At 49.1% G+C, this 140,252-nt stretch overlaps 5 protein-coding genes across 8 annotated transcripts; 4 read left to right on the forward strand and 1 right to left on the reverse strand.

Annotated features, from left to right (window-relative positions):
- Positions 1–27,751: 27,751 nt before the first annotated feature.
- COX5A (cytochrome c oxidase subunit 5A) lies at positions 27,752–37,374 on the forward strand. 2 transcript variants are annotated; one of them, XM_028744010.2, is made up of 5 exons: positions 27,752–28,106; positions 32,396–32,512; positions 33,662–33,783; positions 34,764–34,886; positions 37,210–37,374. In XM_028744010.2, the coding sequence occupies exons 1-4, from the start codon at positions 28,022–28,024 to the stop codon at positions 34,875–34,877; spliced, it is 438 nt and encodes a 145-aa protein (XP_028599843.2). In that variant the 5' UTR covers positions 27,752–28,021; the 3' UTR covers positions 34,878–34,886; positions 37,210–37,374. The 2 variants fall into 2 exon arrangements, with proteins under 2 accessions (XP_028599843.2, XP_028599841.2); XM_028744008.2 differs by lacking the exon at positions 27,752–28,106 and adding an exon at positions 28,693–28,713.
- A 2,624-nt stretch (positions 37,375–39,998) lies between these two features.
- FAM219B (family with sequence similarity 219 member B) lies at positions 39,999–48,754 on the forward strand. Of its 2 annotated transcripts, none has more exons than XM_028743661.2 (6): positions 39,999–40,151; positions 41,965–42,061; positions 43,544–43,637; positions 44,442–44,519; positions 44,949–44,997; positions 45,837–48,754. In XM_028743661.2, exons 1-6 carry the CDS (start codon positions 40,068–40,070, stop codon positions 45,990–45,992), a joined length of 558 nt encoding a protein of 185 aa, XP_028599494.2. In that variant the 5' UTR covers positions 39,999–40,067; the 3' UTR covers positions 45,993–48,754. The 2 variants fall into 2 exon arrangements, with proteins under 2 accessions (XP_028599494.2, XP_028599496.2); XM_028743663.2 differs by having other exon boundaries at positions 44,949–45,088; positions 45,837–45,971.
- Positions 48,755–49,042: 288 nt separating this feature from the next.
- On the reverse strand, positions 49,043–62,355 carry MPI (mannose phosphate isomerase). The gene is made up of 8 exons (XM_028743657.2): positions 62,234–62,355; positions 60,791–60,918; positions 59,258–59,458; positions 58,656–58,797; positions 56,572–56,754; positions 56,186–56,359; positions 53,351–53,559; positions 49,043–52,199 (listed from the first exon to the last, which is right to left on the reverse strand). The coding sequence occupies exons 1-8, from the start codon at positions 62,247–62,249 to the stop codon at positions 51,981–51,983; spliced, it is 1,272 nt and encodes a 423-aa protein (XP_028599490.2). The 5' UTR covers positions 62,250–62,355; the 3' UTR covers positions 49,043–51,980.
- A 3,220-nt stretch (positions 62,356–65,575) lies between these two features.
- On the forward strand, positions 65,576–91,110 carry SCAMP2 (secretory carrier membrane protein 2). Of its 2 annotated transcripts, XM_028743659.2 has the most exons (10): positions 65,576–65,786; positions 75,965–76,045; positions 78,109–78,198; positions 78,746–78,862; positions 81,305–81,422; positions 82,408–82,536; positions 83,115–83,274; positions 84,164–84,265; positions 87,349–87,466; positions 88,822–91,110. In XM_028743659.2, the coding sequence occupies exons 1-10, from the start codon at positions 65,730–65,732 to the stop codon at positions 88,966–88,968; spliced, it is 1,119 nt and encodes a 372-aa protein (XP_028599492.2). In that variant the 5' UTR covers positions 65,576–65,729; the 3' UTR covers positions 88,969–91,110. The 2 variants fall into 2 exon arrangements, with proteins under 2 accessions (XP_028599492.2, XP_028599493.2); XM_028743660.2 differs by lacking the exon at positions 78,746–78,862 and having other exon boundaries at positions 65,580–65,786.
- A 1,324-nt stretch (positions 91,111–92,434) lies between these two features.
- ULK3 (unc-51 like kinase 3) lies at positions 92,435–115,500 on the forward strand. Its single transcript, XM_077934464.1, has 16 exons — positions 92,435–92,656; positions 94,303–94,443; positions 95,846–95,966; positions 96,469–96,573; positions 97,359–97,502; positions 98,699–98,781; positions 99,928–100,083; positions 100,817–100,922; positions 102,962–103,002; positions 104,242–104,344; positions 107,156–107,220; positions 107,669–107,747; positions 108,740–108,780; positions 109,370–109,417; positions 110,790–110,856; positions 115,004–115,500. Exons 1-16 carry the CDS (start codon positions 92,561–92,563, stop codon positions 115,018–115,020), a joined length of 1,413 nt encoding a protein of 470 aa, XP_077790590.1. The 5' UTR covers positions 92,435–92,560; the 3' UTR covers positions 115,021–115,500.
- Positions 115,501–140,252: the final 24,752 nt, after the last annotated feature.

Genomic DNA, 140,252 nt, shown 5'->3' on the forward strand with positions numbered 1-140,252 from the left:
ATGTGGAAAACTAGATCGATGTGTGGCTTTGGTCAGTATGGTCAGGCATCTGCTGAGGACCCACACCCCAGCATGTGCCTCGCTGCCAAGAGCCCCCTGGACTTGCTAAAGTGGGGAGATGGACTCAGTGAGTGAGGGGGGCCCACAGGAGCAGTCTTGTCCAAGGGTTCTTCCAAGCCTGGAGCTGACACATTGGATCAGGCCCATCCAGCAGAGCTCTTCTTAAGTCGGTAGTCCTGTTTCTAAGCTGTCCCTCCATCTGCTGCTAGGAGGTTCTCCTTATATCAATCGGGAGAAGTACATGATTGCAGGTGCGGGGGGGGGAGATATGATGTTGGGTCTCTCTGCCCCTCCTGCCCTTGTGAAATCTTTCCTTCTGACTCTCTCTGGAACAGTTGCAGCCCTCCTACAGCTTCTGTATGGAGCATTATCTTCCTGGCTGGATAAAAAGAAATCTTGCTTCTCCGCCAGGAAGGGGTGGGGGTAGAAGAGGCTGTGCAAAGCGGGCAGTTCTGTATCTCTTCAACACTTTGCAATGAGGTTGCTCTTATCAGACACTTTGTAGAACACAAAACTCATTGCAAAGGATTTATTCCTTTCCGGAGCTCAGAAGGTGCAGGTTAAGTTGTATTGATTCAGAGTGGGATCATTGTAACTAAAGAATGTTTTTGTCTCATTCCACCGCCTCCCCTTCAAATTGCAGAGGGTCCTTCTTTCTTTCTTTTTCTGCTACATAATGTATTTCTTGAGAACAAGGATCTATATGGGCATTTCCCCCCCTCAAGGAATGACTTGATTATTGTATCTTTTTGCCAGGAACACATCACTGTTGAAGACCTATGCAACATAGTTCTAGAAAGCAAGAGAGAGCTCTGTTAAAACTAAACATCCATTCTAGTCAATGCAGGCTTTTCATTAGCTTTGTACAGTCATACCTCGGGTTACAGACACTTCAGTTTACGCAATTTTGGGTTGTGCACCGCTCCAAACCCAGAAGTACCAGAACGGGTTACTTCCAGGTTTCGGTGCTTGCACATGTGCAGAAGCGCTAAATCATGCTTTGCACATGCGCAGAAGCGCTGAATCGTGTCTCACACGTGCGCAGATGCGGCGCTGCAGGTTGCGGACACTGTGGGTTGTGAATGTGTTTCCCACACGGATCACGTTTGCAACCCAAGCCTTCACTGTATAGATAACCACATTTTAAAAAATCAATACCTGCTTTTCAGGTAAGGTTTTAAAATAAGTTTACAAGGTATGATATGGATGCATGCCATCCCAATCTCTGAGCAGAGTGAGTTTCCAGGCACTCACTCAGGGTTTGTGTTTCCTTTGGAATGAGGCCTAGAGGAGACTGTGGTGTCTTTAGGATATACAGTTTATTTACACATATTTACAAGCTGAGTCTAGATGGAGGGGTTCACAGCATTAACACCCCAATATGGTCTTGCTTCTCCCATAGCCACAGCCTTGGATTCAAGCAGAAATCAGTCATTGCTCTGACCTTCTGGCTTCCCAGCCTCTTTCGCACTTCCAGCTTCTAGCTCACATAACTCAACTCTCTCCTCTGGCCTTTGTCAAGTTGAGGGAAGGAGACCCTCCAATTTTTCATCTGGCACAGAGCCACTTCCTTTGTTACCATAATGGTCCATACTTAATAGGGACCCACTAACAAGAAACTTGTCTGGCTATTTCAACAATTTGAATCCTTGCTTAGCTGTTAACACTTGCAGAATCCAGGAATTAGAAGGGGGTCCAGGCATACAGCCTACCTCCCCCAAACTCATAACAATGTAAAACCTAACTAGTCAAATGGGAAACTGTCATGTACTGAGTCTATCTAGTTCAGGATTTTCTGAGTGGCAGCAGCTTTCTAGGGGTTCCCAGCCCTACCTGAATATGCTGAGGGCTGAACCTGAGTCTTCTGTGTACAAAGCAGGGTCCTCTGACACTGACACGGGTGGCGCTGTGAGCTAAACCACTGAGCCTCTTGGGCTTGCTGATCAGAAGGTTGGCAGTTCGAATCTGCGCAATGAAGCGAGCTCCTGTTGCTCTGTCCCAGCTCCTGCCAACCTAGCAGTTTGAAAGCACACAGTGCAAGTAGATAAATAGGTACCACTCTGGCGGGAATGTAAACAGCGTTTCCATGCACTCTGGTTTCCATCATGGTGTTCTGTTGTGCCAGAAGCGGTTTAGTCATGCTGGCTACATGGCCCAGAAAGCTGTCTGTGGATAAACTCCGGCTCCTTCGGTCTGAAAGCAAGATGAGCGCTGCAACCCCATAGTTGCCTTTGACTGGACTTAACCATCCAGGGGTCCTTTACCCTTCCCTTTTTTTTTTTACTCTGCCCCTGAGCTGTAGCCCCCCCCCCCCCGCACTCGCTAGAAACTTAGAAAGCTGCCTTATGCCTTATCAGTTATGCCTTATTCCTAGTCAGTTTAACTGTCTATCTCACTCCGTATGCTCTCCACTAACCATTGGTGCCAGTTCCCTGGGGCCCTGGGTGCCTAAGTACCCCAAAGGGGCCAGACACCCACAAATTTCAGCACCAGGGCCATGAATGCTGCTTGGCACCCATGGCCCTGTGCAATCTCGGTTGCAGGATCAAGCTGGCACTCCTGCCACTAACTGGCAGCAGCTCCCAAGGAAGCCTTATTCAGCCTGAGGACCACATTCCCTTCTGGGGATGGTCCCAAGGAGCCATATTCCAGTGGCGGGTGGAGCCAGAGGCAGAAGAGGGGAGAGTAAGAAAGGTAAATTCAACCTTTGCACAATTGGCTATTTTGTTGTGTACGCGTACACACACACACACACACACACAGGCATGGGCATAGCCAGGATTTTTGTTAGGGGGGCAGAGAGGTGCTCCCCTGCCCCCCTGGCTATGCCCATGCACAGAGGCACACCTCTCTACTCTCCATTCAGACAAACAAGAGGCATTTTCAGAATTCCATTCCATCCAGGCAAAAGTACAGTGGTACCCCAGGTTAAGAACTTAATTTGTTCTGGAGGTCCGTTCTTAACCTGAAACTGTTCTTAACCTGAAGCACCACTTTAGCTAATGGGGCCTCCTGCTGCCACCGCACAACTTCTGTTCTCATCCTGAAGCAAAGTTCTTAACCCGAGGTACTATTTCTGGGTTAGTGGAGTCTGTAACCTGAAGTGTATGTAACCCGAGGTACCACTGTATTTGAATTGTGAAGGAGGGATATTGAGGTGTGTGGCTTGGGAAGAGTTCTGAGGGCCTGGTAGAGGTTCCTCATGCCTGCTCTAGGATTTCAGAGAGGGCTCTTTCTCAGTCCTGCCTCGCCAAGCCAGGGACTGAACCTAGGACTTTATGCAAGCAAAGCATGTGCTCACTCACAGTGTGCCACACAGCCAGAATGTATGCTGAGAAATGGCACATTCCCACCCCCTGCAGAAAGCTCTTGCATCTTCACCACAGGGAAGCACCTACAGAAGCTGCACCAATCCCACACTCATCTCACTAGTCAGGGATGTTCATGCATGTTGCATTTTTTTAGTGAAACTAGGCATAAAATTTGGCGTCACCTTAAGACTGTGAAGCGAGCCTTGAAAGTGTTTGGGGTGTGTGTGTGTGTCTTGAGTTCCTTGGAAGAACAATGTGACATAAATGTACTGTAGTGAAGAAATATGTTTCCAGTTCAACAAGCAACCACTGTGGACAAGGTGAGAGAGGGTTGACAACAACTGCAAATGGCTTTATATTTCCTTCTGTGTGGGGTTTCAAACTGGTTGGTTTTTCATCCCAACTATTTTCCAAGTAGACTCTCAAAGATGCCAAAATTGGTGAGAACAGTATTAGTAAGAAGGATTAGCCCCATTCGCTGTACTTGGAAAAGTGCTAGCAGGCTGCGCACATCATAATGGAGGAAATTTGCTGATAAAGATCCTGGATCCTATGAGTTGAAATGTGAACAATAAGACGTTTGGATGTGGGACAACGTGCTTCTCTCCGTCAAAGCTGAGATCACTTAACAAGTACAGGAGATATTATCTAGAGGCTCTACTTACAAAAGGAGTTCATTCCCTTCAGGAAAAAAAAAAGAAAGACTCTCATTTTCTTAACTGTTTGTCAGACTTCCCCAACAGGTGCTCTCCAGATCACGTCATCCCTCACCATTGGCCTTGCTTGCTGGGGTTGGCAGGAGCTGAGAGTCCAATCCATGGTAGCTCCGTGGTGGAGCACCTGCTTTGCATACAAGTGGTCCTGAGTTCAGTTCCCAGTTCTCCAGCTAGGAATGCTTCTTGCTTGAAATCCCAGGGGCTGCTGCCAGATAGTGTGGACAATACTATGAGGATTTGATTCAGCAGAAAACAGCTTCCTGTGTTCCTACCATCTGGAAGGCACAAATAATAATAATATTATAATAATAATAATTTATTATTTATACCCCGCCCATCTGGCTGGGTTTTCCCAGCCACTCTGGGCAGCTTCCAACAAAACACTAAAATACAATAACCTATCAAACATTAAAAGCTTCCCTAAACAGGGCTGCCTTCAGATGTCTTCTAAAAGTTTGGTAGTTGTTTTTCTCTTTGACATCTGTTGGGAGGTTGTACCACAGGGCAGGCGCCACCACCAAGAAGGCCCTCTGCCTGGTTCCCTGTAACTTGGCTTCTTGCAGCGAGGGAACCGCCAGAAGGCCTTCGGCACTGGACCTCAGTGTCTGGGCAGAACGATGGGGGTGGAGACGCTCCTTCAGGTATACTGGAACGAGGCCATTTAGGGCTTTAAAGGTCAGCACCAACACTTTGAATTGTGCTCAGAAACATACTGGGAGCCATTGTAGGTCTTTCAAGACTGGTGTTATATGGTCTCGGTGCCCGCTCCCAGTCACCAGTCTAGCTGCTGCATTCTTGATTAGTTGTAGTTTCCGGGTCACCTTCAAAGGTAGACCCACATAGAGCGCATTGCAGTAGTCCAAGTGAGAGATAACTAGAGCATGCACCACTCTGGCGAGACTGTGTGCAGGTAGGGTCTCAGCCTGTGTACCAGATGGAGCTGATGAACAGCTGCCCTGGACACAGAATCAGGAAAGTCTGGTCCCATAAGATCCATAGCAGGGGTGAGCAATTTGCGGTTCTATGGTTGTGTGTGGCCCTTGCCTGAATTTCATGAGGCCTATTTAAAAATAAAACACTGAAAGCAATCAGTTCAGACCTCCGGCAAGAATGATCTGCCAGACTGTTTTTAGGCAGTCTGGCAGGTGGGTGGCAAAAGAGTGACAGGTGAGGCAGGAAGAGGGCTCTAGCCTTGTGCACCACAGCCTTCAGGACCCCCCCCCCACCTCCTCACTCCCAACAGATTACATCTGAGGGACAGGAAGCCCCTCGCCCTGACGGTTGTTCACCCCTGGCTTGGAGCAAGGTTTTGTTGAGTGTGCAATTGGATGCAAAACATTGAGTTGGGGTGAGAAAGTGCAGTTAGAAAGCTGGCAATGATGCCATTTGGGGAAAAAGGAGCAGAGAAATTAGCTACGTTAGTTTATAAGTGTTTATAATTAAGCAGTCAGTGGGACGCAGGTGGCGCTGTGGGTTAAATCCTCAGCACCTAGGACTTGCCGATCGAAAGGTCGGCGGTTCGAATCCCTGCGGCGGGGTGCGCTCCTGTCGTTCGGTCCCAGCGCCTGCCAACCTAGCAGTTCGAAAGCACCTTCAGGTGCAAGTAGATAAATAGGGACCGCTTTCTAGCGGGAAGGTAAACGGTGTTCCGTGTGCTGCGCTGACTTGCCAGAGCAGCGATGTCACGCTGGCCACGTGACCCGGAAGTGTCTGCGGACAGCACTGGCTCCCGGCCTATAGAGTGAGATGAGCGCACAACCCTAGAGTCTGGCAAGACTGGCCCGTACGGGCAGGGGTACCTTTACCTTTTAAGCAGTCAAGGAACAGGCAATGCCAGGGCCAGCATGTGCCCAGGTCATAGAATGTGCTGCATTCTTCCAATCAAATTCCCAAGCCAGGCCAAAACCCCTGCTTCTTCAGGGATGGAAGCTTCCGTACTGCGCTGTCTTCTGGCAGAAAATGCTTTATTTCACCCTTGCAAATACCTTAGTTACTGAACTAAGGCAGATTCATAAATGAATTGTCACTGTAGAGTAGATAAGAACTGCTGACTCCTATAGAGAAACTGTCACGGATAGAGGGTGTAAGCAAGGAGCAAAGCACGTTTTGTGCTTTATCTTGTTTTGGTGTGGGGTGTCTGATGGAGAATTTGTGCAGTTGGAAACACTGCTTTTTAAAAAATACTGTAAAAAAATAAAGCCTGGCTGGCTTGGAGAAGCCAGTCCAGAGTGCTTACTGCTGAATGGCTTTGTTCTGCAATAGGGTGGTGAACGTTTTGTGTTTTGAGTCTTCGCTCCTGGGATGGTCTTCAGGAAGCAAGAATTCTCCCATCTCTACCTGCTGAATTTCTGCCTGTTGGGCACAGTTTAAGGGGGCTGGGAGGGAGCTGGCAACCAATTCCATGTCCCTGCCCATGCGCCTGGCTCTGCTTCTCAAAAACTAGCCTGTAGAAAACAGGCTCGGATTTTGGCTCCCACTGTCTCTACATACAAAGGACAGCTCCAATCTTCTAGTACTTGTCCCTAATTACGGTAATTTTTTTAAATAACTTTTTTGGGAACTTCTTGCTACAATAAGTTGCTAGAGTTGTTATTCTCAGGGTCCAGCTGCATATACACAACAATTTATTCTAGAGTGAATGGGGACAGGGCACTCATTTTTTCCTAAATGGTCTGTGCAGCTGATCCATTGCGTATTTTTTGACTCTGAAAAGTGCTTCTCAATAAACTGGTTTCATTCTGAAAATAAAGAATGGTGGGCACCTTTTTCTTTTCCTTCCTCCTCCCGTACCTGCAGTTGGAGCCAAGAAGGATCTGCAACAAAATGTTACATATGGATTTGTGGCTGTGTGTGCTTTTCTCTGCCCCTCCAGACAAGTGGAGTTTTTTAATCCAGGGCGGCAGTTCAGCTGGGCATGCATTTATTTCTCTTGATTTCCCTCTCCTGTTTTCTGCATGCTACTACACACATGCACAGTCCATCTTTGTTTTCCTCCCACCCCATCTTATAAAGATTATTATCCGCGTCTGCAAAGCTTGAGATTCCTTCAAGCAAGCCTTTAGATAGCTCCCTCTTAGTCATTGCTGCAGCTGTTTTGTCAGCACTTCACCCCTGAACACTGCAAATATAAGGAACAGTGTTTTTCTAGTGTATCTTGGATCAAAGGAACAAATATAAACCTGGCTTTTAAATTGGGGGGAAATGGAAGATCGCAGAGCAAATAAGCACAGCATGGAGAAGGGAGTGTAAATGTTCCAGCAACATTCTCCTTAGTGTGAGAAGCAGAGTTTTGCAGATTTGCCCCTATTTCTGCCTGTAAAATGTTGGGGAGTAGGCTAAACTTAGGGAAACTTTCGTAATCAGGAAACACCAGATCGAAACCTTAAGAAAGCTCTGGCATAGCACAGAGGATGAGCCAGCAAAGAATGAAGGATTCAAATCTTGCTCCAACCATACATTCACTAGGTCTGAAGCCAGCCTTTCCCAGCCCTGTGCTTTCTGCATGCTTTGGACTACAGTTCCCATCCTCCTTGACCATTGGCCGCACTGGCTGAGACTGATGGGAGTTGTAGTCTGAAAATCTGGAGGGAAGGTTGTCTTGAGCGAACCTCTCGGCTTCAGCTGTATGAGCACAGACACCGAACGGAAAAGCTGGATCTGGCTCTCGTAGATGGCACAGGAGGAGGGCCATTTTTCGAAAGGTGGCAAGCCATTTTAAAAAGAGCTTTGCCTTGCACTCTCTCTTCCCTGGGGTGCTGGGTGCTCTGGGGCAGCCTGAGGCCTACCAAACATACCCCTGTGACTGGCATCCTGGGGAGGGTGCAGGGAATGCAGAAAAGCTGCTAGCCGCAGCCGGCTCTTTGCGTGGAGTGGCAGGGAGCTGACAGGCGCACATTGAGACATCTGGGCTGCCAGGAAGTGTGGCTCTCTTGAAGCCTGCCGAACTGCGCCTTCATTATCGGCAGGCGGAGAAGGAGCTGTCAGGGTTATTAATGGGCGGCTCAGGGCTCAGGGCCAAATGGTTTGTTTTGAATAAAACACACAAACAGGCAGATGGGCTTGCTTTCCTCCTCCCTTCCTCCCTCCCTCCCTCCCTCCCTCCTTTATTGCAGAGCATCAGGCCAGGCGCTGCCATGACTTATGAGCTGCCGGCCACGCCAGTGCTGGGGGCTGCCGCTGTTCCTTTTACTCTGCTTGCTAATAGGGGGGTGGGGTGAGGAAGGGCCAGTGCAGCTTAGTAGCAGGGTATTTGTGTTGCATGCAGAGAGGCCCAGATTCAATCCCCGGTGGCAGCACCTCCAACTATTGCCTTGCCTGAAGCCCTGCAGAGCTGCTACCAGGGGTGCAGGCAATACTGGGTTAATGGTCTGACAGCAGCTTTCTATGGGTGCAACCAGCAAACATTTAAAGCACATGACTCTGCCCTCACTTCAGCAAACCTGGGAACTGTAGTTTCCCACACAGTGCTACAATTCCCAGCACCCTTAAAAGCTACAGTTCCCAGGATTATTTGGGGAAAACCACAACAGCTAAAGGAAGCAGTGTGTGGAGAATACCTACCCTTCCTTGTGGCAGATCTGTTTGGTGCCATGGTATCCCCCTACCCTCCACCTGCCTTGTCCCAGGTTAGGCTACTTATCTATCAAGCCTGGTATCGCCTACCTGGGCAGTGGCTTCCCAAGATCTCAGGCAGAGGTCAGCTGCTCCCGTAAACTGGAGCAGGCCTTGTGAAACAGAGAGCAAAGCGCAGCCCCTCGTGCCCTGCCAGAAGCAAGGCCAGCCAAGCAGATGCGACTGTATCACATTCAGCCCCATTCTGTGAAAGGCGCCCCAGGTGTGGAACTCAGCTCATCAGGTGTCCAGGCCAGGTTACCAGGTGGACTGATGCCAGGCTGCCTTGGCCTTCAGCTACAACAGGGCATGAACTTCTGCTTTCTGATTATCCGGGGTTGTCCTCCGAGGCAGGAGGAAGGATAAAGGATTGCAGTCATACCTCAGGTTGAAGTTGCTTCAGGTTGAGCGTTTTTGGGTTGCGCTCCGCAGTGACCCAGAAGTAACGGAATGGGTTACTTCCAGGTTTCGCCACTCACACATGCGCAGACGCTCAAAATGACGCCACGCGCATGCGCGGAAGCGACGAATCGCAACCCACGCAGACATGGGTTGCGTTTGCTTCTGGGTGCAAACGGGGCTCCGGAACAGATCCCGTTCGTATCCAGAGGTACCACTGTATCTCCTTTGTTACAGGATTCGCACCCAGAAGAGGCAGAGGAAGTGAGCACACCGAGGGCTCTCTCTAGGAAAGGGGTGAGCAACCTTTTTCAGCCATGGGCCAGTCCACCGTCCCTTAGACCATGTGGTGGGCCGGACTATATTGGGGGGGGGGAATGAACGAATTCCTATGCCCCACAAATAACCCAGAGATGCATTTTAAATAAAAGGGCACATTCTACTCATGCAAAAACATTCTGATTCTTGGACTATCTGCAGGTCATATTGAGAAGGCGATTGTGCTGCATAATAATAATAATAATAATAATAATAATAATAATAATAATAATAATAATTTATTTTTACCCCACCCATCTGGCCAGGCCTCCCTAGCCACTCTGGGAGGCCTCCATTTGTTGTTGTTGTTTAGTCGTTTAGTCGTGTCCGACTCTTCGTGACCCCATGGACCAGAGCACGCCAGGCACCTCTGTCCTCCACTACCTCCCGCAGTTTGGTCAAACTCATGCTGGTAACCTCGAAAACATTATCCAACCATCTCGTCCTCTGTCGCCCCCTTCTCCTTGTGCCCTCCATCTTTCCCAGCATCAGTGTCTTCTCCAGGGAGTCTTCTCTTCTCATGAGGTGGCCAAAGTACTGGAGCCTCAGCTTCACGATCTGTCCTTCCAGTGAGCACTCAGGGCTGATTTCCTTAAGAATGGATGCGTTTGATCTTCTTGCAGTCCATGGGACTCTCAAGAGTCTCCTCCAGCACCATAATTCAAAAGCATCAATTCTTCGGCAATCAGCCTTCTTTATGGTCCAGCTCTCACTTCCATACATCGCTACTGGGTGTCTTTGTCCATGGAGTTTTCTTGGCAAGGATACTGGAGTGGCTTGCCGGTTCCTCCTCCAGGTGGATCACGTTTGGTCAAAACTCTCCACTATGACCTGTTCATCTTGTGTGCCCTGCTCGGCGTAGTTCATAGCTTCTCTGAGTTCTTCAAGCCTCTTCGCCACGGCAAGGCAGTGATCCATGAAGGGGTGGGAGGCCTCCAACCAAATATTAAAATACTGTACTACATCAAACATTAAAAGCTTCCCTAAACAGGGCTGGGGATGCGGGTGGCGCTGTGGGTAAAAGCCTCAGCGCCCAGGACTTGCCGATCAGAAGGTCAGCGGTTCGAATCCCCACGGCGGGGTGCGCTCCCGTTGCTCGGTCCCAGCGCCTGCCAACCTAGCAGTTCGAAAGCACCCCCGGGTGCAAGTGGATAAATAGGGACCGCTTTCTAGTGGGAAGGTAAACGGCGTTTCCGTGTGCTGCGCTGGCTTGCCAGATGCAGCTTCGTCACGCTGGCCACGTGACCCAGAAGTGTTTCCGGACAGCGCTGGCCCCCGGCCTCTTGAGTGAGATGGGCGCACAACCCTAGAGTCTGTCAAGACTGGCCCGTACGGGCAGGGGTACCTTTACCTTTTAAACAGCCTTCAGATGTCTTCTAAAAGTTTGTTGTTGTTCTCTTTGACATCTGGTGGGAGGACATTCCACAGGGCGGGTGCCACTACCGAGAAGGCCCTCTGCCTGGTTCCCTGTAACTTGGCTTCTCGTAGCGAGGGAACCGCCAGAAGGCCCTTGGCACTGAACCTCAGTGTCTGGGTAGAACGATGGGGGTGGAAACGCTCCTTCACGGGCCTTAGGTTGCCTACCTCAGTTCTAGGAAGTCTCTCTGTACTAGTCCTGTGCTTGTTTAGCAAGATGGAGCAGCCCCACTTTGTGGAAAGGCTCTTTCCATGCATATTGACAGGCATGCTCATAGGACCTTTGAACATGTTGCTTCTGCTGCAGTGCTGTCCAGCTGGCAGAGGGCACAGAAATGGGACACACCATGCCTGCCTCGGGCATGCTTTAAATCAGGGGTGGAGAACCTGTGTCAGCCCAAGGGCCACATTCCCTTCTGGGGGCCACATGCCATTGCTGGGCAGGGCCAGAGGGGAAAGTGGGCAGAGCAATGGATGCAATTTGGTCAGTCGGGTAAATTCTACACTCTCTCTTACATACCCCTGTATCTTTTTTTCTAAGGCATTATCAGAGTTTAAGGGAACATTTCTGCCAGGGAGGGGTGTGGCGACCCAGTAATTTTAAGAGACAAACAAATAGCTTTACATTAAGATTCTGGAGACGCATTAACAAAGAAAGCTTGATTATATGAAATGAAAATGACAGAATCCATACATGCTGTTCCAGACAGTAAAATTACAAATTAAGCAGGCAGCAAATCCTACCATGCCTTGATCTAAAGAGTGGAAGAACCCTTAAAAGGTAAAGGGACCCCTGACCATTAGGTCCAGTCACGGACGACTCTGGGGTTGCGGTGCTCATTTTGCTTTAGTGGCCGAAGGAGCCGGTGTACAGCTTCCAGGTCATGTGGCCAGCATGACTAAACCGCTTCTGGCGAACCAGAGTGGCGCATGGAAATGCCATTTACCTTCCCACCGGAGCGGTACCTATTTATCTACTTGCACTTTGACGTGCTTTCGAACTGCTAGGTGGGCAGGATTCGAACCGCCGACCTTCTGATCGGCAAGTCCTTGGCTCTGTGATTTAACCCACAGCGCCACCAGCGTCCCCTGGAAGAACCCTTACCTATTCTCAAAAGCCTCCAGAGGGGAGCCTGACAATTTTGCCAGCAGGACTCACATTAATAGCAAGTTAAGAGATGGACGGGGTAGGCTGGGAGAAGAGTCAACTTGTCCTTAAGCGAAGCGGACATGTGCTGATTCCAGGGGAGCGCTGAGTGAGTTCTTTTTGTTGCAGCTAGCAGAGTCCGTTTTGTGCTTGTTTGCTATGTACTGCTATGTAACATGAAGTAAATGAAAATGAAAATAAATGGAGAAAAGCAAACGGAGCGTGTGAGGGGGTGGGGGGCCTTGGCGTCACTTATTCAGGAGGAGGAAGAGGAGGAGGAAGAGGAGGCTTCTTCACGGCCTGCTCCTGGAATTTGAAGAGGCAGGTGAAGCTCATTACGATGGGGAGGTGAGACAAGAATTGTAACAATCTGCACCAGTGTGGAAGGGATTAATATTTCCTGGCTGTAAAAAAAGGGGGGCTGCTGAAGATGGAAGAGAGTGGAGGAACGTTGCCTCTGTTTATCCACTGCCCCCCCCCAAGTTCAGAATTTATCTGGGAGACACAGATGGCGGGGGTGGGGAGCTGTCTGCCCCCTCTTTCTTTGCTCCTTTGGTGAGTCCAGAGCAGCAAACTCTGCCCAGGGCACTTCACTGCATGGCTAATTTCTCATCAGAGTTATAAAAAGCCGTCTCTCTGCCAGCGCCTCTGGTCCCGCTTGTCAGCTGGGGTTGCAGCTCAAGTGCTTTCGCCTCTCCTGCTCTCGCCTCGCATTGGTGGTGGTGGCCTCCCTCAGGGCAGGGAAAAGCAGTGGCAGGAATGTCATCAAATGTCGGGCAGGCGAAAGGGCGAGGGAAGGAGCTGTGGCCTCAGCAGCTCTCCAGCCAGATTATAATGCGCACAGATCACCGTCTCCACTGTAATGAGGCCTAGAGCATCATATATATATTTGGAAATGCACAAAATGTAGTTCCTCAGCATGTGCTTCTCAGCCAATTTTGGCTTCTGCAGAGCTTCCAGAAAAACACTGCTCTGCTCCAGGAGGGTCTAGCAGCCTTCTTTTAACCTAGGGGCACATTCCCTTGGGGCTGTCCATCAGGGGCCGCATCCTGGTGACAGGCTGGAGTTCAAAGTGGGTATTTAATTTTGATGTTTTTTATCCCCCCCACCTACATTTACACTGTTGTCTTTGTCCATGGAGTTTTCTTGGCAGGGATACTGGAGTGGCTTGCCGGTTCCTGCTCCGGGTGGATCACGTTTGCTCAAAACTCTCCACTATGACCTGTCCATCTTGGGTGGCCCTGCATGGCATAGCTCATAGCTTTTCTGAATTATTCAAGCCCCTTCACCACGGCAAGGCAGTGATCCATGAAGGGGATCCATATAGTTAAAGCTATGGTTTTCCCAGTAGTGATGTATGGAAGTGAGAGCTGGACCATAAAGAAGGCTGATCGCTGAAGAATTGATGCTTTTGAATTATGGTGCTGGAGGAGACTCTTGAGAGTCCCATGGACTGCAAGAAGATCAAACCTATCCATTCTGAAGGAAATCAGCCCTGAGTGCTCACTGGAAGGACAGATCCTGAAGCTGAGGCTCCAATACTTTGGCCACCTCATGAGAAGAGAAGACTCCCTGGAAAAGACCCTGATGTTGGGAAAGATGAAGGGCACAAGGAGAAGGGGACGAGAGAGGACGAGATGGTTGGACAGTGTTCTCGAAGCTACCAGCATGAGTTTGACCAAACTGCGGGAGGCAGTGTAAGACAGGAGTGCCTGGAGTGCTCTGGTCCATGGGGTCATGAAGAGCTGGACACGACTAAACAACAACAACAACATTTACGCACCCTCTTCTTTCCTCCAAGGAGCTCAGTGTCTCCCCATTTAATCCCCACAACACCCCGTGAGGTAAGTTAAGCTGAGAGAGGCAGTGAGTGGCGCTAGTTCACCTAGTGAGCTTCCTAGCCGAGTGGAGAATTGAATCCTGGTCTCCCATTTCCTAGTCTTACACTCTAACCATCACACCACACTGTCAGATATGGACTACAGCAGGGGTGGGGAACCTTTTTTCAGTCCGAAGGCCACATCCCCTTCTGCACAACCTTCAGGGAGCCAAAAGTGGGCAGAGCAATTGACGTAAATTTTATCTCTGTACCAGAGGCTAGTTTCTGCATGGATCTCCCTCTCTCCTGCAACCAGGCAAGTAAGAGGCATTATTAGAGTTCAAGAGCACACAGCTGCAGCTGCTGAGGAAGGTGGTTTGGGGAGAGTCCCAAGGGTGTGGGCGGCATTTGGCCTGCCAGGCCTCATGTTCCTTATTCCTGGGCTAGAGCCAAAGGTGGATGAGGTTACCATTTTCTCTCTTTCTATCAGTCCCTTCTCTGTTCTCCCTTCCTTTTTCTGCCATCACCCCTCTCTTCTCTCTCTCTCCTCTTTTTCTTTCTCCTCCCTGCTTCCTTGCTCCCTCTTTTCCTCGTACCCACTTTTCCTCCTTGAGACTCAGCCCTGTAAGACCTGGTAGCTCTTCCAAAGGGAGGCAGAATGAGGTTGCTGACTTAGGAGCTCTCCTTGGTGCTGTCATGACTGACCAGCTTTGCAGACTCTTCTCCAGGACCAGAGCAGGACAGCTTTGTACAGGGCGAGTTGAGTCCTTGGAGTTGCCCAAGGTTGTGAGATTCTGGCTGCCTCGTCCCATTGATTCCCACTTTGGACAGGACAGAACAACTGCCCAGATTGGGCCACGGATCCACCTAGTCTGGCATCCTGTTTCCCTCACTGCCCACCTAGAAGAAGGACCGCTGCTCATTGGTAGAGCATCTTCCTTGCATGCAGAAAGGCCCTAGCCACAATCCCTGGTGGTGTCTCCAGGCAGGGCTGGGGAAAATCCTGGAGAGTCCTTGCTGCCAGTCAGCTTGGGCAATACTGAGCCAGGTGGAACAGTGGGCCTGACTCAGCTTTCCTGTATTCCTCATACCCCTGGGGAGCCCTTAAGCAGGGCTTATAGGCAGTGGCCCTTCCCTGTGATTAACCCCTGCAATGGGTATTCAGAGATGAGCTGAATGGAGGTTCCATCTAGCCACCGCTAGCAGCCATAGAGTTCCTTGAAACTGAGGCATGGACAGAAAGGATGATCTATTGCAAAGGGGGGAAGCTCCTCTATCTTTGTAGTTGCACAGGAGATGGAGGTTAATTCTCACGGAGAATTCTCATGGAGGCACAGGTCAATTCTGTGTCCAGGGCAGCTGTTTACCAACTCCATCTGGTACGCAGGCTGAGACCCTACCTGCCCGCAGACTGTCTCACCAGAGTGGCACATGCTCTAGTTATTCTCCCTCTTAGTCTACTGCAATGCGCTCAACGTGGGGCTACCTTTGAAGGTGACCCGGAAACTGCAATTAATCCAGAATGCGGCAGCTAGACTGGTGACTGGGGGCGGCCGCCGAGACCATATAACACCGGTCCTGAAAGATCTTCATTGGCTTCCAGTACGTTTCCGAGCACAATTCAAAGTGTTGGTGCTGACCTTTAAAGCCCTAAACGGCCTCGGTCCAGTATACCTGAAGGAGCACCTCCACCCCCATCATTCAGCCTGGACACTGAGGTCCAGCACCGAGGGCCTTCTGGCAGTTCCCTCCCTGCGAGAAGTGAGGTTACAGGAAACCAGGCAGAGGGGCTTCTTGGTAGTGGTGCCTGCCCTGTGGAATGCCCTCCCAGCAGATGTCAAAGCAATAAACAACTATTTTACTTTTTAAAGACAACTGAAGGCGGCCCTGTTTAGGGAAGTTTTTAATGTCTGACACTGTATTGTTTTAAATATTTGGCTGGAAGCTGCCCAGAGTGGCTGGGGAAACCTAGCCAGATGGGTGGGATATAAATAAATTATTATTATTATTATTATTATTATTATTATTATTATTATTATTATGCCATGAATGGTGCAATTTGTTCAGTGCTGCCTGGCAGGCCACAGCTGGTTCCATGACCCCAGAATGCCAGCAGAGGAAGAGGCTGTTCTGCCAACACCCCTCCAGGCTGCAGCCCTCCAGGTTTGACGACGCCGGGTTAGATGTGCTGCTGAAATGTGCAGCTAGAGAAACAAAAATGCAGAGACAAAATTTGTTACTGTACCCACTTTGGCTTCTGCACCCACCACTGGCATGTGGCCCTCAGAAGAGAATGTGGCCCTTGAAAAAGATTCCCACTCCAGGTGGCTCCACCTGCAGCTGTGCTGAAGGCTCCTCAAAGCGTTCCGGTCGCCTCGCCTCCTGGAGCAGAGCCCCTGCCAACCCTCTGTTCTGTATAGTTCTGAAGACGGCAGGAAGCCCTCCTTGGTCTCCCAGCGTGGGATGGGGAGAGGGAAAGGCCAAATATTTGAAGTGGATCCTTGTGAGGATCCTGGATCTGAGAGGGATAAAGGTGGTTGTGTAGGTCCTTGCTGCAAAGGGGTTCTCCCCTTCATACACAGTAAATGTGCAGGGGATCAGCATTTATTTTGTGGAATCCAAACACTTTCCTGTTGTGTTCCAAAAGCAAGAAAGGATTGGACTCTGTTTAATAAAATACACATGAGGTTTGACCAGCAAGACTCTGGGAGGCAGTGCGAATAATAATCTGTCACACCCTGGCCCAGGCCCCTTTTATGAACAAACGAACTTATGGTATAACACAGTGCTTGTAAGAACCAATCAGATGACCTTTGAGCATTTCAAAAACGCTCCCCATGTGGGACAAAGTTAGATCAGAGAAATCCTTGTAACTACAAAGAAACTATTTCCTACTTGAGCATGCATACATAGGTAAAGGTAAAGGGACCCCTGAGCATTAGGTCCAGTTGTGGCCGACTCTGGGGTTGCAGCGCTCATCTCGCTTTATTGGCCGAGGGAGCCGGCGTACAGCTTCCGGGTCATGTGGCCAGCATGACTAAGCCGCTTCTGGCAAACCAGAGCAGCGCACGGAAATGCCATTTACCTTCCCGCCGAAGCCGTACCTATTTATCTACTTGCACTTTAACGTGCTTTCAAACAGTTAGGTTGGCAGGAGCAGGGACCGAGCAATGGGAGCTCACCCCATGGCGGGGATTCAAACCGCCGACCTTCTGATCGGCAAGTCCTAGGTCCTGTGGTTTAACCCACAGCGCCACCCGCGTCCCGTGATGCATGCATACATAGTTCAGAGTAAATAAAATAGGAATCAAGGAGGAATGATTTTAGCAAACCCCAGAGGTCATAAACAGCAATAAACAGGAGAGGAAGGACAGGTCGTATTTACCATCTCCTTGTGAACTCTCTTCCTGGCCCTAAGATTAACAAAACGAACAATAGCTACATCAAAGCTACCTTCTATATCTTTATGACCCAGGATGCCTGTGTTTTAGAACGCTTATACGTGCCTGTCAGGCGTAGAAAATGAACAGTGGTGAAGATGGGCAGAGATGCAGAGGCTTATGGGATTTAATCAGAAATTATTGTCAATGAATTAAGCCCAGTCAACGTAATTCTTTCATTGCGGACACAATGGCTTGCTCCATATTTTCATAATTCCTCATAGCAACCCCACCTGACCCCCACATCTTCCCTCAGAGCAGTGTGCACAGTAAGGATTTGCCTTGCTGAGTCAGGTCAAAGGCCCACCTCATTAACCAGTCTCTTTTTGACAGGAACTTGCCAGGTTGCAATCCGGTCCTGCTGAGCCCCAGGAACCATCAGTGAACATCAGAGCAACCACAAGGGACCAAAATGGAAAATGGCAACTCAGCTCTATATAAAGGTTGCTAAGGCAAAGTCGTAGACAGCATGAGACCTTGGCACCTGGGAGGAGGAGGAAGGAGAGGTCTGTGTTTGCTTGGAGGCTGTGGAGAGGATTGCCAGGCAGCAGAGCACAGAGAGAAAGGACAACACCCCTGCTTTGAGGAGATGCTGACACAAAATGTGCTTCTGTGGCTGTCCCATGGGCACCTTGGAAGGATCTTGCAGCCATTGGCCCACGGCAATTAAGCAGTCCTGTCCTGTCCCCTAGGAATTCACTATCTAAGGTACTGACTGTCCCCATTGTTTGACCTCAGTGTCACTGCTTTGAACATGGAGGCTCCATTTAGTAACCCTGGGTGAGAGCTTCTCTTGAGGGCAGATCACATTCCTTATGTGTTGGAGCATGATATCTTGTTCCGTGGAAAATGTGATTCTTCCCCAAGATAGCAGAGCTATCACCAATGCAGGTGGCCATTGGAAAATGCCATTGCCTGAGTGTTGTGCCCCAGCTGGATGCAGTGCTTGCCTCTTGAATGGCAGAGAGGCAGTGTACCTCTCTCCAGCAAGGTCTGGCCCCCACCCATTGTGGGATTTGTTAACAAAACACGGCACAGGGTGGGAGTCACCTGGGAGCCACCTCCCTCACCTCAGAGCTAAAGAGCATAGCAGCATTGGGGGCTTTTACGTTTAGGAAAAAGGAGAGCAAGGGGGCACAGGATGGAGGCAATAACACTATGCATAGGGTCGAGAACATGGCTAGGAAGTTGCCGCTTGGTGCTGTCTGCTGGCTTGCTGCTTGACCTTCCGGGGTCAGCTGGAAAGTGTAAAGTGAAAGGTAAAGTGAACCTGCTCACTCAGGTAGCAGGTGGTTGGGTAATGGGAGATGTTGCAGCAGGGATGGAGAGCCTCAGGACGAGGGCCAAGTACTTCTCTGCAGCCCTTTTCATTAATAATAATAATAATAATAATAATAACAACAACAACAACAACAACAATAATAATAATAAACAACTTATTTATACCCTGCCCATCTGGCTGGGTTTCCCCAGCCACTCTGGGTGGCTTCCAACAGAACACTAAAATATGATAACCTATTAAACATTAAAAGCTTCCCTAAACAGGGTTGCCTTCAGATGTCTTTGAAAAGTCTGGTAGTTGTTGTTCTCTTTGACATCTCGTGGGAGGGTGTTCCACAGGGCGGGTGCCACTACCGAGAAGGCTCTCTGCCTCGTTCCCTGTAACTTGGCTTCTCGCAGTGAGGGAACTGCCAGAAGGCCCTCGGAGCTGGACCTCAGTGTCCAGGCAGAACGATGGGGGTGATGCTCCTTCAGGTATACTGGAGTCTTTGGGACTCTCCTCAGGCCACACCCTTTAATAAGCCTTGCCCCTCACCTTGCTGTCTCCTGGAGTGTTTTGGTCCCGTTGGAATGTGTGTCCGTGAACTCTGATTGTGGTTCTCACTTGCGAGAAGGGAGGATAGAAAGGGAGAAGGGAGGATAGAAAAAGATATGTGGGTGCTAAGGAACCAGCTTATTGACTACTGGCTTTGCCCTACACTTCGTAGGTCCCACCTCATGGCTCACCTCCAACGGCTACCCACAGCCCACCTTAGACAACCTGAGTAGTTCTTTTCTTCCCACAATAGGTGAACACAGCCTACAGGACCAAACAATTCTGATTTGCTCATTGGCACTGATATATTCCCAGAGCAGTCTCTTGTTCAAGTCTGTAACATTTTTATGGGGAGGGTTTGAATTATAGACTAAAACTGTAAATCCAGCCCACTGAAATAAACAAAAGCACCCTCCCTTTCTGGGAGCATATAATGTTTTCCCCTTTACTTTACGTATCACTTTTACAGTAACAAGACATTCACAGCAATCTATTCAAAGGTATAAGTACTCGCCATAGTGCAATTCCGGGTCACTCAATGAAATTGATTGACAGTAGATCCAGGGAGGAGGAAATAAGATATTCCTCTACATAGCAGGCACTTTATTTATGGCTCTGGCTGGGATTGAACCTGGGACCTTCTGCATTCAAAGCAGATTCTCTACTGTTGAGCTACACCCCTTCCCTGCCGTTGAGAAAGGCTCCTGAATGAATGAAGAGGCAGCCAGGCCAGGCCACATATTCCACGCATTGTCGCACGTGCACATGTGCGTCTGCAACGCATTCTGGGGCTGCATTCCAGTTAAGCCTGGAGTGGCCGCCAGTGGGGGTGGGGACAGCAACCCCCCACTCCCAAAGCAGCCGAGCTGGGGACAAAGGTGTCATTTGTCCGATGGGCAGCCCGGTGCTTTTTCTGTGGCCTAGCAGGATCACCAACCAGCTGAGGTGCTTTCGACACACCTGGCCTGGCCTCTTACTCTAAGCTGCCATTTGTAGCCCTTCCCTGCACCTTCTCAGCAGCTCTGTTGTCCTTATCCCTACATCTCTGCTTTTCAGGGTTTTACAGCCCTGCTCACAAGCTGACTGCAAAAGTCGGAAAGGATGCTGTGTGCGCAGATGGCGTCCCCTCCAGCCCCTGAACCGCAAAATCTGCACACCTCCTCCCAACTCCCTATCAGCATCCGCAGGCCGTCAGATGCATTAATTGTTTCCCTAAGCTCTGAGCCAGTGGAGAGATACCAATCCTCCCAGCTCAGCCATTCTGCCCCTATCTCCCCATTCATCACCCGGCTCCCTCTTCTAATCCAGCTGCAGGCCATGGAGCCATGCAAGGAAGAACGACAGATTCTGCCATGGAAAATGTGCAGCCTTTTGGGGAAGGGAGGGCCCTGGATGCCCATGGTCTCCCGTCTCCAGCCTTGAAGGACACCTCCCTTTGAAAACAAAAGCCCTGCTGTACGGGATACTGGAGGGGAAGCGAGAGGGGAGGCTGGATGGGCCATTGGGTGTCCTGGGGATGGGATGCAGAGAGGCGGCTTTGTTTTTGTTCTCCTTGCTATCTGCCAGCAAGCAGCAGCTCCTCGCGGCTGGAGGCAGCGGCTTATCTCCTTGCAACACAGATTGATTCATTTCACTTCTCTTGCATCTGCATAATTGAATATTAATTGTCAGGTGTTGTTGTTATTGTCTTTCCCCCACGCTCTCCCTCCCTCCAGAACCACGCCAGGGCAGGAGGGCAAGGCCTGCGGCAAGGATAGGACAGGTGCCCCCTTACTCTGAGTGCCTCAGGCCTTGGGACAAGAAGACAGGCAGAGAGAAGGTGGCAGGCGAGGTTGAGGGATGGGGAGTTAATTCGCCCTCCAGGTCTGGAGACTCCAGCAGCCCATCAGTCACTGGGCGTTCTCTTGCTCTAGAGGAAAGGAGGGAGGCTTATTGCCAGCCCCAGCTCCGACACTGTTTGTGCAGAGTGCAAATGCTGCAAGGCATGGCAGAGACCAGGGACTTGCAGAGCCAGGCAGAGGCCCAGGCCAGGTAGATAATGCCCCCCCCCCTTTTACCCTGGGGATAACTGAAGTCTTATAAATAAGTATATAAATAATTTTCACAAAAGTTATGCTGACAAATAATTTTATTTCAAGGTTTGAACCGTCTATAAAGACAAAATGGAAAATATAGATAAATATGCTGACCGAGGCCCCCTTTGGAATTGGAGGCCCGGGCCAAGTGGCCCATATGGCCCCCCCTCTGTCTGGGCCTGGCGGAGACTGCCTCTTCCTGACACCGGCCTTGACCTGACAACAGGGGCGAAACTAGGCTTTATTCACCCTGATCAAAGACCCAGTTTGGCAGTGTCCGCCCCCCAATACGCATTTGCATACACACACATGCTGGGAGCCTCAATGGCTCCTCTGGAGGCTTGGCCCAGGGCAAAAAACATGGCTAGCCCCCCCTGCCCCGTAGCTATGGCACTGCCTGACAAGTGGGTTCTTGGCTGGTTGTACAACCCACCTCTGTACCCTAAAGTAACCTTTAAAAAGGTAAAGGGTAAAGGGACCCCTGACCATTAGGTCTAGTCGTGGCCGACTCTGGGGTCGCGGCGCTCATCTCGCTTTATTGGCCGAGGGAGCCAGCGTCCAGCTTCCGGGTCATGTGGCCAGCATGACTAAGCCGCTTCTGGCAAAACCAGAGCAGCGCACGGAAACACCGTTTACCTTCCCGCCTATTTATCTACTTGCACTTTGACGTGCTTTTGAACTGCTAGGTTGGCAGGAGCAGGGACTGAGCAACGGGAGCTCACCCCGTTGCAGGGATTCGAACCGCCGACCTTCTGATCAGCAAGCCCTAGGCTCTGTGGTTTAACCCACAGCACCACCCGCGTCCCTCATAAAGTAACCTTTAGGGCACCCCAAATCATGGCCCCCATATATTGGAGAATGCCTATTACAGGTGTTGAGAACCTTCTCTCCCTCTCACACTGCATTCCTTTCAGGATAATCTGTTGCAGGCCATATGCCCCCGTATCCCTGCTGGCCCCAAAATTTGCTTTTTTGCAATATGCCCTCACACCAATCATTGCAGCTACAACCAAGCATAAGGGATTGGGAGTGGGTTCTTTGTGCCTTACACCAGAGGATGAGGAAAGAGGGGGACTCCCTGCCTGTCATTGTCTCTGGCTCCGCCAATGCTAGCCTCCCTGCTTTCAGCCACACCCTGCCCGGTGGGCACCAGGCAGTCCTCATAGTGCTATGGCCACCCACTGCTGCTTGCTGCTACCACTAGGGACCACTGCCTGTCAGTCCCCCACCTCTGCCCATCCCAATTCTCAGTTCTCCAGCCTCTGCAATCTGGGGTGCAAATAACCTGGATTCCTCTTCAACGTACAGCAGAGAAGCCTCCGCACCCCACTCCTCGCTCTGGCTTTCCAACAAACTCACACAGAGGCAGAGCTGAGCTGATTGATGGGTTTAATTTGTGGTGGTTCGTGCCACTTTGGCACAGTGGAGAGAGATGATGGATGTCTTTCTCTCCTGCATCATGGGAGGTTGTCAGAAGGCCTGTAGCCTTGGCAGAGGATGCGTCGCCTTGGCCTGGTGGAGTTTGCATTGAAAGGCTTAGCGGAAGTGACAGAGGGCAGAAAGATGGGAAGAGTGAGCTCCTGGTGTTGTGAGTCAAAGAAGGCTTGCTCAAAAGTAAACTAATGTGTTTAAATGGGACTCGCTCCTAAGTGTGCCTGAGATCACAGCAGGAGACTTTACGAGGCAGGTGTTCTTCCTGCCTTAAACATCTCAAAGGAAAGCTCTGGAAGTTTGGAACTGGCTCCAGAGGCAAGGTTGGGCATTGGCTGCCCCCCCCCCCCCAGATCAGCAGAGGGCCCACATGGTGTGAAGATGAAGGCAAATCTCAGGATCCATGCCCTGTCCATCTGGGAGGGAAGCAGGGAAAGCACCCTGCCCCCACCCCCAAATTCCTGGGAATAAGACAGAGGCTGTATACTGAGTCAGCCCATTGGTCCATCTAGCTCAGTAGTGCCTACACGGAATGGCAGCAGCTCTCAGGGATCTCTCCTGACAATGCCATTGGGGGCTGAAACGGGAACCTTCTGCTTGCAAGGCAGATTCTCTGCTGCTGAGCTACTGCCTTTCCGCCAGGTGCTGGGGTGGGAACTCAGGGCCTAGTCCATGTGAGCCTGAACTTAACTGCCACTAGCATTGTTCCAAAATCCCAGCAGATGCTTTGTGTGTGCCCACGCTGCCAGGCACATAAAATAATGTGCAACAATTATGCCAACACCTCCACGTCTGTCTGCATGTGAGTCATCAACGTAATTTCTAAGCAGTTGGAAAAATGCTTTCTGGGTTTGACAGCGCTCAAATCGCTATTATTTTTGATCAGGGAGGCGCTAATGGAATCTTCTAGCTCCACACAAACTCTTCCACATTTTGGACAAATCACCCTCTACCTTCTAGGCATCTAAAAATGGTAGCCAAGTGGGACATCAGCAAAGATCAAGAGAACAGCTGTGCAGCTCTGCTCCACTTTAGTACTGACTATGGGTGGATCTGGCTAGGTAGACTGACAGCACAATCCTCTGCGTACTCCGAAGCAAGTGCTTCTAAATTCAGTGCAGCTTACTCTCAGGTAGGGACGTTAGAGAATTCCAGTGGAAACAGGGAGTGGAAATTGCAATGGTTTTCTTATTCGTTCCATGTCCTGCATGGAAATCAATCCAGTTGATATGGTCAGTATTTGCTGCTGCTTTCACTCTGCAAACCCTATGTAACTGATTACATTCCCCCTCCTTTTGCACTGTTTCTCCTTTCCATTGAAATAAATGGGGTGGGAATGGCCCAATGGCAATGTAATGTATGCAAACAACTGGTCAAATTATGTAAATAACGTAATTTAACTGCAGTGAGACAAATGGTGTTGTTTGAGGCAGAAGACAAACTGCAGTGGCACAGAAACAGTGCTGGACGTGACAAATACAGGGTGGCGTGGAAGGCAGTGGCTTCTTACACCCCTCCTCCCCGGAAATTGTACAGCCTGGATAACTGAACAGTGCAGAGCAGAAGACGCGGATGCCCTCCTTGGCCAACTTGTCCGTTTGTTGGTCGAATTACAGTAAAGACGTGCATAGAATCATAAAATTATTGAGCTGGAAAGGACCCAAAGGGTCATCTATGCATTATAGTCAGTTCTATCCTGTTTTTAAAACAACCCCCCTCCCAGTCTTATAGCCACATTGGGGGCCCCCAGTGCACCCACCTATAGATGGTGTGCCTGGATAACAAGTTAGAAAAACTGCAATTAAAGCCAGCCATATTGCCACAGAGAGACATGGTAGAGAAATGCAGGCAGAAAGGGCCTAACAGGGTGGTGTTAATCGCCCCCCCCGGGGGGGGGGCTTCCAGAAATAGTGGCCAAAAGGGCCATCAGGAAAGGTGCTCCTCCTCCAATGAGCAGAACATGGGGTTCTGAGGTAGGACTTGTGTAAAAAAACAACACATTGTGCAATGATTGTGACCAGTAGGATAATTTCATTTGTGATTCATCTGGTTTGCCAAAGGGAGCTGTCAATATCCACCAACAATGAATTAGCCATGGGAGTCTTCAGAGCTGCAAGGCACAACATTCCCATCTCCTTTGTGTTCCCATCTAGCCATATCTCATGCCTTCCACTGAAGGGTGTTTGTGTGTGTATAAAAAGAAACCAGTGCCATCCTCTTTCAATTTAATATTTTGCAAAATGTTTTGAATTATTATTAATTGATTTTAGATTCAGGCAATTTCAAGCTATGAAAGCAGCAGGGCTCTGGAGAAGTCAAGCCCATCACTATGTTGGCTGCAGATCAATAATTTCCTGCCTTAGAGGGTGGGGAAAGGCAGGGAGAGTTTGTTAAAACTGTGACCAAAAATAAATGGTAACTTAAAATAGCCTCTAGGTTCTTGCTGCACAAGGTCCTTAGGGTTTTTTATTCATTAAATTGTTGCAATGTCTGAGCTGTAGAGATTAAGCAAACTATATAAGGATTGCCAAAAAGAACATTTTCTTGCAAAGTTTTTTTTGCCTCTAACAAGCAAATTTCATCAGTTGAAGCTTTTTGTGGCATACAAAGGCAGTGATTGGGAAAGCTCAGTCTGATGAACTTATGCCTGTCATGTCACTATTTAGTTTTAAAGCCATGTGACCTCTTGGACACAATGAAAACGCTCAGGCATAATGTTTGCATGAATCTGAATTTTGGGGACAATTCCATGTGATCTTGAAGAAGACTGAACTTTCTTATATGCATAATTCAAGATAGCATTATCTGTAGGGAAGCGGCAGCAGTGGAATCATTTGTACAAGTCTCGCTGAAGAGGGAGCACAATTTGTAGTCTAAAAAAGGGGTGGAAAGTTGAAATACACCAAATTCCAGATACCATAATCAAGAAAAATTCTGATTGTGGGGAATGTTTACATCTTTCCCAAAAGGGAGGGCATTGTGCACATCCGAATATAGTTAAGGTGCTTAAAAATCACCCAGAAAGCTGATTTTTAAAATACAGGTAGCCCATAAAATCCTAATTATTAGAAATGTAGTAAGCAGCAAGGTTGGCACCGTCAAGCACCTTCCAAGGCCCAATCCCAAATATGCCATAAAAAGTGACATTCCACATAGCAAGGCCACAGATACAGTACAACTGGCACTTGTGACACTAGCACAACCACAAGTCACACAGCACACACTAATCTGAAAGCTTGCACCATGTTGTGTGTGAGAGTGGCGGAGAGGACATATTTCTCAAACAGCCCACTCTTGTGGTTTGAGTCACAGGGAGACGTCATTTGCCTGCAACAGAGGTGCTGGATGGAAAGAAGATCCTTAGACCCTGCACAACGCAGCAGTGTGAGTGTGGGAGGGAGTTGGTTGGCATTCTTCTCTCTCAAAAGACAATAGTGTGCCTCTACAGGTGAAGAGAAGGGAGTTATCTTTCACAAAACCTCCTGAAAAGTCCTGCAGGTGGCACCTGAGGAACAGTTTGTGGGCCATAATAGCTCAGCAGCAAAGCCCCAAATACTTTGAGGGGTGCAGATCCCAAGTTTGGTCCCCAACATGTCCAGCTGAAAGGACTGCAGGTAGAAGGTGGTGGGAAAGTCTCTGGAGATGCTGTCAGCCGGAGTGTGCAAAATGAGGACAGCCAAACTATTGGCCTGGTACAAAACAGCTCCCTGTATGTGTGGCAAGACTGTTCCCCTGCATGGTGGGTTGTAGGCTGACTGTGAAACTCTCCTTCACTGGAGGTTTCTGAGCAGAGTTTGGATGTGCCAGAGATGCTTCAGCTGTAATTATAGGTGCCAGCTTCCTGGGGCCCTGAGCACCCACAAAATTCCCCATGAAGGGGCCAGGCACCCACAAATTACGGCACCAGGGCCATTCACGCTGCATGGCACCCACTGGCCACGGCCACGGGGCCAAGCTAGCCCTCCTAGATGTAATTTCTGCCTTGAGGGGGGTAGCCCTAGATGACCCTCAGGATCCCTTCCAACTCTACAGTTCTATGATTCTGTGCTGCCCTTCTGCCCATGGCGAAGCGGCTGCCCATCGGAACCCACGTTCCCGGCAAACCCGTGTTCGGCTATTGGCCCGATCCTTCGGAGGGCAGCTCTGCTCACGGCGGGCGTCGCGCTTCCACAACGAAGAGCAAAGCGCTCCTGCTTGAAATAAGCGCAGGGGCGAAGCTCTGCCAGAGCAAAGCCCCGGGAGCTGTGGGACTCCGGTTCCCTTCAGCACCAGCCAGCGTGGCCAGCGGCTGAGGATGGTCCAGCAGCAGCACCTTAGGGGGGGGCACTGGTGCCCCATCGCCGCCTTGGGGCTTCCGCCTGACGCGCCTGTACCCGAGTAAATGCGCGAAGGGACGGGCTGCAAGGCGCCTCCCTGCAGATCCGCAGAAAACAGCCCCCCGCCCCCCATTGCTAAGCAGCAAGAAGAACAGCGGCGGCGCAAGGAAAGATTGCACGCGCCTCCGGGCAGGGGATCCCGCGTCTCGCGCTCTGCACGGGAATCACCCCCCACTACACCCCCCATGCTCCCGGGAACTGTAGCTGATCGAGGGCGCTGAAGAACCTTGAGGTGGAAACTACGGTTCCCAGGGATCTTGGGGTGCGTGCGAAGGTGCCTTAAATATACAGGCAGATGCTTAATTGGCTTAGGATTTTATTTAAGTGATGAATTAATATGTTTAATTTCATAATGTGAAGAGCTAAGGATGTTAATGTTTAAATTAAATTTTTTAAAGAACTGTGATTTAGAAAACCGTTAAAAGGACATGCAATGAAATTCAACCAAGAGGAAGCGAGGAAGTCACTTAACAATGTTAATAAGTGTAATTTTTAATAAGGCTATGATTTATGTTTGTTTGTTTGTTTGTTTATAATTTTGTGAAAACCAATAAAAAAATTTTGAATGGAATATACACACACACACACACAGGCAGATGCGCCTTGCAAGTCCATGCGCTGCGCCATCCAAATGGCATCCTTTGGTGCGGAGGTCCCGCCCGGGTCTCTCCTCCAGAGTAGCTCCCAGTCCGCCGTCCGAGCGGCTGCCCGACTCCGCCCCTCGGAGAAGGAGGAGCCCGCCGCGCCCTCTCCCCGACTGCGCGTGCGCAGCCCCGGCTCTCCTCTTTTCCTCCCGCGCCGGCGCCGTCCTTCGCGAGGGCGCGAGGAGGTTAGTCCGCCCTGCGCCGCCGTAGCCTCGGCCCCGCCCGCCTTTGCCCTCGGAGCGTCTCGCCAGCGGAGCAGCAGCGGCGCGTGGCCGTCGGAGGAAGGAAGCCAGGAGGCCGGCCAGGAGCAGAAGCCGCCGCAGAAGCCGCCGCCGCGCCGGCCGCCACCCCCCGCCCGCCCAGCCGCCCCACCGCCGCCCCCCAGCCGCCCCTTCCCTCCCGCGCGTCGCCTCACGGCCGCCGCTTCTCTGTCCCCTCAGCCATGTTGGCAGCCGCTCAGCTCCTCCTCAGCCGCCGCTGCGCCGCGCCCGTCCTCCGCGGCCTCGTCCCCCGCGCGGCCCCCGCAGGTGAGGCGCCCCTCCTCCCACGCTCCCGGCCGCGCCGGCGCTCGAGGCCTGGCCGTGTCCTTGCCGTGACCCCGCTCGACCGCGGGGAGCCCGTCGGCCTCCTCGGGGCGCCGCCGCTCGCGCTCGGCCCGGTTCTGGCGGGTCCCCTGCCGCCCTCCCCCCCTCCCTCCCTCCCCCCCCGGGGGACGCTCAGGGCGCCCGCTGCGCCCGCTGCTCGGCCTCGTCGCGACCCTGCGAGGGGGGGCAGGGAGGAGGGAGCCGGGTGACCTTGGCGCGGGAAGCGGCGGCGGCGACGAGGAAGGTCGCGGGCCCGCCTGCTCTTCCTCAGCCGCCCCCTTGCCTCGGCTCCTGAGCTCCCCTCGGTAGGAAGGCGACGGAGGGGCCCGGGTTCAAATCCCGCGCTCGGCCGTGGATGAAGCCCTCTGGGCGTGACCTTGGGGTCAGCCTAGCCCGCCTCGCAGGGTTGTCGGGAGGAAAGGGTGTAAATACGACGAGAAAATGATTTCGAAGGGAGGAAGAGGATCAGAGACGGAAGAAGATCTCAGGCGGAATAATATGCTTTGGAGTATTCCTGAGAAAGGAGAGTTTCCCCGTCTCTTCAGGATGGGTATAGCTGCTTTGTGCTGCTTTTGGGTCTGATCTGCAGGGCATTTCCTCATTTTCTGCTCTTCCTGGTTTCACTTTTTGCCAGTGACTCTGCTTCCATTTCATGGAATAGGTTGCTTCTCTTAAGGACCAACTCTTCATTTCTGGGTGCACATCCTTTAAGGCTCCCCTCCTACCTGAAAATGGGCTCATATGCTATCAGTCCAGGCTTGAAAACAGTCAGAGCCGTACGTGTTCTTAGCTTGTCCAAAGAAATGAACAGTTTACTGGGTGACCTTGAGCCCACCAATCTCTCTCCAGCTTCCCTGCCTCACAGGTTCACTGTGAGGATGCGAAGGAGTAGATCATGGGTAGGCAAACTAAGGCCCGGGGGCTGGTTCTGGCCCAATTGCCTTCTAAATCCGGCCTGCGGATGGTCCAGGAATCAGTGTGTTTTTGCATGAGTAGAATGTGTTCTTTTATTTAAAATGCATCTCTGGGTTAATTGTGGGGCATAGGAATTAGTTCATTTTCCATCCCCCAAAATATAGTCCGGCCCCCCACAAGGTCTGAGGGACAGTGGACTGGCCCCCTGCTAAAAAAGTTTTCTGACCCTTGGAGTAGATGATCCCGTTTGATTGCTACCCTGAGTTCCTTGAGGGAAGGGTAGGGGGAGCTATGTGATAACCTGTCTGTATCCCATTCCCATTTAAGAAGGGCAGTTAGGGCCATGATCTGCTTAAGGGTACTTCCAGACAGTCAGTATTTTGAAGGAGGAATTCAGGCACATACTGGAATTTTAGGTTAGCACAATTAAAGTGGAGTTATTGCCCTGATGCAACAAATCCATGTTAAAAAGAAGGGTGGGGTTTGTTTGTTTTTTGCAGTTTGGAATGTGACAGGGCAATGCATTGAAAACAGTGGGATGAATGGGAAGGCGTATGAACACAGCGCAAGCATATCAGGATGAATATTTATTGTTGTATATCAACCCCAGAAACAAGTCAGAATGACTGCTCAGTATAGACTGACATAGGCTAATCGCTGAATAATCTTTGTGCAAGCCAATCAAGATGGGTATTTAGTAAGTGGGTCAAATGGAGGAGCCCTAAGATAGGGACATCTGGAAAAAAATACTCTGCCTTATGAACTCACTTATGAACTCACTTTGTTGACTTGTTCCAAACCAGGATCTTTTCAAGTCAGTGTGGTCCCAATTTACATGTGAGTTGGCTCTATACAATAGCTTGATTGTGAAAGTAGTATCTAAATTAATTCCCAGCAGGGAAATTGGCTCAATAAAACTTCACTGACATTGAGGCAGTGCATTGGAGAACAGTGTTGATGCAGTCATCAAATTGGTGTCTATTCTAGGTGAAGGCTCCTAGATACTTAACAAGTGTTGTAAGGCCTTTGTGTCTTGTACTTATCCCCCAAGATGGCAGGTGAAGGTACTGGAAACTAAGAATACCATTGATGCTAAAGACTCCAGCAAATTTTGCATTCATTTAAAGATACGATTTACCACAAAATCTGAGGACGTTGAAATACTGACGGTACTGAAAAGTGTTTTTGACCACCAACATTGCAACAAAGCATGTTTTACTTTAGAACAGCTGTTCTGAGATGGAGGCTTATTAACTGAAGAATAGAAAAATCAAGAGTGAAATGGATAATTTTCAGCTGAAATGCCAGCATCTCATTTCTTTGGGTAGTTTTAACACCTGGCATTTTAAAATTCCAAGCCCGTCTAGTTTCTTCTGTGGATTGTGCAACAGCAAGACAATGTCCAGAATGAAAGCAGGTTTTTTTGCTCTTGTTTGAGTTCATTGTACTACTGAATTGGACTAAACGAAGTGAATTTTTGAATTAGATATTATTTATGCAGCAGCAGTAAATGGCACCTTAAATCTAGGTTATGGTAGCTACAACAGAATGTCTATTTCCTGGGGGAAGGGGGGCGGGAGGTTGGACTAGATGACTCTATGGGTCTTTTCCAATACTGCAATTCTAATATTCTATGATTGCAGCTACATTGCTTTACTTGCTCTTACAACAGTGCACTTGTCCCAGTATGCAAGAAGGAGAAACATACGCTATGGAAATGGTTTTAACTATGGACTAAGGGAGAGGTTTTTAGACTGTGGTCGCCAACCAGGTGCCCAGATATCTCCACATAGTCGCAATTAGACCCACACCAGTAGCAAAATGCCACTGGCTAATTTCTAACACTGACAGTGATCCTGCAGGATGTGTTAAGTAGAATATGAGCTGCTACTCTGGTGACAGACTTTAGAACCCTTAGATATATCTGTTTCAAATCTTTGCCAGAGATAATTGAACTTTGGAACTTGCTGCCTCCAGGTACTTATATCACTCACTCACTCACACACACACACACACACACACACACACACACTCCTTATGAAGTGACTCCAGACATGTCTATTTTTTCAAGCCTGTTCTATTTAAGTGAGCTTTTAATCTTCTCCATTATCTTCACTTTCTCTTGTGTGTCTGCCCCCCCCCCCCCAGTTTATAAACTTGAAGGCAAGGTTTTGTTCTTAGTTCTGTATACTGTACAGTTCAGAACACGGACTTATTTTAGATAGTATTGAAGTGTGATTTTAATTATTATCACTATTATTAACTATCCTTCTGGCATACATTCTTAAGCATTCAGGGACTTCGTGTTTTCCCCCTGAAAGCACCAGACTAGCTATCTCAACTATGTAAATAAGACCAAAGGTGACTTGCTAGCAAAAAAATATTAATCTAAAGCTGGGAGGGATACCTGTAATGTGTGCGTTAAAAAGTTATGACAATTTACAAAATAGCAATTGGATTGCTGGAAAGCTTATTCTGATGGGATGGTAATTAGATTTTTTAGGTGACTTAACTTGCCATGAATGCTGAAGATATGTTGCTCCAGCAATGCAAATCAATACTCTGCTGTAGTTTTTCTACCCTTCGCCTGCTGCCTCCCGCCCCACTCTCTCTCTTCTGGCAGGAAATGGGGAAATTCATACAGCAACCCTTGTGCGCAGCTGGGCGAACCTTTTAAAGTGGTGTAGTTTAGGGCTGTTTCAGTGCATGTTTCTCTTTACTGGGGAGGGAGGGGGTGATCGCATAGTGCTTCAGTAGAAACTCTGGCAGCTACAGTCTGGAAGTGATGTGAGGATGGTTGCTGCTGACCAAAGCAGAGAGCTGCATTCCTGGGATTTCACATGTACACTATAATAATAATAATAATAATTTATTATTTATACCCCGCCCATCTGGCTGGGCCTCCCCAGCCACTCTGGGCGGCTTCCATAAAAACCACAAATACAGTAAAATATCACATGTTAAAAACTTCCCTGAACAGGGCTGCCTTAAGATGTCTTCTGAATGTCAGGTAGTTGTTTATCGCTTTGACATCTGCTGGAAGGGCATTCCACAGGGCGGGCGCCACTACCGAGAAGGCCCTCTGCCTGGTTCCCTGTAGCTTTGCTTCTCGCAATGAGGGAACCGCCAGAAGGCCCTCGGCGCTGGACCTCAGCGTCCGGGCAGAATGATGGGGGTGGAGACGCTCCTTCAAGTATACTGGACCGAGGCCGTTTAGGCCGTTTACACTGACTTCCTATGTGTACCTGCTGTGTTGCGGCTTTACCTTGAGCTCTTTAATATCTTCCTCTTCTTCCTGCTTCCTGTTTTTGTCACAGCTGTATTGCCTCTGCGCTGCTATTCTCATGGGTCACATGAGTCAGATGAAGAGTTTGATGCTCGCTGGGTGACGTACTTTAATAAACCGGATATCGATGCCTGGGAGCTAAGGAAAGGTAAGGCTGAGGGAGAGTAGTATTGAAGAACTTGAGAAACCCTCCTTTGTTGTGTGCCGCTGCAGCTGCAGCTGAATGGAGGCATTTCTGGTTGTGGTAGCTTGCATGGAGCAGTCAGTCCATTATTCTTCAGTCCCTGCCCAACATTCCACCAGCCTTAATGGAACTGTTCCAGAGCATAGAATCATAGAATTGTAGAGTTGGAAGAGACCCTGAGGGTCATCTAGTCCAACCCTCTGCAGTGCAGGGATCTCAGCTAAAACATATGTGACAGATGGCCACCCAACCTCTGCTTTTAAGATTGTACCTCTGGTATTTTAATAGCTGTATGAGTAGTAAAAAATGGTCATTTATAATAACTTGCTAAAATCGAAACGGATTCAATGTTTCTGTCAGTCCCTTGATGTTTCAGCCATGCCTCAGCTTTTTCAAGGCATATCTTTTGTTAGGGAAAGAGAGATAAGACTGACTTCGGCTGTATGTAAGGACAATGATATTAGGGCTCTGAACGAGCACTAAACTGATAAAATCCCTTTCACTGTTGAATGCCTTGCAATATTCTATTTAAGGTAAGAGGAAGTGTACAGTTTTTATTGTGCTGCTGGCTTTCAAGACAAAATGGCACTTTTTATTGGGTGACTCTTTTTCGCTACAGAGGCTGAACAGCCATTGATAGTTTATTAAAGTATTTATTAAAGTAACCTTTTAGAAAACTCCCCAAAGTATAAGCAGGGAGCATAAAAAGCCACAAACATTCAGAATCTTGAAGTTGTGTTTAACTTTTCAAGTTTAAAGTCCACAATAAATTGAGCTTTGTTGTGGGAATTGGGATCTGTTGTTGGGTGGGATGCAAAAAAAGAAAAAAGGGGGGGGGAGAAATGAAGTTTTGGCACTGAAATGGCAAATTACAGATTTGATCTCAGATTTTGTATGTGGAATGTAAGCAGCGTTTCAAGTTAGCTCTACAAATTTTGTGTACTGTGGCAATATCAAATATCAGAAGTCACTTGCAGGAAATTTGGTATTAATAATATGTTCTGGCATATTTAGATATAATCAGAAGTGTTAGGAAGAGAAATGGAGCCTGTGTGACACACTCCTGAACTTGTAAGAACAACGGAATATTCTCATTCTTCTTCATTCCCACAGGCATGAACACACTGGTTGGTTATGACCTGGTTCCAGAACCAAAAATCATTGATGCTGCTTTGAGGGCATGCCGACGACTAAATGACTTTGCTAGCGCAGTCCGTATCTTAGAAGTTGTAAAGGTCAGTGAAAGACACTTGAGTATGAGCAGCCAACACCCTGCTTCTCCATTTACCTCTGTGTTTATAGTGTGTATATTGCGGAGTTCCGGCTTGCTGGTGATCCATAAAGAGCCTTTGCACTCTGTGTAGAGATTTGTTTGACTAGCCTTGAGAGCCTAACAGATCTTTCTAGCCAGCATTGTCTACTTTAATGGTCATTGGCTCTCCACAGCCTGTGACATAGGTCCTTCTAACCCTGTTAACCTTGATCTTTTTGACAGGATATGTGCAGCTGAGAGCGGAACTTTCTGTACAAAATACATGTGCCCCTGCCCCGCTTTTGCCCATTTCCCCACAAAAGTTTACCAGGCTACTTATAATGGAAGCCTATGCTGTAAACTCAAAAGAAAGCTCCACTGTGTTCAGTGGGATTTGCTTTCAGGAGAGTATAGATTTGTAGCTTCATATAGCGTCTAAACCACAGAGCCGAGGGCTTGCCAATCAGAAAGTTGGTGGTTCGAATCCCCGCAACAGGGTGAGCTCCTGTTGCTCGGTCCCTGCTCCTGTCAACCTAGCAGTTCAAAAGCACGTCAAAGTGCAAGTAGATAAATAGGTACTGCTCCAGTGGGAAGGTAAACAGCGTTTCCATGTGCTGCTCTGGTTTTGCCGGAAGGGGCTTAGTCATTCTGAGCACATGATCCGGAAGCTGTCTGCGGACAAATGCCGGCTCCCTCACTCGGCCAGTAAAGCGAGATGAGTGCTGCAACCCCAGTTGTCCGCGAATGTCCTTAACGGTCAGGGGTCCCTTTACCTTATGGCCACTTTCACCTCTAAAAGCTGGATTTTGAAGCATTAAATTGATGAAATGCTTTTCTCTTGTGTGTATTTTTTTTATTAAAAAACCAACCTTAAGACTATTGAAGAAGTAACCCTATTGATCTTGGATATGAATCTGTCTTGGTTTTGTTAAGTTTAAATTAATTTTGTGTTCTTTCAATTAGGACAAAGCAGGGCCTCACAAGGAAATATACCCATATGTTATCCAGGAACTTAGACCAACATTGAATGAGTTGGGAATCTCAACTCCAGAGGAACTTGGCCTGGACAAAGTGTAAACATTATTGGTAAGAGAACAAATCTTCAGTTCTTTGCGGAAACAGCTTTTTAATCATCCATCTTCTTTACCAGGCTCCTGGACAGTTGCATGAGGGTTCCCAGGAGATCTCATGGGGCCATCTGAGATCTTGCAAGCTCTCAAGAGGTGGGAGCAGTTCCAGGGGTTGTTATGACTTTGTGTGATTTTGCTTTTATGGGCACCCCCCGGTGCAATTGCCCTGCACGCCAGATAGAGTTTGAGCTATCTTGAGTAGAACACCAAGGATTTGTTTTCTAGGTTTGCCTGAGGAAAGGCAGAAAAAAGACTTGCAAATTCCCTGCATTCACCTAGCCCCACCCCCTTTTCTGGTGGGCCATTCTTGATGTACTTGAAATGTAGTTCTTATACTTAAGTGATTAAAAAAGACTGGAGAAAAGTACAGTGAACACTTCTCATTCATCAATGTCAGGCTCCTTATTTCTGAATCTGACTCAAATACAGCCATATAATATTGGTGCTTGCTTAGTTGTCTGCATCAAATAACTTCACTCCTGGCAACCAGGAGTGTGTCTCCTGCTGTCATATGTGCTGAACTTACAGTGGGGGGTCAAGCACTCAGCCTAAGCTTAGCAACTGCTGTTCTGTTAATGGAGCAGCATTCAAGACTATGCAAACACGTCACCCTTAAATAGGACAGTGCTATGGAAGTTGGATGTTTAGTGGCAATACATGCAATGCTCTGCTAGCTTTAAGCTGTCACTCATTTAATGTACTGAAAAAAGCAGCAGAGCCGCTGCTAGGTGTAGTGGCACCAGGGAGGAGAGAATGGACAGCATTTAATAGCAAGCCTGCACAAACCTGAATTGACTTTAGGAATAAAATGCTGTGTTCTCATAAGTATTCATCTGGGGCAAGTGGCCTTTGCAGGGAGAAAGGCTTTTTTCCAGTGAGAAGAATCTGAGCTGTTACTCTAATGCTGCATTGGTTATAGTGAATTGGGGTCCTCATTTGCAGCCACATAACCACAATCTACTGCTTGGGCACCGTATGCTGTGTGTTCTGTGTAAACACTAGAATCCTACAGACTTTGAATGAAGAGCTGCAGCTCTGTATGCAGTTAGAAATGTTTTACTGGTTCCCGTGCTTCCCTGCCCAAGCAACAGAAGGTGGCCTTCAATCAATCAATGACATAGGGCAGGAAGCACATCCATGCCCCCATCCTGGCACCAGTTCTGCTGGGTGGCCTTCTTGCTCCTGGCTCTCTGTGGCCAGTGGCCGCTGCCACACATACTAACTCCTTGCAGGCAGGCAAGCAGGCTTGGGACAGCAGCCCCAAGAGATTTCCAGGCTGAGTTTCTTCTCCCCACACACCGTCCTTATTAAAGTGTGGTGCTCCCCACTTTATGCAACTTCACTTATATGTCTGGGGACCCAGAATGTAATCCTTGTGTACGTGTGTGTTTGGGTGTGTGTGTAAAGCCTGTATTCTGGAGATGACTTATCAATTTTATTTATTTATTTCATACCCCACAAAATGTACTTCCTCCCCTTTTTTATAAAAATGACCAGTGACTAAGAACAGTACAGTCCTGAATAAAAGAAATAGGAACAAGATAGCCATTGTACAATAAGATAACATAAGAGCAGATTAAGAACGGCAGTAAATCAAAACACAATTATTTTATAAATACAGATTAAGACACAAAGGCTTGTGTCCAGTACTGTGTGCACGGGGGTCCCACTTGTGAAACAGGTTGTTGCTCTCCTCTCCCTGTGTGCCATCCACACCTGCTCTGTAGGGGTTCTCCAACCTTTTGGAGCAGATTCTGAGGTTGCAGGGAGAGGGGTGTGTGTGGTGTGTTGCACAGGCAGAAGTCTGCAGGGCTAATGGAACAGTAGCGTTGGATGCAACCCAAAGCAGTAGAGAGAACTAAGCAAAATCAGCCCAGTTTGCCAGATACCTGCTAAAATAGAAAGAATATGGGGCAAAAATGTTAAGCAAATGTTGTTGAAAGAAATTTTTTGAAGGGCTGCTGGGATATATGGTGTGCGTGCGTGCCATATATATGTGTGTGTGTGTGTGTGTAATTCTTTAGACTGCATATATATATATATTTGGAGATATGAGGAAAACACAAAGGTCACAAGGCTGTGGTAGAAAAATGCTCTTTTTACACCACTGGGCAGCAAGCTGTTAATCTGCAGCTGCTTGGTACACAGATCAGATTATGTTCCCCCAACTATCCATTTTTTCTCTTTCAGAAGCTTTCTTGGGGGGGGGGGGAGGCAGAAAGAGCTTGAAAAGGGTGTAGAAATGCATGAACTAATCCATGATATCTGTTCTCTTCCAGATGAGCTTCCTGTGGGGTTATTGTTAATGCTATTTGATTGTACAACAATTGCCTGGAATCAGACGTTAAAATATTACTTATTTGAAAATACTACTTCCTTTTATTGAGTCCTGGAGTATGTGTTGTGAAGCTGGACCTATTAAAGGGGAACTGGTTTGAACTGAGTGTTCTTTGTAGCCTGTGTTATTATATACTAGAAAAGAAAATCTTACTTCCCATAATAAATGTGAATAAACACGGGGTACAGAACTAAATCCTCAATTTCACAACCTGACAATGGGATTCTCAAACTTCATTTATTGGTGTCAATGACATTCAAATTTTTATTGCTTGTGTGTGGATCCCTATAAAGTGCATTGAAGGAACATTACATGTTTTTGTTTCAAAACACCATGCGAGTTCATGAAACTGATGGGGCCAGGAGCTTGACTTCCTTTTCCTTGTGCAGATCCTATGTGTGCACTGCTACACAAAAACTTGCTTGCTAAGGACAGCTTCTGTTTTATTTATATATCTGGCCCTTCCTCCAATCACACACACAGGGTGACTAATGGCGAGAACCAGATAAAACAACATCCAGTGAGAAAACCATTAAAAATTTCATAATTCATGATAAATATAGTACTACTACAGCAATGCAAGTTTTTAGCTCTTGAGATGGCATAAATGCTTGAAGGTATTTGATCAGTATTTACTGGAGTCCTGTAAGTTGGAGGTACTAAATAAGGATCCAGACTAAGATCATTGAGCTTAGATCAGATTGAAATCAATGGGGCATGTTTGAAATTGGAGAGAACTGAGTGCAACTGGTAATAACCCTTAAGATTTTTTTAATATAGAAAATCTTTATTAATTTTCACATAAACAAATACACGAGTTACATAACATACAAAAAACACACCTACAAATGAATATAAAATAAAATAAAATAAAAAAGTAAAGAAACAGACAGAAACAAATACAATATATTACACTTTCATGACAAATTAAAATATATAACTTCCAGTAATTCTCATTATACTACTTATATTATCTGAGTGATACTGGTAAGCAAGAAATACATAAAATATATGGTAATGTTGGATTATATATATGTGTACACACACACACACACACACACACACAAACCCAAACAAAATAATATGAAACTGCAAGGAAGACAGATAACCCTTAAGATTTCTATTGGTCTGACAGCTTCCTTGCCTCTTCACGTGAATAGTAAATTGCAGAATCGCATAGTAAGACTTCTTATATGATCATTGTAAGGTAAAAAGTAAAGGTAAAGGACCCTGGACAGTTAAATCCAGTCAAACGCGACTATGGGGTTGCGGCGCTCATCTCGCTTTCAGGCCGAGGGAGCCTGCGTTTGTCCACAGACAGTTTTCCGGGTCATGTGGCCAGCAGGACTAAACCGCTACTGACACACGGAGGACCGTGACAAGTGCCAGAGCGTACGGAAACGCCATTTACCTTCCCGCCACAGCGGTACCTATTTATCTACTTGCACTGGCATGCTTTCGAACTGCTAGGTTGTATGAATGCACAAGCCAACTACACCATTACTTTGTATGCCGGAGATGTTTAACCTACGACCCTCCTGGTGCTGGATTTCAACTCCCACCATCATCTGTTGGCCATGATGTTTGGGGCTGATGAGAGCTGCAGGGCCACACACAGCCAGTTCTGTTTAAGTCTATTGCATCAAAACACTCATATTCCTGGAATGTGCAAGAGGGCCCCTGAGAAGCAGCGCTTAGACAATGTCCCTGCCATTCATTCCAGGCGTGTCAGTGGCATGTCGGACCAGCTATTCATCTGCCTGGAGGCTATGGGGGCTCCTGATCTGCTCCTTTACAACTGAGCCAGACATGAGCATTCACACGCTGAATTTGACTTGGGTAGCAAGATAGTGTGCTTTTGCATGGGAGAGGGAACAAAGGGAGAGCCTTTTGTTCCCATCACAACAGTTCCATGTTCAGTGGGGCACAGAGACTCATTCATTGTCCAGAGAGGCTTGTCCGCTTGCCGTATGTCAGGAAAATTCCTGACATGTCCTGGTTTTGGGGTGTAAAAAATTGTGTCGGGGGAGTGTTGCCAAATTAGCAAAATGTCAGGGAAAACCTGGATATATGGCAGTGCCATGAAAAATGCGGAAACCGTTCAAGAAGCTCAAAATCATTGTTTTGGGGGTAGGATTCCCCAAAAAAGCTCATCAGTTGTGGTGGTTTCCTTAAAAAAAGGTGAACAGGAATCTTACTTCAACAAATGAAACCGATTTGGTTTTTTTGTTGTTGTTGTTTTCAAAGTGTTAAGTTGAAAAAAAACACGAGAGAGAAACATTGCACATACTTTTGTAAATCAAGAAAATCTTTAATAAAAATACATTAAAAAAAGGAACAGGAATCTTTAATTTTTTGAGATACGGCAACCCTAGTTAGAGCCACTCCCTTGATGCACTATTTTTCTATCTTCAGGGATTTGTGGTGGCAGGAAAGTGCGTTTAATCAGAAAGCGAACTCCTGAGACTACGGTCTCAGCCCCGTCCCCCCGTGATAACCAGGCCTTGAGCTCCCTGTGCAGCCCTCACTCTCCCTCTGCGACTCCGAGAGCAGCGCAGCACACCACAGACTACGACACCTCCGGAAGCCTAGACCGTCGCCTCCGCCCCGTCACTGCCTTTCAGCGGCTCTTCCGGCTCCTCCTCTCGCTGGTTGGTTGGTCTCCCCTCAACGGCAAACGAGCTAACGCGAGAGGACGAGGGGCGGGCCGCTTGAAAACAAACCAATGGGGGAGAGCCGGCAGGGTGACGTGAGCGGGAGGCGTGGCTTCGTGGCGGTGCCGCCGTGAGGGCAGCGACGATGGAGGCGGCGGCGGCGGGAGGCGGAGCGGAGCCTCCGGGCCGGAGGGAGGCCGCGACGCTGCCCGGGCCCAGCAGAGACACGGTGCGTGGCCTTTCCGGGGCCTCTCCTGCCGGGGCTCCTCAGGGCGGGTGGGCTGCTCCTGGCCAGGGAGGCTCTACTGCCGGCTGCCCTGCTTGGAAGCGGGGCGAGGGGGGGGGGCCGCCTTTCGGGGGTCGCGTAGATGACCTGCGGGGTCCCCTTCCAACTGCCTCAGACGCGCGAGCTGGACGTCGGAGGAGTCCGGAGGGGCGGAAGGAGCGAGTTCCTTTCGCGGCGCAGCTAAACTGCGGAACTCCCTCCCGCAGGAGGAGGAGAGGGCTTCGTGGAGAAGAAGCAAGCCTGTCCCACAGCTGGGCGTGATGGAGGCTGTGCTCTGCCTCCTTGGGCCATGGAAGGGACGCTCAGGGAGCCGCAGGGAGGGAGTGTTGCTCTTGGGCTCCGGCCTCTCTCCTCGCCTGCTTTCCGCTCGGGGCATCTGGTTGGCCACTGTGATAATAATAATAATTTATTATTTATACCCCGCCCATCTGCCTGGGTTTCCCCAGCCACTCTGGGCAGCTTCCAACAAAATATTAAAATACAATAGTCCGTCAAACATTAAAAGCTTCCCTATACAGGGCTGCCTTAAGATGTCTTCTAAAAGCACGGAATTTTTCTCTTTGACATCTGATGGGAGGGCGTTCCAGAGGGTGGGTGCCACTACCGAGAAGGCCCTCTGCCTGGTTCCCTGTAACTTGGCTTCTCGCAGTGAGGGAACCACCAGAAGGCCCTCAGAGCTGGACCTCAGCGTTTGGACAGAACGATAGGGGTGGAGACACTCCTTCAGGTATACTGGGAACAGGAGGCTGAACTGGATGGGCCCCCTTTGGCCTGATCCAGCAGCCAGGCTCTTCTTAAGCCCTCTTCTTCCCTGCTGGATCAGAGCAAAGGCACCTGCTCTGAGGACGGAAGCTGTGGCCAGCAGAAATGCCAGTTTTGCCCGTCATGGCTAGAAGATCTTAAGATGGGAGATGTTCTATGTGATGGGGCTCAGGTCTTTGTAAAGGGGGATTCTGAAAGTTGAGGACCTGAAACACCCCCCCCCCCCGCCTATCTCATATATACCTCCATATAGGTCCTGTTATGAGAGAGAGTTGAATTATTATCTTTTTGTGGGCAGGGGGTGCATGGGTGGATTGTTAGCTAGTCAGGTGTTCATCAGTAGAGTGCTCCCCATTCAGAATACCAGCCACTCTGTTCCTTCCTACCCCGGGTTCCCTCCCCCCCCCCCCGCTAATAGTCCCATCAGCATTCTGCATCCACGGCAGTCCTGCTGATACCTGTTCCTTGTAAATGGATGGTGCTGTTTTGGCTACAGAATGGCTCTCACAGCCTGAACCTTGGAAATCGAGGGGATTCATATAGTATAGTGGTACCTTGGGTTACATACGCTTCCGGCTACATACGCTTCAGGTTACAGACTCCCAGAAATAGTACCTCAGGTTAAGAACTTTGCTTCAGGATGAGAACAGAAATCGTGCTCTGGCGGCGTGACAGCAGCAGGAGGCCCTGTTAGCTAAAGTGGTGCTTCAGGTTAAGAACAGTTTCAGGTTAAGAACGGACCTCCAGAATGAATTAAGTTCTTAACCCGATGTAGCACTCTATATTTGTTGTTGTTTTGTACTTTCTATCTCCCTTTTTGGGCAACACCTGAAAGTGAATCTTGCAGTAAATAAAACAGGCATGTGTTTGATATGGGGCCAACAATGAAATAAGTAAAAAGCTGAGCATCAATAGAAGGCAGGAAAGCTCCCCTGCTTTGGACTTCTGTGTTCTCTTTGGAGTATAATGGCTATCAAATGTCTCCTTCTGACAGGGGCAGAGGGACAAGAAGAGGACAAGCAGGGAAACACCAGTGGAGAAAAGGGGGCCGTATCTCATGAGCAAAACTCCTTCCATTCAGGACAAGCTACGTAAGTCAGGACTGGAATCTACGTTACATGAGGGCAGAGCCTTCACAAGTACGGTGGGCTCACCGCTTGAGGAGCAAGGGAAGGACCCTGCTTTGCTGGACCACAGGCTCACCTGGCTCAGTGTCCTCTTCCCACAGTGGCCAGTAAGATGTCCACAGGAAGCCCATAAGTGGCTCATTTGCACAGTAGCACCATTCCCACTCGTGTTCCTCCACAACTGGGATATTCAGAGCACTGAGACGGGGATGCGTCACCCCTTGCATGGTCAATTTAGAGACATTAGTTTTGCTTTTAGCAGACAATAGTTTGTAGTTAGTGTGTGTGTCCCCCCAAGATGCTGAGGCACCTCGAGGACATCCCTGCTTTGACTCCGGTTACCTTGTGCAGATCCCACTTTGCCTCAGAGAATCCGTCTGAAATATCCCACTTTTTCATGATTTGACCAAAGCCTCCACACGTCTCTAGTTGGAACTAAATTGCTGTTAGCAACAACAATAATACAATACCTGCTTACTGTCAGCCATGTACAGCCATGAAAGAAGTGACAATGTAGGCAGGAGAAGAAGTGACAGCAATTGTTCCTGCTTGAGCTTCATTGTGGAGGAGCAGGGGTGGAGCGTTCCTGTGGCCTCAACAATGGGAGATGTAGCCCAACAACATCTGAAGGGGCACAGGCTCCCTAGCCATCCAGCAGGGTACAGACATGGGGGTGGGATGTCAAAAGATTCCATGGATTAATTATTTTCTATGGAAATTACTGACTTAACTAGGAAGGCAGAAATAGTTGTGGTTTCTTCACTGCGGAGCAGAAAGTGCTCCCTCCTTGCTGCAGGAGGAAGGCAAGGCATGGAGGATAAGACTCGTACATGCTTACCAGCCACAATAACTAGGTGCTCCCCCCACAGTCTGAGATAGGAGGCCTCTTTATTCCAGTTGCTGGGATGCGCAAGTGGAGAGAGTATTGTTACGCTCAGGTTATTCATGTGGGTTTCCCATTGAGGCATCTGGTTGGCCAATGCGAGGACAGGATGCTGGACTGGATGGGCCCTTTTTGGCCTGATCCAGCTGCAGGTCTTTTATGTTCTACACCCCATCCTACACCTGGAAGCGTTTTTGCAGCACCAGCAGGTGGTGTGGATTCACCTGAATGTTTGCTGCAGGGGTGGGAACCCCTGGGACTTCCCCAAGAGGCTTGCACAGCATAGTTGCCACGCCAACCCACTTTAATAGATAGCAAGCCTCTGAGAGTGTGTTGGCATCTTGCTGGGCAACCAGAGGATTCAGATGATTCATGTCCTATGCAGGCAGCCTTTCCCCAGTGTGGGTTTTTCTGCTGTCCTTTTGCAGTAAATGTTTGTCTGAACTTGACCCACAGGCAGCAGTTGGCTGGTGGGGTGGGGATTATGGGAGGCGATCCTCCCCAGGAACGTGGAATACAGCAAATATTCACTGAGTTTGCCTTGGTCATTTTGGGGGCTGCAGAGAAACATCGCGAGATGGCAAAGGCGATGCTGCGGAGGAAGGGAGGCGCATTCTCAGGAGCCGTCCGGCACCAGCCCAAGCTACCAGCCAAGAGGTCCAGTCCATTTTCTTACTGTTTGGGGGGGGGTTGGGCTTTTTTGTGAGTTCAGTGACCCTTAACAAGTCCACATGCGTTAGGCTGCTAACGTTGGTGTCCTGCTAACCTAATCTAGCTCGCTCTCTCCTGCTCCCCATGATGGGGTGAATTCAGAAAAGCAGCCAAAGGCCTCCAGAAATGGCTCAATTTAAGAGAAGGGCCGGTGCATCTCAGAGGTAGAAACTCTTGCGTTGCAGGAAGGTGGTGCCAGGTTCAGTCCACGAGATCTCCAGGTGGGGCCGGGAGACACTCCTGTCTGAAAGTGGAGAGCTTGGGCAGGGGACTCCAGGCTTGGGCCAACAGTCCTCTCTCTTTGGCCTGCCAAGCCTTTTGGGACAAGCTGCACTCACCTGGCATCATAACTGCTGGGTGTCAGGAGCTTCTGAAGCTTGAACCAAGCAGGATTGTACTTCTGCAAATCAGCTGATATGCCGAGTTCAATCCTGCTTGGTGCAGAGCACAAATGGTCTCACTTGGTTGAGGTAGCTTCCTCTGTCCCCGTTGTTGATAAGTCAGCCTTGACTGCAGGATTCAGCTTTGACTGATTTGAAATGTGCTTCCAGAATACGCAGATACAGAACCTGAATTTTTTGCACCTTGAATCGGTGCCAAAAGCCACATCAGGTTTGTCTCCAGTTGAGACAGTGACTTGCCCAAGGCCATCTTCTGCCTGAGTGACACCCTGTCCTTTGCACCAACACCCTTCCCTTCACCTTCCCCCACTCTCAGGTGCTTCATATTGGTTTTTGCCTCTTTCTCTAGGTCAGTGAAGTTCAACAAGGGCTATGCTGCCCTCAGCCAGATCTCAGATGAAACCCTGGTGTCCCTGGACTCTGACAGGTGAGGGGTGAGTGGGACCTGCTTGCTGATTGTGGGTAGGGAAGGCCAAAAAGGTTTGAGCATTGCCACCAATTTTAAATGGCTCTAAAAAGGAGTGTTAGCAAAGAGGATCAGTCTGTGAACGGGGTACCAGTCACAGTAGCCTTGTAGAGCTTCCAATTTCAGAAGCAGTCTTCCCCAGAAGATACGGGGGAGCAATGGCAGGAGTCAGCATTGCTTGTGGGCTTCCCAGAAGCATCTGGTTGGCTGCTCTGGGAATAGGATGCTGGACTAGTCTGATCTAGCAGGGTCATTTTATGTTCTTATGGGAGACAAACTTCCTCTCATGTCACAAAACCCTATTCATTCTTAGCAGAGAACTGGGAGCTGGAAGTGTGCTAGAAATACCCTTTCAGTTTGTTCTGACCCTTGGTGTTTTTTCTCTCCTAGTGATGAGGAGCTGGAATCAAGATGTTCCTCCGGTTACTCCTCTGCAGAGGCAAGTCTGGTGCATGGCTTGCTCCTTACAGGCATTGAAATTGACCTGCAGGTGGTGGGGTTTGTCTGCCTGTCTGTTTGACCTTCTGATGGTTAGTGAGCAAAGGCTTTTATGGCAGGTGGGGGTGGGGTGCAAGATGAACCTCAGATGCTCATGTTGCCTGCTCATTAATCTTGGGGTGCAAAGACCCTCCAGATGCTGTCAGCCTCCATCTGTAGCCAGCCAGTTGCCAGGGATGGGAGAGCGTGTAGTTTGGGAGCCCTTTCTTACATGCAATGTCTATGTGTGCATGTGTCCCAGTAAGCATGTTGTGACTGTCCATGAGTGAGGAAATGTAGGCACATGGAAGTGTGTGCACACACCTGCATTTTCTCACTCGCATGCTTGCTAGGAAGGAGAGCTCTCCAGGCCTTTCTTCCTTCTTAGGACTGCAGTCCAATCCTATAATAAGGGGACATAGTTCTGAATAGATAAGCATAGGAATATGGTCTTAAGTGTTCTTAGGATTTGAAAAAAGAACCATAATTAAAATGCATAATAAAAGAAAACAGTGAAGAAGCATAGCAAGTAAAACAGTGGGGTAAAAGCCGTTAAGGTAATTAGATCAGGAAGTTCAAGTTCAGGAGAATGCTTGCCTCAACCGGCGTGTCTTCAAGAGCCAGCAGAATGCCACTACTGATGGGACTCTCATATTTCTGCATGAAGCGCAATGCAAGTCACTGATTCCATCAGTGGAAAACCCTGCCTCCGTGTTACCACAAACCGATAACCAGAGGCCATGTCTAATTCCATAGTCCCCCAGCAGGTGTTTTCAGCTTGTCCCTCCTCTTGCTTCTCAGGTCAACCAGGATCTCAGCCGCCAGCTGCTGCAAGATGGGTATCGCCTCGATGAAATCCCAGACGACGAGGACCTTGACCTCATCCCTCCCAAGCCTGTGTCATCCTCACCATGTCCCTGCTGCTTTGGGGAGTCTGCCTCCTGCTCCATCCAGTAAGGATCCAAAGAGCAGGACTGCACTGCACAGGTCAAGAACCCAGCACTTTCCCCCCTTCCTTTCAGACGCCTGGAGGTCCAGCAGAGGCAATGGAGTCTGGCACCAAGCCTTGACCAAGCCGATAGGGAGCAGGAAGAGGGTGCTTTGGTGGCTGGGAAAGCGGGGTGCACCGTTGCCCTGCTTGCACTTGTCCGGGCACCAACCAGCCTCTTGAAGCTCTTTTCTGTGGTGCACATACAAGACTGTTCAGTGGAAGACCTTGGAAGGCTCTGAGCCAGCTGGCTCCCTTGCCTGGGAATGCCTTTGGAGAAAGATGCAGATGGGAGAAGAGGACAGGGCAAGTGTTTTCCTCCTTAAAGGCAAACAGCCAAGATTTTTTTTGTGAAAGGGAATGAAGAATGGACTAGGACAAGTTAAAACTTTAGTTTACAAAAATTACGATTGGGGAAAAAAAGCACAGCAATCACTACATCGCGTCAAACAGATTTTCCTCACTTGCTCAGGATCCTTTCCTGGACTCCAGTGCTTGAGCCACAGTCTCCTGCGGCCCTTGTAGAGCTGGACTATGATGTTGTCATGTGGATTTTTGGGATGGAGAAGCTCCTCTAACAAGCTGCATGGATGGAGCGCTGCCTGCTAGCATCCTTGCAGTCTCTTGAACTCCCACCCAGCCCTCTGCTGGCTTTGCTGCCTGGAAGCTGCTGCTCTCACTCCTTTCCCTTGAGGAGCTTTCAAAACAGTTTCACCAGCTGCTGCATCGTCTCAAATTGACTCTCAGCATTAAGTCTTGGCCTGGTGAAAAATGGACCTACTGAACCTTTTTTCTTGGCATGGGAGGACGGTGTATTCCCCCCTCTCCCACAGATAGAGGGGAAGGGTTCACTTGCCTTGCCTTGGAGGCTGGTCCTCCCTGGCAAAAGGGCCAACAAATCTGACATCCCTGGCTCCGGGTGAGAATCCTGGTTGGTTTAGGTCATAGCTGCCTCACTTTGACTGGGGAGCTGGTGCTGATTCAGACATGCTTGCGCCTCTCCCCTACCCTCTTCTGAAGTGAATAGAGACCAAGCAGAGGAGGAAGGCTAAGGTGCTAGCGCCCATAGCCTCATTTCTGTGTTGCCTGCCTTTGTGTGATAAGGGGTCTAGACCAGGTGTGGCTCCAAGCGCCATCCAAGTGCTGCTGTTGGACTTCAGCTCCCTTCATCCCTGACTGTTGGCCTTGCTGTCTGGGGTTGATGGGATATGGAGTCTCCCCAGTCCCTGGCGGGTACCAGGTTGAGGAAGCCTGATCTAGTGGGCCACAGGTCTCCCATCCCTGCATCAGTTCCTGTTATTCTGACTTAATTTCCCCATAATTAGAATTGGCTTATGCAGCCTCCTTTTCATTTCAAGCAGTGCATAGTGTGTTTTCCATGCACACTAAGTGATGCTTGTGAGCAAGTGCTGCAATCTAGCTTTTCTGATTCACCAACACCAGCTGTGGTTCACTTATGTGGCAGTTGTGGAGAACAGGGAGGGGAGGAATTGCCAGCATTTGAGTGTTGCTTTGTGAGGTACCCTGCTAGCATGCAAGTTGGGGCCATGATCTCCCTCCATCTGGTGCTTTCCAGTTGGGCTGAAAGCATGGCCAGTGATTAAGGATGATGGGAGTTACGGTCCAGCAACACCTGGAAGGCACTAGGTTGGGGGAGGAAGATGTGCCCTGTATATTTGGGCAGCCTCATTGAGTAATAAATCCGTATGAATGGGACCCCCCTTTGCTGCCTTGGTCTGGGGACCATAGCAGGCTATTACCTCTGCCGTCTAAACTGAAGCTTTAGTAGCAAGAGATCCAGAGGTCTCTGAAGGCACTAACACAACTTGAGCAAGATGCCACTGCACTGTTGTCCTCTGTTACTGTAAGTAGCTAAAAGTGGCGGCTGCTTCCCCACCCCCCACCCCTTTCCTGGAAAACTTGCCAGTAGGGATGAGATAGTTTTGCCCTACTTGGCAGACTTGATCCTAAACTGGAGTTCTCTCTGCTCTGCTTAGCTGTTCCCAGGTGAGTGGCACCCAGGAGGCCATTTCCAGTTGAGTATATGTGCTTTGCTAGAATTATTTGTCGAGAGATAGGCCACGTGGCAGGCCATAACACAGGCCAGTGTTTACTCATTGGGGAACATGCTTAGCAAGAGTGAACTCTGCACTTTCCAGCCCTTCAGTAGAGAGAGTTGGTTGCTGGTGCAGCCACTGGATTACATAGGTAACTTTCCCCACCCCCAGCTGCCTTTCATTTTCTATATTTATTTGTGCTGCCTGCAGCATCCTCTGGAGACAACTTCTCCATGGTAAAAGGTTGATGTTCCTGGACAGGTTCAAGCTGTTCAGTCCTAGTTGCAGTAAGCTTTTAATAGTGTGTAACGTTAGATGAGGTGGACAGTGGAGAGCCAGGACACTAGTAGACCTGTAGAGAGAAAACTGCCCGCTTTCTGCTGCAAAGTAAGCTTGGCAGGCTGACAGTGTTGTGTACGCTGGGGTTTCGGGGTGGAAAAAGGAGTTCAGTGACTGTGTCCTATAGTGTGTTTAAAAAGCTGCCTTAAAATATTGAAATGCATTAAATGAAGTGAAATTGAAACACAAACCAACCTTGAAAGGCACAGAGGACAATCTTATTGGATATTAATGTTATTGTATATGCAGAGAACTATCTAGCAAATAGTTTTATATTTACTGAGCAAGGGAAGTGTGCATTAATAAAACTCTACCTTGTATTCACAAGGCTTGGATCCTTTTGTATGTGAAATGTTTGTTCCTTACCTGCGTGTTAGTGAAGTAGGATTCCTCCTGGGGCCTACGGCGGTGGTGGTGGTGGAGGGCAAGAGGCCGTGAGGAGCCTGTGGTCCTCCTGGCATTTGTAGGACTCTCTCCAGCCTGCTGTTCTTTCTGCCTCCATTGCTCCTTCGAGGTTTTTAATGTCCTAACCTCATCTTACTTGGACAAAGCTCTTTATTCGGCCTTTTGAAAATGCAATTTTAAAAGCAACTTTAGCCCAAGAAAAACATACACCAGACAGGTTGTTCTCAGGGCCTGTCCTCTACAGCACCTTCTTTATTTAGTCAACTTTAACTCGTTGCATTTGACTCTTAAAACAACTGATGCTTTACACTGGTGGGAAGATTTTTTTGTTTCTGAACCCATCTGAATTTCATCTCCCTGTTTCATTCTTTGGGGACTATTAGCCATAACTATAGCTGTGAAATACGGAATACAGTACAATGGTAGCAGCAATACTGGCTCTTCCAGGGGTCTTTACTTGCACACTCTCTGTACATACATCTCAAACCTCCTGTCAATTTAGGAACAAAATAGTTTGTATAAAGTGTAGAACTGGGTCCACACATCTCTTAACACAAATGGTAAGAAGTGGTTGACTGCAGCTATCAAAATGTCAAATGCTGAAACCACAGCTCTACAATTTGCAGCGCGAGAGTCTGGAGTCAAAATCCATCTGATGGATGACCTCAAGATTCAAATTCTGATACACAATCCCTTAAGACAACGCATGTATTCTGCCAGTCCCCCAACATCCTATTTCTTTTCACTTATAGCTGTTATTTCAGTCTCTGAAGGTTCTGTATTTCCCCCCCTGCACTTTTCTCTCTCGAATCATTCTGCAGGAGACAACAGTCGCTCCTGCTTGGCACTCCGCTAGGGTAAGGACACACTCCTATTTGGCGGGAAGCTAAAGAGAAACTGGGGCAGTTCTCTTTGCTGAAATATACTGAGCCCCAAATGAGTGAGCATGCAAATCAAACCAGAGTTGTCGAATGGAAGCGCAAGTGGACTTTCCCACCCTCTGTAAGCAACAACTTACAACACTGCAATTTCAAAGTGAGTTGAAGGTGGAGTGGCTGGGCTTCCTGCTCCCCAAGCCACAGAACTGAACTTTGGGTGAGGAACCTTTGACTCCCTCGATCTTGCAGGACCCCAACGCCCATCAGCCAGAATGGCCAATGGTTCTGGATGATGGGAGCTGTAAGCCAGTGACAACTGAAAGGCCACCGCCCTGCCCTGCCCCAAGGCAGCGCCTGTCCCTTAGCAACGCTTGAATTTATAGCACTGACTTACCCAAGAGTTCAGGGTACCATCATTCAATGATTCTAGTTACAGGTAGGTAGCTGTGTTGGTCTGCCGTAGTCGGAACAAAACAAAAAAATTCCTTCCAGTAGCACCTTAGAGACCAGCCAAGTTTGTTGTGGGTATGAGCTTTCGTGTGCATGCAAGGTATCTGAAGAAGTGTGCATGCACACGAAAGCTCATACCCACAACAAACTTGGCTGGTCTCTAAGGTGCTACTGGAAGGAATTTTTTTATATCGTTCAATGAATTATTCTGCAAGAGGTGGAAGCAAGGGGTAGTGCAGAGTGATTATAACACTCGCTTTAGCTATTGGTACATGTACTTTACTTTGAAATGCCAGGTAAGTAGCTTCACCATACAGTGAAGATGTGGTAATCTGATGTTTTTAAGGGAAGAGCCACTCTTCCTGTTGGTGCAAAAGCCAAACATGAGCTGCCAATTTGATCATCTTGTAACCACAGCCCCTGCAGGCCACAAAAAGATGAGCCTGCCTCCAAACTTAACACACCAGTTGGGCCGGGGGACCCTTTTCTCCTGGTTGCTTGGGAACAGGTTCCAAACTACTGCAGGGAAAGCAGGTACTGGCTACGTTTGGATAGAAAGGAGCCTCTACCCCACACAGCCTCTCTCACCCCAACCAATTTGAGGGAGAGGAATAATAGGAAAATTGGGGTGCCAGTTTTAATTAATCATCTCAGCCCTAGACTGTTTTGTCTTCACTGTGCTTTGTTTGGAACAAACCAGCTCCATCAATCCCATGGTGTGCTTGTTTCAAACAAGGAAAAGTGAAGACACATACTGCACTTGGAGCTGGACCAGGGTCAGGTTTGCTCTTATCACAACAAGCTATGGTTTATTGTGACACCCACATGGAGCCAGGGGATAGAACCACTCAGAGCTTCCTACATGGTGCTGGGAAAATGCTACTGGGGGGGAAAGGAGATGGTGAAAAGCACCCAAAGCGAAGGCCCTGCCCCCCAGGCCTGTAGCATTAGAGGACTTCTTGTTTCTGCCACCTGGCCCAGGATGGAAGTCCAGTGACAATGCACCTGAAAAGCCACCAGTACCAAAAATTGGCTTGTCCTCCCATCCCAAAATCAGGATTGTTGGCTGGGGGTGGGGAGCCCATGGTTCCCCAGGAGTTGCTGGACTCCCAACTCACATGGCCCTGCTGTGGGCAGACAGAACTACTCCTAGATTAAGCAACCACCCGCAGCTGGCCCTCAAGGAGGAAGCACTTTCACACCAGAACATGCTGTCCACTACAGCCAGAGCAAACTTTGTCAGCCAGGGATTAGAAGCAATGGTAGCCAACCACTCTCCATTGGCAGGAACTGGGGCGAGGTGGAGAAAAGCTTTTGCCTGCCCCCCAGGGAAAGGGCAGGAGGCAGTATGTCCTGGCTAAGAGGGAATTCCAGTGGCTGGGAAGCTCAAATCATCACCAAGCCCTTCTTCCAAATTTCCACCCTCTTCCCAGGGTGGTGGTGGGGGGGGAGAGAGGCACACCATTGACTGCTGGTTTCATAAGTTTTACAGCATTTTTACAGTTCAGGGTGTGCAGACCGCTACCCCTCAAAAGCAGAGCGGTCTAGCACAAGGTGGAGATGGCAGTTTTTTTTAAAAAACGACGAGGTCTACTGGAGAATTCCCAGCCCCATGTTTTACAGCAACCGTTACAGGAGCAGGAGGATTCTCCCTGGATAGAGTCAAGCTGTGTGGGAAACGAGGGCCCACCATACAGGGGTGAACGCCAATGCTTTGGGCTTTTGACACAGTGGTTTGATGGGTCAGGGGAGTAACTGGCTGTGCAGAGGACACACAGCCGTTTCTACTGGAGTCTCAGCAAGAGAAGAAAGAGCCAAGCACCCCACATTATACGAGACAGCAGGCTCGGAAGAGCAGCATCCCATCAGGTGCAGACAGGTGCAAGGAGACGCTCTCGTTGGCGGAGATGAAGAGCACAGAGCCGCGGCGGACAGCCATTTCTGAAGCGGCCGCAGTGGAGGTCCCGACTGCAGTTCCTTGTACCACCAACAGGATGCTGGCTGAGTCGATGGCCGAAATGAGGTACAGCTTGATGGAGGAAGGAATCTGCAAGAGAAAGCGGAACCCTTGCTCAGTAGAGAGGTGGGGCCTGGGTATTTTAACTTCCTGCCTCACTAAGTGGGAAGCGAATGAGCCGGGCGTGGGACAAATCCAGAGGCCATGGCAGATCCTGACTTCCCTCCAGCCTCCAGAGTGCTCAGCAGTGCAAGCTGGTCTCCATCTCAAGCCAAACTGAGATTTCAGCAACTGTAAAAGCAGGCAACGACAGGCACGTCTGTTTCTCGCCCATGCTAATCTCACGGGTGTCCTGTCCCACTTGTGTCTTAAAGGTAAAGGGACCCCTGACCATTAGGTCCAGTCGTGGCCGACTCTGGGGTTGCGGCACTCATCTCGCTTTACTGGGTGAGGGAGCCAGTGTACAGCTTCTGGGTCATGTGGCCAGCAGGACTAAGCCGCTTCTGGCAAACCAGAGCAGTGCTTTTGAACTGCTGGGTTGGCAGGAGCAGGGACCGAGGAACTCACCCCGTCGCGGGGATTTGAACCGCCAACCTTCTGATCAGCAAGTCCTAGGCTCTGTGGTTTAACCCAGGGCCACCTGCGTCTTAATGTGCATTAAAAAAAAATATAGTGTTTCACACAAAAATCCCCATTTAAATATAAGGAGAGAGAACCACACATGCCACTCCAAGCTCCTTGGAGGAAGAATGTCATTATAAATAAAGTTGGGCCCCATGTAGGGACAGGGAGGCAACTTTGTAAAGTTGGCATTAACATGCAAAGCTACCTAATTCACACTTTTCTGAACCAACATGCAATCTGAAAGCAGGTATCCTTGGAGATAATGCTGTTCTCCAAATGTGTAATGCAGTTCTCCAACCCATCATTTGGGGAAAGTGTGTATCGGTGAAAATAATGCGCCAACATGCATTATATTAGAGGAAACAGTGTGCCTAAATGTGTTTTACACATTTTCCATGCGCACTGTTTAAAAATAAACTGCAAAGACATCCAGAAAGAGAGCAAACTGAACCTAAGATTCGGGGTGAGGGCAGAAGGAGAAACCAAAGTGGACGGATCCATCTGAGCCAAGCTGCACAGGGAGCAGATGCCTAATGCCACCTCGGCACTTGAAAGGATCTTGCAGCAGGAAACCGCCTGCCGTCATCAGGGGGGGGGAAAGCCCCCGAGAAGCTCACCTCTATCCTCATGACAGAGAAGTCTGGGACAGGCGGGTCGTAGAGGTAGACACAAGGGTCCAGGCGGCTCTGGACGGGGCTCAAGAGCTTGGAGCTGCCCGGGGCCGGCGTGTAGTTGAGCATTTCGCACAGCGTGAGGACGTCAATGAACTTGGGCGTCAGGCCAGCACGCACCGTGTTGTCAGAGCAGGCCATGCACTCGATGCAATCTGTGGCAAGGCGGGAAGGAAAGAGAAGCTGCCTGTCAGGAAGTGCAGAGGCTGCTGCTGGTGGCAAGAGAGGCCCTCCAGAAACACCCTCCTGCCCCAAGTCAAGAAACCCTCTTTTATCACCCCCTCCCTGTCATCTCAAACTAAGAGTTTCAGAGTTGGCAAGTCCCTCTGAGGCCACCTAGCCCAGCGCAGGATTCTTGCAGCTGCAGCAGGGATGGTGAACCTAGTGACCTCCAGGCATCTCTGGAATACAATTCCCATCATCCCTGACCATCAGCTGTGCCAGCTGGGGCATGATGGGAACTGGAGTCCAGCACACCTGGAGGAAGTGGCTGCCAAGGCATTCCATTGCCGGAACAGCCCTTGCCATTGGGCGGTGTGGCGTTTGCCCTCCTAGGTGTGTGACATCATACTGGGTTCATAAGGAAAGGGTTAGGTAAAGGATAAAGGGACCCCTGACCATTAGGTCCAGTCGTGGCCGACTCTGGGGTTGCGGCGCTCATCTCGCTTTATTGGCTGAGGGAGCCGGCGTACAGCTTCCGGGTTGTGTGGCCAGCATGACTAAGCCGCTTCTGGCGAACCAGAGCAGCGCACGGAAACGCCGTTTACCTTCCTGCCGGAGCGATACCTATTTATCTACTTGCACTTTGACGTGCTTTCGAACTGCTAGGTTGGCAGGAACTGGGACTGAGCAACGGGAGCTCACCCCATTGTGGGGATTTGAACCGCCAACCTTCTGATCAGCAAGGCCTAGGCTCTGTGGTTAAACCCACAGCTCCACCTGTTAACTAATTGTAAAATGACTAACCAATGGGAACCCAAGGGGAGGAATTAGAGTTAGAGTTAGTTAGAGTTAGAGTTAGAGTTAGAGTTAGAGTTAGAGTTAGAGTTAGAGTGGTTGAGAAGACAGTCTGGAGTTAGAAGAGACAGAGAGGATAAGTCTGTGGGTTGCGCTAGTCTGATGTGAGAGAGTGAGAGAATCTGTTAAGAGGAGTCAGTCAAACAGTTGAGATAATCAGTCAGAAGGTATCAGGAAGGTATAGGCCGGTTAAGATACTGACAGGAATATTACCTGAGAAACCATAAACTTGTTAATGTTTATAAAATAAACTTGTTTATTTGGTTCACTTTTAACAACTGTCTGGACTCAGTGTTTTACCTGAGAGTAACAGGTTGGTGGCAGCGGGGAAGCAAGCACACTGGTGGCACAGGGATCAATAGACCGTTAAACGTCCGGGGACCCTGTGTGTTCGCCACAGGCGGCTTCCTCTCCGCTTCCACCTGTTGCTGTACTCCTGCCCTCCTGAACAACAGAGAGCAAGTCTGCCCCATCTTCTGAAGGCAGCCCATCAGGTCTTAAGTTGCGGCTGCGCTCTACCCCACTTGATCTTCACACACTCAGTGCACCCAACTGTCCTTTGCGGGACTTACCCACCAGACCTGCTTGCCATGCTGGACACCTCTCCTCTGAGGGTTGCTCTAGTTTTTCAAAGTGCTAATTAAAATGGAGTGCCCAGATGCAAACCCCAAAGTGGGGAGCATTAGGCTTGGGTGCCATACGTGACCCCTTCTAGGTTTCTCCCACGGCCACAGGCCTGCGCCCCACAAGTGCTCAATCCAAGCGGTTAAATCCCATAAACCTGGGAAGCTGCCTTGAGAGGAGATCTGGTGGCCATACAAATAAATAATAATAATAATAATAATAATAATAATAATAATAATAATAATAATAATAATAATAAAATAATAATAATAATAATAATTTTTTATATGTACCCCGCCCATCTGGCTGGGTTTCCCCAGGCACTCTGGGCGGCTTCCACAAAGACCAAAAATACACTAAGATGTCACACATTAAAAACTTCCCTGAACAGGGCTGCCTTAAGATGTCTTCTGAATGTCAGGTAGTTGTTTATCTCTTTGACATCTGATGGGAGGGTGTTCCACAGGGCAGGCGCCACTACCGAGAAGGCCCTCCTTTGCCTGGTTCCCTGTAGCTTTGCTTCTCGCAATGAGGGAACCGCCAGAAGGCTCTCGGTGCTGGACCTCAGCGTCCGGGCAGAACGATGGGGGTGGAGACGCTCCTTCAGGTATACTGGGCCGAGGCCATTTAGGGCTTTAAAGGTCAGCACCAACACATTGAATTGTGCTCGGAAACGTACTGGGAGCCAATGTAGGTCTTTCAAGACTGGTGTAAAGTGGTCTCGGCGGCCACCCCCAGTCACCAGTCTAGCTGCCGCATTCTGGATTAGTTGCAGTTTCCGGGTCACCTTCAAAGGTAGCCCCACATAGAGCACATTGCAGGAGTCCAAGCAGGAGATAACTAGAGCATGCACCACTCTGGCGAGGCAGTCTGCGGGCAGATAGGGTCTCAGCCTGCGTATCAGATGGAGCTGATAGACAGCTGCCCTGGATACAGAATTGACCTGCGCCCTCCATGGACAGCTGTGAGTCCAAAATGACACCCAGGCTGCGCACCTGGTCCTTCAGGGGCACAGTTACCCCATTCAGGACCAGGGAGTCCTCCACACCAGCCCGCCCCCTGTCCCCCCAAAACAGTACTTCTGTCTTGTCAGGATTCAACCTCCAAGCCTCTCTTTTGCTTCTATGCCCGGAAACTCACCTCCGTAGATGTAGGCATGGGGTTCATTGGCACCCAGGAACATGCACTCCCCGGGCTGCAGCTTCATCAGGTTCAAGAAGTAGATGGCAAAGCAGCCGATGTCTCCGGGGTACTGGGAGTGGAGGCGGAGGAGGAGCTCCCCACAGCTGGCCGAAGTATCTTTCCCTGCATCTGCTGTGGGATGGAGACACATGGAGGGAGTCTGGTGAGCAGCAGCTGCTGGTTGCCAAGTTTTACCCTATAGTGGAGGCCCTAACCCCCCACAGAGGTTGCTCCCATCAGCCTCCCACAACATGGCCAACCATCAAGGGTGCCTGGAGTTGCAATCACAGGAACACCTGGAGGACCACAACCTCCCCAGCACCCAAGTCTCACACTAGACCCACCTTCCTGAGAAATCCGCTTCACCAGCATGTTAAGCTGGTCCACAAAGACCTTCTTCTCACTCTTCATCATCCGGGTGAAGCAGATACGCAGTGCGGCAGAGACACCCCGGGGGTCTTCACCCATGCAGCGTTCCAGCTGCTCCGCTGCCACATTCCCGATCAGGGCCCGGAATTCAGGAACGTCTGCAAGGAACCCAAAGGACATTGAGAATGGCTGCATGGAGTCTAGCTGGATTTAAGACTATATTATGAAGCATCCTGTCTATGCTGGCTAAAGGAACGGATATCACTAAAAATTCAGAAGTTTTAGATCTTGAAGGTCATGATAACAGATATGGTTGGCATGAATATTTATGGTACGAGGTTAAAGTACATAGAGCTTTCCTAAATCGTGTAGTAAGGAAAATGGTTTATGAAGTATGGGGAAAATATAAAAAATTATTAGAACGAAAAACACCATGATGACTTTCCCACTGAAAGCGACATCTCAAAAAAAATTAAATATGAGAAATGACTGGGCAACTTATAAAGAATTATTAATGGAAGTAGAACATCAATTAAAATTAAAGAGGTTTGAGGATATAAGAGAACTATTAACTGATTGGTTACAATAATAAACAAACAAACAAACAAACAAACAAACAAACATTATTCATTCATTCATTCCCCAGCCACTAGGCTACCATCCACTTAATGATATATTTAAGATGGACAAAAAGAAAGGCTTTTTTAAATGAAACATCTAAATTTGAAAAAGAACTGTTAGAAAACAAGACCAAATTGCTTTCTAAAATGTATAAAGTAATATTAGAATAGCATACAAAAGATGAATAGGTTAAATCAGTTATGATACACTGGGCGAGGGACTTTGAATATAATATACAACTTACAGCATGGGAGAAGTTATAGAACTGGGACTTGAAGTTTACAGCATGTTATACTTTGAAAGAAAATTGTATGAAAATGATGTATCGTTGGTACTTAACTCCTAGTAAATTAGCTAAATTGTATAAAACAAGGTCAAATACATGCTGCAAATGTAAGGAAAAAGAAGGCACCTTTTATCATATGTGGTGGATTTGAAAAGTAGTAAAAAAAAAATATTGGGAGACAATATATAATGAAGTGGGGAAAAATGTTTAGAATAACTTTTTCTTTAAAAAACCCGAAGCTTTCCTTTAAGGAATTCTAGGTGCCAAAATTACAACAGAACAGAAAAGACTATGTATGCGACCACTGCTGCCTGGTTGTTACTAACCCAGAGATGGAAAGAAGAAGAATCCTTACCAGAGAAGAATGGCAAATTAAGTCGATGGACTATGCCGAAATGGCAAAAATGACCAGAAGAATCAGAAATCAGGAAGACCAGGAATGGGGAAAATAAATAATTTACCTTAAAAATCATTTTAAACAATTAAAATTATTAGTTGGATTGGAATAATAATACTTGTAGTTTAATGTTGAATTATGGTTGTAATTGAGATTTAATAGATTTGGATTAATAGAGAAGATGCAGGAGGAAAAAGTTAATTAAAGACCCACAAAGGGGAGGAGGGAATTCCAGAGGAATCTATGGAATTCTCATTTTATTTTGGATGTTTGACAATTGTATGTAAATTTCAAAATTTGAAAAACTAAATTGATTTAAAATCCTCCACCTCTGGCAGGTCCCTGAGGGGGCAGTTAGCTGCTTCTGCTTCCAGTTAATCACAGCCTGTCATGTCGACCAAGCCCAACTAATTGTGTGGTCAATCTTAACTACAGCTTGCTTGAAACAAGCCAAATTCAAACTATAGTTCAAGAAGCTAACTTGATTTCAACATACTACTATTAAGCAAACCACGGTTGAGGGCTGGGCTGTAACACTAAACTGTGGTTAACTGAAACTGAAAGCAAATGCTGCCAACTGCCTCCTTGTGGCTGTGTGAGGGGAGGGAGAGGATGGGTGAGCCTGCAGGGAGGCGATGCTTGTTTCCATCACAACACGGTTCCAAGGACACAATTCCATCCCCAGTTGGGACACCCGAGTCCCTGTATCTTGCTGGTACTTATGTCCTTCCCTCCCCCTCCCCTCCCATGCTTACTCTGGAGAAAAGACACAATCTCCTCAACAGGCCGGAAGCCACACATGCCCTCGAAGGGCGTCAGGGCGATGGCCATCTCCGGCTTGTGGTTGGCATCTGGGTAGTGCTCTGGATACTGGGCATGAAGCTTCTCTGCCAGCTCCTGGGAGGGGGGAAGAGGGAGGGAAGAGGGGGGACAGGTGTTGAGCCCCAGGCTCCAGTGTCACAGTCAGTCTGCTCAGGGGGGGTGCTCTGCCGTGGCTTCAGTGAGCCACAGAGCACCTGGGGAACCAGGCAACGCACCCAGGGGTGGGCTAATACATCAAGGATGGGAAGCAAAGAAGGCGGAATCTGTGCTGCGACCCCAGATCTGACATTAACCCATTAACGTGAAACTTTGGGCTGGATCCAAAAGGTTCCGTTTGACTGTTGGTGGAAGGCTCCTTGTGTCAGAGGAAGGGAACCTCTGGACCCAACAGATGAGCACCTGCTTCCCTTGCACGCCATTCTGAACTCCGGCTTCAACCGCTGATGCTCCTTCAAGCTCCTTGTCCTTGACCTGCAAAGTCCAGAAAGCTCAGCAGGATTCCATGCTGTTTGGCACCCTGGGAAGAGGGCCTTACCTTGGTGGGGTGAGCCTGGATGGACAAGGCTGAGTTAACAGACAGCACTTTGAACAAGAAAGGCAGCTGGCCTTGGAAGGCCTCCTTGACCTTGGTGCCCAGGCTGTCGGGGTTGTCCGCGATCCATTGCCGCAAGGTCTTCTGGGGGATGCGGTTATCTAGAATCACGGCGTCTCCTTTGGGGTGAGTGCCCATCCAGAGCTAGGAGGAAAAGAGAGCACACAGATGATGCACAAAACCTCTTGGCGCACGTCTGGGCCACCTGTGGCACCCCAGGTGCTGAGCTCCAATTCCCATCAATGCCAGGCAGCACCGCCAGAAATCAGGGCTGATAGGATTTGGAGTACAACATGTGTCTTGGCTGGGGCTGATGGGAGTTGGGCATCTGTCAACAAAGAAAAGGTGGCACCTTGTCTGTCCCCATTTCGGAGCCCTGAAAAATCAGTTTCTGAGCAGCAGTCTTGTGACGGTTCCCCCATGGCCTCTTTAGACAGGGCTGAGAGCTCAGACTCATGAGGTTTTTTTGCTTTTTAAAATTGAATTTACATTCCACCCTATACCCAGAGGTCTCAAGGTGGTTCATAGAACAAAATCAAAATATGAAACCACAATATATATAATCAAAATAAAAACAACCCAAAAGCACCCCCCCCCAAAAAAAACCCCACATTTTAAAAGGGCATAGGATGCCAATCAAATCAACCAAAGGCCTGGTTAAAAAGGAACGTTTTTGCCTGGCACCTAAAGCTGTATAATGAAGGCCCCAGGCAAACTTCCCTGGGGAGAGCATTCCACAGACAAGGAGCCATTGCAGAGAAGGCCCGTTCTTGTGTTGTCACCCTCTGGACCTCGTGAGGAGGTGGCACACGAAGCAGGGCCTCAGAAGACGATCTCAGGGTCCGGGTAGGTTCATATGGAGAGATGGTCCTTGAGGTATTGCAGTCCTGAGCCATTTAAGGCTTTATAGGTCAAAAGCAGCACTTTGAATTGGGCCCAGAAACTAATTGGTAGCCAATGCAGTTGGACCAGGATCGGCGTATTATGCTCAAACCATCCTGCTCTGGTGAGCAACCCGCCCGCTGAATTCTGCACTAGCGACCAAAGCAGTTTCTGTGCCAAAACTGGGCCTAAACCCCAACTGAAATTGATGCAGAAAATCAGTTTCTTCCAAAGCAACTACTTGTTCCAGAACCTTGCTCAGGAAAGGGAGATTAGCAACTGGCCAGTAGTTAGTTCGGTTTTCTGAATCCAGGGAAGGTTTCATAAGGAGTGGTTTTACCACTGCCTCCTTCAAACAGGCAGGGCCCACCCCCTCTTGTAAGAGGCATTGATCACCTCCCTGGCCCAGCCTGCTGTTCCCTCCCTGCTGGTTTTTATCAGCCAAGAGCGGCAGGGGTCTAGAGCGCAAGTGGTCGCCCTGACTGATCTGAGCACCTTGATCTAAGTTCCCAGCCATATAGCGGAATTTGGGAATGGGCAAGGAGGAAGGGGAGGGAGCCTGGCTCTAAGGGCCCCCAGGCAGGTGTCACTCACCTCCGCATAGGGCTTGCCCGCTTCGATGTGGATCATTGGATCACTGCTTGCCAGGAGGCTGGCCACTTCACTGTCCTGGCCCAGTTTGCCCCAGGAGTAGTTCTGCACGGCGCAGGCCAAGGGAAACACTGAGCGAGCAAAAGACACAGGCACAGGTGGGAGGTCATGAACAAGGACACAATGCGGGAAGCTCCCCACAGCTCCATCGCTGTTGTCAGGATGCTCCCTCTCAGGGTAAATGAGCCCACCTCACCTGCATCTTGACACAGGCCCCCACCTGCACATTTAAAGCAGGATCACTCCACTTTAAATAGTCATGAGTTCCCGCAAAGGAACCTGGGAACTATAGTTTGTTAAGGGTGCTGAACTATAGTTTGTTAAGGGTGCTGAGAGAGCCCTAGTTATCTCTCAGAGTTACAGTTCCCTCTGGTTTTCACCACCGAAGAATTGATGCTTTTGAATTATGGTGCTGGAGGAGACTCTTGAGAGTCCCATGGACTGCAAGAAGATCAAACGCATCCATTCTTAAGGAAATCAGCCCTGAGTGCTCACTGGAAGGACAGATCGTGAAACTGAGGCTCCAATACTTGGGCCACCTCGTGAGAAGAGAAGACTCCCTGGAAAAGACCCTGATGCTGGGAAAGATGGAGGGCACTAGGAGAAGGGGGTGACAGAGGACGAGATGGTTGGATAGTGTTTTCGAGGTTACCAGCATGAGATTGACCAAATTGCGGGAAGTAGTGGAGGACAGAGGTGCCTGGCATGCTCTGGTCCATGGGGTCACGAAGAGTCGGACACGACTAAATGACTAAACAACAACAACAACTGGTTTTCACAGCCCACCCCTCTTCATGGGGAACTGCAGTTCTGTGGACAGAACAGGGTCTCCTAAAAACCCTCAGTGCCCAAAACAAGCTACAATTCCCAAGATGGTTTGGTGGGATGCGGTGGCCGATATTGGAGACACTAATAGGAAAGAATGAGATGGTTTTAAGAGATTTTCTTTTCTTTTAAAGGCCTGAAGGAGTAAAATAGATTTGCCTGGCCTTCAAAATTTACTGTTGGCCAACGGAGCCGCTGTGAAAAAGGCCCTATCTTCCTTGCAGGTTTTTAAGCAGAGGTTCGGCGATCATCGGTCGGGGGCGCCAAGATTGCGCATCCTGAATGGCGGGGGTTAGAAACCCCTTCCCACCCCCGGAAGGCGCAGGAGGGACCGGGCTTCCCCCGAGAGCGGGCACCGCTCCTGCCTGCTCGCTCCGCGGGAACGCCTTTCTCCTCCCCACCCGGAGCGGCGGCTCGCTCCTGCTCCTGCTCGCCGCCGCTTTGTCCCGGAGCCCCTCCGCCCATCGCGGGCGGGGAGCACGAGGAGCCGCCCGCCGCCGCCGCCCCCCGGACCCCCAAGGCGGGCAGGTAGGCGCCCTCCTTTGCCCCGGCCTCGCTCACCTCGCAGCTCCGCCATCCCCGCGACGCTGCTCTGCCTCGCTCTGCCCCGCCTCTTCCAGGCGCCGGCCGGCCGGCTGGCCGGGCACGCCGGGAAAAGTAGTCCGCCGCTCCGGATCAGGTGTCTGGGGAGGGAGAGCGAGAGCGCCCGTCAGTCTCAGCCCGGGCCAGGCTGATGCGTCCTGGAGCTGCAAGCAGCAATTGCACCGGTGCAGCGCAGCAGCCACACAGGTGCAGCTGCCCCGAGGCCGCCCCTGAAACGCTCAAAAGGGGCAGCTGGACTTTATTAAAGGTTTATGGTCAGACTCGGGAGTGAGTGGTTGGATTCGAACCCGGATCCGAGTCTTCTCCCGCACTCTCAACTGATCCGCGCCGAGTGGCGTGTTATAGATGAGGGGTTGGTGGTTTCCCCCCTGGAACGAGTGAAAAATAAATCTCTCTTGTGCTCCAGGAAACGTGGTTCTTTTGCCGGGGGAGCTGGATGGTGCAGCCAGGCTAGGCGCTATATTACGCACGAGTTGCCGGAAATGTATTAATGCAATTAATTAATCAAGCTCTTGCAACATTTAGGTCTGGCAAGTATTAAGCCGTTCCGCAAGCGTAAACTCTGCTGCAGCTGGAATAGTCCGTACAGCAGAAGACTCTCACGCTTAATCTCAGGCTCATTTCACAAAAGATTCCTGCATTGCTGGCGTTGGACTAGATCAGGGGTCTGCAACCTTTAAGACAAAAAGAGCCACTTGGACCCGTTTCCGGAAAAAAAACAACTGGGAGCCGCAAAACCATTGCGACATTTAAAACAAATATATCTCCGGAGCCGCGATCTGACAGCGGGTGGGAAGGTGACGTCGGGACGGTGCGTGACTAACGCACGCACCACCCCCATGCGGCGTCACAGCCAGTACAGCGCCCGCCACAGTGGGGAGTGTTGGGGCGCACAATGCGCCTCCTCCCCTTGCTAGTATCCGCCCCGGAGCCGTGGCAAAGGTGTAAAAGAGCCACATGCGGCTCCGGAGCCGCGGGTTGCAGACCCCTGGACTAGATGATCCTCGTGGTTCCTTCCAGTTCTACAATTATATCATTTTATGCCTTGAGTATGGGACGCGGGTGGCGCTGTGGGTAAAAGCCTCAGCGCCTAGGGCTTGCCGATCAAAAGGTCGGCGGTTCGAATCCCCGCGGCGGGTGCGCTCCCGCTGCTCGGTCCCAGCGCCTGCCAACCTAGCAGTTCGAAAGCACCCCTGGGTGCAAGTAGATAAATAGGGACCGCTTACTAGCGGGAAGGTAAACGGCATTCCGTGTGCTGTGCTGGCTCACCAGATGCAGCTTTGTCACGCTGGGCACGTGACCCGGAAGTGTCTTCGGACAGCGCTGGCTCCCGGCCTCTAGAGTGAGATGAGCGCACAACCCTAGAGTCTGTCAAGACTGGCCTGTACGGGCAGGGGTACCTTTACCTTTACCTTTATGCCTTGAGTGGGACTTGCTTCCAAGTGAGTGTACATCACACCCAAAAATGCACCACAGGTGGGGCTGCCTTTGCACACAGGGTATGGGGGGCGGGCAGAGGCCAACAGTTCCTGCAGGGCAGTTGCAGGCTATGCTTGTTGCCCCCCCCCCCCCCGTTCCTCCTGAATCACTTCCTATGAAGCATTTCAAAGCAACACCACAATGCAAAGCATAGAGAACAATCACATATATAATGAGTGTTCGAACGACATGTACAGAAACAGTTTCAAATTGCACAATACAAATATTGACCAGGACAAAAATCTCAACTTGGAACCAGGCTTGTTGGAAGAAGGTGCTGATCAGTGGTTTCATTTCAAAGTACTGGTTTTGGCCAGTAAAATCCCAAATTGGGTGCACAGAGCTCCAGCATCTGGGACTTCGTTTTGCTTTAATGAGGATGCTGGAGTCCATCACTAGCATTCAGCTGCTGCAAAGTCAGGTACAAAATGGTGAATCTAGGAGGGGAGCCGATTACCCGCTGCAGGTATCCCACATGCAGTACAATAGGATGGCCCCCACATATTCAAATGCAAATCTGTTATTCTTATTTATTATATTTCCTATTTTTATATCCCACTTTTCCAGCAGGGAGCTTGAGACAATGTAAATGGATCCTTTTTTCCTCTACAACAGGCACCCCCCCAACTCGGCCCTCCAGATGTTTTTGGGACTACAACTCCCATCATCCCTAGCTAACAGGACCAGTGGTCAGGGATGATGGGAATTGTAGTCCCAAAACATCTGGAGGGCCAAGTTTGGGGTGCCTGATCTATAACTAAGACTAAACCTGCCATCCTAACCCTGGGAGCACATCCCATGGAATTGCATAGGACTTCCTTCTGAATAGATGTGGCTAAGACTGCCCTGCAGGTTACTACAAATCAGAGATTGTAGCAGTCTATATTCTCAAATTAGGTGGTTAGAATATTGCAGCATATATTTGTAGATTTCTGTGAGTTGCCTTGTGTGGTTTTTAAGAAAGGCTGCTAAAGCACTTGATAACGAGTATGACGATGCACAACACCCTTGTTGTTGCTGCTATTGACAGGGAGGGTGAAGTCAAAAACACTTTTGGGCTACTGCAAACTGTTCAGCAACCTGCAAGCTGACCTTGGTTCCCCTTTCCTTGCTCACCCTTCCCCCAAAAGGCCTTGGGGATCTGAAGGAGCGTCTCCTTGTGGGTGAGCCTGCCTGTGTATGCTAAGGTTGCCTGGAAGGGCCCAGGCCCACCTTTGGGGGTTCTGCAGGCGACCACAGGAGACAGGGCCTTTTCTGTGGTGGTGCCCTGATTTTCATGTTCATCACTGTTATTACAAAAAAAATTCCTTCCAGTAGCACCTTAAAGACCAACTAAGATCACTGTTATTAGTTAAAGTCCAAGGAATAGCCTCAAGCAAGCTTGCCTGGCCCCTTCTTTAATACCTTTCAGGCATGAAGTAAAGGAACTACTCAGAGGAAATGGGGGAGATATAAATGTAATTCAATTCATATACAGTAGTATGTTGCTGTTACTATTTTGGCTGCCATTCTACATTCACGCTTACCGAGTTAAACAGACTGCTGCGCACTACGCGGCACACTACGGTACCTGGAGCGCTCTCTCCGCTCAGTGCGCATGCCCGGAAGTCAACTTCCCCTTCATCTTGAGATCTATTTCTCCTCCATCTCCGGAGCGACAGAGCGGAGAGCGCGAACAAGCGCGCCTTCTGCATTTGCGCATGCGCCCTGCTACCTCCACGCGCCCTTTCCTCTGCGGCTCGATGAGGTCACAAAGGCGAGAGAGAGAAAGGCGTCTTTGTCACGTGGCGAAGGAGTGCGCCTGCGTCTTGCGGGTCGTTCTGCGCAGGCGCGCGAGGGAAGAGGCGGAGGAGGAGCGGGGAGGAGACCCCTGGTCCCGGAAGTGTGCCGTTTCCAGGGAGCGGACCGGGTTGAGAACCGGTGCGGCGGAGCTGAGTCTCGGAGAGCAGCGGCGGCGGCGGCGGCGGCAGCAGCCATGTCGGCCTTCGACACCAACCCCTTCGCCGACCCCGTCGACGTCAACCCCTTCCAGGTGAGCGGGGTGTGAAGGGAACACCTGTGGCGGCGGGAGGCCTCAGGCCACGCCCCGAAGGGAGGGAGACCCACGGGCGCCCCTCGGCTCTGGCCCCCTCGAATGCAAAAGAGCCCCGGGGTGGGGGCGGGGTGGAGGGGTCTCCGTGGGAGCAGGAGGGCGGCAAACCCCCTTCCCGCTCCTTGTGGCCCCAGAGGTGGCAGGGCCTGAAGCGAGCCGGGCTTAAGTAAGCTCGCTCCGTGTTGGCCCTCGAACCAAGAAGCCCTGTTTCTCAGTCACCCCTTATGGCAGGCAGCCCCAACCTGCGGCCCTCCAGATGTTTTGGCCTACAACGCCCATGATCCCTAGCTAGCAGGACCAGTGGTCAAGGATGAGGGGAACTGTAGTCTCAAAACATCTGGAGGGCCGAGGTTGAGGAAGCCTGCCTTATGGTTTAGGGGTTAGGCTGGGTCAGATGGACAACAACTGGGAAGAGCTAGGAGTTTGGGGATCTGAGCTCCTTGGAATGAAAATGCAATGAATGAGGGAATTGATAAATAAAATAAGAGGTCACATGTCTCTTCATTGCCCAGTGAACATAACAAACCCTCCAGAAGCAGGTGTTATATCACAATGAACTGCAGGAATGGGAAAGGGAAGTTACGGATTTAAGCCCAAGGTAATTTCCAGTCTGGCCTGAGACAAGATTTGGGGCTTCTTCAGTTATGAATGGATGTGGCCTGTTACCTTAATTCTAACAGAAAACCAAAGCTTGTGCTTTTAAGCTTACCCATCTCATAGACTGTTGTTTCTTAACACACGGGATCATCTGAGGATGGGATGGGGGCATGTCCATCCTTCAACACAAATTTTGTCTTGGCAAACAGGTTTTTCCTTTGAGAACCAAGTGGCAGGGAGGCAGAACTGTATCTTCATTGTTGAGGAAAAGGAGTGTTTGCTTATTGACACTTTTGGGGAGCTGTAATTTTTGTACACTCTGGAGTTTGTAGCAATTTTCTTAATTCGTTGACTTGTACCAGGCAGAGGTTGCTGCTCTTTCTCATGACAGAATCACGAGCAATGCTCCGTAGTGGTGTTGCAGTTTCCTTTCCTGAGCTGCTCTGTCAAGAACACACACCAGGTTACTACACTGCATTATCTCTTGAAAGGGGCAGAGTTGCATGTGTGCATACTGTTAACAGTTCTACTTGATAAGTACACTTTTTAAATTTTAGATTATAAGCCTGTAGGTAGGAATTTCTAGGTTTGAATTCATGCCCAGTGCCCGGTATCCTTTAGGCACTTTTACAATTATTATATGACAGCTTAACCATTCATCATGTACAGTGCATAGTGTGCTTTAGGCACTTAAGCAAATAATAAATGACAACTTACCAACACGTCTATTGCAAATGCCAGCTGCTTCTGTCAAGCAGGGGTGAAGAACCTGTTGCCCTCACTAAACTGTTGGACTCCCACCTGCCTCAGCCAGTATGGCCAGTGATCAGTATCAATGGAAGTTGTTCGGCAACATCTGGAGACTGCCAGATTGGCTACCTGTTGCAGAGCTGTCTGGCTGCCAGGCACCCAGCTTCATTGATCTGAACACCTCTTTGTGTAATGGGGTGAAATTGAGTGCTAATTCTACTGTTGCTGTGGGAAATCGTAATCCTTTTGGCTTGTTTATAACAGCTTTGACTCTTCTTCAGTTTCTCCAGTATTGCTTTTCCTGTTAGCACATCACTGTCATATTGCTACTTTGCTTTGACTCTGCCCTCCTACATCTGATGCTTCTCAGGTGTACATGAGATGGGTGGGAACATTACTGCCCACTACGGAAGCTCATAATGTAGTTTTGATTCTTTTAGGACACTGAATTTGCAGTCCTAAACATATTTGCTAGGTAGTCAGCCCTACTGAATGCAGTGGGACTGACTTCTGATTGAACACACATAGGACTGCACAGAGAAGCTGGACTGCCCTCCACTCTGTATCTGGTCAATTCAGTCTGATGTGCCTGGGTTTAAAGGAGCATAATTAATGGCTTAAGTTGGTTCTTCAGAGTTAAGCCGCAGAACTTTCCTTTGATTACAGAGTTCCTTTTTTGAATCCATCTTTATCAACATTTATGACTTTAAGCATGTCTTAAGAATCATTACAGTGGTACCTCGCAAGACAAATGCCTCGCAAGACAAAAAACTCGCAAGACGAAAGGGTTTTTTGTTTTTTGAGCTGCTTCGCAAGACGATTTTCCCTATGGGCTTGCTTCGCAAGACGGAAACGTCTTGCAAGTCTGTTTCCTTTTTCTTAACACCGTTAATACAGTTGCGACTTGACTTCGAGGAGCAACTCATAGAACGCGGTGTGGTAGCCTTTTTTGAGGTTTTTAAAGACTTTGGTGATTTTTGAAGCTTTTCCAAAACTTTCCTGACACCGTGCTTTGCAAGATGAAAAAAATCGCAAGACGACAAAACTCGCGGAACGAATTAATTTCGTCTTGCGAGGCACCACTGTATTAGGCCAGATTAACACATGCCTTCAGCAGGGCAGAAACTTCTTGAAGACACAACCACATGGGCTACTCCACACAGCAAGCTCTTTGTCAGAAGCACACCCACACACCCTTAGTTCCAGGGGTTCTCACTACAACTGATACAAACAACTTGTGTGAAAGTGCTGTATACAAGCCATATCACAAGGCTAATTTCACACGTAAGATCAGGCCTTCAAAGAAGAAAAGTCATGCCACCTGCATTTACTATGTGCTGTCTCACCACACTGCGGGGTTGAGCTTAAAGTGTGTCAGGTATAGTGCCTTTTCCTCACCACAGGCTCTCGCAAGATCTCCCTGTTACACAATCTGGCTATATTGAAGTAGGAGCAGGGAACCTACTGCACTCTATTGCTGGACTACAACTCCCATTGGCTAGGCAGGCTGAGAATCTAAGCTCCTTAGGTTTACAGGTTCACCACCCTTGTGCTAGAGAAAGTGTGCAATCCTATGCACATTTCCTTGAAATTACCACTGAATTTAGTTGGCCTTATTTCCGAGTAAAACCCAAAAGGTTGTAAAATATATAATCTGTTCTGCATGTGTATGCATTTTAATTACAGTGTTAATCTGGCCTAATACAGTGGTGCCTCGCAAGACGAAATTAAGTTTTTTGTCTTGCGAGGCATTCGTCTTGCGAGGTACCACTGTAAATGCCTCCAAGTTAGCAAGTCAGACACACTTACTAGGGAAGGGCTTCTTCTTTGCCAGCAAGGATCCTCAGTTGTTGAAGCCCCCAGGTAGGAAGGGCTGGGCCGCTGGGATGAAGCAGTTGTTACAATTGTGTCAGGTGGCACTGCTGCAAAACAACCTTGTCTTGAATAAGCTGGTTTTATAGCCAGTGTGGCAAACCTGTGGTTCTCCAGGTGTTCTGGACTCCCAACTCCCACCAGTCACAGCCAGCATGGCCAAACAGTCAGGGATGATGGGAGTTGCAATCTAGCATGCTTGGACATCTGCAGGTTCCCCATTCCTGCTCAAGTGATGCATTCTCCCCCAGCACTACAGTGTTTTTTCTTTTTCCTTGTCGAAACTTTGGGTTCATATATGAAACTGATGGGCACTGCTCTCTTTTCAGCTTTCAGGGGAATGAATCTCCCTAGGAGCTTTTCTGTTCCCAGAGTGTCACTCATATTTTACTAAACAACATTGGCAGTGCTGGCCATCTCTGAAACATGCCTTTGTTTATCAAAGGAGTTGGCAGATGGCTCCCGATCCAGCGTTTTAATCTTGGAGACCTGGGTGTGGGTGTGCAAAGCAGTGTGCAGATCAAGCTATTCGGGTAGCTGCAGTTCTGAACTCCCATGTGGGAACCAAGGTTGCTTTGTGGCAATCAGCTGTTGAAGCCTTCCAGTTTAAAGGGTCGGCAAACTGCAACAAAGCTAACAATAGCATAGAGACCTTTCCTGTTGTTCTAGTTACTAAAAGGTGTTTTTCAACATTCTTTTCCTTGGACTGTGTATGGTATTGAGCCTTTTATACTTAAGTTGTGTATGTGCTTTCTAAGGCTGTAATTTTTAATTGATTAAAAATTTAGTAAAAAGGCAATTGATCAACATATTTTCAATTTCAAACAGTATTTACTACTGTACTTTTGTTTAAAGTAAAAACCACAGATAGGAGGCAGTGTTTTGGAAGAGGCACTTCCCACTTCAGTGCCTCTTCTAGGATGGTACCTGCATTCACCACAGAAAACAAAGACTGTATGTGTTTTAACTCTTCAAAATGTTTTAGTAATAGGGACACTTGCACAGATTTTATCCAATTAAATTGCATAGATACTGAGCTAGCACTGATCTAATAAAACATGTTTATTTGCCTTTCTCTCCTTCGATCAATACTCCCCCCCCCATCAAGTCCCCCCTTTTTTCTTCTGTAGTTGTATCTATTTTCATTATAAATACTTGCCATTTTAAAAAAAGAGGGGGGGAAATGAATGTTGATCATCACCATGTGACAACCCTGGGGTCTTTTCTTTTTCTTTATTTACACATAAATCTGAAAACAAATGAAAATTATGCAAAAAAAATAAGATGGTGGGGCGAGGGAATAAAATGATAAAAATAAAAGAGCAGGGATGGTTTTTCCATAGTACCACCTATGATCTGAGCAGTCTGGAGGTGGTGAGTGATGCCCCGGTTGAACTGTGTTTCTCTGTGAAGGTGGACCAGGTGTCGTGGTCTGGGTGCTGGTGTTTTACATAGCACTACTTTGTGTGTGAAAACAGCTGATAGGCTTTTCTACCCAGGAGTCGTCCATGGTACTGCGCTTCCTTTTGATTCTACTTCTTGAGAACATGTCATTCTGCCATGGGGGCAACTCACAGGAAGCATTCAAGGGACAGCATCTGCCTTCCCATAGAGGTGCTTAGGAGATTTTCCCAACCCTAAATTGCCAGAAACGGGTCACCGCTAGAAAGCTTCCTTTCGCTCTGTTTCTTGGTACAGTGGTACCTTGGGATGCGAACAGGATGAAGAATAAATCTGAACTCAAATGAAACCCATGTTTTCATGTTATCTTGGAATTAGATCCTTTTTAAAGTCTAGCAGTGAGTCTTGCACAGGCTTCCTCAACCTCGGCCCTCCAGATGTTTTTGGCCTACAACTCCCATGATCCCTAGCTAGCAGGACCAGTGGTCAGGGATGCTGGGAGTTGTAGTCTCAAAACATCTGGAGGGCTGAGGTTGAGGAAGCCTGGTCTTGCATAATGAAATTGGAAGCTTCTGTAGTAACCCACTTATTGCTTTTAACAGAAGCACTGTTACCTCACTTTCCTGAAGGTGGTTATGTTAGCCTCTTGCAGGGAAGACAGCAGAAGGTCTTGTGATGCCATAAAGACTAACAAAAGTCTACAATGTTCCAGGGACATTGATTACCCTTTGCTTCTGCTTTGATGGCCATTGTTTTTCTCCCCCTCCAAAAAGCAAATCGTTTGTCATTTACTTTAGAGAAACATAATTAAAATAATTTTTAAAACAAAAACCTGTTTTTGAATACTCTGTAGTAGCTACTTGACAGAATTGGCCTTAAATTGAGCTGTTTACTACGCAGCTTTTTTTTTTTACTCCCGTAGACTAGCCATCTGGAGTCAACTTTTTGAGCCCTGAGGATTCATCTCCACTTTCTAGCCAGCCTGCCTGTATCTCCTATTCTTGCATGTTGGCATCTAAGAGACTCCCATCACATTAAGCTAAAACCTTCTATGGCTTATGAGCTGTGATTGTGGGCTTCCCTACCTTGATTGTGATAGACCATGTGCAAATCATTTTACTGAGCAGAAGGCACTGTAGTCTTTTCCTGATTTTGTTTCTGCAATGGGGGGGAATACAGGTTTGCTTAAGGGTGAGCTAGATCAGTGTCTGTGCATGTCTACCTTCTTAAATTAAACCTGCCTTCTCACATCTCTTGTACTTCCTGCAAATTCTAAAGAATAATTTATATCTAGCGTGAAAACCACTTCTATGAGCCCTGCTCCTGATTTCCAGATATGGCTCTGCTCTGTGTCTATAATCTTTAGACTGGCATAACTTCGCAGGGAGATCTTGTGACTTTTAAATGGATACTTACTTGTATTTTGCTTCACTTTTAAGAGCTAAAAGTCTAGATTAAGACAAGCAGTGTGCTCACAACAGCTTCACAAGAACACAGTTATCTAGGGAAGATATCACTAGACGTAGGAAGAATTGGGGTGGGGAGATTTCTAAATGCAAGCAAGAGGTCGTATTTTAGTGGTTATGTGCATTATATATGGAATATCCAGGTTAAATTCACTTGGTGTGGGTGGGCAAGTCCTCAGTCTGAGGCCTTCAGGGGCCCCTGCAAGTCAGGTTGGAGAAGACAGGAGCCAGTGGCCTGAGTCTGAAAAAAGCAGCTTCTTATGTTCCACGCTAGGCAAGATTTGGAAAGCTAAACTGCTGGTGACACCAGTGACACTGCAACTTGCTTCCAGAAGTTTTGCAATAGGAAATACAACCATCCATTTTGCATCACAGCCAGAGCTTTGAACGTCTGTCTTCGTCTTCTTTCCATCAAGCCAAAGTCTCCCCTCTGCCTGGTGCTGTGCTCTGGCATTGGTGCAGCTTGATCACTCAGAAATATTTGTAATGTCTGCAGTCTGCCTTACTGCTCTCTCAGCTCCCATCAGTTTAATGTGCTGGTCAGCAGTTGAAATTAACCAGTTATCAGTCTTTTTTGGTGGGGGGGGGGCGGGACTCAGGAGTGCCACCTAGCAAGCAAGTTGAGCTTTCCAATCAAGTGGTTTGCAAATGATATCTCAGCAGGAGAGCCGAGGGCAACTTCTGTTCCCTTTCAGGAAGGCTTTTGATGTGCTGAGAAGAGGAAACCTTTCCATTGTTGTACAGTTGTCATAAGTAAGCAAAATGGGAAGAAGCTCTTTCACACAGTTGCAGGAGGGGAGATCTGGTTGATTCCCCCCCCCCCCTTTCAGTCTTTTACTAAGACATGCTGTGGTTTGCAAACAAGCAAGCAAGCTGCAAATACTTAATGGATTGTTTCTATCTTTTGGAGGTGGGGGAAGCAGGAGGGCTGGCTGATTAAGGGATCTCTCTTGGTGATCTTGCTTCTCAAAAGTGAAATGGTTCTAGCAGTAAAACAGTGCTTCCTTTCTTGTTTGCCTTTCATTTCTTCTCCTAATAATATTTTTGCTGGCTGGCTTGGAAGAATAAAGGTTTACCCCCTTTACTTGGATTCTACTGCATTTTTTTTTTTTTAGGAATGCAGGTTGAGCATGGGGTGGAGAGAGCATGCTGCAAATTATGACAAAAAGCAGTATTTTTTTTTGGGGGGGGTGTCTGTTCCTGTGTACCTAGCCACTCTGAAGTTTGCTTTTGTGCATCTGATGGCGTGTTTGGTATGGAGGGAGGAGTGTAAGTAGAATAGATATTCTTATATCTTGAAATATATAAGAAAACCATTCTGATCTAGTTCTTGGTTCCAGTCCTGCATATTTCTGACTGCCAGTGAGATTTACTGGATGTGTGTTGTCTGTTTTTTGAACCTGTCTGCAGCAGGAGACAGAGCATCTTTCTAGCTCCTCCTGGAGTTGAGTTAGCAAAGATGACTGATGACACCAAGTTGTTCAGCGTAGTTTTCAACTACAAGAGGATGTGAGGCACTCCAAAAGGATCTCTCTGAACTGGGTGAATGAGCATTAAAATGATAAATCTGATTCAGTGTGAGCAAGTTTTAAGTGATGCATGCTGGGGCAAAATATCCTAGCATTGCATATATGCTATTGAGGTCTGAGGTGGTAGGACTGAACAAGAACCGAGATCTTAGGGTCATAGTGGATAACTCAATTAAGATGTTGACCCAGGTTGTGGCAGTGGTAAAAAGAGGTTAACTATATTTTAGAGATCGTTAGGAAAAGGCTGGAAAGTAGAGCTGGAAATATAATGGCCTTATACAAGTCTATGGTGCAGCTGCACTTGGATGCTGTGTACAATTCTGCTCACCACATCTCTTAAAGGATATTATCATGCTGGAAATATTGTTTTTAGAAGTGGTGGAGTATCACCTAACTGTAAAGGAAGTGCTTTCCTTTACATAAATTAGAACTTTGAAAATAATCGTGTTATGTGGGCCGGATGGACAACTCCACCCATCACAGAAGCTGTGACTTTGCAAACTGAAAGAAAAAGACTCCACCCGGTGAGAGCCAGTGCGTTCTAGTGGTTAGAGTGTCAGGAGGACTAGGACCTGGGAGACCAGGGTTCAAATCCCCACTCAGCCATGAAGTTCACTAGGTGTTACTGTCCTATACATGCCTAAATTTAAGTCCTTCTGTGCTCTCTGTATGACCTGTTTTGCTATAGCTGGTTACAATCCTCCAAATACAGTACCACAAATTGCAAAAAGAACCAAATAAATTCTCTATGAAAAAGTAAATGGAAAGTGCTGCTGCATTTGTGCAACTAGCCACTTGGTTTTTGTGCCCTTAACCCAGGTTCCAGGAGCCATGTGGCAAATAGCTTTTCTATTCCAGTTTCTAACACTGGCTCTGGTTCATCATTTTTCTGATGTGATGGCTACCTCCTTAAGTAAGTGCAAAAACCTTACTGGGTCCCTTAGTTTTTCCCTCTTGAGTCTGCACCTGTTAGCGTGCAAGGCAAAGGAATGTGCAACCCAGCCCTGTGGATGTTTACTTAGGAGTAGAGGGAGCCTCCTTATACCATTGGTCCATCTAGCTCTGCACTGACTGGCAGCATCTTGTCAGTGTTTCAGGCAAGGGACATTCCCAGTCCTACCTGGAGATGTGGGGGATTGAACCTGGTATATTCTGCTTGCAAAACAGATCCTCTGCTATGTGTAGGTCCCTCTGGCCAACAGGAGCATCCTCCCTGGTACACTTGTATCAGACCACAGCCTTTGTCACTGGTTGGCTTGCACCTGTTTCTTCTTCCTGGAGTGATTCATGAGGTTGTGCAACAACATGCTTATGCAAGGAGTGTCAGGGCTCAGGCTGTTTGCCTGCAGTTATTCATTAAACGAGAGCTTGCAGCGTGCAGATGAAAGCTGGGATGAGACTAGATTTTTGCCCAGCACCACAGGCCTCCTCTCTCTGGACTGATTTGCAGCACACGCTCTCCTCTCCCGTTGTTGCTTACAGTCTGATTCTCACTGCTTGGTCATGTGTGAGCAGTTTAATCTGATTCATTATTTGTTTGGAGGCAAGGCCAGCCACTTCCATTTTTGCATGTTTGGATTTATATGACTATTTCTAAAATATGCTGTACAGCTGTAAACAAAGCAGTTAGGAGTGAACTTTCCCCTGGGCACTCAAGGGATGCTTCATCTAGGCATTTGTGTGGAACTTTGTCACTCAGTCTGCCCAGCCCACAAGGTGGAAAAAGTTGTTGTGATCCCATGGCAAAAGGGGTCCTGCACCACTAAATGGAAAGGGACACCACTTTCTTTATCTTAGTTCTCTTTAGGCAAAAACTTTGCTCCAGGAATCCTGCATTTCCTCTCTCTCCAGATCCCTTCATTGGCTTTCCATTCTCTCCTGTATCCAGCATAAACCACTTTCAGAGTGAGTCAGAGGGTTTCTGCAACTTATCATTTGACCCTTGTTTCTTGTTCTGTTCCCATTTGTGACCTCTGCCCCTCCAATACAGTCATCCTCAGTTGATCATCTCCTTCTTCCTGAAACAATGCTTTACAGCTACAACCCCATGTCAATTTCCTCCTCGAAACCTTGGTTTACTTTAAACTTCATTCTCTGCCCAGTTAAGCTTTAAATTAGTGTAACGACAGTCAGCCACATTCTCCCCTCTCTATTCCTTACTACTGTATCTCTATTCTGGACAGTAAGCTCTTTGGGAGCAGTGGCCTGTCTGTTGCTTTTATAACTCTTGTAAAATCCTATGCATTTAAAATAAATAATTAGGAAGTATGGTCAAGAGGGTGTGTGGATTTGGTGTTTTAGCAATTCTAGCTGGCTGGGGAGGAGGGCAAATCCCACTGTGTTTGGGTTGGGAGTGAGCAAGGACAAAGGAAGTTCACAGGCAATTTTTACACATAAAGAGCAGCATGCATGCATGCCCTGTCTACCGGTGTAAACACCCAACTGCACATACTTATCAGGAGTTGCCATGTGTTAAATAGCATTTCCCCCTCTTCTCTTCCAGGATCCTTCAGTCACGCAACTGGCACATGCTAACCAGGGTGGCCTGGATGAATTCAACCCCTTCTCTGAGAGCTCCCGGCTGGTAAGTGCAGCATGGGGTCAGGCCCTGAGCCAGCTAGCAAGGCTGCCTTCATGGAGGGATCTATTTGAAACTGCCAAGGATCAGCATGCTTCACTTTCTGGGCCTACAAAGCACCTCTCCCTTTTAGTGCACAGGGAGAGGCTCAGTTCAGCATTTGTTTTATTATTTCACATTGACCACGTGCTGTCACAGAAATGCAGAAAATACAACGCAATGTATATTAATAATGTATATTTGGAATTTTGTATGAATTGGTTTCTAATAGTAAGTTAACCAATGTTTGTTGTCATCACAGCGGTCTTGGGGACAGTTCACAAAGATTTCGTACAAGTAGCACAAAACGGAGATAATGTTAAGGTGTAAGTTGCAGGCTTGAGTCATAATCCTTGGCTTCAGTTTGCCAGTAAGTCAGTCTTGCTAATAAAAGTTCCCCTAAATTGACAGTAGCTTGGAAAAAGATTTGTTTCTAACTGATTCTCTTTGAAAAGGTAATACATAACGCCCCTGGATTCTCCTGGGCCACGGAAACATAGATGGGCGTCATATGGAAGTCAGAGAAATCTCCTTTCCAAAACAGCCATTGGCTTCAGATTAAACCCAGCTTTCATTCAACAGCGGTGCACCTGGTAGCCCCTTCAGGCTACCACATGCAGGTGACTGAATGGGCTGGCAGAGGGGAGGTGGATTGCCCCGTTCCTCCTCCATTGCCTGCATGGAAACTAAGCAGGTTGGCAGAAGAGAGACAGGACACACTTCCCCTGCTCCAGCAGTACATTTGACAGAAGACACTTCTTTAGCTTGTGTTTCATGGCTGGCAGCAGAGCCAAGAGCTTCCCAGGCAGCATGACTAGCAGGCTAGTAAAACAACAACAACAATATGTTCATGGTAGTATCTTTTGTGGTCTTAGTAATAAGGTTGGACTGGACTTTGGAGTAAGTGCCTTTCTGGGGCACATTTGAACTATACAAGCAGTCCAAGTTGGATGGCGGCTAACAGATTGAGGTTGAATCCTGACAAGACAGAAGTACTGTTTTTGGGGGACAGGAGGCGGGCAGGTGTGGAGGATTCCCTGGTCCTGAATGGGGTAACTGTGCCCCTGAAGGACCAGGTGCGCAGCCTGGGAGTCATTTTGGACTCACAGCTGTCCATGGAGGCACAGGTCAAATCTGTGTCCAGGGCAGCTGTTTACCAGCTCCATCTGGTAGGCAGGCTGAGACCCTATCTGCCTGTGGACTGCCTCGCCAGAGTGGTGCATGCTCTGGTTATCTCCCGCTTGGATTACTGCAATGCGCTCTACGTGGGGCTACCTTTGAAGGTGACCCGGAAACTACAACTAATCCAGAATGCGGCAGCTAGACTGGTGACTGGGAGCAGCCGCAGAGACCACATAACACCGGTCTTGAAAGACCTACACTGGCTCCCAGTACGTTTCCGAGCACAATTCAAAGTGTTGGTGCTGACCTTGAAAGCCCTAAACGGCCTTGGTCCAGTATATCTGAAGGAGCGTCTCCACCCCCATCGTTCTACCCGGACACTGAGGTCCAGCACCGAGGGCCTTCTGGCGGTTCCCTCACTGCGAGAAGCCAAGTTACAGGGAACCAGGCAGAGGGCCTTCTCGGTAGTGGCACCCGCCCTGTGGAACACCCTCCCAACAGATGTCAAAGAGAACAACAACTACCAGGCTTTTAGAAGACATCTGAAGGCAGCCCTGTTTCGGGAAGCTTTTAATGTTTGATGTATTATAGTCTTTTAATATTTTTTTGGAAGCCGTCCAGAGTGGCTGGGGAAGCCCAGCCAGATGGGCGGGGTATAAATAAATTATTATTATTATTATTATTATTATTATTATTATTATTATTATTATTATTTATTATATCATACTACTTTAAACGATCATGGCATCCCTCAAGTCCTCCTGGGGTGCTGAGATTTGTTAGGGGACCCCCACATTCCCTGGGAAGAGGGGTGGGCTGTCTGCCTGGTGCTTCCACAACAGTAAAGCCAGAAGCCCTTCCAGCTCGTCCCTCACAGCCTTCTGATGTTTTCCTTTCTCTTGACTCAGACGAATGTGGCTCAGACAGTTCCAGCTGCTCAGCCCACTGGGCCTTCGCAACCTGCTGTGCTGCAGCCTTCGGTGGAACCCACCCCACAGGTAAAGACCTCCCACCACACCTGGGTGGTGCCCTGAGGGCTGATTGATCACTAGGAAATGTATTGCTTAAGCTCTCCTCTTATTGGGATGCACCCATCTCCCTCTTGGCAAGGACTGGGGTGGAGTGTGCTTTACAAAAATGTTCCCTGTGACCCAAGATCCAAATTCAAGACTTCTAAATTCCTATCATCCTGTGACACCCCCTTGACTAGAATGGCCCAGACTTTAAAGCTGCCCTGCTGCCCCATGCTTTTCTGCTAGTGGCACACTGATCAGGGTTTATGTAGTCCAGATGAGCACTAGGAGAGCCACAGGGTCACTAGCCCTGGCCCTTGTGACTCTTTGTGTGTGTCTTTGTGTCTTTGTTTGTGCATGTGTGAGAGAGCTTACCCACGGCGCCTCTCCTTCTGCCCCCATCCCACCTGTGCTTCCATTTTTGTGTGTCTCATAATCTAACTTGTTAAAGAGCCTTAGTGCCTTAGTTCCAGTGAGTGATCAGGCCAGACCCACCCAGTGAGTTTAGACCCAGCCTAGTTGTGTGTTGCAGCTGCTGCTTAGACAGGCCAGCAAGTACCTGACTCCTAAGTTCATCTCGGCAAGCTCAGAAGGCTCAGAGAGGCAGAGGTTGCTTGGAGAAGACGGCAGCTCTCAGGGTAAACATCAGGTAAAAAGGGAGGGCAGGGAAACCCACAGGAAGGTGAGATGTCTCCCCAATATATCGATCCTTTTCTGATCACAGAGCCCACATCCACACATTTAAAGCACTTTAAAAGCCATGGGTTTTCCCTAAAGAATCCTAGGAACTAGTATTCTTTGGGTGAAGCCGTGTGCTTTACATGTGCACAGTGAGTGTGGCTAAAATCATACAGAGTTGGAAGATACCTCAGGTGTCATCTAGTCCATCCCTCTGTGGAAGAAGGGAATGGTGTTTAATGTTGCTTGGAATGGTCTTTAAAATGTAGGAGGTCCCTTGCATGGAGAAGACAGAGAAATGCTTTTGGGTGACAGAGAGAAGCTGGAACTGCTCCGCACCTACTTGCCTCTGACTTCACCCACAAGGAAAGCAGTGCTCAACCTGGTGATAACAGAATAAATGATGCAAGGAGGGAGCTGCAGCCCAGTATAGAAAAAGAGGTAGTAAGGGAACACCCAGCTACTTTAAATGAACTCACATCTCTAGGGCCTGGTGAGCTGCATCAAAGGGTACTAAAGGAGATTGCAGATGTAATCTCAGAGCCTTTGTGTAGAATCTTTGAGAATTATTGGAGAACAGGTGAGGTCCCTTGAGTCTGGAGTCGGGCAGATGTCCCCATCTTCAAAGGAGTGGGGGGAGAAAACCCAGGTAACGACTGACTGGTGAGCTTGATGTTACCAGGAAAGGTCCTAAAACAGATAATTAAACAGTCAGTCTGTGAGCACTTAGAAAGGGTTACTGTTATTACTAAGACATGGGTTTCTCAAAAACAAGTTGTGCCAGACAAATCTCATTTCTTTTTTTGATAGAGTTACAAGCTTACTGGATCAGGGGAATGCTATGAATGTACTTTATCTTGATTTCAGAAAGGCTTTTGACAAATTGCCCTAGATTTCCTTGTGGAGTAACTGGCAAAACGTGGCCTGAACAAGCTAACAGTTAGGTGGCTTTGTAGCTGGTTCACTAATATTTCATCATCATCCTTGAAACAAGGGACAAGTGGAGTGCTGCAGGGTTCTGTCCTGGGCCGGTTGTTACTCAACATCTTTATAAATGACTTGGGTGAAGGAATTGAGGGGATGCTCATCCATTTTGCAAATGACACCAAACTTGAGGGAGTAGCTAATGCTGTAGAAGACAGAATTGTGATTCAAGATGACACCTGGAACACCTGGTTTGCCAGTAGTATGTGTGAAAAGGCTCTAGGGGTCTTAGTAGACCACAAGCTGAAGATGAGTCAACAGGGTGATGCAGCAGGGAAAAACGCTAATGCTGTTCTAGGCTGCATCAACAGCAGTCTAGTGTCCAGATCAAGAGAAGTAATAGTCGTGCTCTATTCTGCCTTAGTTAGCCCATGCCTAGAATACTGTGTCCAGTTCTGGACAGCACAATTTAGGAAGGATATTCACAAGCTAGAGCATGTGCAGAGGACGGCAACAAAGATGATCAAGGGTTTGGAAACCAAGCCTTATGAGGAATGGTTGAAGGAGTTAGGTGTGTTTAGCCTAGGAAAGAGGAAACTGAGAGGAGATATGATAACCATCTTCAGATATCTAAAGGGCTTTCACATGGAGGGTAGAGCATTTTTGGTTTCCTTCTCTGGAGGGTGGGATTCAAACCAATGGCTTCAAGTTACAAGGAAGGAGATTTGGACTAAATATCAGGAATAATTTTCTGACAGCAAGAGCTGTTCAACACCGGAACAGACTCCCACGAGAGGGTGTGAACTCTCATTCCTTGGAGGTTGTAAAGCAGAAGTTGAAGGGCCATCTGTCACGTATGTTTTAGTTATGATTCCTTCATCACGGGGTTAGCCTAGATGACCCTTGGGGTCCCTTCCAACTCTACAATTCTGTGAGTAAGCAGAAAAACATAATTAAGGGAGATATTTTGCAGGGCATGGGGAATGGCATGTTTTCCAACAGAGGGTAAAATGTTGATGAAAGCTCCCATTTATGCAGTTCTAATATGTTTTGTTGCATCCATAAGCTGATGTTTCTTAGAAGGAACCTGGGTGCAGTGTCATCAAAAATCATTCATCCATCCTTGAATAAACTCACTGCACTCAGAGATAGTGAACTTTATTGGTTTCTAGGAAAATTCAGAAAACCTATGATCAGAAAATTAAAAACCAGGAAGGGTTTAACTCTGCTACTTCAGACCACTCTGCAGAGCGAAAGTGCAGGATCTGCATAACCAGCCACTGTGCATGGCTTTGGGGGGCTGGGTTTTTTTTTGGTCATGTAGTGAGACCTCCCAAGGATTGCTTACATTTCGTACGACACCCCCTCTCGATGTCATTATGTTTGGAGCCTCCGTTTTCTTTTTAGAGACTCTCACTGTCTTTGCTTTGAACCCTGTGCTCTCCATTTCCCCTGATGATTGTTACTGTTCTTGCTTCCTTCCACTCAGGCTGTGGCCTCAGCAGCTCAGGCTGGGCTCCTTCAGCAGCAGGAGGAGCTGGAGAGGAAAGCAGCAGAGTTGGACAGGAAGGAGCGTGAGCTGCAGAACAGTGCAGCAGGATTCAATCGTGAGTCTTCATTTAACATTTTCTTAAAACTCTTCTGTGCCTCCCTTCTGCTGTTGTTGTTTCACCTGGAGTCAGGATTCTTCCAAGCAGTATAGATGTGCAAGTCCAGCAGGCTGCCAAGCAGCAGAGGCAGCTGCCTTATTCCAGGTCATAAGAACATAAGCAGAGCTGGTTGGATCAGGTCTTTTCATGTCCATGTCTTGTCGTGTTTTGTAACCCACAGAGCTCCTTGAAACAAGTCAAACATGTTGGAGTAACTGGACACCAGAAGGGGTTGATTTCCTTCATGAATGTAAATTACTCTGTGGCTGAGCTAATCGTAGGTGCGATGCCAGCCAAGCCAGTTGCTATGGCAACGGTCCAATGCCCTGATATCAGTGATTAATGCATGTAGGCTCCGTCGTTCGTGTCTGTTAGTCTGCAGTTTGTCTGTCTGTCTGGTAGCCAGTTAACCAGTTGGTGTTAATTGTCCGGTCTTGAATTGCCGAACTTATTTAGAGCAACGGAGATACTTGGTATTTGTAGGTATCTGTATATATAAGTATTTGTAAAAGCCTCAAAGCTAACATATAGTACCTACGTCCAGAACTATTTTACCGAGCCTTATCTTCTGCAATAGTAAAATATCAGAACCTTTCTCTGCTTCCATGTGGTGACTGGTAGGTACTAGGAGCAATTTCTACAGTGTGGGTATCTCACCTGAGATACTCACCTAGAGTCTGTCAAGACTGGCCCGTACGGGCAGGGGTACCTTTACCTTTACCTTTTAGAATCATATAACTGCGTTATTACAGGCAGCGACCATTTTGTGTGGGGGTCCATTCCTTGGCAGAGGGCACATAAGCCCGTTCCGCTCCCTCTTCCATGTCCGAAAGGACCTGCGCGCCAGCAGTTGCGCATCATTTGCTGTAAAATGGTTGCCTACATCATTTGAACCCTCCACTTTCCCCATATCACTGTGCAAAACCTCCCTCTGCCCTTGCAGCGAAACAGAACAACTGGCCTCCACTTCCCAAAAGCTGCCCTGTCAAGCCATGTTTCTACCAAGACTTCTCTGCAGATATCCCAGCCGACTACCAGCGGACTTGCAAGATGCTATATTACCTGTGGATGTGTGAGTAAAACTGGCGATGGCGGCTGGGAGGCTCTGCTCAGGAGAGTGGGTGATTGTCACAGCATAGCCTTTTGACTCTGGAAGTGCTACAGGAATTAGAATGGGTCCCAGTGCCCAGAATGGCACGTCCTTCTAAGCTAGACATGATGTTGTTCATGTCTTTAGTCGTCTGTGGCTGTTGTGCTTTGTTTTCAAACCTGAAACAGTAACACAGTTTCCCAGTGCGGACATAATGAAGAAACCTTGGTTATCTAAAGGTTTCCTGGCTTATCACAGCATGCAGAAGAGTGGAAGGGGTTTCTGAAGGACAGAGATGGTGGGGATGGGAAACTGCATGTACGCAAAGCCAAGATTGGGTTGTCTGAACCAGACTCCAGGCTGTTGGAATGAACAGTGCCAAGGAAGTGAATCAGTCTTGTTTGGCACAATGAGTGCCGAACTGGGAGGTTGGTTTTGGTACAGGGTGAGCGCGCGCACACATACACGAAGTCCTGGATCTTCGTTCATAGACACCTCACTCTTTACAAAGGTCGCTTACTCACTGATCAACTTTGCTGTTGTTTTTTTATCCCGGACAGTCCACTCAGTTACACTGCTGCTGAACCTGCTGGCCTGCCTGGCGTGGTTCACAGACAGAAGCGAAAGAGGGGTAGACTTCGGCCTTTCCATCCTGTGGTTTGTCATATTCACCCCCTGCGCTTTCCTCTGTTGGTATCGGCCAGCCTACAAGGCTTTCAGGCAAGTACCACATCCCAGAATGGGAAATTGATCTTCAGTGTACATGGTTGATTGTAATTTTCCTTGGGAGAACTTTGCATGTTTGTAATTTTATTGATGAAAGTATTTCTGTACTGCAGTATCAGGGCGATGCATTCTGGAAGTTTAGGATCCGCTTCTGAATGTGTGTGTCAGACATGTTTCAAAGCAAGTTGTCTTGAAAACTTTGGAATTATAAAACTTGTTGAACATTATATACACTAAAGGTTGAGGAGAGATTTTAGCGGTCACATGCTTATCTGAGTTGTCTCTCACTCTTTGGCCAAGGATTTCAGAGTATGGTAGTCCCTCAGCAGCAGCAACCTTGTGAGGTTGGTTAGGGTAAGACATCTTTCCACAACCTGATTCCCTCCGTATGTTTTGGACTAGAACCAGAACTAGAACAGAGCCAATCTGGCAAAACCCTGGATGCAGGTGTCTACCCCTTGCCTTAGTGGCACAGCTGGCCAGAGGCTTCTTCACTGGCACAGATAATGGGCAAGTTGCTCCCTTCCATCGATAAGCTTTGCGACACCATAAATCTATAGGGTCAGCCATAGTCTTGGTGAGTAAACTTGTAGGTTGGGTGGGGCATGTAGAAAGGGAGGTGATGTTTGGCGTGCATAAAGAAGGGTTGGCCTCTTGTGCCAGTGCCAGGCTCTAGGTTGGCTGTCCTGGGACACTCACTCTCACAGCTAGCAGAAACAGTTTCCTTCAGTGACCGAATCCCTGTGTCTCTTCCAGTCACTATACAGGATCTGGAGGTTTGCAGCAGCTTGGCTCAGCACCCTAGCTAAGAAACATCCCATAGTTCCCCTTGTGCACCTCTGATGATATTTGGCTTGACATCGCCTGTTCTTTCTCTTTGCAGGTCTGACAGTTCCTTCAGTTTCTTTGTCTTCTTCTTCGTATTTTTTTGCCAGATTGCCATCTACATCATCCAGACCGTTGGCATTCCTAACTGGGGCGTCAGGTAGGTCTGAATTGCTGCCACCCTGAATGAGAGGCAGTCCTGGGCAGCAAAGGGCCTCTTTGGATCCAGGCACACAGTTGCCTGTGAGGCCTCTGTAGCTGTGCTCTTCTAAAGCTTCTCTCTTCTATTCTGCGGCTTCCACAGATCCCAGCTGAAGCGCCTCTAACTCCAATGCTTCCTGCTATTAAGTCCTTCGCCTGAAAGGCACGTATCTCCTCTAACCTTTCCTAATGCATCCTCGTCTTGCCATCATTTCCCTTGCATGCTCTCCCATGCCTGCCTGCCTTCAGCAGTCCCTCTTCCCTGTTTTCTTGCCTGGCAGAGACCTCTCTCCCCGCCCTTCACCGCCTTGCCTGCTCTCACTTGTTCAGCCCAGCACCACATTGGTGAGATGCAACAGCAGTATCCACCTCCTCAAGAGATGCACAATCAAAGTGAACTCTGCTGGTGGGGAAGGAGAGAGAAAAGATGGGCATGTAGGCTCTGAAGGAGAGGAGGGGAACACACGTGCCGTCCCAGATGTTGCCAAAGAGCAGCTCCCATCAGCCCCAGACACATGGCCTGGGAGGAGGGGGAACTAAATCAGGAGGGCCACAGGTTCCCTACTTGCCAGTCTATGGGGTGTCTTTCTGGGCTCAAAGAAGGGACCCCATGCAAAGGGAGGAAACTTGGTCCATATATCGGCATGGCTCCACTATTGCCCTCTGCTATTCCCAGATGTTGCTGGACTACAACACTCCCCTCACCCCTGACTACTGGCTATGCTGGCTGGGGCTTATGGGAGTTGTAGTTTAGCAAGATCTGAAGGGCCACCGATGGAAAATATGCCAGTGGGAAGTGACGAGGGACTTGCAGAGGTGGCAAGTGAAATAGAGGCGGCAGCTATTTTGCGCGGGGGTTCCCTGCCTGGCCTCCACACACGTTGGTGGAGCATGCATAAGCCTGCCCCACTCTGCCCCTGTTCTGCCCTCTTCTGGGTCCAAAAGGACCTGTGCGTCGGCAGGTGCACGTCAACTGGATGCGTGCAAAATGGTCCCCGCCTCTTCTTAAGAGAGGTGTTCTGACTTCAGCTCTTGTTGCTTAGAGCCCACTTCATCAAATGCTCAGGTATGTACAACTCTGAAGATAAGTGAGGTGGGATCTCTTTCATTTCATGGTCTTCTGTTTCCTTTATGTACTACTTTCTCTCCCACATGTGTGGGTGTATTTGAATGGGAGAGAGTGATCTCAGCTGAATGCAACATTTCATGCATCTGATGACATGGGCTCTTTTCTACATGAGCTTCTACCACAATAAATTGCACTTCATTAAGAGGCCACAGGACTCCATGTTGTTTCTGTTGCAACAGAATGACCCAGCTTCCCCTCTGAAAGTTGTCTTAAAATATATATATATATATATATATATATATATATATATATATATATATATATATATATATATAAAATATATCTAAAAATTGACGTATCAGTGAATAATCTTCAGTATTCTATGTGGCAGTTTTAGCTTCAGGGGCCCTTTCAGGTCAGACTTTGTGTTTATTTTTCTATGTAGCCTGGAGAAGAAAGTCCTCTGGGCTTTGCCATATTCCAGCCATCCCTGACTATCACATTTAGTCATGCTCAAAACTTTCTTTCTTTCTTTCTTTCTTTCTTTCTTTCTTTCTTTCTTTCTTTCTTTCTTTCTGCTTGACTTTAGAGAGTTGGTTGCTTTTATGATTTTAACCAAATCCGATCCTGAATAGCAAATAATTTTCCCTGTTGGCCTAGTCTCATGATTTCCTCATTGCTAATGAAACAAGAGAAGGTCTTCATCTCCTTCAGTTGTAGCCCAAATTATGAAATTCGGATTAACTACTAAATGTTTGTGGTTGCTTGTAGGCTTTATCAGCTGGCTTGGGTTTCCAAAAGGCAATGACAGGGTATTTGTATAAATAAAATATAATTTTGGCATTACATTTTAGTCTACAGTCTTATAGGGACATTTCTTTGCACATACACTCACACTTTCCTGGAAGTAAGTTGGACACAATAGGATTCTTACTTCTGGGTAAACATACATCAATGCACATCCATGTAAAGTCGTGATTTCACATCTGTACAGGAGAGTATTTGTACTTTTTTATATATATAAAAAGTCCTTAATAGACGGTGTGTATTCTAGCAAAGCTTGGTTAGTCTTGAACTCTGTATGATATTGGCATTGGACACAATGGAAAGGCAAAATCTATGTGAATGTTTGTAGATAGCTGCTGCCTCAAAGAAGCTTGGATTCAGGGGGCGGCCATAGCTCAGTGGTAAGCTCATTGGGTTTGCATGGTAAAGGTCCTGGGTTCAGTGCTCCAGTGTCTGCAGTGCTGAGCCAGATGAGCCCCACGGCCTGATTTTGTATAAAGCAGCTGCCTATGATATTTTCCCTTCTCTTTGTCTTTGGTCATTGCAGACAATGATAGACATCCAGGACTGTCCAAAATTCAAGGTTCAGAGAAGCTAAAGCAAAACACATTGATGTGCAGAATATGGGCTCCCTCGCAGAATTTCCTTTCCTTTCCTTAGAAAATAAATTTGGTTTATTTAAGACACGGTTTCTCGATTAAAATCAGTTCAATATATTTCTCATATCTGGGTAATGTACGTTTAAAGGACTAAACTGCAAACAAAGTATTTGTGGCTGAGGGTGAAAAATAATAAAATTTATTAACTAAAGTGTGCAGCTGAGTTTATAAAAGCATAAGGATCATGGATATGGAATTTGTGGGGCAGCAGAAAGTTTCCAGCTGGGTCCCATCTGGAACTGTCCAGCCATAATAGAAACTCCCTACTCAAGACACGGTATATTCAAACATATGAGTTGCTGGGGGCAATGGCTGGAAAGGACCACCCTGCCCCTGTCTGCTTCTGGGTTTCCCATCAACATGGTCAGTCACCCAGGTAAGCAGAATGCTGGTCGAGGTGGGCCTTTGGTCCGATTCAGAAGGGCTCCTTTCCAATTTACGTCCATAGATTTTGTCCCCCTAACCACCGCCCACAGTCTTCTTGCTCCTTGCCTCTCTCACCCAGGTTTTTATCTCGCTCTGTTCCAGCGGCTGGATTGCAGCTCTCTCGGAGACTGGGCATAACTTGGCAGTGGCAATCATCATGCTGGTGGTGGCTGTGTTCTTCACCGTCTGTTCCGTTCTCTCTCTCTTCCTCTTGAAGCAGGTGAGTTGGGGGCCAGATGGAAATGCTGCTCGCTGAGTCCAGGGCTGCAGCCCTTGCCATGCTGCTTTACAGAAGGGAACCAGGAGCAGGAGTTTTGTCCTCGCTCATGCATCCTGTCTCTCCTCAGTGTCTTCAGTGCCTACTGCTGATGGGCTGATCAGCAGCTTCCGCAGTGTATCAGTAACATATTGTAACCTGACACTTGAGAATTGCTATTTAGAACCTCAGAGATTGCATCAACACCTTGAACTTGGTCTGGAGACAAATTGGTGGCCTGTGCAGATGTTTCAAAATATATGCTATGGGAGAGAGTGACTATTGGACAACTAAGCCTTCCCTGACCCTGGCGCTCTCCAGATGTTGTTAGATTCCAACCCTCATCAGCCCTAGCCAGCATAACCAGTGGTCGGGGGGGTGGGAACTGTAGGGCTGTCAGTTCACCCCCTTCAGTGTCACCAGGAGGAGTGCTGCCTGAAACCCTGTGGCGAGGAAAATGTGCTGTACTCAACACTGATATTGCTGGACCACAGCTGCCACATCCCTGACCATGGGCCATGCTGGCTGGGGCTGGTGGGATTTGGAGGATCACAGGTTCCCTGTCCCTGCCCTAAACGAATTCCAGTTGCTCTGCCAAGGCATCTATTTAATTCAGGCATGGAGACCTGCAACCTAGAATACCTTCCATGTAAATGTTGTGTGACACCCTGCAAAAGAGTCAGTTCGAAACATTCTGGAAATACATCTGACACAGAAGAGCCGCTGTGAGGTGCGATTTGGGTGTTGGATCAGGAAACCCAGATTTAAATCCCTGCTGACTAGAGGACCTTGGGCCTCACCAGCCTACCCTATGGGTGGTTCTAAGTATGAAGGGCTGTGGGTGACCCTGTATGCTGTGAGCTATTTTGAGGAAAGGGGGGGGATAACCCCCACAAGTTTAGTGTAAGCGCGCTTGGGAGAGTCCCACCTCAAATTGGGGGTGGCATATTCAAATGTTTCCCCAAGGAAAACAGTGGCCTGCGTAAGTTAAACTAGCATCCTGAGAAGTAGATCATTTCCTCACCTGGTCACCTCACTGAAATGCTAGTTTCTTACATGTGTTGTGCTGCTTTGCTTTTTGATTTGATTCAGACATGATCCTTCACCTGCCTTTTGTGTGTGTGTGTATACACACACACACACACACACACACACACACACACACACACACACACTTATAGTGCCCCTTTGGTGTTCCAAATAGGTAACAAGATGTCCATGGACTGTGGCTCTCGCTGCTCCTGGCCTTTGGTCTCTGGGTGGCAGGTGCAGAAGCAGGGAAGTGGGCCTGCTGACGCCTTGTCTCTTCTGCTCCTCAGGTCCACTCTCAGTATCGCCGGACGGGCGCCAGCTTCCAGAGGGCCCAGGAGGAGTTCTCGCAAGGCATCCTCACCAACCGGACCGTCCAGAATGCTGCTGCCGGGGCCGCCTCAACTGCTGCCCAGAGCGCTTTCCGGGGGAACTGAAGTCCCCCAGACAGGGCCAGCGTCTTGCTCTCTTCCACACTTGCTCTCACCACTCCCTGGTCTTCCACAGTTCAGGAGGCTCTCTCCATGGGTACCAGTCTTGGCACCAAGATACTTGCTGGAAGAGGCGTATCTTGAGCTTTGTCCTGCCTGCATCTGTGTCTCTTCGGTGGGAAGGGCCAGGGCAGTGTATGGTGTTCTCTTCCCCACCCCCAATCTCATAAATCAAATATATTTCCCCATTTAGACCTGGGTGTGTACATTTCCTTCACTCCTTCCTTCTGTTGCAGGGGTTGGGGGGAAGCCAGATTTGCACTTTTTAATTTCTCTTCCACTAAACGCCGCTATGAGGAACGGACTTTTTCCTTCCTAACATCAGCCCTTGGGGTGCTATCAGAAGTCGCTCCACTTCTTGCTTTTGGGTTTTAATTAGTTGCTGATCTTTCACCGCCATGGTAAGGGGCAAGTTTTGGTTATGCGTCTACTCTGTGATCCAAGGGAGTGCAAGTGGAGAAATGACCTGCCTTCTTGGTTAATTCTGCCCTGCTGCCTCGTTAAATGTAACTTGACTGGTAGAGCATAAAATCCCTTCAGCCCCACCTTCAGCAAAAGGTGGCTTCCTGTGGATTCTTGTGGGCGCATCCTTCACCCTAGCCTTAATTTTTTGGGTGTCGGGGACTCTTCACCCAGTCCATGGCCACCCTGGAGGTTCCTTGCTTGCAACACTGGTTTTTGGATCCAGGGATGGAGTCTGAGATATCAGAACAGCTTTGAGGGGTAGGGGCAATCATCTCTCAGCAGTTTTTTCACTATTTGCTGTGATCCTGTCCTGATCTCAGTTGATATCCCAACTTCTGCCCCAAGGTGTTCTCCTCTTCTCCAGCCAGCACTCCAGGGAATGAGGAACTCCAGGAGGCAAACAAGAGTTGTCAAGAGAAAGGGCAAGCTTAGCTGAAGAGCCTGTTTGCCTAAGGGGGGACTTAACATAACCGTTGCCTGGCTGGATGTGTGACATGGCTCCTAGTTGTGATCCATGCAAAGATCCTTCATTGGCAGTGATTTTGGTATAGCAAATGAATGGCTATTTTCACCATACTTCCATGTTTTTCTACCCCAGGGGAAGAACCCCATTATCCTGATACTCTTCTCTCTCTCTCATTCTCTCTCTCTCTCTCTCTCTCTCTCTCTCTCTCTCTCTCTCTCACACACACACACACTAAGGGAATCCCTAGTTTTCGTTTGCTTGTCTCCTTGAGCACAAGCTGTGAAGAATATTCATTCCCTTAAGCTTCACTCGAGTGAATTGGAACTGCAGGTTATGCCTTGGAGTCTGTTTGAATGGGTGGTGCAAACTGTGAACCTCGCAGCTCCCATGGACTGAAAGGGGCAGATTTGCGAGGGGGGGAGGCAGTAATTTGACCAGGGGCAGAGAAAGGAGCACGTGCGAGACACAGGAACTGAACTTGGGCTTCAGAAATGCCTTGAGGTACGCTGGGTGTGTAACTGGAAGCACTATTTTAGCCTGTGTGAACAAAGAGGTGTAGAAGCAAGAACCAGCCACGCCTACCACCACCTAAACTGCATGCTTGCTTGCTTTGACTCTTGTCTCCAAGAGGTGTGCTTTGTCTTGGGGAAATGTAGATGACCAGGAATAGTGCTCTTAAGTCACTAAAAGATCTGTCACTCATGGCTATTTCTCTTAACACTTTGGCTTAGCTGATCTGAAATATGGGGCTCCGTGAGCTGAGCTGCCTGCAGGCTGCTTTCAGTGGAAGCACAAGGGAATGTTCAGAGGAGTAAGACACTGGAAGTCTTGCTGACGGTTTTTCTTTGCTTTTGCTTGTTTTCACGATCTCAGTGTCTTTTCCAAAATAGTTCCTTTGATTGTTTCCAAACCTCTCTCCTGAAGGGTTAACGTAGCCCATCACATCCCAGAAAAGTATCTGCTGATGTCTGTCTTTTTCTCTTTCCCTCCCCACCTCCCCCTTTTGAGTAAAAGTAATGATGGCAGAAATGAGATTTTTAAAATGTCTTCCCTTCCTGGGTGTATTTTCCAGCTCTCTGATCTTTTTCATGTAAAAATGTATATGTCGAAACTTTTTGTGCTCAGATACAAAAATAAAAATGTCAAGACTGTTAGTACATGCTTGTGAATCAGACTGCTTTTGAAGAGCCATGTGTCTGCCATTTAAGCCAAAGGGTCGGCAGCCAGTGAGTATCCAGATGTTGGACCCCAGCCAACCCCATTTTATTGCTTTCTCTCTTTTAGGGCCAAGGGCCACAGGTTGCACATGTCTGCTGTAGGGGCTGACACTTGTCAGATTAAACAATACGGGGCTAGATGCACCAAGGACCTCAAGTTATGTTTAATGCAGGTCTAGCCAAGGAGCCTTTCAACATCTGGAAGAGACCACAGTTCCCATCAGCCAGGCACACTGGTCAGGGGTAGGGAGAGGACCCGGGTCAAACACTTCAGCTGACCAGCAGTTTCATGCATTCTCAGCAGCAGCTGGGCACCCTGAGAGCAAGTGAGAATACAGGGAATGGCCATAGCTCAGTCCCAGCAGCTTCTGCCTGAAGCTCCTGCCAGCCAGCAGTGGGTAGATGGTCCAGGGACTGGATGTGGCCCAAACAACGCAATAGATAGAAGAGGATTTTTTTTATTTTTAATGAAGTATTTACTGTATTTAATGCAACACAAGTTAGTTATGCAATTGAGCCTTTTGCAGAGAGATGGGTGTCCCCAAAGGGGGGGGGGGGTTGGTGGTGCTGCATTAAGTCTTCCTTGCTTTCAGCATTAAAAAGGTATTGCTTTCCAAATCAAATTTTTGTTTTGTGATTATTGCAAGTTGCCTGGGAATGCACGTGCAAAGCTAATGCCCTGTTAATCTTTGGGAATTTCAAAGGATGAAGCAGGTTTTGGCCAATGCAATTTTATTGCAGCAACTGTAGCAAACCCACCTTTCTGCTTGTCCTTCCGACAACTTCTAGAAGCCCAGCACTTTTCAACATTTATTTTATTTAAAAACGTGTGGAATACAGTTACCCACAGGGACATGCTAAAAAACACGGATCAAGAGCCACTCTCAAAATTAAAAGTTTAGTACCAAAGACAACCGATCACAGCAGAAGACGGGAGCCTGAAGCCGCGTCGAGATCGAGGGCGACGGACTTTCTTGCCATCACGCGCGGGGCTGAGCTTGCGTCCAGTCCTCTTCCATTTTTTAACTAAAGGGGCGCGCTTTCCAAAAGGGGACTTCAGCATTTCGCAGCGAGGCTTATTCGGGCCAGAGCTGCTCAGCTTCTGCTGATGCTTCTATCCTCCGTCGGCCAGATGCGAATCGGGGGACGATCCAGGGCTGGCTTCTCCTCTTCCCCGCCCCGCTTTGCAGACGCGCGACCGCGGAGGCGGAGTTCCCACGAGCGCCGCCCCGCCTCGCCTCTGCCGCGGGTCGCCGCGAGGGGGCGCTTCTGCCGGCGCTGCTCTGCCTCCCGCGCCGCCGTTCCGGGAAGCCAGGCGCCCCCGCGGGGTCCCAGAGAGGGCCGGGTTCCGCTCGCCAGCCTCCGGGGGCCGCATGGGGGGGTCGCCGGGATGGCCGGCTGGGCGCCGCCGCAGCTGGAGGACTTCATCCTGACCGAGAGGCTGGGCAGCGGCACCTACGCCACTGTCTTCAAAGCCTACAGGAAGGTAGGGAGGGGAAGGGCCTGGGTTGGGGGGCGGGCGCGATCTCCGGGGGTGGGGGGCGCAAATGCACGAGGTGCAGGGAGTCCCCCCCCCCCCCGCCGGACCCAGAGGCCGCGGCGCGGAGCCTCCACGCCCGGGAGCAGCCTACCTGGAAGCAGCCGCGGCAGGGAGAGGACTTTCCCGGAAGCAGTTTGGCTGTCCGCTGTCGGAGGCAGGACGCAGGGGGGTTGATATTAAAAGGAGACACCCGGAGTCAGGGGTCGGGAGAACCTCTGGCGCTCAGGATGTTGCTGAACTTCGGCTCCCAGCGTCCCTGGCCCTTGGCCGTGCTTGCTGGGGCTGATGGGAGTTGGAGTCCAACAGCAGCAGGAGGGCCGAAGCGTCCCCCATCGCTGCCCTGCGTGGTTTGGGTCCCAGGTGTCACTTGACTGGTAGAGCATAAAACCCCTTCAGCCCCACCCTCAGCAAAAGGTGGATTCTTGTGAGTGCATCCTTCACCCGAGCCTTAATTTTTTGTTTGTTTTTTAAAAAAAGATATTTATTGAGAGTTTTAAAGGTATAACAGAAAATGAAAAATAAACATGAACATACAAAAAATAAATAAAGAAAGAAAACAGTTAAAAACATCCATTAATTTTCGATAACATAACTTTCTTACACTTATTTCCCCGGACCTCCTCATACCTCCCTTCTTTGTATTCCAGTTCAATTTGTTAGTTCAGCAAATCCTTACCATTAAACTTTAACCCATTTGTAAAACCTCTTTTTTCATATCTCTTGAAACATTACAGATGGAAATGCTGGAAACCACTTAGTTTCTATCCAACATCCTTCTAACATTCATTAATTTTACAATATTTCTTTAAATAGTCTTTAAATTTCTTCTAGTCTTCTTTCACCAGATCTTCTCCCTGGTCTCGGATTCTGCCAGTCATTTCTGCCAGTTCCATGTAGTCAATCACCTTCATCTGCCATTCTTCCAGAGTGGGTAGATCTTGTCGGAGCCTTAATTTTTTGGGCGTTGGGGCCACCCTGGAGGTTCCTTGCTTGCAGCACTGGTTTTTGGGTCCAGGGATGGAGTCTGAGTCATCAAATCAGCTTTGAGGGGAAGGGGCAATCATCTCAGCAGTCTTTTAAGTATTTGCTGTGATCCTGTCCTGATCTCAGTTGATATCCCAATTTCTGCCCCAAGATATTCTCCTCTTCTCCAGCCTGTCGCGCTCTCAGCACTCAGATATGGCCCTTCAGGCTTAAGGGCTTCCTCCAGCCCTCAGTGACCCTCCTTAGCCCCCTCCTTAAATGTTTTCACCTGCCTGGAGAGAGCGTCCTTGTAACTCTTGCTCTCTTGGGTAGAGGGTGAAGATCAAGGGAATGTAGAAACTGCCCTGTCACACAAACCTGTGTTGGTTGCTCTGCCTGCTTTGGCCTCTGGCCTTGCCCATCAGTGGCCTGTGGCCTCCAGAAGCCTCTTCAGAAGGGAAGGCGGCCCCTGATGTGGAAAAGACATTCCCTCTCCTGATCTGCCCATCTCCATAGCAACTTCCCTGGACCTCGCAAGACCTTCCCTGAGGTTTCCACCGTCAGGACTGAAGGTGCTTGTGTTTGCTGACGTTCGTTTGCCTGGTGTTGCGTGTTCTTTTCCTGGCTAGAAGGACGTCCGGGAGGTCGTGGCCATCAAGTGCGTCAGCAAGAAGAGCTTGAACAAGGCGTCTGTGGAGAACCTCTTGACAGAAATCGAGATCCTCAAGACCATCCGCCATCCGCACATTGTGGAGCTGAAGGACTTCCAGGTGGGGAGGGGAGACCGGGCTGAGCTGGGGTGTCAGTCAGGAGGACTCTGGAGCCTCCAGCTGGAAAACGGGGGAGCTTTTGTTCCTCGGATGTGTGACCCATCCGATAAGGTGGATGTTGCTGAGATTTATGTACCACTATATCATACAGAAAACAATACCAAAGCAGTTTACAATAATCTCACTATATAAGAAAAACACATTAAAAATATGAAATTGGAGACTGTCAACTAACTATTATGGAAAGATGTATTCTGAATTTCATGCATGAGCCTGGAAGAATAGCAAAGATTTCAGCAGGTGCTTAAAGGCCGAAACAGAAGGCAGTCCTTAGCTTGGTTTAACAACTGAGCTCTGGGAATTGTAGCTCCAAGAGAGGAATAGGGGTCTAACAACGGGGTGCGGGTGGTGCTGTGATCTAAACCACTGAGCCTAGGGCTTGCCAATCAGAAGGTTGGTGGTTCGAATCCCCATGATGGGGTGAGCTCCCGTTGCTCAGTCCCAGCTTCTGCCCACCTAGCAGTTTGAAAGCACGTCAAAGTGCAAGTAGATAAATAGGTACTGCTCTGGCGCGAAGTTAAACGGCGTTTCCATGCACTGTTCTGGTTCTCCACGGCTTAGTCACGCTGGCCACATGACTGTGCCGGCTCCCTCGGCCAATAAAGCGAGATGAGCGCCGCAACCCCAGAGTCGGCCACGACTGGACCTAATGGTCAAGGGTCCCTTTACCTTTACTTTTACCTTTACCTAGTGCCCCTTAAACTACAGTTCCTAGGATTGCAGGGGTGGGGGTGGGAGAGGGAAACCGTGACTGTTTAAAGTGGTAGGATATTGCTTCAAATGCAGAGTGCAAAACTGCCCCAGTGAAGCTAAGTTAGCAAAAGTTATTACCTTTAATACCACCTCCAAAAGTCAATTCCAATTATGATCCTCACACCTGGAAAATAAAAATGCCTCTGCCCTTTGTTTGCATGTGTCTACTATGGGGGTAAACAGAATGTCTCCTGGTGGGGGAGTTCCATGAGCCACAAGAATGCTTGCTTTGTGTCACCTCCTTCCTGAGGATTGCAGTAGACGAGACATGTAGCAAAGGTGATAGATGCTCTGAACAATTAAAGCCATTTATGTGTTAATACTGGTTTGAGGCACCCACTTTGCTGACTCTTGAGATTGACAGTGCAATTCTATTCACACTTACTCAAAAGAAAATTCCAGAGTTTTCAATAGGGCATATTCCCAGGTTGCTGTGCATAGGATTGCACTTAATGGCATCACCCAGCTGCTTCCACATTTGTGTTTGTATTCATAAGGACTAGGAACTTGCAAACAGAGGAATGAACTTGATGGAGATAGAACAGGGTTTGTCTTTCTAGAAGCCTGATAGCGCCTGTCTGCCTTTTAGTGGAACAAGGACTACATCTACCTGATCATGGAATTTTGTGCTGGGGGTGACCTGTCTCGCTTTATCCACGCACGGAGGATCCTGCCGGAAAAGGTGGCTCGCATTTTCCTACAGCAACTGGGTAAGGAATTAAAGGGGAAAGGAAAAGAAGCGGGGGGGGGGGCAGGTGTGGAGCTCATAGGTAGAGTGTACCGTTTGTGCGCAGGAAGTCCCAGGGTTAATTCCTGGCATCTCCACTTTAAAAAATCTCAGCCATGGGGTTTGGATTCAAACTGTGCTCAAAAAACAGACCTATTTCATCTGCAGAACGGCAAAACCATTTGCAAAGAGAAAACATCCATTTGTGGGTGCGGCTCAACCTGTGCCTGCAAACTTTATTTGGTTGGCGAGCCATGTTGCAAAATTCAGAGAAGTGTGGATTTTCAAAGGATCGCCGTTTCCCTATACATCTTGGCTCAAGGTGTGTGAAAGAAGGGAGTTGCATTTTCTCCCCTATCTCTGTGCCAGAGAAAGGAAAGGAAATCTTGGAGGCAGAGGAGTCTGTTTTTTGGGAAGGAGAGGGATGCCTTGACAGTCCCCTGCCACCTGCAACAATCAGTGCCCTCTCCTGTTTGTCCCAACAGCCTGTGCCTTAAAGTTCCTCCATGACAAGAACATTTCCCACTTGGATCTGAAGCCGCAGAACATCCTGCTGAGCTCCTTAGATAAGCCTCACCTCAAACTGGCAGGTTGGTGTGGGGCAGGGCGGGGCAGGGCTTGCCCCCCAGGCTCAGGGGGGCTTCTTTCGGGCTTTCAGGCCAGCAGGCTCAGGCGCTCCTCTCCCCCCACATTATTGTTCTCGTTCATGTGCCAATCTTTTATTTCAACCAGTCAATCCCAATGGCTAGTATTATAGCCACACAGAGGGTCAGAGGTTCCCCGTGCCTGCTCTAGCTATTTCTGTACACCTTTTGGAGATATTTTTAATGTATAGAAATAGTTAGGATAAATCATAATAGATAATGATAAAAAAATTAAAAATACCAAATGCAACAAAGTAGAAAGCAATAGCAATACAGTCACTGATAACTGTACAGTGGTACCTCGGGTTACAGACGCTTCAGGTTACAGACACTTCAGGTTACAGACTCCGCTAACCCAGAAATAGTACCTTGGGTTAAGAGCTTTGCTTCAGGAAGAGAACAGAAATTATGTGGCGGCGGCACGGTGGCAGCAGGAGGCCCCATTAGCTAAAGTGGTGCTTCAGGTTAAGAACAGTTTCAGGTTAAGAACAAACCTCCAGAACGAATTAAGTATTTAACCCGAGGTACCACTGCAATGTACAATGGGCCTGAGTAGGGCTAGCTTTCCTCACTCTGCAGCCAGCTGAAAATCCTAGGGAGATCCACTTTCTTTCACCAGTGTGGGATTTCTGGTTGCCTGTGGATACCAGGCCAATTGATAAATGCAAGGTTACAATGTCATGCCCGATGACAGTTTTTCTGGGGCACCTTCCCTCTACCCCCCATGCCAGATTTCGGATTTGCCCAGCACATGTCCCCAAGGGATGAGAAGCATGTGCTGAGGGGCTCTCCCCTTTACATGGCCCCCGAGATGGTGTGCAACCGGCAATATGACGCCCGTGTGGATTTGTGGTCCGTGGGGGTGATTCTCTACGGTAAGTCCACCCTTCGGTTTTGAGGGGAGGTTGGGGCTTTGTCTTGACTTCCCAGGCGCTGGCTAAGCTCCATGCTGGAGCTGAGAGGCTGCGCAAAATGAATTGGGAGGACTGAATAATAAAATCACAGAATTATGGAGCTGGAAGGGACCCCGAGGGCCATAAAGCGCCAAACCCTCTGCAGTGCAGGAATCACAGAATCCCTGACAGATGACCATCCGACCTCTGCTTTAAAACCTCTAACGGAGATTGAAATACCTATTCTAAAAAACCCACACATTGCATATTCTTACGTTCTGGATAAGGTGTAATGGGAATAAAATGGCAGAAAGTGCTGCGTGTAGCTGTGATCTCCGATGGGCTGGAATTTCGATTGTTCTTTTGAAGTCCAGAGTATACAACGCCCTGCCTGTATCAGGGTTCTTTATTCCCCCTTTGCCAGCATTGAGGGCTAGAAACTTAGCTCATTTTTAAAAGGGAGAGAAGCAAGCGTCTGGTTCTGCCTGCATTTGCTCTTGCCTAATCCTACACCCGCCTCCCTGCCCAGTTTCTGGCTAGGCCCCTTCCTGCCTTCACTGGCCCCAAACGCTTCCAATTTTGTGGATGCTGGTGTCAATAACTGTAAAGCTGACTCTGGTATCCATGGCTACTCACCACAATGGCGATTTTCCCTCTCCTCCTTCGGAGGCTGTCTTGGCTTCTTGTGGCAGTTGATCACTGCTGAGCATTGGGGCTGGGTGGTGGTAATTCAGCCTAGCGGGACGCGGGTGGCGCTGTGGGTAAAAGCCTCAGCGACTAGGGCTTGCCGTTCGAAAGGTCGGCGGTTCGAATCCCCGCGGTGGGGTGCGCTCCCGCCGTTCGATCCCAGCGCCTGCCAACCTAGCAGTTTGAAAGCACCCCCGGGTGCAAGTAGATAAATAGGGACCGCTTACCAGCGGGAAGGTAAACGCCGTTCCGTGTGCTGCGCTGGCTCGCCAGATGCAGCTTGTCATGCTGGCCACGTGACCCGGAAGTGTCTCCGGACAGCGCTGGCCCCCGGCCTATAGAGTGAGATGAGCGCACAACCCTAGAGTCTGGCAAGACTGGCCCGAACGGGCAGGGGTACCTTTACCTTTACCTTTTTAATTCAGCCTAGCATGTGACACACATGTGGCTCCCTGTCTTATTTGGGGATGGGGGCTTATTTCCCTTCTCAGAGGCTGTGTTTGGCCGGCCACCTTTTGCCTCCAAGTCGTTTACTGAGCTGGAGGAGAAGATCCGCAGCAACCAACCCATCGAGGTAAGCTCGTGTCTCCTGGGGCTGTTGTTATTTGTGCAGTCCTGGGGAGGGACTGAAAGGAGGTGGTTCCTTTCCCTGCCCTGCCATCCTGACCCCAACTCCACCACCACCAGCTATTTGAAGATTCCCATCGCAGTTCTTCCAACGTCCTGCCAAGATTGGTCCAACTTGACACACCTGTAGGGTTCAGTTTGCAGGCAGAGATTAATGTAACTTGGTCTGATCATCTCAAAAACGTCATTCAGTGGCTTGGCCTGGTTCAATCCAGACACAGGGCAGTGGCAAGAGGGGGACTGCTGTCAGGCAGAGTGTGGGGGGTTCTGCCTCCCCCTGCCCCTAATTGGTCCTCAGACTTTTTGGGACCACTCCCCCCCCCCTTTGTTCCACAGACTCACCCCCAGTGCCCCCGACCCTATACAAAGCAGAATTCAGAATAGCCGTTTGCATGACCCACTAAGGAACGCAATACAGTGGTGCCTCGCAAGACGAAATTAATCCGTTCCGTGAGTCTCTTCGTCTTGCGGTTTTTTCGTCTTGCGAAGTACGGCTATTAGCGACTGTTAGTGGCTTAGCGGCTATTAGCGGCTTAGCGGCTTTAAGAAAAAGGAAACAAACTTGCAAGAACTCGCAAGATGTTTCGTCTTGCGAAGCAAGCCCATAGGGAAATTCGTCTTGCGGAACGACTCAAAAAACGGAAAACCCTTTCGTCTAGCGAGTTTTTCATCTTGCGAGGCATTCGTCTTGCGGGGCACCACTGTAATACAAGAAAATTCAAAACAGCAATCATTAATTGCACATATATCTAAAATCCAATTAAAACAGTTTAGTTTAATTCAACAAATCTGACAGTCATTTGCACCTCCAGGGTCCCCCTAGGGAATCCCACTGCCTGGATTAGACTGTAAGCTCCTTGGGGCAAGCACCTTCCTTTTCTCCTTTTGAAAATACATGTTATTCTCTCGAGAGCCTCGCAGCTATGAAAGTACCACCGTGTGCCAGAGGGCCCACAATCCTTTGCGTGGCACTCCTGCGCCCATGAAGGGATTGCTTCCCCCGTCCCGTTTCCAGCTCAGCGCTGCCGGTGCCCAGAGGTGAGGTTGGGAGCTTCTCTACCTGTGTCTCAGCCTTCTGCCCTGCCCCCCACAGCTCCCCAGCCGCCCCCGCCTCTCGCTGGAGTGCCGGGACCTCCTCCAGCGCCTGCTGAAGAGGGACCCCCAGCAGCGCCTCTCTTTCCAGGAGTTCTTTGCCCACCCCTTCGTGGACATGGAGCACATGCCCGGCTTGGAGAGCCTGGGCAAAGCGGTAAGAGGGCTAGAGAGAGCCTGCGGAGGTGGGGGTGGATTTGCAGGATGTGGGTCTGGGTTACCAGTAGGGCACTGGAGCTGGTGAGGTGGGGGGCTGCCCTCTCCTCTGTAGACACGAGGGCAGCCATCTGGCGACATAGAGGGGAACCATCTTCTGAATGTGGGCATAGAAATGGGTCCATTTCCCCATCAGCCCAAACATTGCTCCCTGTCTCTCTTTGGGGGCAAGATCTTGCTGAGAATGCTGATTCTCAGAGGCAAGAGTCCCTGAACAAAGAGGAACGCAGCTGTACAATTCCCTCCTCCAGACACTTAACACAGAGGCAGGGGGCCCGAGGGCCACATTGCCTTCTGGGCAGCTTTCCAGGGGCCGCATGCTGGCAGTAGGCAGCAGGTGGGACCCTCGGCTTTGGTTCACACCTGAATTCACCTCTTATTTTACACACCTCTCTATCCAGGCAAGTAAGAGGCGTCAGCTTCAAGTCCAAGGACGCTTTCCAGCCAAGCAGAGGCATGGGGAGAGTGTGGGGCAGGACCAGGGCATGGGGTGGCCTGGAGAGGGCCCTGAGAGCCTGATGGAGAGGCTTGGAGGGCCACATGTGGCCCCCAGGCCTAAGGTTGTCCACCCTCTGCTTGGCCCAAGCTGAGCCTGCGCTTGGTCATTGAACCAATTCCCCTCTTCCATTCCTCCTCTCCCGCTTTTCTCCATCCTGTATCTCTTCCCTTTGCAGTCGTCTCTCGTGACGGAAGCGATAAAGAAGGACCAGGAAGGCGACGCTGCTGCCGCCCTCTCCCTCTACAGCAGGGCCCTGGAGTACTTCGTCCCCGCCTTGCGCTGTGAGTGGCCCAGAGGCTTTTATTGTTCCCCTCTTTGCGAAACTGCCTTGCCCCACAATTGCCGCTCGGCTGCTTAGATTGGCAGAAGCCGCTTTGTTACGGGGGCCACAAAATTCCCATTCCATATTTGTAATAAATTGATCTTTTTATGGTGGCAACTCCTACACTTTGGAACTCACTGCCTTCAGTCTACTCTTTTCGGCACCTGCTAGAAACATTCTTGTTTAGACAAGGCTGCCCGGATGCTTAGAAAGGTGGTGCAAGTAAATCTGGGTTTAGTTTATTGTTGATTTTAATTTTTTGAAAGTTTTAAATTATTGTTGTTAAATGTTCTTATTGGTCATTTTATCACCTTTTTTGTAAACTCCTTTGAGTTTTTTTGTTTTGTTTTGTTTTTTACAATCAAGCGGTACAGTGGTACCTCTGATTACATACTTAATTCGTTCCGGAGGTCCGTTCTTAACCTGAAACTGTTCTTAACCTGAAGCACCACTTTAATGTAATGGGGCCTCCTGCTGCTGCCGCGCTGCCGGAGCACGATTTCTGTTCTCATCCTGAAGCAAAGTTCTTAACCCGAGGTAATATTTCTGGGTTAGTGGAGTTTGTAACCTGAAGCGTATGTAACCCGAGGTACCACTGTATATACATTTTATGAAATAAATTAAATGAGAACAGCATATCTGTTTTCATATCCGGAGCTGCGTGTGTTGCCTGTCCCAAAGTCCACTTCTAAGAGGGGCAAGTTCTTGCCCACAGCAGGTTGCATTCCTGGCCCTGCCTTCCTCTTCTTCTGTCTTTGGTAGTCAAGCAGTTTGCATCACAGTCCTCCATCCGTCTTAATCCTGTTAGGACTTAAAATGAAATGATTTCAAAGGGGAAGAAGGGGGAAGACAGGTGTGGTCTTATGCCCCATCCTTGACCATTTCCATGGGGCAGGACCCATGACAGGGGATCGTGGCTCAATTGGCAGTGGGTCCATCACCTGGTGAGACTGAAGGCAGCTGCCCCACAGTGCAAGGGCTTCGTGGATCGCAGGGGAGATGGGCACATGCCCAAGGGCAAGGGGCTGACCCGGCTGGCTAGCCAGAAGTGGGCTGTCTCCAGGAATTCCCTGTAGGAGAGCACATGTCCAGAGTGTTGAGGCGTTCCCAAAGCAAAGGAAGGATTAGACTCTGATAATGAAAATACACACAGAGGCTTGAACCAGCAAGGCTCTGGGAGGAGTGCGTATAATAAGAATTCCTGCCCACCCTCCTGCCCAGGTCGTTTTATTCACAAAAGAACTTTTTACACAGTGTTCATAAGAACCAAACTTGAGCATGCATAGTAGCCCAGAGTAAATAAAATAGGAAGCGAAGAGGAATGCTTTCAGGAAGGTCATAAACAGGAGCAAACAGTATTTACCATCTCCTTGTGAACTCTATTCCTGGCCCTAAGATTAACAAAACTAACAATAGCTGCATCAAAGAAACTGCCTACTATCTTTTATGGCTCAGGATGCCCGATGAAGTAACTGGCGACTGGGCTGTGTATGTGATTTGTCAAGCAGAGAGAAATGGACAGTAGAGAAATGGCCAGAGATGCAGAGGGTTGTGGGATTTGATCAGAAATTATTGTCAATGAATCAAACCCAGTCAACGCCATGCTTTCATGGCAGACACAATGGCTTGGTGCATATTTTATAATTCCTCATAGTAATCCCATCTGATCCCCACACTCTGGACATGTATACTCCTACAATTCCCCTGCCCAGGATCTTTGCAAGGCCTCTGAAACATGGGGGAGTCTTTCCATCTCTGAGTCTGGGAGGAGGGACTCTGCTCTGAGCAGGAGGCGACGGCGGTGGGGGCTTCTGCTTGCTCTGCCTACTCCAACCCCCTCCAGACACGGAGGCTGGTTGATGTCCGTCCGTCTCCCTGATGCAGCTCGGAGCTGACGGTGGAAGACAGGGAGTTGTACTGGGACAGTTTCCCATTTTCTTCGCTCACTCCATGGACTTTCCCCTTCTCCCTAACCTGCCTCTGTCTTGCCACCCTCAGACGAAGTCGATGTCCGCAGGAAGGAGGCGATCCGATCCAAGGTCAGTTGACGGTCCTCCTTTTCAGCCAGTGGAAAAGCTGTGAATTGGGGCACCCTTGGGCTGAACTGTAAATATTGGGTGGGTGCATGAGGTCATAGGGTTCAGCCAATGAGGGAGCAGAGCAGTGGCGGCTGGTGCTCATTGGGCAGAAGGCTGGGCGGTCAACGGTAGGCGGAGCCCATGACAGGTAGAGATTTGTTCTCATTTTGACCGACTTAGCCCAAGGGCTGCTCAGAAGAGCCGGAATTTAGTCTGTTGCCTTGGAATCCATGTCAAGGCCCAGGCTTGCAGGCCTTCCTGAGATGTCACACCACCAGAACGTAAGCAGAGCCCTTATGCTGGATCCGGCCAGCGGCCCATCTAGTCCAGCATCCTCTTCTTGTGGTGGCCTGCCAGAAGCCCCCAAGCTGAACCTGAGTGTGCTGGTCCCAGGGGGTCACCGTGCGGCATGGTCCGAGTCTAGTCCAAGGTCGAGGGTGCGGTATGGAGGCTGCCCGTCAAAGCTGTAGCTGGGCCCAAGGCAAGGAGTCAGGTGTGGTCAGGAACTCTGGCAGAAGAGCAGGACAGGGTGCAGGCAGGAACAGGTTACCAACAATGTTGCTCCCGCAACCTGGGACTGGGCTGGCTGGCTTTTATCTGCCCCCAGGCATAGGGCAGCCCCGATCCACAGGTGATTCTCCTCTCCTGGCCTGGAGACGAGCACTCCTCCTGCGAGAACTTAGTTCCCTCCGCCTCTCTGCCCTGAGCCTCTGCAGCTCAGGAGAGGCTGGAGGGTTACTGGACCCAGAGGCAACCTCACCTTCCCCTGATGGGGCAGAGAGTGGAGCACCTGCAGGCAATGGGTCCTCGATCACCTCCGGAGCCAGAGCGGATTCAGCTGGTGTCTGCTCCTGAGGATCCGGCACAGGTGAGGGCCCTTCAGGCTCAAGCCCCAGCCCCGGCTCAGCTGGTCCTGGAGGCAGGGACTCCTGTGCAGGCTGGGATTCCTCAGGTTCAGCCTCTGAATCCGATTCTCAGGCCATCACACTGAGCCCAGCAGCACCTCTCCCTACTTGTGGCTCCCAGCAACTGGCTCCCAAGAGCAGGCTGCCTTGGGCAGTGAAGGTAGAAGATAACCTTTGTGGCTGGGAGCCGCAGGGCTGGTGCCACAAACAAGAAGGCCCTGCCAATGCCTGCTTTTCTCTTGCACCTCTGAGAATGAAATTTCATGACGGTGTCGTGTTGTTTCCTTGTGCTTAGGTGAGCGAATACATTTCCCGAGCAGAGCAGCTCAAAGCACTGGTTGCTTCCAGCAACAAGGCCCTCCTTCAGCAGGGCTGCCCTGCCAGGGACATCTTGAAAGGTAATTTCCAGAGCAGAGGGCCGAGTGGGGCATGGGGGGGCGTCTTGTTTTTGAGAACAGCAGCCTAGAGCACTCTGCACTTTGCAACATGTTTTTGTTAGGAAATAGGAGTCAAACCAAAAGGCCCGATAGCTCCTTCCCTTCAGGAATATATGAATATATGAAAAAATATGGTTCCGGAACTGGAATATTAATAGATAATGTGTAAAACGTGCAGGGGTAAGCAAGGAAATAATAAAAGAATCAGCTGAACAATGATTAAATTATAACAACACGACAAGACGGAAGAAGAAGAAAAAAAGAGATCACACATGGGTGAAGGGGAACGGGGGGGGTATAGGGGAATTTGAAATTTATAATATAAAAGCTTTAATATAAAATTTCTAACTGCGTTGTATTTGTTTACAGCAAAGAGAAGTTTAGAGTAATTAGCTATATTTTAATTTAGTTAATTATGTAATAGGTTTATGTTAGAAAATGAATATGGATGTTGAATTTGATGTTTGTAATTTTTCTTTTTTGGAAATAAAAAATTAATGTCAAAAAATAAAAAAAGGCCTGATAGCTCAATGGCAAGTCAGTGCCTGAAATCCTGGAGAGTCATTGCTGCTGGTCAGTAGGTAATACTGAACTGGATGGAGCAATGGTCAGACTCCGCATAAGGCAGCTTCCTGGTTCCTAAAATGTTGCACTGCAGAGTGTTCCTGTTCCCGATCCTCAGCCTTGTCCTCCAGTCTGTTCTTCCTGCAGCCAAGTTGTCTCTCCTCCACCCCAAGTCAATATTTTGTGTCCACTGAACGTATTCGGTTCCTGCTGGGCTGTTAATGGGGTTTCCTTTTCCCAAAGGTTTATTTTATATACTCCTGCAGGAATCTGAGGATTCGCACCAGCCTGCCGGTTCCCCCTCCTTGGCACAGCTGCTGTTGTTTCAGCTGATGAGAACTGGCAGTGAAAAAATTGAGGTCGCTATCGGTAGGTATCAGGTGCAGGGAATATTTGACCCTGCATATGTTGCTGAGCTGCAACTCCCGTCAGCTGCAGCCAGGCAAGCCAACGGCCAGGGATGATTATAGAGTTGTAGTTCAACAACATCTGGAAGGCCAAAGGTTCCCTTACCTGCTACATGTGACGATAATGCCCCACGTGTGCATCACATGTAAAAAGAAGAAGAGCAAAGTCCCTCCCCCCCGTGGAGCTTGCAGTTTAAAATTTGGCATGGGGAAGAGAACCAAAGTTGTGGGGAGCGAGATGGAGGCGAGGTTAAGCGGAAATAAGTAGTAAATTCAGCAGTAGGTAGCTGGGCTTCCTTGCTAAGGCAAGGAAGAGGCATATGTTTCTAGACTCCAACTCCCATCATCCCTTATCATTGTTCATGCTGGCGGGGCTGATGGGAGTTGGGGAGGGCGTACTTCCCCCATTCCTGTGCTCTCTTCTCTGAAAGTTTTATGGGCTACTAGTGTTAACGGAAAAATCCGAGGGCTCCCTTGGACAAAAACAAAGACACCAACCAGGATAACTTGGAGCAAAACAGCAGCCTGTAGGCTTGGCCTTTATTGAACTGTTGCAACAGGGTGCTCCCCTCACTTGCAGGAGAGAGGAAAGACCCAGAAAAATGGTGTGCAAGGCCTTATAAAGACTTTTGAAATTGCCACCCTGTAGATCAAGACCACCCCCAGAAACATCATACATACATCACAGAAAGGAGGGGTTGAGGGATGAGTTGTGGTGGTGACCTGAGTGTCCTGTCACCTGGCTGGTTCCCCTTTTCCCCCTCCCCATGAGTACTTTCCAGGCGACAGAGGGGAGTTTGCAGTTTCCTAACCCCAGAGGGAAGAGCTGATCATTGTCCTTTGTTCCAGTCCGTGCTGAATCCACTCCTATATGCAAGTTCTTTGTGATCTTGATGGTCTTCTGTCTAGGACCATCAGGGTTGGCATAGCAACTGGGCAGGGCTCCTGTGGATGTGCTGGTATGCTCAAGAGATGATGGCTGCCCTGTATCAAACCTTCCCCATTTTGTAGTCCTTCTTTCATGGAGTAAAATAAAAGTGGAACAGTGGAAATCCGATGTATGGTTGATTTTCTATGAATTTATAACAGAAGCATAGCGTATGTAGTGTGTGCGTGTGAGTGTGTGTGAAGTTTGTACAAACTGAATGATTGGGGGGGTGGGGTTCTTGCGACACTAGGGAATGCTGTCCAAAGTCAGTCTGTGAATGCCTTTTGTCTTTACAAATATGCTGTAGTAGCAGAGCCCCACCTATGCTATAGCCATCGGGAATTTCCTTTCCAAGGAAAACCAGCATATTTTGCTGCAGTTTCTAACACCCTTTCCAGTCTCTTAACTGCATGTGCTCATTGCGTTGTTTGCTTACCTCCTCTTCTTGCACTCTCACTTGCAGGCACTTCCAATCCTGGTCTCATCCTTCCTGTAGGACACACAGCTGCTGGTCTCATTTTACAGATGGGCAAGTTGAGGCAACCTGTGGCTTAACCATGTTGCCAACTACTTAGAGATTTTCTTTGAAATATGAAGTAGTATAGCAAACCAGGACCACACCAGTGAACAGGCACCTGGACTGGAACCTCTTCCTGTTAGGTTTTTTACTTGCAGGCAGCTGTGTTTGAGGGGCTGTTGTGACTTGCAGAAGTTTCAAAAGTGCTGCCCTCTCCTCTGCTTGCAGCCCAAAGTGGTACAGCCCGCTCCATCCTCACAGGACTCGTACCACCTTGCTTTGTCGCATCTGGATACTGATTGGCCTTGCATATGCTGGGTCACACCCCTTATAATTTAAATTTTTTTTTTCTGCAGAGATGTCCAGGGATAAGCCTCGCCTCTACGCTGCTCTGGAGGTGGCGTCGGCCGCTGTTGCTAAGGTCAGTCACCAGAGGGGAGCAGAGAGTTGCTGATTTGCCAGTGGGAGGGCCATTGACTCCCGACCTCTGTCCTGAAATGAAAACTGGAGTCTATCATTGCATTGCCTCCCCTGTCCCTGGAGGCAAGGGAGTGTACCTGTCCTTGGGGAGGGGCGGCATGGAGGAGAGGGCTATTGATGGCTGCTGCCTCCACGGTCAGAGGCAGCGATGCTTATGAGTCTCAGTGGCTGGAACCCACAGGAGGAGAGAGGGCTGCTCTTGCGCATGATTACTGCTTGCGCATTTCCCACAGACATCTGGCTGACCATGGCGAGAGCAGGGTGCTGGAATAGATGGGCCCCCACTGGCCTGATCCAGTTCTTGCATTACGTTCGTTAGGGGGAAGGCGGCTGTTTGCTCCTTTTTGAGCCCTGAGCCCTGACGGAGCTGCTCTGTGTTTCTCTTCCAGGAGGAGGAGGGCAAAGATGACTGCGAAACCCTTGATCTCTACCAGCAGAGCCTGGGGGAGCTGCTGCTCATGTTAGCTGGTAAGGGGGGGGGGCAGCTTGTGGTGGGTGGGGGCTTAATGGGGGGTGTAATACAGGTAGCAAGGGACGCAGGTGGTGCTGTGGGTTAAACCACAGAGCCTAGGACTTGCCGATCAGAAGGTCAGCGGTTCGAATCCCTGTGATGGGGTGAGCTCCCATTGCTCGGTCCCTGCTCCTGCCAACCTAGCAGTTCAAAAGCACGTCAAAGTGCAAGTAGATAAATAGGTACCGCTCCGGCGGGAAGGTAAACAGTGTTTCTGTGTGCTGCTCTGGTTCGCCAGAAGCGGCTTAGTCATGCTGGCCACATGACCCGGAAGCTGTACACCGGCTCCCTCAGCCAGTAAAGCGAGATGAGCGCCGCAACCCCAGAGTCGGCCACGACTGGACCTAATGGTCAGGGGTCCCTTTACCTTTAATACAGGTAGCAAAAAGAACCCTGCTCTAGTAAAAGCCCTTTCCTTTAAATAAGGATTCCGTTCCCCAAAGCCTGCAGCAAAAAAACTATGTTCACCTGCTGGCGGGAGGACATCAAGGAGGGAGCCAGTCCGGCTCCTCTAGGGAGGGAGTTCCAACGTTGTCTGGGAGCAGGGACCACCGAGAAGGCCCTTTCCCACGTCCCCACCAAGCGTGCTGGGGGATGACGACGAGAGAAGGGCCTCTGCGTGAGATCTCTGGGTGAGGCTACATGTGGGAGAAGACAGTCCTTCAGAGAGCCTGGGCCTAAGCCAGAGAGGGCTGTGTAAGGTCTCCTGTCTAACCCCACCTTCCAGGATTGATTGATTGATTGATTGATTGATTGATTGCACTTCTCTGCCACTTCCCATTCAGTCAAATCCTAAAGTAGCTTACCACGTACAACGTAAGTCTTAAAGACTTAACAAATCATCAGCAAAGCAACTACAATCCATAAAACACCATGAGCAAAAACATGCTAAAGATCACAGTTACAGCATAAATCATATTATATGGTTTTCTTTCCTTCCTGCCTCCAGCTGAGCCAGTGGGAAGGAGACGGGAGTTGCTGCATGCAGAGGTCTGTATCCACCTGGAGCTGTGCTTGGTCCCTTTGCTGCTGCTGTTATTTAGAAGTGCGGGGGGGGGGGGGGAGCCCTGCAGGATGCATTTGGGGAGCCAGGGTGCCCAGCAGGGGGCACTAAAGGGCGCAGGCGGCAGAATGGACGTGGCTCAGCTGTTGTGGACCTGCAGTAAAATGTTGCAGCGTGGGACACTCCCAGTCCAAGATTCTAGCCGCTGCATTCTACCCCCTGCAAACTTCAGTCAGCAATCTGTCACTTCTGAGCCCCCTGTTGAGCTTTTTTGGGGTTCCCCACCATCAGGGCGTTTTTGCCCCACTTTTGTACTTCTGCAAGCCTTGGGCAAGCCTGCTGCCACAGCTCCTTGCGATTAGTGCCAATTTGGCTATACAAATGATTGGCACTCACAGCGTGGACGTTGGAAATAGAGGGAATTGTCATATGTACGGTGCCCCACCTTTTCTTCCGTGGGATTCGAGGTGCCGTGCAGGAGGGTTCCCATGTGGTTTGCCATCCTGCGTGACCTTTGAACTGTGGCTCCTCCTTCTTCTTTCCTCCTAATCTGACCGAGTGAATGACGGTTTGCAGATCCAGACACTGATGGGCCGAGCGGAATACCTGAAAGAGCAGATCAAGGTACAGGAGGGCACTTTGCGTTCTGTGGGGGCTGCAGTGAGGGCACGCCTGGGCATCACGGGGCAGGTAGAGGAGGCTTGGATGGGGCAGGGCATGGAAAAATAGATTTGGGTGGTTTATTATTTCATAAGATTTATACACTGCTTAATTGATTAAAAAAACAACAACACAAACCCAGCCTCAAAGCAAAGATAATGTTTTCTGAAGATTGGCTGTGTCATTGTAGGCTCTTAAGTGCCATAGAGTTGGAAGCCCCGCCCCCCCCCCCCCGCCCCCCAGGCCCAACCTTCTGCAATGCCGGAATCTCAAGTAAAGCATCCTTTGCAGAATCCGTGCTGTGGGAGCGAGGTGGCCTTTGGGCCTCCGTTCCTGCCTGGCATGTGCTTGGTCCCTGGGCTCACTTCCCAGAGAATCTCATTGCCTTTGGAAGAAGGGTCTCCTTGGACCCCCCCCTCTTGGCCTGGCACAGGGGGAGGGGGGTTGTGGGGCCCTCCAGGCAACACCAGACTCCCACAACCCCTGACATTCGCCTTGTTAGCTGGTGGGAGTTGGGTGTCCCCAGAGGGCCACCTGCGCCCTACCTGTCCACCATCTGGAGATCCCGTTCCGGAGCCCATTCCTTTGCGTGTTCAGAGGCAGCAGGCCATTGGCTGACAGCTCTGGAAGGAGGAAGGAGGCAGGGATTAGGAGCAGGAAAGCACTGTTGCCTTCACATCCTTCTTCAGAGAGCCAGTGTGGTGTAGTGGTTAAGAGCGGTGGACTTGTAATCTGGTGAACCGGGTTCGATTCCCCGCTCCTCCACCTGCAGCTGCTAGGTGACCTTGGGCCAGTCACACTTCTCTGAAGTCTCTCAGCCCCACTCACCTCACAGAGTGTTTGTTGTGGGGGAGGAAGGGAAAGGAGAATGTTAGCCGCTTTGAGACTCCTTAGGGTAGTGATAAAGCGGGATATCAAATCCAAACTCTTCTTCAAGAACATGCAGGTCCTTTTGAAATACTTTAAATAAATAAAATCTTGCCGGCTTCCTGGCTCATTGGGCCGGCTGCTGCATGGGGCAGAATAGTGGCCCCCGTGGACTTTGGGGTCTCACCCAGCAGGATTCTTATTCTAGCCCTGCTGTCTAAGTGGAGCTTCCATATGCAGAAGCAGCTACCTCTGAATGTTAGTTGCTCTCTCTGTGTCTGTATGGTACTCCAGTGGGGGAGAGCTGTTGCCTTCCTGTTCTCCTCACGGACATCCCAGAGGCCCCGATGGAAACACGATCCTGGTCTTAGATGGGCCCTTGCTCTGATCCGGCCAGGCTCCTCTTGCGCCCTCATGGAGATCAGAGGAAACAACCCGCCTCCCTCTCTTCCTTCTCCTTTTCCTCCAGATGAAGGAGTCGCAGTGGGAAGCGGAAGCCATTGGCAAGGAGGGGATGCTGGACTCTGTGAGAAGCTGTGAGTGCCTGTTCTCTTCCTTACCAAGTCTTGGCTGGGTGCTGTTGGCGTTCTTTATTCGCAGACTCATAGAAGTGTGGGTCCCCCAAGGGGCATCTAGTCCAACCCCTTGCAGTGCAGGAATCTTTCACTCAACATGGGGCTCAAATCCCTGACCCTGGGTTTAGAAGTCTCATGCTTTACTGACTGAGCTCTTCCTCAGAGTTATCATAAAATTCTTGCCTCCCAAAGCATTTTGCAGCAGATGTTTATACTTGAAAAACAGAAAGTGACCATCCCTGGCTACGAACCCTGACGGCTTTGTTCTGCCTCCTGCTGGCTACCTTTTACCTCCACGCCCAGAGGCAGGAAACGCTTCTGAATCCTAATTGTTGGAAACTGCAGGAGAGGAAAGTTGCGCTTGTGCTCAGATCCTGCTCGTGGGCTCCCCACAGGAATCTGGCTGACCCCTGTGAGAGCAGGATGCTGGGCTCGGTGACGGGACACGGGCCAGATCCAGCTGCAGGGCTCGTCTTGCATTCTTTAATGGAGGACAAATTTTCATTTTCCTATAGCTGTTCCCGAAAGCAAGCCAGAACGAAGGCTCAGTAAAGGCCAGGCATCCTCTCACCTCCCTGGGAGATTTGTGCAAGCAAATCAGGGAGAATGCTGGACGGAGCAGGCCTGGCGCCCGCTGGGACTTTCTGGGCAAAAGGCAGGGAGGCAGCCAGAGATCATGAGAGGTGGAGCTGGCTAATTCTAGCCTTGAGTCTACAAGGGGCAGCACTCATAGAGTTGTAGCATTGTAGTTGTAGCATCACAAGTGAAACAGCCTGGACAGCAGGCCACTGAGACTAAGGAGGAGGCTGACCGGCCTGGCCACCTACCTGGGCTAGTTGGAAAGTAAGAAAAGAGGCAGGTGTGGGCTGACCGAGAGTGGCGAGGCAGTGTGCCCTTCGCCCAAATGGCCTCCGCTGAGCAGGTAACCTGGGGGAGCCCTGAGAGACACAGAGCTGCAATCCTGCAGGCCAGCCCAGTCTCCCCACTTCCGGGTTCTGGCCCTGCCTGCCACCTGGTGCCTGCGACCACCGACGCCTGCCCCCCCAAGCGTATCTGCAGGCCGGTTTCGAAAAACCAAGTTTCCCCATCCCTGCTGCAGGTCTTCTGAGGTGAACAGCTTGCACATGCGCACGTGTGCTCTTTTGAGTGGAAGGGAATGGGGTCAAGCGCCTCGTGCAGGTGTGCAAACGATACTTTTATTTTGCTTAACGTCTCAGTTGAGGGTTGAGTCTGCAGACTTCATAAGATGAAAGCGAGGGTTGCCCAGCTCCCGCTCCCCCCCCCCCAGTAAGCAGGACTAATTGCTCCATTGCAGGGGGGCTGTGTGTGTGGAGAGGGAGAGTAGGGTGGGCGGTGGTGGGGGGGAGGTGTACATGTGTTACTATATAGACAAAAACTATAGGAATGGCAGAGCCCCCATTTCAGTGCTCTGCTGTGCTAAGTGGAGTGGAACAAAATCCTCATGGGGGGGGGTCAGACACAGCAGGGCTGTCTGTGAGGTTTCGGGGGGGGGGGGAGGTGGCCACATAGTTCCTCCTTCCCAGGGAGGAAGGAGATATTTGTGTCCGTCTCCTTCCAGTTTGGGAGGGGTCTGCAAGACGCCCCTCCCCTTTTGAGCTTGGCTGGTTAATTGGAATTAACTGTCCTGTTGGTCCTCTCCCCCCACACTTTTTTTCCGGGAGCTGGGCCTCAGGAGCATTGGTCTTCCCCAGGGGAGGAAGAGGCAAAGAGACCTTTTCTTTTCCCTGCCAAATGGCCTGGAAACCATAAAGCCTGGGAGCAGGGGCCATGTCTGTCCACCCAGGCATTTGCATGCTTATTGAATTGGGGGGGGGGGAGTCCTCACTCTGTTTTGCCCAGGGCAGTGGGGGGTGGGGGGCAGGCAGGTGTCCAGAAGGACCCAGAGAGACAATCCTTTGAAGTGGGGGGAGGAGTAGAGGGAAAATGCTTTCCCCAGGAGCAGCCACCATGCTGGGCAAGCGGCAGTAGTGGAGATTTGCGTTTTTATTATTTTTATCAAAGCAAAATGCATTTTAGTTTTGGGGTGGGGGCAGAAACACTCAGGCTCACGTTTGACACGGAAATCTCCCCAGAGGCTCAGAGGGCGCGGTTTATGATGATGATGGGGGTGGTTTATCGTTTTAATCCTTCATCTTTGCTTGCCGTAAGCTCCTGAGCCTGGGAGAAGTCAAATGAGGTAGAGGGGGGTCCCAGCAGGTGGCAGGACCTTCATCTGGCCAGAGTCCCGGCCTGAGCTTGTGAATGGGCTTCCTGGGCTTCGTTGTGTCCCCTCGCCAAGTGGCTGCGCGTCAGTTTCACAAAAACACACACGCACACACCCCAGGCTGACTTCTCTGGTTCATTGCCTAATCCAACAAGGCGCAACAGTTAATCACATACAGTGATGCCTCGCAAGACGGAATTAATTTGTTCCTCGAGTTTTGTCGTCTTGCGATTTTTTCGTCTTGCGAAGCACGGTTTCGGAAAAGTTTTGGAAAAGCTTCAAAAATCACCAAAGCTCAAAAACCTCAAAAAAGGCTACCACACCGTGTGCTATGAGTTGCTCCTCGAAGTCAAGTCGCAGCTGTATTAACGGTGTTAAGAAAAGGGAAACAAACTTGCAAGACGTTTCCGTCTTGTGAAGCAAGCCTATAGGGAAAATCGTCTTGCAAAGCAGCTCAAAAAACAAAAAACCCTTTCGTCTTGCGAGGTACCACTGTAAAGACATTTGCATCCTGCATCGCAGGGGGTTGGACTAAATGACTCTTGGTGTCCCTTCCACCTCTGCCATTGCTACTTTCCTCTTCTTCTACAGCAGCCTTCCCTGTCTATTTGTTTTTAGTTTGGTCACCATGGGAAGTATTCAGTGCCAGTCCTACTCAGAGTGGACTCACCGAAGTTAATGAGGAGGGCTAACTTAGGACCATTGATTTCAGTGGGTCAACACTGAGAAGGGGGACGCGGGTGGTGCTGTGGGTTAAACCACAGAGCCTAGGACTTGCCAATCAGAAGGTCAGCGGTTCGAATCCCTGCGACAGGGTGAGCTCCCCTTGCTTGGTCCCTGCTCCTGCCAACCTAGCAGTTCGAAAGCACATCAAAGTGCAAGGAGATAAATAGGTACCGCTCTGGCAGGAAGGTAAACGGCGTCTCTGTGCGCTGTTCTGGTTCGCCGGAAGCGGCTTAGTCATGCTGGCCACATGACCCGGAAGCTGTACACTGGCTCCCTCAGCCAGTAAAGCAAGATGAGCGCCACAACCCCAGCGTCATCAGCAACTGGACCTAATGGTCAGGGGTCCCTTTACCTTTACACTGAGCAGGGCTTACAGTCCCATTGATTTCTTGTCTGAGGTGGTGGTGGTAGCTAGCTAATACAGACCTACAAGGGAAGCCTGCTTCAAAATATTGTTGTGTCAAGTGCTTATGGTGAGAGTCAGCCATGCCCTTGTGCATGACACTCCGTTCCGTACCCATTCCTCCCTCAGTGTTCCCATCTTCTGTGAGTTGCAGCCAGGCTCCGCCAGATGTGCTGTGTTTCAAGGAGGGAATAAAGGAAGGAGGAGGAGAAAAAACCTTGCAGGAAAGCAAGTATGTCAGGGAGATCCATTTGGCCCTGAGCAGAGCAGCTTTCCACGTACAGAGCTGTTCTTGAAATAACGATTCATCACTTATTAAACTAATGATCATAAAATAATAGTTAAAATTTTGCCTCAAATTTTACTGCCCACTTCTTGAGCAACAGCGGGGAGCCTCAGGCCCAGGAGTTGGATGTGGCCCTCCAAGCCTCCCCGCCTGGCCCTCAGGAACTCTCCCAAGCCACAGCCTCCCTGGCCCTGCTTTGCACCTAGCTAGAATGTGCCCCTGAACTCAGAGCCCCTTCCTTCTCTGGGGAAACTTGCATTAACTGCTGGGGCTGCTTTCCCCCCTGGCTCCGCCCACCACTGACAGGCGGCCTGTGAAAGGTTGCCCAGAAGGGAGTGTGGCCCTTGAGCTAAAGGAGAGTCCCCTGAGATTGCTGCGTCGGATTTGAAATTAGGGATTTTCGTTTTCAAACAGAGATGTGAATTTATTTGGATGCTAAGTCAGCCTCTTTGTGTTTTCTCTTCTGCAGCCTGTACCTTGCAGTAGTTGCCTGGTTGGTGCCCAATGGATTCAGCCCATGAACAACAGACAGTCCTCTTGCCTGGACACAGTTTATGCATTGAAGATTCACGGTGGCTGTTGGCATGGAATTGGGTTTGGGTTTTGAACACACACACACACTCACGGAGGGAGCATTCTTTGTTAAGTGCGAGGTTATTTAAACGGTCATTGCTTGTATAGTGTAATTAATTTATATACTGCAAATTGTAATTTTGTTGAGCAGCGTTAAGTCTAAGCGGAGGCTCCTCTAAGCGTTTTAATGTACAGGAATTAAGCTCAGGGCAACCACATGCCCCTCTCAGGAGATGCGAAGCATGGAATCAAGAGGGGGGGCTTTTGAGGGTCCGATTGTATGGGGAGGGTCTTTGCTATAAGTATTGGGGTTTTAGGTTCTCTGGTAGGGGGAAGAGCAGAGCTCACACTGAGCACTTTACTGTCTTCACCTATAAACTGCTTTCTACTTCATGCCCTTGAGAGAGATGTGCTTATTCCACCAATTTTGTTAAGCGCAGGTCATGGGAGGGGAGGGACTTGTTCTGTTCAGAGAAAGAGCTTGATTAGACTTTTTCCCCCAAGAGGAAGGAAAACTGCTGTGGTTACATTATCCACTAACTGGGACGTCCCACAGTGTTTTATTGCTGGTGGGGAGAGAGGGAGGCGGCTTGCAGAAGAAACTGAGCATAGAAAGCTGCCTTCATGTAGTCAGAAAATGAGCCTGTCTAGCTTAGTATTGTCTGCACTGACCGGCAGCTGCCGCCCAGTATTCCAGGTGGTGGAGTGGGGTGTGTGTGTGTGTGTGTCACTCCGCCCTCCCTGGAGATGAACCCAGGACCACCTACACGCAGAACGCCTGCTCAGCTGTGAGGCCCTTTCCCCACACGGGGGCAGCGGGGAGAGACGGAAAGGCCTTTGTTTTGGCTTGGCTGGGCCACAAAGGCTGCTGTAGCAAAGAGGCGGCCAGGCCCATCTGCCTTCTGTGCTCCCAGGGCGGTTGCAGGAGGTTATTAATAGAGCTCTGGGAGAACCTTGCCAAGACCCGGCTTGTCTTAGCCACAGATGATGGAGGGCTCCCCCCACCCCCCTCTGTCATGGTTTGGGTCGGAGAAGCTTTTGATTTGTCTCCCTTCCACCCTCCTCCCCTTTCCCCACCCCCCTTGAAGGCGAGGATGGGCAGTTCCCCTCCCCCTTAACATCTGGCTTGTGCTGCTTTCCAAGACCCTCCAGGTCTCTAGCGAGGCTGCGCTCTGGAGTCGCAGCTCAAAGGAAGCAGAGCGACAGCAAAGAGGATCCTGTACGAAATCCTCTCTGCAAAAATCTCTCCCAGGGTTGCGGCCGGCGTGAAGGGGGGCTTGTCAAGGTGTCCCTACCTGAGTTCAACACCGTCGTAAAGCATCATTTCAGCGGCGCTAACCAATGAGCAGTTTACACCTTTCGTCCGGCGCAATTAGTCCCCTTGGCTGCTACCTTATTTTACACCATCAGCGAGGCAGAAGTGCTACACCTGCAGTTCTCTCTGAAGCTTCTGCAGCAGGAACTCCTGCGGTCTCCAAAATGCTTCTTTATCTGTGACAAAGCTTGCTCACTCCCTTTCTATCGCGCAACATATTGCCTTGTTTTCTTCCCACCCAGCTGTTTCCCTTCAAGAACACTCTACGGTTTAACCATTTGAGTCTTCAATTATGCATGGAAGTGTGCAGAACTGAACTTAGGGCAGCAGGAAGACGGATCAGGATTCACAGATTCACTCACCCCTTCCCCTGTGCTAGTGCTCAGCTGCCCACTGCAACAACAAGCTGACCTTGTGACCAATGCCCATTGCAGGCCAGTGGGGTCAGACAAAAGAGGCAGTGGGTGATCGAGCGAGCAAATTCTAGTTTTGCCCCATTCTGCTCCCTCCTGAGCCTCACCAGGGTCAGTGCTGAGCCTAAGGAAGAGGAGAAGGCTGGCAGACAGGGCCACCCTAAGGGGCCCACCATGGCTGGTGGCAGCACAGACACTGTTCTGGATTCCCACAATGCCCTGAGCTTGGTCTCTTTCCTAGCTGCCTGCCTGATGGGCACTTATGAGACTTCAGCTCTCATGATCCATGGCCATCTTTGCTGGGGCTGATGGCAGTTTCTGATTTGATCCTGGAATGTCCAGCTTTCCCTAAGGATGTCCCTATTTTCATTGGTACAGGACACGGGTGGCACTGTGGTCTAAACCACTGAGCCTCTTGGGCTTGCCAATCAGAACATCAGTGGTTCAAATCCCCGCGGCGGGGTGAGCTCCCGTGGCTCTTATCCCAGCTCCTGCCCAACGAGCAGTTCGAAAGCATGCCAAAAAGTGCAAGTAGATAAATAGGTACCGCTCCGGCAGGAAGGTAATCTGCTTTCTGTGAACTGCTCTGGTTTCGGTGTTCCGTTGCGCCAGAAGCGGCTTGGTCATGCTGGCCACATGACCCAGAAAAAGGTGTCTGTGGGCAAACGTCTGCTCCCTCGGCCTGTAAAGTGAGATAATAATAATAATAATAATAATAATAATAATAATAATAATAATTATTATTATTATTTATTATTTATTATTTATACCCCACCCATCTGGCTGGGCTTCCCCAGCCACTCTGGGCGGCTTCCAAAAAAATATTAAAATATTGTAATACATCAAACATTAAAAGCTTCACTGAACAGGGCTGCCTTCAGATGTCTTGTAAAAGTCTGGTAGTTGTTCTTCTCTTTGACATCTGGTGGGAGGGCGTTCCACAGGGTGGGTGCCACCACCAAGAAGGCCCTCTGCCTGGTTCCCTGTAACTTGGCTTTTCGCAGCTAGGGAACTGCCAGAAGGCCCTCGGTGCTGGACCTCAGTGTCCGGGCTGGACGATGGGGGTGGAGACACTCCTCCAGATATACTGGACTGAGATGAGCGCCGCAACCCCAGAGTCGTCTGCGACTGGACTTAACTCTCAGGGGTCCTTTACCTTTACCTTTTTTATTTTCATTGGTGCATAAATCTTATGAAAATAAAAAACAGTGAGCACCAGAATCTTAGTTTATTTTTAAGGGAAGGACCACAGTGTACTGGTTAGAGCCACTGCTTTGCATGCAGAAGGTCCTGGGTTCATAGAATCAGAAAGGTAGAGCTGGAAGGGACCCCAGGGTCATCTAGTCCAACCCCCTGCAATAGGGGTTCAGTAACCTCTCATCCTATCTCTCGATGTCCTACATTAACTTTACAAACTTCTATCATGTCACCTTTTTCTTGCCTTTTCTCCAAACTAAAATTTCCCAAATGCTGCAGCATTCCTTCCCTTGGATTGTTTGCCCTTTTCTGAACTTTTTCCAACTCTACGGTATCCTTTTTGAGGTGAGGCAATAACAAATCTATGTGCTTTGACTGTGTGAACTCAAGCCCAGATGTTTCTGGTTTTCGTCTAAGACCAGCTTTGGGGGTTCCTGTTAAATCATCCCTTTCTTTACCACCATGAGAACTGAAATAGAGTAAACCTATTGAAATTAGCATGCAGTTTCAATAGATCTGCTCTGATTAAGGCTAGCAACGAGTGCAGTCCCTTCTTTCTTCAAGTATGGAAAGCGCTACTAGGTCCCCCAAAGTGCAGGATAGCAAGGATTTCTGTGCCTGGATCACAACCGCAAGGTGCATTGTGCACAGCCCACAATTTGCTGCCCCTGCTATGCTGGCAGGTGGAAGGTCCTGGCAAAGCACATGCAGTCTGTCAGTTCTCAGGCTGCTCCCAGGATTCCAGTGCAGCAGAAACAGCCTGCAGATCCCACTTCAGGTGTCTGGCCTATAAAGGCTGTGAACAGGTGAGCAATGCCTGGAAGTGATTTCCTGCTCAGTGGACAAGTCACTGGATATTTTAATGGCAGCTGCTACTCTTGAACTGCTAACCTCCTGAGTCTTAGCTGCGCTCCAAGAGCTGTGGGGCCTGGAAATGTCCTTGGTCTTAAGTAAAGTTTCTTGGCTTTAAATTCATTTATGGGTTGGCAAGTGAAGCCTCCCTGTTGCATCTGGGAGTTCTTTGGAAGGTCGTTAAGAGAAGATGTCAACCATCTCTTTATTAACTCATCTGCTGCCACCGCCACTCTGGCCAGCATTTGGGACCTTGTCTTTCTAAATTTAGGGACGCGGGTGGCGCTGTGGGTAAAACCTCAGCACCTAGGACTTGCCGATCGCATGGTCGGCGGTTCGAATCCCCGTGGCGGGGTGAGCTCCCGTCGTTCGGTCCCAGCTCCTGCCCACCTAGCAGTTCGAAAGCACCCTTAAGTGCAAGTAGATAAATAGGTACCGCTTTATAGCGGGAAGGTAAACGGGGTTTCCGTGTGCTGCGCTGGTGCCGGTTCGCCAGAGCAGCTTCGTCATGCTGGCCACGTGACCCGGAAGTGTCTTCGGACAGCGCTGGCTCCCGGCCTCTTAAGTGAGATGAGCGCACAACCCTAGAGTCTGTCAAGACTGGCCCATACGGGCAGGGGTACCTTTACCTTTACCTTCTAAATTTGCATCGCTGCAGACCTCAGATGCATGTACAGAAAAACATTTTAATATGCATATTTTTGTATATAGAATGGCCTCAAAGGCATGAACATTTTGTTGCTGCTAAGAGTGAAGTAGCATTAAGGCTGCATGCGGATATCATTAAGGATATCATTTAACATTCCACGTGCCTTTGGAAAATTGTTTATGGGTAGCAGCTGTTTGCTCACATGGTTATTGGGACATCAGGGGGTGGGAGGGATTTCGCCCTTTCCTCCCATGCTACAGTCCCAGCATTCACACCCACCCACAGCTCAGAACTGCTGCTCATCCCAGGTGAGAAACTTCCATCAGCACCAGCCTTATGTATATATATTCTCCAGTTGGTGCTAGCAGTTGACTACAAGGCACCAACCCAGTTAAAGGGAGGAGGAGAGAAAGATCAGCCCCCGTGTCGTCACTCATTGGTTCTTGCCATGCTGACCACTGTTGAGGCAACATGGAGTCCTGCCTGCCATAACCTCTCTGCTCCTCCACAAGAACCTTGGCTGGGTGTACAAGACCACCCTCTCCCCGCAGTTGCCTGCAGGGTGAGCAATGTGCTCTCACTTCACCTTAGAGCTGTGGTAGGATATTGGAGATTTTTAAGCATGCTTTAGTTGAGATTCCTGCATTGCAGGGGGTTTCACTAGGTGACCCCCAGGATCCACCACAACTTTGCAATTCTATGATTCTATGGCAGCTGAAGATATCAATGCAGATGCAAAGTCAAAGCACTCTGCACATGCACAGATACTCAGGGGCTCTCCTCTCCCCCCGCAGAAGTTATTGTAGGGGCTGGGTGGGTTGAGGAAAATGCTGAATTGCACTTCGCAGCAAGAAAAGGTTGGTTGGAAATTGCTTAGAGTTGCCTTGGGTAAGACAAAAAGTGATTAACAAATTTTAATACTAATAGTTATAATACTAATGGGCACATTTGCTTATCTTGCCTTGTGTCGTGCAAGGCGCTGCTAGAGCCCTGCTGCTCTCTTTCTGATCTGGCTCAGCGCAGCCTTGTTCCACAGCTTCTGAAAGTTCCCTGAGCTCTACCTTTCAAGCCTCTTTTAACAATCGCAGGGGCTAGGAGCTTGATTTCTAAGGATGCCAGTGTTTCTGCAATCAGCACCAAATGTCAGAATGTAAACTTTGCCCAAGACAGAGGTAGCTGACATGGTGTTGGGCAGATGTCTTTGACATCCCTGACCACACTGGCGGAAATGGTAGTACAGTCACACCCTGGGTTGAAGTAGCTTCATGTTGAGCATTTCCGGGTTGCGCTCCGCAGCGACCCGGAAGTAACGGAACGTGTTACTTCTGGGTTTTGCCGCTCGCACGTGCGCAGACGCTCAAAATGACGTCACGCACATGCGTGGAAGCGGCGACACGCGCAGATGCGGGTTGCGTTCGCTTCAGGATGCGAACGGGGCTCCAGAACGGATCCCGTTCACATCCAGAGGTACCACTGTACAACAATCTCCAGAGGACACCTTGTTGAATATCTCAGGTCTATGAACCTGAGGCACATGTCAACAAGACAAACACGGACAGCGGTGGTGTCACTTTTGTCAAAAAATTTATAGAAGTTGCACCAAAACATTTCCCCTAAAATTCTGCATCTTCTCTCCTGCACAGAGATGGTAAGTCAAAATGCATTAACATTATTTGGTTACCATTCAGTTCCTACAGGTCTCCTAAATTTCTACATACATGTCCAAGTTTGTACATTGTACATACTGTATGCCCAAAAGGATAGCAGCTGATGCAGACTTAGGTCTACACACGACAACTGAGCAACACGTAGGCCAGCCGATTGTGCTCAAAACTGTCAAGGAAGAGTCCAGCCTGGCAAAACTCAGCCACTGGCCATAAGTACCACCTTGTATTACCACCACAGCCACCACCTCAGAGGTTGCAGACAGGGTGAAGGCAAAGTCATCTGCTGGCTTCTCCATTCCTTAAAAAGGCAAAGGGATCCCTGACCATTAGGTCCAGTCGTGATCGACTCTGGGGTTGTGGCGCTCATCTCGCTTTATTGGCTGAGGGAGCCGGTGTACAGCTTCCAGGTCATGTGGCCAGCATGACTAAGCCGCTTCTGGTGAACCAGAGCAGCGCATGGAAATGCCATTTACCTTCCTGCCAGAGTGGTACCTATTTATCTACTTGCACTTCTTGCTTTCGAACTGCTAGGTTGGCAGGAGCAGGGACTGAGCAACGGGAGCTCACCCCATTGCGGGGATTTGAAACGCTAGGCTCTGTGGTTTAACCCACAGCACCACCTGCGTCCCTCTCCATTCCTTAGGCACAGGTAAAAAGCCTCCATGGGGAAGAAGGTGGCTCCACTGCGCCTAAGGGACGCTGGGCCGGTTTGATGTGTCTAAAAATACTGATGCAGCTTCTTAGTGGGAACCATCTGTGGAAGGTAACAAAAGGAATCTGTGGGAGGTAACTTTGCAGAAGTGTCGTGTAAAGGCACTCTCTTGCAAGGTACTTAATTCTTCGTTTAGAAAACCGAAATCAGATAATTATTATCGTTTACATTCACAACTGCGTTGAGGCCATTCACACGTTCACGGGGAAGCTAAGGGGGGATTCATGGCCATTCAGATGGGGGAACGTTCTGGCCCTGGATCCGTGTCGCCAAGGAAAACACGCGCCACCCTGCAGCCGCCAGCAACTCGAGGGACGGGTGGGTCCTGTGAAGTGCCCGCTGCCCTCGTCCCATTTTGAGCAGAGCCCATGGGGTGAAGGGCAGCGGTGCAGAGGGAAGGCTCTTCGGGTAGTAGACTCACAGGGCTGCAGAGTTGGGAGAGACCCAAAGGCCCTCTAGTCCAACCCTCGCAATGCAGGAACCAGGGCCCTTTCGCCTCGAAGCAGGGCTCCCAGGGCCCAGTGAAATTTACGGCATGTAATGCCCTAAGAGAAAATTTAATGAAAATGATTTATAGGTGGTACATGACACCAGTTAAGCTTGAAAAAATTTACCATTTGCCCGATAATAAATGTTGGAAATGTAATGAGACTGAAGGTACATTCTTTCACCTTTGGTGGACGTGCCCAAGGATTAAGACATTCTGGGAGATGATTTATAATGAAATGAAAAAGGTATTTAAATATACCTTCCTTAAGAAACCAGAGGCCTTTCTCCTGGGCATGGTCGGCCAATTGGTGCTAAAGGATAGAACTTTTTTTATGTATGCAACAACAGCAGCAAGAATACTCATCGCGAAGTATTGGAAGGCACAAGATTTACCCACCAGGGAAGAACGGCAGATGAAGCTGATGGACTATATGGAACTGGCAGAAATGACTGGCAGAATCCAAGACCAGGGAGAAGAGTCGGTGGAAGAAGACTGGAAAAAGTTTAAAGACTATTTACAGAAATATTGTAAAATTAAGGAATGCTAGAAGAATGTTGGAATGAAGTGATATGGCTTTAGTAGAAAGGTTATAAGGAATTAAGTTCAAATAGATTAATAGAGTATTAAAAGAAAAATAAGGTTGAAATGTGTTAAGATAATTATAGGATAGAAAACAGAGGAAGATGGAAAGGAATTGCTGAAACAATTAACAGAAGTGGAATACAAAAAGGGAGGTGTGAGGAGGTCGTGGAAATATGTGAAAGAAATATAAGACATTGAAATTTATTTTTTTCTTTTCTTTGTTGATGTGTTTTTAAATTGTTTTTGTTTTGTCTTGTTAGTTTAATGTTTTAGTGTAAGGCAGTGTCTTTGTATTGTAATGTATTGTTTTTTCTTTGTAGTGTTTAAATTGTTGTAAAAGCAATAAATATTATTTTTTTAAAAAAAGGAGCCCCAGGGCCCAGAACGCCCGCGCTCCGGAGCTCCTCCGAGGAACCCAGCCGGGCGCCCGCCCGCGCTCCTCGCCCTCGTGCCCGCCGTGCTGCTCTCGCTCCTCTCCGCCGAGGGCCGGGCCGGGCCGGGCCCGAAGCAGAGCCGGCCCACGTTGGCCTGGAGGACGACCTGGCAGAAGGATCGCTCGGCGCCCTCGCAGCCCGCGTCCTGCCTGCCCGCGTTGCGCTCCAGGGCCGGCCAGCTCCGACTCAGGTTTCGCCGCGCAAGCGACGCGGTGCACTGGCTAGGGCAAGCCGGGCCGCCGCTCCTCCCGCCCAGGCCGGGCTCCTCCCCGGCCTCGGCTGGCTGGCTGGCGGGCCGCCCGGGACTAGCTGTAGGCGGAGCCGCAGGCCGGCTTGCCGTGCTCGGCAGCGCCTCCCAGCCCGGCTCTCCGGCGCCCCGGCTGGCGAGGGGCTCCTCAGCGCGGGCGGCGGCCAGGGCTTCCCGCCGCCCTCTGGGCCCCCTCGTCGGTTCCGGCGCGCCCGGAGGGAGCCCCGCTTGGCGTTCCCCGTCTGGTGCAGCTGCTTTGCGCTGCCGCGGGGTTAGTCCGAGGAGTCGCCCAGTGGCAACAGCGGCAGCCGCTTTCTTGCAGGGCTCCTCGGGGCCTCCGCCCGGCCGGCTTGCTTAGCCAGGGCAGGCGCCTTCACTAGATGCAGTTCAGTTGAGTTCCGTCGGCCGGGGCTCGGAGCCGGTTGCAAGTCTCCGGGCGCGTTGCTGGGCGAAGCGGGGCCCGGGCGAGCGCTCCCTGCTCTCTCCGCGGAAGCGGCCTCTCCTTCGGGCACGAACAGAGCGGAGGGACGCGGGTTGGGGGCTCCTTGCATCTTCCTTGCAGGCTCTTTGTTCCCTCGAATCCCGCTCCATCGCCTCTTTCCCGGCCGGCCTCTCCGCCTCGCCCCCCTGCAGCTTCCAAGCGGAGCTGGAGAGAGAAAGAGACACTGTTTTATTTGTTGTTTAGTCGTTTAGTCGTGTCCGACTCTTCGTGACCCCATGGACCAGAGCACGCCAGGCACTCCTGTCTTCCACTGCCTCCCACAGTTTGGTCAAACTCATGCTGGTAGCTTTGAGAACACTGTCCAACCATCTCATCCTCTGTCGTCCCCTTCTCCTTGTGCCCTCCATCTTTCCCAGCATCAGGGTCTTTTCCAGGGAGTCTTCTCTTCTCATGAGGTGGCCAAAGTCTTGGAGCCTCAGCTTCAGGATCTGTCCTTCCAGTGAGCACTCAGGGCTGATTTCCTTCAGAATGGATGCGTTTGATCTTCTTGCAGTCCATGGGACCCTCAAGAGTCTCCTCCAGCACCATAATTCAAAAGCATCAATTCTTCAGCGGCCAGCCTTCTTTATGGTCCAGCTCTCACTTCCATACATCACTACTGGGAAAACCATAGCTTTAACTATACGGACCTTTGTTGGCAACACTGTTTTATAAAGGTAAAGGTACCCCTGCACGTACGGGCCAGTCTTGACAGACTCTAGGGTTGTGCGCCCATCTCACTTAAGAGGCCGGGGGCCAGCGCTGTCCGCAGACACTTCCGGGTCACGTGGCCAGCGTGACAGAGTCGCATCTGGCGAGCCAGCGCAGCACACGGAAACGCCGTTTACCTTCCCGCTAGTAAGCGGTCCCTATTTATCTACTTGCACCCGGAGGTGCTTTTGAACTGCTAGGTTGGCAGGCGCTGGGACCGAGCAACGGGAGCGCACCCCGCCGCGGGGATTCGAACCGCCGACCTTTCAATCGGCAAGCCCTAGGCGCTGAGGCTTTTACCCACAGCGCCACCCATGCTGGGAAGTGAATTAGATTGTGCTGAAATGTTGCAGGAAGTCATGGGCATAGACAATGGGGGCAGGGGGCAGCTGCCCCCCCATCAAGTAAATAAATAAAAATACTTAACTAACTGACCAATCGTGTTGCAGATAGCTCAGCCCCCCCCCCAACATAAATGCTGGCTACGCCCATGCAAGTAGTCCCTTTTGTGATCAGCTTTGCATGTCCGAAGGCATGTGACACTCAATAGTTGTTTCTGTTGAGAACTCATGATAAATCCCTCCACCCAAGTCAAGTCTAGGCGGTGGTGCAGTTTGGTCATTTTAGACTCTGGACTTCATGGTGTTATCAGAATGGGGGTGGGGCTTCACTTCAAAATGTGGCAAGACAGCCCTGTGGCATCATGCGCACACATAGAGCCACAGCAGGCCTATGCTGCCTGCGAAGCCCAGCCACACCGAGGTGAGGCCAGATTCCAGATGACCTGGAAAAGCTGTGCTGGATGGTTACTTGGTATGCAGTATAGGCCATCAAATAAGCTGCTTTGCTGCCCTGTTGCCACATGGCAGCTGTGCTTATGTGCTCTATCTGGTGAGTTCTTTGCCATTGTCCAACCTGTGTCATTGCATAGAGGTCCCTAGGACACCAGGGTTCAGGAGAGATGGTGTCAATAGTCCTCCACATCTAACCGTTCCACTGTGAGATGAAACCCTCCGCAGGATCCAGGTGATCTGCCCAGAGCATCCAGGAACCCATCGAGATCAGTAGGCTTCTGGGGCAGGCCATCTTAATCAGTCCCCCCACCCCTGCAGAGGGCAATGGCTGCTGTGAGTCCAAACTCCACCAGAATGTCCCACCATGGCAACGGAGTCACAGACAAATAACCCACATCCCATTTCCAGACTACTCCTCTGCACATCTGGAGCAAAAGTCACGTCAAGGGTATGTCCTGATCTGGGCATCAGGCCAATGAAAACATGAAACAGTCCCACAGTCTCCATGGACACCAGACGATCCTGGGCTATTTCAACCACAGCCTCAGTGTGGATGTAGAAGTCCCCCAAAATTATTGCCCCGGATTCTTCCAACACCATGTTCGAGACTACCTGGGTCAGGGAGGCTGTTGGGTAGCTGTTGGGTGGTACACCAAGAGCATCTCTAACCTGTCTCCAAGGCACAGCGTCAGATGCAGGCTGCCTAGTCCCACTCCAAGGCAGCAACCTCAGCTCCCCGGCCTTGTAGCCTGGGTTGGTGCTGCACTGAGCATTCCGTGGGACAAAGGTGGATAAGATCCAGCCCACCCATCTCTCCCACCCATGGCTTGGCAATAAGTGCCAAGTCAGAATCCTCACCCACAATTATATCATGAATGTCTGTGGTCTTATTACAAGCTGGCCTGGCATTTAGCCCCACCACCAAGGTATAGGGCACAGCAGTAAGAGTACCTGAGGGACTGTGGGGAGTTAGATATAGGCACCAGATGCAAGCACCTGCTCTCCTGTCTGTTGCTCCTCTGCCCTCCCCACCCCCCACCTCTCCTCTCCATTACTGAGATACAGGATGCCACTGCCTCAGTATCCAGGCCATGTGCAATGGCCCGCTCTTCTCAATGCATGTTGCTAAAGGCTCCCAACTATTCAGAAGAACAGATCAAGCCTGCCATGTAGGTTGAGCTACTAGAGAAGGCTAAGTTCAGATGGTGGCAGTGCATGGGTATGTGTGCTTGCTTATAAATAAAATACCTGCCCTAAACAACTACATTAAATCCGGAACTTCATGTAGAAGACATCTTGGAGAGAAACTGCTTTAAACCAGTAGTGGGTCTCTTCCACTGTAAGAGGAACCCTTGCTCAGTTTGACAGATCAGGTGCACTTTAGCAGTGCCTTTTTCCTGCATGGCCACATGACCCAGAAGCTGTACGCCCGCTCCCTCGGCCAATAAAGTGAGATGAGCGCCACGACCCTGGAGTCGGCCACGACTGGACCTAATGGTCAGGGGTCCCTTTACCTTTGCCTTTTCCTGCATTGTGATGGACTCAAACTTTCCACCCACCCCTGGGTCTCCGATTCCATTCCTGAAGCCAATTGGAGAGCAGATTGTGCGTCCGCACAGCAAAAACTCAGCTCCTTTGACAGTCTGGTTCATTTTGGAGGTGTTTTATCATGAAAGGAGAATGAACCAGCCAGCTAGTGGAGCACCCCATCAGACTGGCTGGGTTCAAATTCTTTGGACGCAAACCTGCATTTCTTATTGTAGAGGGGATTTGGGGGGAGGGGCGGGAAGATAATTGGATTATTCTCCTTAAGCTACATAAGATGATGCATCCTTACAATGCATAATCCCTTGAGATTATTTTTTGTTGTTCTTGTTACATAACCCTTTGATCTAAGAATAATAAAATAGATGATGAGAGATTAAGTCTTTGTGAAAGCTGTCCTCTCTTTAGGGTTTTTTTGAATCAAGGGTGGGGGCTCACAGTCTTTGGTGCCACTTTATTTCCTTCCTCCAGTTACATTCAGCCAAGAGATCTGACGCTTTGAGGGCAGTTCCCTGGCAAATCTGGCCTTGGTGTGTACGCAGCCCAGTGGTGGAAAGGCTAATGGGAACTTCAACAGGCAGCCAGTTCTGAAATTGCAGTGCTCTGTCTGGCAGCTTGGTTGGAAGCTGATTCATGTGGTGCCTTGTCCATCTGGCCATGTATTGTGTGCCTCATGGCTTAATAGCCCTGCTGGGCCAGACCAAGAGCTCATGTAGTCCAGCTTCTTCTCCTTGCTGTGGCCAAGCAGATGCCTGAAAGCAGGACACGAGCAGAGCAGCAACTCTCCCCGCTCACGTTCTTCAGCAACTGATATTTCAAGGAGCACCACCTCTAGTGCTGCCATCGTGGTCAAATGAGAGTGTTCTGAATAATTTTCCTGGACCCCTTTTAACAACATCACAGATGACAAGGCTTTATCCATGGCTTCCACCAGCCACCATGGATGTTCTACCTCCACGGTTTGCCTTTAAACACCAGTTGCTGGGAACCACAAGTTCTGGGAAACACTCAAGTCCTGCGTGCGACCTTCCCCTTGAGGCATCTTCTTGGCCACTGTGAGGACAGGATGCAGAAGCAGATGGGCCTTTAGACTGATCGAACGGGCCTCTTTGTACACTTTTATGTTCACGGCAAAAGTCTTGCAATCAGTCAGACTGCTACCTTCTGCCTGCACAAGTTTTCCTCCCTTGTGGAGTTGATAGCTGGTCCCTGTGCATTAATCTGAGCACTACACTGGAGAGATGTTCCATAGACCACCCTCTAGTCCCATCTCATCCTAGGAGCTTTTTATTTCTTAACTCCAAAAAGAATGCAGGTGGTATAATGCAACAGACCATCAGTGACAGGGAGATCTTCAACTCCCTCTTTGCTCCAACGATGCCCTTTTGGGATTTTAAAATAAAAATACTCTCCTTCTTCTGACTCTCCTGGGCTCTGGCAAGTAGAAAAGTCAGCTCTGCCCCCTGTGATGTGGCTGGCTTCTGTCCGAGTGAATCCTAGTCATTGTGCACTGGGGCCTGAATTTTTGTTTTTATTATTTTTTTAAGGCTTGCAAAATGTCACTGCACATACTGAAGCGCATGACGTGCCTTTTGCAGCAGCTGAGTGAGCATTCCACATCCAGCACTTGCCCTTGCAGTGTGGAATCAGCCTGGGTAGCAGGCACCCAGGCCCCACACAGGGAAGTGGCTAGTCAGTATGATGTCCCTGCCAAAATAGACCAAGAGACCCAGGATTTCTTGTTATCCTTCACGGAGCTCAGAGCAGCAAGTACATTTCTCCATTTCATCCTCACAGAAACCTTGTGGGGTTGGTTAGGTTGAGACTTTATGACCCTTCCCCCAGTTCAGTGATAGAGCATCTGTTCTGCATGTGGAAAGTCCCAGTTTACAATCACTGGCATTTCCAGATAGGAGACCCCTGGCTGCAATCCTGGAGAGCTGCTGCCAGCTGGTGTGGGCAATGCTGAAGTACTATTCATTCATTTATTCATTCATTCATTGCCTGCTCTTTACATTAAGGTCCCAGTTTGATGGTCTGATGGTCTGATGCTGTATAAGCCAGCTTCCTATGTTCCCATGACTGACCTAAAATGGCACAGGAAGCTTTATGGCTGAATCAAGGTTTAGACCTGTTTGTTCCTGGGCAAAATTTGGCACTGCAACCATCGAACGCACGCAAACACCAGGCTCTCTCATAACACTAGTTAGCTACAACCCCAACATTTTCACAAAAGTCACTTAATTCAAATTGATTGCACCTAGGATTGCCGTTTGATTCAAGGACTCATGGCAGATGAAACTGTACGGTTTTAACTGGTGGAAAGAAAGACATGCAGACACCCCACAGGCAAACCAGGACATCATATAACTACCCTGCAAACAAACCAGGGTTAATACAGACAGAACTGATCATAAGCAGAGGATAAGCTCTGTGTAAGCATATTAGGATGGATGCTGAATATTTTTGAAATATATAAATAAAAACTTATAACTTTTAATTTTATTTTTTTTAAAGTATGGGTGCTGAAAAAATACAGGCTGCCTGGAAGAGCCCAGAGCATGGCCAAGTGTCAGAGGAAGACCAGAGGGATCCAGATTCAAATCCGTGCTCAGCCATGAAGCTCACTGGGTCACCTCTTGGGTCAGTTGCCTGGGTTACAGTTACAGGGTTGTGGTGAGGATAATTATATATTTCAAAAATATATGCCCCATCCCTAGCCACAGCCTGCCAAATTTGGTCCATGGGTATATCACATCCTCCTGCTCTACATGTACTGTATAAAATCAGGTGTGGAGCAGTCAAAAAGCTCTTGTCGTCCTGGAATTTGTTACTAGCTGTGAAAAAGGTGTTTGGGGACATGAACAGATCCCAGATTTGGAGCATGAGATACTCAGGTCTTTCTCTGCATCTGCCATTTGAACCCATGGCCACAGCAGGTCAGAAAGCCAACTTGCCGCTGCTGGCTTTTCAAGGAAGTCCAACTCATCTCACCCCAGCTCCAGCAATATTTGGCGTCTCACCGACTTGGTTAATCCCAAATAATCCAAAAGGTTTTGTGGCCTGTATGAGCAGAACAGCTGTGGAGACAGCGATGGCTCTGGGCCAACATACAGGACATGAGACTTTTTCTCTCCCGGATCAAATTGGATGGGGGACCTAGCATGCAATGACTGAGCAGTCAGAACTATGATTTCTCCCCTAGAGATTTGTATGCAAGAGTGCAGGCCAAGACTTCTTTTTCATCTTTTCCCTGGGTGGTGAGTGAGATGGCTCAGCTGTGCTCGGCTGTGCAAGGCACAGAGCTGTGTAGAATAATGTGAGATCACATAGCTCACCTGGGAAATTCTGCTTGGGGTATCACACCCTACAGAGTGCCACAGGGTGGCGACCAAAAAACTGGCACTTCCTGTGCTTGCCCCTGTGCTGTGAATGCCCCCGCTTCCCTACACGAAAGAGAAACCATCAGTAGATCTAGATGACTAGCAAAGATGTAATTTTCTGCCCAGGCTTTCCCTGGACCCTGATCCATATGATTGGTCCCTGCAGGGCCGTCTTACCCATAGGCGCTATGGGTGCGGGGCACCTGGGTGCTGGGCTCTCAGGGGTGCCAGGCCAAGAGTCTGGGGCCCAAGAGTTGAGTCCAGGGAAGAGACCACCCGTCAGTTGGAGCGCCGCGGTGGGCTCTTCTGCTGCAGGCGGCTTTGCGCCGTGAGTTCGGGGGCAACCGAGCCAGCGAGATACTGAGGCGGCTGGCTGGGACTGGGCAACCAGGGGGGCGCCGCCGGGCGGATCTTTGCACACTGGTGCCACATATGCTTAAGAGAGCCCTGGGTCCCTGCTTTGATTTATGTGAATGCCTTGGGTGCCTGTTTTTATTTGTTTTTATACATTTTCATGCTACTGTTCTAATGTTACTTTCTTGTTTTAATTACTTTGCTTACTGTTTTTATGTTGTGAATGACTTACGAGATTTCTAGACTATTGAACAGTTTGTAAATGTTTTAAATAAATAAATTGTGGGCTAACCAGCCTCATATAAACAGCATACTTAAGTCAAATTAATGCACGAAGGGGTTAAGACCACAGAGTAAGTTGTCTTACCAGGCTTAGCACACCTTGGGAGGGAATAGGTTATCAAGTTTTTGTTCCTCTAGTCTACCTGAGAGGCTCAGTGTTTAATGAGGTCTGAACTGGTTGCTCCAAACTCATACCGCATGGCTCTTACAAGCCATTCTTTTGTTCCTATATCAATAATTTGGTAACTTTCACCACTGTAACTAAGCCAAGTTTTTCTGCCTCAGTTTTCTGTCTGATGTATGGGAAAACACATGAATCTGACCTTTGAAGAGTTTGTAAGTAAACCATTTTTAACTTAACAAACGTGTGGTCTTTTCTACGCTAAGGGAAGGGGGAAGTTTCGGAACTCACGAAGACATATTTTAAAGGTCTAATAGCCTATATCTTCATATATTTTGTAGTTTTAAATCTCTACTGGGATTCTCTCCCCAAAGAGTACTTGCACCAAACTTGGATCTTGGCATCCAGGGAATTCTTTCTTTAAACAAAAAAAACAAAAAAAGCAACCAAACACCTATTTTCCCTTGCCACCAACATAAATAAGGTGCTACAGCACATCTAGCTTAGAGAAGGGAATTTCAGCAGGTGCAATTTAAGAAGAGCTATCCTGCAAAGTCACCTCAGTTCTTATCCCTCTGGATTATGAAGACCTTTGGGCTGGAGTATTATTTAGGGGTTCTTGTTGCTGCGATTGATATTTTATTTTGTGTCTTTACTTTAGATCTTATTATGATTTATGTGAAAATTGTTCAATTTGGCTGTGTATTTTTGCAGCTTTATTTCTTCTTGAGCATGGCTTGAACTGTGGGAAAGCAGCATATAAATAAAATTATGTATGTTTGTATGTATGTATGTAGCAGCAATCTGGAGTCTGTGTCAGTTCCCTTTTGCTTTTGGGGCTTAGTTTATGGTGCAGATACTGATTTCCAAAGCCCTCAGCAGCCGAGGCCTCCAGCATTTCTGTGCTACAGCTGTGTCACATTTGGCCCCAGAGACTGACTACTGGAGATGCTCCCTCAGGGATGTGCACAGCTGAGTCAAAAAAATAATAGAACTGTAGAGGCGGAAGGGACCCTGAGGGTCATCTAGTCCAACCCCCTGCAATGCAGGAATCTCAACTAGAGCATTCAAGGCAGATGGCCGTCCAACCTCTGATTAAAAACCTCCCAGGAAGGAGAGCTTACCTCTGCACACGTTCCGGCTTGTCAGTTGGTATGAGCTTAGTGTGCATGCACATGAAAGCTCATACCAATAACTAATTCAGTCTCTAAGGTGCTACTAAGGTGCCACGGGATGTGGGTGGCGCTGTGGGTTAAACCCCAGAGCCTAGGGATTGCCGATCAGAAGGTCGGCGGTTCGAATCCCCGCGATGGGGTGAGCTCCCATTGCTCGGTCCCTGCTCCTGCCAACATAGCAGTTCAAAAGCACGTCAGAGTGCAAGTAGATAAATAGGTACCGCTCCAGTGGGAAGGTAAACGGCGTTTCCGTGCCCTGCTCTGGTTCGCCAGAAGCGGCTTAGTCATGCTGGCCACATGACCCGGAAGCTGTACACCAGCTCCCTCGGTCAATAAAGCGAGATGAGCACCGCAACCCCAGAGTCGGCCACGACTGGACCTAATGGTCAGGGGTCCCTTTACCTTTACCTTTAAGATGCTACTGGAAGGAATTTTTAAATTTTGTTTTGACTACGGCAGACCAACACGGTTACCCACCTGTAACCACAGCTTGTCAATATCCTCCTTAAATTGTGGTGCCCAGAACTGGACACAGTACTCCAGGTGCGGTCTGACCAAGACAGGGAGTGGCTGTCCTCAAGCTCTGCAAGACTCAACTGAGCATCTTCTTTAACAGGCGTGCGATTTAAATTCAAGCTAGTTTTGGGTGACAAGGGAGCAGGAAGAATGGGGAATGGCAAGGGGGCAAATGAGTGCCCTAGCAAGCTTTTGTGGCAGAGGTGAGTCTCACACTGAGTCAAGGACCAGCATTATCTTAACCAGGCCTTTCTCATCTACTCATTTTGTTGAGTGGAGGGGATTCAGATACTGCCCTCCAAGCTGCAGTGTTGGTTGACATCTCCAGGGTGAGTCAATGCCTGCCCTAGAAAAAAGGCCACTGCAAAAGCCATTGTGTGGCTGCCCTCTCACACTCTCTTGCTGCAAGCTGTGCATTAGGGAGGCCTGGGCAGGAAGGGACACATCTTCACGCTACAGGAAGCATCTGATCATCTTGCCTGGCCTGAAAGGGCTCAGATTAGATTATAGACGTTCCTGTGTGTAGCAGATTATTGCTCCAGACAGAATAAAATGCACTGTTTCCTTTTCTCACAACTGGAGGTCATATCGGCTCCTAAAATAAACCAGGGAAACGTCACATGGTCTCATCAGAGATGAGGTTTCAGAGCTAGTTGTGAAAAGGGAAAAGGGAGAGAAACAGAGCCATGGTGCAGGGAACACAACTGTAGAGGAAAAACAAAAAGGCTGGAAAGACAATGAAAATAATTATTTTTCATTTGGGGTGCTTGCAGAAAAACACTCCTGGGGCATGTATATAGGCTTGCTTTCATCAATAGATCAAGCCAGTGTGGTGTAGTGGTTAAGAGCGGTGGACTCGTAATCTGGTGAACCGGGTTCGATTCCCTACTCCTCCACATGCAGCTGCTGGGTGACCTTGGGCTAGTCGCACTTCTCTGAAGTCTCTCAGCCCCACTCACCTCACAGAGTGTTTGTTGTGGGGGAGGAAGGGAAAGGAGATTGTTAGCTGCTTTGAGACTCCTTCGGGTAGTGATAAAGTGGGGTATCAAATCCAAACTCCTCCTCCTCCTCCTCTTCTTCTTCTGATCTACCACCTGTCAAAGCAATCATCCTGGCTGCTCAGTGGTGCCAAAATGGCTCTTTCACAAATTTCTGAAGAATTGCCACCAGTGAAGTGGGGATGGGCTTTGTGAGGTCTATTAGCAGCACTCTTTCCTTATGAATGAAGCATTATGCACTGGAATTAGCTGTTGGGTGGAAGGAGGCCCATCTTTTAAGCCTGGAGAGCACCATCACTCAGCTGTTGCTCTTGCAACCTCCCTTGTTTTTTTGGGATGCTGCTGAAGACACTTTAAATGGCCAGCTGAAGCCATGACTTTAACCTGCAAACTGGTTGGGCAGGTTTCACAGCCTCTTCCGTGAGATTCTATCCCTTACTGGCTAAAGGATCACAAGCCTGGAAGGGATCCAATGATATCATGCTGATGGACACCTGCCCCTCCCCCAAGCTCATAATATACCTTTAAAGTGTGGGAGATTTGCATTCAAAGCTGACAATGCTAGTGACTATATGAAGGGAAGAAGCAAACCTATTTTCTGTTCTTCTCTGTCTTTATGCTGCAAGCAACAGAGGTGGACATGTCTCAGCTTAGCTCCTGTGCCCAAGGCTGCTTTGCTATATTTCTAAGAATATTTTTACCTACGCTATTTTATTGCTGTTGCATAAGAAAATGCAAGTCTGAGACCTAGAAACTGTAAGTAAAACATTTTAAACTTACTTTGCAGTCTGTGGTCTATTTTATTGAAAAATAAAGGGGTCAGCAGCTTCACACAGCCAAATGCATTACATAAGGCTTAATAGCCTAATCATTAATCATTAAATAGCTTCATTAATCTGTCTAATGATACTCTGCTACTGTGGCTTTCTGTGTGCTAGACTTGTGGTTTTAAAAACAGGCTCCAACTGTTTTTTCATGTCCAGCCACACAGGTGGATCTCTAGAGCATGAAACATAAATAATATAGCCTTATAATTGGCAAAACTGTGGTAATATTGGGTAAATATTGGAAAATTAATAAAAAAATATTTTTTAAAAACCAACAAAAATAATATATCCTCTTACCCATCATAAAGTGCTGTAATAACCAAACCACATCTGAATCCAAACCTCACCAGCAAACAGACAACATCAGAGGGGCATGCTGTGCTGTCAGTTAGTCCCACTTTTCAAGGTGCCACAAAGGAGTGCTTTTTGCTAATTGTTCCTTTGCAGGCATGTCTTTGCCTGCCCCACACCTAATGTCACATATGATCTAAGCAAAGGGTGAGGAAGCTTTGGCCTCTCAATCACAATTACAGTAGAAGGTACCCCGGGGTCATCTAGTCCAACCCCCGCCATACAGGAATCTCAGCTAAAGCATCCATGGCAGATGGCCATCCAACCACTGCTTAAAAAACTTCTGATGAAGTAGAGTCCACAACCTCCCGAGGGAGATCGTTCCACTGTCGAACAGATGTTACTGTCAGAAAGTTTTTTCTGATGTTTAGTCAGATTCGCCTTTCTTGTAACTTGAAGCCGTTGGTTTGAGTCCTACCCTCCAGAGCAGGAGAAAGCAAGCTTGCTTTATCTTCCATGTCACAGGCCTTGAGATATTTGAAGATGGCTATGATATTTCCTCTGTCTCCTCTCTTCCAGGCTAAACATACCCAGCGCATTCAACAATTCCTCATAAGGCTCAATTTCCAGACCCTTGATCATCTTGACTGCCTTCCTCTGCACATGTTCCAGCTAGTCAACATCCTTCTTAAACTGTGGTGCCCAGAACTGGACACAGTACTCCAGGTGTGGCCTGGCAAAGACAGAATAGAGTGGTACTGTTACTTCCCTTGATCTGGACACTAGACTTACGTTGATGCAGTCTGGAATAGCATTAGCCTTTTTGCTGATGACTCATGTTCAGCTTGTGGTCCACCAAGACCCCTAGATCCTTTTCACATGTGCTGCTAGTTAGCCAGGTGTTGCCCATCTTATACCTCGTTCTTCCTGCCTAAGTGCAGAACCTTACATTTGTCCCTATTGAAATTCATTTTGTTAGCTTGTGCCCAGTTCTCCAATCTGTTAGTGTCACTTCAAATTTTGATTCTGGCTTCTGTGGCATCAGCTACCCCTCCCAGTTTTGTGTCATCTGCTAATTTGATGAGCATTCTCTCAATTCCTTCATCCAGGTCATTTTAAAAAAGATGTTGAACAGCAATGGGCCCAGGACAGAACCATGTGGCACCCCACTTGTCACTTTTTTCCAGGATGACAGGGAACCATTAATGAACACTCTTTTTGTTCGGTCAATCAACCAGCTACAAATCCACCTACCAGTTAGCTCTTCCAGCCCACATTTTACCAGCTTCCTCACAAGAATATCATGGGGGGGGCCTTTGTAAAAAGCCTTACTGAAATCGAGATACACTATGTCCACAGCATTCCCCTGGTCCACCAAGCTTGTAACTCCATCAAAAAAAGAAATGAGATTCATTGGCATGACTTGTTTTTGAGAAACCCTGGCTGGGTCTTGGTAATCACAGCATCATTTTCTAAATGCTCACAGACCGATTGTTTAATTTTCTGTTCTAGGACCTTTCTTGGTATCGATGTCAAGCTCAGTGGTGAGTAGTTACCCGTGTCTTCTTTTTCCTGCTTTTTGAAGAAGGGGACAACATTTGCCTGCTTCCAGTCTTCAAGGACACTGCCTGTTCTCCAAGAATTCTTAAAGATTATAAACAGAGGCTCTGAGATTACATCCACAAGTTCCTTCAGTACCCTTGGGTGCAGCTCATCAGGCCCTGGAGATTTGAATTCATTTAAAGTAGCCTGGTGTTCCCTTACCACCTCTTTTCCTATCTTGGGCTGCAGCTCCCTCCCTGCATCATTTATTCTGTTACACTAGGATGGACATCCTTTCCTTTTGGGTGAAGACAGAGACAAAGTAGGTGTTGAATAGTTTCGCCTTCTCTCTGTCACCCAATAGCATTTATTTGTCTTCTCCATGCAGAGGAACTACCACTTGCTTGTTCTTCCCCTTACTTCAGACACAGCTGAAGAACTACAGATCTCATTAGCCGCAGCAAGCAGGGTCAATGGCTAGGGATGGTGGGAGTTGCAGTTCATACCTTATGGGGCATGATGCAGGGAAAACCATCTCATGGGCCAAATTAAAGTCTCCGCTGGGGTTAATCAGGACTGCAGACTGGCGGTCCCTCACTGCTGCTCCACCCAACTCCTTTGGAGATGGTTCACCCCACCCTCTCCTGAGCAGGGGACCCTGTGGCCTTCCAAATGTCATTGGACTTCAGCTGCCATCAGCTTCAACCACCTTGGGCAATTGTCAAGGGTGATGGGTCCTGTGGCCCAATAATAGCAGGAGGGCCACAGATTCCTCGTTCCTCCTCTAGAACAGGGGTCCACAAACTAAGGCCCGTGGGCCGGATGAGGCCCAAGGGACTCGTTTATCTGGCCTGCGGTGACCCCCGCCGCCCACTCTTACCGGCGCTGCACTGCACGGCTTCCCACTTCCTGGTTGGAGGAGCACCGGAAATAGCTTGTGTGCATGCATGAGTGTTATTTGTGCATGTGCAAACGTTATTTCTGGTGCACATCCAGGTTGGAGGAGGCCCATGCACACAAGCTATTTACGGTACTCCTCCGACCCGGAAGTGTGCTGGAAATAGTGTGTGCACACGCGTATGGGCACGCACTCCCCCGACCTCCAGCCCTCTGTGTGATTGGTGCTGGAGACACCGGCCCAAGTCACGGTAGGTTTGCTGACCCCTGCTCTAAAGGCAGATCTTTAAAAACAGCAGAACCAAAACCACCTTTCTAGAATTCTTCAAGAAAGCACATACTAGACTGTGGCCAACCCCTAGCCACATATCATCTCTGTTAAGTCGACATGGCTCTTTGGTCCCACAGCCTTCTCGTGCCTTGATGAGATGTGCACCCAAAAGCGTTCCCCATGTTGGAAAATGTGATGTCAAAAGGCACTCGTAGTTAGATAACTGGCCTGCTCAAAAGAGATGGATTTTGTTCTGATGCTTGTTTATGGAATGATTCATGTTCAGAAGTGGTGCCACTGCTATTTTTAGAGCAGACAGTTCTCCAGTTCCCCAAAGGCCACTTTGTGCTGCTTGCACTAAACCAGAAAAAGCTACTCGGCGGAGGATGGCAAAGTGAGCCTCTCTCTGCGCGGAGCAAAGAAGAGGCCCTTAGCCGCACCTCCTGCGTCAGGAGTGGGTAAGCTCAGGTCCCAGGGGCTGAATCTGGCCCTCCAGGACTCTCTGTAAGGCCCTTGGGGCTCTCCCTAGACTACACCCCTGCCCCATACCCTCCTCAAGTGCTTTGACCTGCCTCTTGCAGCGTGGCCATGCCTCTCGCTTTTCTGGGCGGAGGAGTGTGGGCATGTATGTACAGGTCTCTGGCTTTTCTGTGGCCACAGTGCAGCCTGCTAAGGGCCAAAGAGAAGGGCTGCATCTGTTGCTCTGGCCATGTGCACCATTTGCATCCCCAAAGGTTGCCAGTGAGGGAATGTGGCCCTTGGGCAGGGAAGAAGGTCGCCATCCCTGCCCTGAACTGAAATCAGGGAGGCATGTTGGATGGGACCTGACCTCACAGCACCCTGTCCTGTAATGACATAGTGACTTCACAGGGGCAAACATGAGCCCTATGGACCCAAGAGGTTCTAGACATTAAGGACAGTGGTGGTGCTGGATGCGCACCCAAGTCAATGCACAGGCCCTGTGCGCTGCTGAGCCTGCCATTTCACGTGCTGGAGAGACTCATTCTGAGCTGCTGATAACAACAGATTGTTGGACAATGGTGCTTTTCTAGTGTCTCCCAAGCCAAAAGAACAAAGGCTGCCTTGGTATGCAACCAAAGAGCATACGGGAACTGCAGGCAGCAGATGGAGAAGAGCCTTCCACAGTCTGCAGTGCGCTTTCTTGGGCACCAGTCAAGAATAGTGGAGTTTGAAGAGTGTCCTTATTCTAATTTGTGGAAGGCTTGAAGGGATGGCACATAACACGGGCAGTGGAAGCTCGACAGCACTGAAGACACAAAGCTGTCCTGTGCTCAGCTCAGGCCATTGGCCCACCCAGCCCACGGCCGTCTACACTAGGGATGTGGAACCTGTGGCCCTCCAGAAGTTGCTGGCCTCCAATTCTCATCAGCCCCAGCCAGCGTGACCAGTGGCTAGAGCAGATGGAGCTGTAGCCCAGCAACACCTGGAGGGCCAAAGCTTCCCCTTACCTGGTCTGCACCAACTGGCAGCACCTTGTCAGGGTCCAAGGCAGAAGACTTTCCAACCATCTGGCACCGTTTAATATTTGGGGCTGGGAACTGAGCCAGAGGCCTCCCACATGCATAGCATGAGTTAGAGAAATCACAGAGCTATGGCTCCTCCAGATGGAAGTCCCATTGGCCCTACGGAAGGAGTGGGGGGCCTGGAGCCCCCCAGATGTTGTGGGCCTACACCTCCCATCAACCTTGGCTGGTTGGGGACATTGGGGCCACAGGTTCCCCTTCCCTGTTCTAAGAGGAAGGGTCATAGTTCAGTGGGGAAACTCATGCTTTGCCTGCAGAAGATCTCCAGGGAGGGCTGGGAAGACTGCAGTCTGGAAACCTAGAGAGCCACCAGCAACCAGGATGCATAGTCCTGAGCTAAATGGGCCAGTGGTCTGACTTGGTATAAGGCAGCTGCCTCTATTTTGAAAGTGATGGAGCACATGCTCTCCCTTATGGAAGTTTCAGGTCCAGGTCCAGGCCTCTCCAGTCATGAAAGCAGAAAGCAGGGTTAGGAAGGACCATTCCGTGCCAGAGACCCTGGAGAGCTGGTGCCAGCTAGAGCAGGCAATGTGTCTTCCTTCAGAGTAAATATGCACTGGGTCCAGGCTAATAGGACCAGTTTTGACTGAGACAAGGCGTCTCTTTGTGAGAAAGTGTTTGCACAACAGATCACAGTGCACACCAGGCATAGGGAACTTCTGGTCCACAGGCCAAAAGGGGCCTGAGGGGCCTCCTGGTCTGCCTCTGCCATTCTCCCCACTTCCCTTCATTGGGCCCACTAGTACATCCAAAGAACTCCTAATGATGCCAGGCATTTTTCCTGTGGTTCTTGTAGCACAAGCAGTTCTGGCCGCCGCCACCGCAACAGCCTGGGACCTTTGACAACAACCTGAA

This window comes from Podarcis muralis, chromosome 9, assembly GCF_964188315.1.
Source record: "Podarcis muralis chromosome 9, rPodMur119.hap1.1, whole genome shotgun sequence".
NCBI lineage: Eukaryota > Metazoa > Chordata > Lepidosauria > Squamata > Lacertidae > Podarcis > Podarcis muralis.

Excerpts from the sequence above, each read along its gene's own strand:
- COX5A (XM_028744010.2), top strand. The coding sequence starts at position 28,022 with ATGTTGGCAGCCGCTCAGCTCCTCCTCAGCCGCCGCTGCGCCGCGCCC. Across the intron at positions 32,513-33,661 it reads TGCCTGGGAGCTAAGGAAAG|GCATGAACACACTGGTTGGT; the intron begins GTAAGGCTGAGG and ends TCATTCCCACAG. Across the intron at positions 33,784-34,763 it reads GTATCTTAGAAGTTGTAAAG|GACAAAGCAGGGCCTCACAA; the intron begins GTCAGTGAAAGA and ends TCTTTCAATTAG.
- FAM219B (XM_028743661.2), top strand. The coding sequence starts at position 40,068 with ATGGAGGCGGCGGCGGCGGGAGGCGGAGCGGAGCCTCCGGGCCGGAGG. Across the intron at positions 43,638-44,441 it reads CCCAAGCTACCAGCCAAGAG|GTCAGTGAAGTTCAACAAGG; the intron begins GTCCAGTCCATT and ends CTCTTTCTCTAG. Across the intron at positions 44,998-45,836 it reads CCGGTTACTCCTCTGCAGAG|GTCAACCAGGATCTCAGCCG; the intron begins GCAAGTCTGGTG and ends CTTGCTTCTCAG.
- MPI (XM_028743657.2), bottom strand. Across the intron at positions 56,755-58,655 it reads GATTGTGTCTTTTCTCCAGA|ACGTTCCTGAATTCCGGGCC; the intron begins GTAAGCATGGGA and ends GGTTCCTTGCAG. Across the intron at positions 53,560-56,185 it reads CCATGCCTACATCTACGGAG|ATTGCATCGAGTGCATGGCC; the intron begins GTGAGTTTCCGG and ends GCCTTGCCACAG.
- SCAMP2 (XM_028743659.2), top strand. The coding sequence starts at position 65,730 with ATGTCGGCCTTCGACACCAACCCCTTCGCCGACCCCGTCGACGTCAAC. Across the intron at positions 76,046-78,108 it reads TCTCTGAGAGCTCCCGGCTG|ACGAATGTGGCTCAGACAGT; the intron begins GTAAGTGCAGCA and ends CTCTTGACTCAG. Across the intron at positions 82,537-83,114 it reads GCTATATTACCTGTGGATGT|TCCACTCAGTTACACTGCTG; the intron begins GTGAGTAAAACT and ends TATCCCGGACAG.
- ULK3 (XM_077934464.1), top strand. The coding sequence starts at position 92,561 with ATGGCCGGCTGGGCGCCGCCGCAGCTGGAGGACTTCATCCTGACCGAG. Across the intron at positions 95,967-96,468 it reads CATTTTCCTACAGCAACTGG|CCTGTGCCTTAAAGTTCCTC; the intron begins GTAAGGAATTAA and ends TTGTCCCAACAG. Across the intron at positions 107,221-107,668 it reads CGTCGGCCGCTGTTGCTAAG|GAGGAGGAGGGCAAAGATGA; the intron begins GTCAGTCACCAG and ends TTTCTCTTCCAG.